We start from the raw sequence: 142,962 nt of genomic DNA, 5'->3' as shown, positions 1-142,962 counted from the left end.
AGCGTGTGTGGAATGTGCACCAACAGTTGTGGAGGTGCGAAGGACAACTTACAGGAGATGGTTCTCTCCTTCCACTCTGTAGGTCCCGGGGCTTGAACTCAGGCCTTCGGGCTTGCCTGCAAGAATTCTTATCCACTGAGCCGTCTTACGGGGCCAGTATCTCATCTCTGGTGGGTTTTAATTAGTCCCTGGCATGATGAGGAACGGGTGGGTTGTTTTGTGGCTCATATGTTTCTCCATCTTGCTGAACTCGCCAATTAACTCAAGGCATTTGACAGCTCCCTGAGACTCCTGATTTCTCTAGGTGGAAAATCGTGTCTGGCTACAAATAACAGCACACTTTTCCCTGTGCAAATTTAGCTTCTTTCAGTGCCAAGTCTCCAATTTTTAGCGAGAAGCAGAGGCAGAAATTTTGACCTTAACTTGATCCTGGCTTTCAATAAAAACAGCTCTGTCACCATCAAATATGATATCCGATGGGGACTTCTGACAGAACGGACTGCACCAAGCCGGGGAAGTTTCTATTCATTCCCTGGAGTTTAAATTGGCATTGGCTGTGGTGTTGCTGTAGCCGTGTAACCAGGTGTGTGTGTGTGTGTGTGTGTGTGTGTGTGTGTGTGTGTGTGTGTGTGTGTGCACCTGTTGGGGCTAGAGAACTATTTGAAGAAGTTGGCTTTCTCTTTCCACCATGTGGGTACTGGCATTGAACTCAAGTGGTCAGGCTTGGTAGCAAGCGCCTTTACCTGCTGAGCAATCTCATCAGCCCTATTGTTTTTTAATCAGGAACAGAGAACGTTCTGTTGCCATAATGGTGAGTAGGCCGTGTGTGATCCAGCCCTCCTTGTGGTGAAAGGCAAGAAAACTTGAGTGTCCAAAACTTCAAATCTGTGAGAACCCACCAGAAAGCTGAGGGCATCATGGGAAGTGCCCATACCAAGATGGAGAGGGTGGCTCAGCGTGTGAGCCTGGTATTTAGAACTGTACTGTGGGACGAATTCAAACATGGCCCCCCACACTTCCACTCCTACGGTGCTCAGGCCTTCTCCGGGTTATTTCAACATTAAGAGAGGTTCTCTTGTGAAGTGATTCACAAACGAAATTAACATCTCAAATGCGTGGGCCTTCACATCAGCATCCTTGGTGGACCCTGAAAACGGAAGGTGGTCTCCCCACCCTTGGGCAAATAATATTCAACTTGTGAAAGATGAAAGCAAGAAGACTGTCTCCTGCTGGCTGGGGTGGGGGTGGGGGCACAGTTGGATTAGAAATGTCCCTATAGGGCTCAGCCATTTAAACACTTGGTCCTGGGTTGGTGGAACTGTAGGGGTGTAGGAAGTGTGGCCTTAATGGATGAAGTACGTCACTGAGGGTGGGCTTTGAGTGTTTATAGCCTCACCCCAAGTCCAGTTTGCTCTCTCTGCTTTCCATTTGCATTTGACTGTGTGAGCTCTCAGCTTCCCGCTCCTGCTGCAGCATCTGCCCCTGGTTGCCATGCCTCCCTGCCATGACAGACTCGGGTCCCTCTGGAACCATAAGCCCAAATAAAACTCTGCCTTCTGTGAGTTGCCATGGGAATGGTGTCTCATCACAGCAACACTGGCTATGAAGACAGAAGGAGCCGAGAGGCCATAGATTCCAATAGCCTCTGAGAGCTGAGAGTAGCCCCTGACTGGCAGCTGGCAAGCGAGTGGGAAACCGCTGGGAAGCATCAAGGGGCCTGAACAAATATGAAAAAGCATCCCAGGCTCCAGATAAGGATGCAGCCTTGTGAAGTCCTGAGCTAACCAAGAGCCTGCGGCCCCAGCTATTCAAGAGCTGAGGCAGGAGGATCACTTGAGCTCAGGAGTGAGACTCCTTGTACAGAACAAAACCAAGGCCATTAAGATGGCTCAATAGGTAGAGAAAGTTGATGTCAAGCCTGACGACCTGTGTTCGAACCCCAGATCCACAGGGGAAGAGAGAACTGAATCCCACAAGCTGCCCTCTGACCTCTATGTACATGCTGCAGCACATGCACAAGTGCGTAAGAAAGAATTTTTAAACTGGGTATAGTAGCTCATGTCTATAAGCCTAAGACTCAGGAGCCTGAGGTAGGAGAATTGTCGTGAGTTTGAGACCAGGATAGCCTGGCTACAGAATGAAACCCTGTGGGGAGAGATGGGGGCGGCGGGGGAAATGAACAGTGAGGCACAGTAGTTTTAATCCCAGCACTTGGGGGGGGGGGGGCAAAAGCAGGCAGGTCTCTGAGAGTTTGCTGTCAGCTTTGTCCGCATAGGGAGTTCCAGACCAGTCAGAGCTGCAGTGAGATCCTGACTCAAAAAAAAAAAAAAAAAAAGAGGATGAGGAAGAGGAAGGAGAGGAGAAGGAGGAAGAGGAAGGAAAAAAGGAAAAAAGATAAAATAACCATTCGAAAAAGCCCCCTTTGCAGAGCCAGCCGTCTGACCCCTGTGCTGTGAGCTGATGCCAGAGTTCCTCTGAAGCCACCACAGCTGCAGTAGTGACTATACAGACAAGAAACAAACACACTTGCTGCTTCCCAGGGAGGTCACTGAGACTCAGGGTGACACCTGGCAGCTTCACCAGGAAGGAGACCAATGAGAAATTGATCCGCAAAGCCACCATTCCCACCACGTCACGGATGAGCCCCAGACATATTAGACCACATGAAAGAAGCCAGACTCCATGCTCTTACCAGAAATGTCTGAACAGGCAGGTGCATTTAGCTGTGGCTGTGAGGTACGGGAAAGGGAAATGTGGGGTCCGATGCTAATGGACACAGGGACTCTTTAGCGGGGAGCGAGTAGAGTGTTTCTTAATTAGTCTCAACTCATTACAAGCATACTATGCCACTTTCCTTTTCCCCACGGCTCCACATGACAGATTGCAAGAAGATAGCATGGCTGACCACCCAGAGGCCGCAGCTACAGGGCTTCAAAAATGATGTAACGTAGTCTGCTTTGTGCTGCTATAAGAGACTGCCGCCACAGGGGAGGCGTGTTTATCATGGGCAGAACGTCACCCACTCACTGTTCTGGAGGCCGGAAGTACATAGAGGAGGCTTCAGTCCCTCCTCTGTAGTGGATTTCCAGCTCTTACACTACGGGCGTCCCTGAGCATGGCCACTGAATTCCTCGTCAGCAGCTAGCCATTGCCTTCATGCCACAACATTCCATAGCAGAGAACAGAATAGCTGAGAGAGAAGAGGGGCTGAGCCAGCACCAACCCCACCCCCACACTCACACTCACCTCAAAATGCCCCCATGTCTTCACGCTGTCACTTTACAATTAAATCTCGGCACACATTTTAAGGGAGAGACCAACACTGAAACCACAGAACCGGCCAACGCACTTCACCCATGTGTGTTAGATACATGGTGGGAGAAATGGGGAGGCGGGGGAGGGAGGGGAAGGCACTGGAATAGGACAATGCCACAATGGGGAGCCATCCCAGTCTCTCGGGTGAGGGGTGTGATCTGGGCCAGAGACAGCAGAGCTCTGATATCAGGAGGTGACAGGTGAATACCTGAGGTGCTGGGGGGGGGGGGCGGGGGCGGGGCCCCTGGACCTGTAGGCTGCGCTGTAACACACCAGGGATGCTCAGATTGGAACACTCAGGGACAGCCTCCTGTAGAAGGAGGGATGGTTTGGGGGTAGCCTTACCCACAATCCTAGTGTACCTCCCAAACGCTGCTCAGTCGGGTGCCCTCCTGCCGCTGCCCTGGCTTATTAAATTATTCCTGGGAAGTTAGGGACGAGGCATGAATAATTCAAAGCAAGGGGCTTTAAATCCAATTGCTCCCTGTTCTGCCTGAACTCTGACATGGTGACCAGGGTGCAGACACAGAAAGCTGGGTGGTGGGGATAGTGGGGGAGCGTGGGGGGGGAGGAGTAATCTGGAATGAGAATGTGGGGCTGGCAATACACACTGCAGAGCACAAACATGTTGACACTGTGACCCTACTGCTGTGAGATTTCTGTCTCCCAGTGAGCTCTTGGCAGCTGAGGCTGATCCTGGACCTCAAAGGTGACTAACCGTGCCAGGCCCCGGTTAGCTTGTCTATAAAATAGGAACAAAACCAGGGTCTGCCTCCTGAAGTTGGGCTAAATATGCAAAGAGGTAGCCAGTATAAGATCCCCTTATCCATGACAGACATCTTCAGGGCCCCCAGTATGTATATGAAACCAGACAGAGTGCTGAGCTCTGTATGTACTATGGTTGTTGGTGTTGTTGGTGTTGTTGGTGTTGCTGGTGTTGTTGGTGTTGCTGGTGTTGGCGTGTGTGTGGGGTGTTTGGTTGTTGTTTGTTGTTGCTGGTGTTTGCTGGTGTTGTTGGTGTTGCTGGTGTTTGCTGGTGTTGTTGGTGTTGCTGGTGTTGCTGGTGTTGTTGGTGTTGTTGGTGTTGCTGGTGTTGCTGGTGTTGTTGGTGTTGCTGGTGTTGTTGTGTGTTGTTGGTGTTGCGGGTTGTTTGGTGTTGCTGGTGTTGGTGTGTTGTTGGGTTGTTGGTGTTGCTGGTGTTGCTGGTGTTGCTGGTGTTGTTGGTGTTGCTGGTGTTGTTGGTGTTGCTGGTGTTGTTGGTGTTGCTGGTGTTGTTGGTGTTGCTGGTGTTGCTGGTGTTGTTGGTGTTGTTGGTGTTGCTGGTGTTGTTGGTGTTGCTGGTGTTGCTGGTGTTGTTGGTGTTGTTGGTGTTGTTGGTGTTGCTGGTGTTGCTGGTGTTGCTGGTGTTGTTGGTGTTGCTGGTGTTGTTGGTGTTGCTGTGTTTGGTGTGCTGGTGTTGTTGGTGTTGCTGGTGTTGCTGTGTTGTTGGTGGTTGGTGTTGCTGGTGTTGTTGGTGTTGCTGTGGTGTTGTGGTTGTTGTGTTGTTGGTGTTGCTGGGTGTTGTTGGTGTTGCTGGTGTTGTTGGTGTTGCTGGTGTTGCTGGTGTTGTGGTGTTTTGGTGTTGCTGGTGTTGTTGGTGTTGCTGGTGTTGCTGGTGTTGTTGGTGTTGTTGGTGTTGTTGGTGTTGCTGGTGTTGTTGGTGTTGTTGGTGTTGTTGGTGTTGTTGGTGTTGCTGGTGTTGCTGGTGTTGTTGGTGTTGCTGGTGTTGCTGGTGTTGTTGGTGTTGCTGGTGTTGTTGGTGTTGCTGGTGTTGCTGGTGTTGTTGGTGTTGTTGGTGTTGTTGGTGTTGCTGGTGTTGTTGGTGTTGCTGGTGTTGTTGGTGTTGCTGGTGTTGTTGGTGTTGCTGGTGTTGTTGGTGTTGTTGGTTGGCTGGTTGGTTTTGTTTTCTTATACACACATGTAACCTATTTTGTGGTAGGTGACCAAACATCTACTCACCCTAGATAGGACACTGATGGCAGATCAAAGAAATGATCCCACCCAAGTCTAGGTTGGGGGACCAATGAGCTCCCTGGGGTTACTTATGGTAGCATGGGTAACCCAAAGCAACTGTGACACTGAAAGCCCACCCTAGCTTGATGATCCCTGAAGGCAACACCCCCAGGGCTCCCTGCACAACTTGCAGACAGCGGCACTGAAGAGCCATCTCCCGCCAGCATTTACTGCTCTTACAACCTTGGGGAGAGCCTCATGACTCCCTTAGATTCCCTAAGCTTTATAGAGTCTTAGGAGCCTCCCCGTTCCCTCCAGGAAAGAGTGTTTCCCTCAGAAGGAAACAGTTGCAGACCGCTTAGATAAACATTCACCTTTCCATGAACAGAAAGCCCTTGTCTGCTTCTCTAGACTCCGCCCCCATGAATTGCCACCATCCCTCCTGAGCTTTGTTCTCTGAATACAGGCACTGCAGTCCTGAGACAGTGAGCCTAGCAAGAGACAGCCACTAACTAACTAAGCGGCAGGTACTGTACACAGCATGGAAACGCTGGACAAAGGAGTAATTCCCACCCTGCACTAAATGAAGCAGGATGACATGAGATTGCATCACCTCACTCAAACCAAGAAACAAGAGGATGTTTTTGAATCATTTCTAGAATTTTCCATTGATTTTTTTTTTTTTTTTTTTTTTTTTTGGGCTACAGTTGACCACAACTATATAGAAAGTGTTTTATGCTGGCACATAGCAGACCCAGGCCATAGGGTGGGTGTGGGCACCATTCCACCTTTGTGAAAAGCATGTGGGGTTATTGGGATGGATGCAGCCCATGCTTGCTCAGCAGTGCAAGTTTAGCCACATGAAACAAGCCTGCTAACTACCACATGCAGAATGCATCTTTCTCATAGAGGGCAAAAGAACATGGCTTCTTATTTTCTCCACAAATGTCCCCTCAGTCCCAGAACTTTTGAAATGATACATGACAGAAAAGCTGAACACAACATGGTCATCGCCATGTTGATCTTGGTGGTGGCCTGTACTCCTGCCAGCTTGGGCAGCATCCTCAGCTCCAAGGTGAAAAGAATGGGATGGCCATCTTTGCCATCCTAGCCACACAAGAAGAACTTCCCTGCCCTACGTGGACATATTGTCACTTGGAGCCAAGGGTGGTAGATACATGTGACACCCTCTCCCCACCCACCTGACCCCTCCCCTGCAGGCCTTCTGTAGAACCCTGTCCTTACTACTTGGGAAGGCTCCACAGTTTGGGTCCGGCCTATATCAACACAAATCTAGGTGTGGTCACTGGACCTGTGAGCCTCCAAATCTTCATCTATTCACCAACTGAGGTCCAAGAATCATGGGTTGGAGCTACCTCTATAGGGGGGTTGTCTGGTACTGCTGCTGGGGCTCAGGACTCCAGAGACAAGCCTGAACATCCTTCTTCTCCAGCATCTGGCTACAATCCCAGCCATGAGCCTCCTGCTAGATTATCTTTCTCTCAGCCTCCACATTAAGGCAGGGATATGGTCTCAGCCTATACTTATTCTCTGTGGGCTAGCAGGCTGCATTGTGTCTTCCAAATCCATATTCTGAAGTCCCTAACACCCAATGTCTTGAAAGAACACTTCTAAGAGATAATTAAAGTTAAATGCCCTAATAGGGTGAGGCCTACTTCAACAGAGCTGGTGTCGTCTCTCAGTGGTTAAGGATACTGGAGAGATGGTCCGGTGGATAAGGGAGCATACTGGTCTTCTAGAGGACCCAGGTGTGGTTCGCAGCGCCCATCTGGCAGCTCACAACCATCTGTAACTCTAGTTCCGGGGAATCCACTGCCCTCATCTGGCCCCTGTGAGCACTGAGCATATGTGATGCATATCCATACACATAAACAAATATGGACCCACATAAAATTAAAATAAATAAATGTTATAAGGAGGAGGTTAGAATCAGGTGGGGTAGCCCACACCTGTCATCTGAGTACTTGGAATGTGAAGGCAGGAAATCAGGAATTCAGGCTCACTCAAGTTCAAAACCAGCCTGGCCTACATTAAAACATGTCTCAAAACAAGCAAACAAACAAATAAAACAAAGGAGGAGTAGAAGATGAAAGAGGAGCCGGAGACATTATGGTCATGATAATGATAATTGGGATAGAGCCACCCACAGCCGGGTAACCAAGTGATAACAGCCAAGGAGACAGGGCTCAGCAGAAAGCAGCCCTGTGGACACTTGACCATGGCCTTCCAGCCTCTGGGAGTCTGAGGAAGGAAACACCTAATTATTTAAGCCACTGCAACAATGGCTCCTCCTACAGACATGGACCGGACCCTCCAAGGCTGCCTTCCAGGCACCCATAGTACACCAGTGTGTGGGCCTGTGCTCCACCTCTCTTCCAATAACATCAAGGAAGTTGTGCCTGGGAAAGGTAAGACGTGCAGCACAGTCCAACTGAAAGGCAGAGGTGTCAGCAGAGCTGCCTCCCGGGGAAGGAGGCAGAGAACAGTGAGGGAGGGTCCCATAGACCAGGAACCAATCAGAGCTATGCATCCTGGTGAGGACTGGACCTGGGAAGAGGCCGAGCTGTCTGCAAATGACACACAGAATGTAACGGCGTGTGTGAACATACATGTGTGGAAGCCACAGGTCAACCTCAGGGGTCTTGCTTGATCTACCCGCATCTCATTTCTTGAGGCAGAGTCTCTCACTGAATCTGGAGCTCAGCCGGCCAGTGAGCTCCAGGGATCCACCGGTCACTACCTCCACTAAGTGGTGGAAATACAGACACATGCCACTGTGTCCACTTTCACATTGGTGCTAGAGATCCGAAGCCAGGCTTCTGAAGCAGGCACTTTACCAAACTAAGCCGTCTCCTCAGCCCCTGGTACATGGATTTTTTTGGGTCACCCTCAAGCCATACCTGGACTGTACTGCTCATAAGGAGCTCAACTTGCCATCGAATTCGCAACTACAGACTCCTGGAGCCTGACAGGAGAGTGTCACCCTAGGGACTGCTCCTTCCCAGTGTCAGCCATGAGCCAGCATGATCTGCAGCCAGAGGTAGGCCCCGTCAAAGGCAGACAGAGGAGCCAGGCTTGGGTGTTGGCGATTTGTTCCTGCAGATGAGTTCCAGCGGAACCAACCTTATGTGGCCAGCTCCAGCTTTATCAGTGTCCCCTTGACCCACCCCACACTGACCCAGGCCACCAGAGAATGTCAAACCGGATGCTCACTTTCTCTGACTCCAAGACCTTGGCCCAGGCTCAGACATTCTCTAACTTTGAGATGGAAACCATTGGGTGGGGACCACCTGATGTCCTCTTATCTCCCTGGCTCCCTGTTACAGCCTGTAGGGCTCAGCTCCGGAAAGGGCAGCCATTCTTCTTTTTGGCATTTTCCAGATAAGTGGATGTTTTTACTCTGGGATTTAGGAGTGACCTTTATCTGCAGTCTGGAAGGAGGCATCTGTCACCAATATGAAGGCTCTAAAGTCTCCCAGAGTCTATTCCACTCCTCACCAGCTACTCCACTGTTCCAACATTAACTACTCCACTGCCCCCCACATCAGCTACTCCACTGTCCCCACATCAGCTACTCCACTGCCCCCACATCAGCTACTCCACTGCCCCCACGTCAGCTACTCCACTGCCCCCACATAAGCTATTCCACTGCCCCCACAAGTACTTAAATTTAGCCAAGTACTGAAGGTCCCACTATCTCCCAACATCTCTGCACTAGAAACCAAGATGTCAGCCTATGCGGCTCTGAGAGATTCCCTCAAACTAAACTTGACCCCACCTGGCCCGGGAGAGAACTCTCACCTGTAGGTCATGTATCCAGTTCCCCAGGGCCAGGTGTACACAGATGTTGAGGAGCACAGAGAAAGAAGGAGCAGAGAGCCACCAAGGGAGAAGGTGTCAGGGCTGGACTCCACCTACAAGCCCCCTTCACCATCTCATTGGCACAAGAGTGGGGCTCTGCTTCCTCAAAGCATATTTTTGACTGACAGCTGATGAAAACTGAGATAATGACAGTGAGAAATTAACTGGACATGGGGAGAAGCTGCAAATGTGAGCAGCCAACAGTCTAAGGTAGAGGATGCTAAAAAAAAAAAAAAAAAAAAAAAAAGGTGTTTGGTATCAGGCAGGCAGTCACAGGTCACTTGGGATAAGGATCTATCTCTAGGGCATGTGATGCTAGGCAGAATATTTTGTGGGGGCCTCTGGTTTTGTACACTATTTGGATCACCCCAAATCAGCACCTGTCTGGCAGCCCAACCTCATGTGGTCTCACAAAAGGAAGACTACATCAGCTAACAGGAATTATCTGGCCCCCAGGCCGCCTTCCTGGAACCCAGGCCCAGTCACAGGGTCCTCAGGTGACCATTAGACTTAGCTTCAGAGTTCCTTGAAGCCTGAAGTCAACCACGCACACAGGGTACAGTGTGCAGTGAGAGAAGCAGGGGTCACCAGCGCCCCCCCCATAGGATTCCCATTCCGTCTTGGAGAGCCCTATCTTCCAGACACTAGAAGACTTGGGAAAATTTGAGGCCAGGGCTCCAGAGTGTGTGGGGGAATCCCAGGGCAGCTCCACCCCTCATTTAAAGCAGGACTGACAGTATGGACCCCAAGTGATGGGACATTGCCACGCCTTCCCTCCCAGGAGCTCTGGCTGAGTTGGACACAAGAGGAAGAGGACACATATAAGGAGGGTCGGCCCAGGATGAACAGAAAAGAGAAAGGAGACAGCTCACTGGAACCACGTCCAGCCATCCACGGCAGAGCAATAGTCAGCACACACACACACACACACACACACACACACACACACACACACACACACACGCCCTCCATCTCCTGGCTGGTCACTAAGAGCCTAAATACTGTGTTCATCTGCTCCCGCAAGCCAAGACCACTGTACACCAAGCCAGGGTGAGACTGGCCCCTGACAGCCTCTGGGTCCGTGCAGATGTCTTTCCCCAAGTCTCTGCCTGGAAACAGGAGGCTTTCTGTGCAGATCCGCACCAGACGGCCTTCATCTCTCACTGTCAATAAATTGGGCGTCTCCAGGGCAATGACTTTTACTTGGTAAATACTAAGCAGCAAGAGACAGCGACGCAAGCCTCCAGTCTGGGGAACTGCATCCAGTGCTCTGCCACCTATTGATTTGGTGTCCTCCCTCCTGGGACTAAGCATGCCCGTGCCTGAGCGATGCTGCGGATACTAGGTTGGGGGAGACCCCTGCTGGCTCCAGCTCCTCCTTAGCACTGTGAGGTGGGGTCCAGAGGGCCATCTAGGTAGGATCCTGAGCACTGGTAGCAAAGCCATCTCAACTGAGAGAATGGATTTTCCAGCTTTGTGACCATCAGGAGGAAGCAGGGAGGTCTGGGAACAGGCAGCAGACAGACCCAGATGGCACCCCTGATGTAACCCACACTGAGGTCGCCCGCCTATGGTGGCCAGTCTGTGAATCCCTTCCCCTAATTCTTGACCCTCCCCTCTCTCTTTATGCCCTCAGATATATCCAGCCTGCGGAGAAGCAGAAGCATTGGCTTTGCTGCCTACTTACTGTGGAGTTGGGAATAGTTTTACTGCCAGAGGCATGTGTAGGAGTCACGGGGCCTTCCTTTCTAGGATGCAAACTATTCGTGTCAAAACCCAGAATCGAGCCCTGTCGCAGAGTGAAGACTGTCTCCCATGAGCAGTCTGTATGTGACAACTCCACTGCTCTCATCTGACTCTGATAGTTTCCCTAGTGAACTAGCAACCAGAGCTGCCCCTTTGACTAAGGAAGCAGGCCACCCTTTCCCTGCTGGGCTACAGCTCGGTCAGTTCCTTTATACAAAAAGTTAATGAGAGTTATGGGGGAGGGCAGCCAATTCTTCACTTTGTGCAATTCTAATCGCCCAGCTGCCTTTAAGGAAGCCTACGCTAAGCCTGGCTCCTCTTAGGTATAAAATCTGTATATAATGAGAGAATGGAATAAAGAGGTGACCGGATGGTTACACGGATGAATACGTGGATGGTGGGGATGGGCAAATGAATGACAGATAGGTGGGAAGATGGGAGGATGGGTGGATGAGTGCATTGATGGATGGATTGATGAATGCATTGATGTGTGGATGGATGAATTCGTGGACAGATAGTGGAAGTGGACAGGTGTGTGATGGATGGATGGGTAGATGGGTTGCTGGGTATAGATGAATGAATAGATGGACAGACAGACAGACACTAAAGATGTCCAAATGGGTAGTAGGTAGGTGGATGGATGGATGGATGGATGGATGGATGGATGGATGGATGAATTTCTCTAGGCAGAAAGCAGCCTTTTAGAAGATAGAATTTTAAATTTCCCTTCCTTTTACCTAAGGTGAATACCATATAACAGGCTTCCCAAACCACTTTTGACTGTACCAGACTGCCAGACAGCACTGACAGGGTCATCACCCTCGGATCCTACACACATCATGTGACATCCTTATGAAAATCTGGCAAAATCAGGGGGAATGATTTCATAATGGCCACACATAGAATCACACTTTGAAGCTATTTTCTGAAAACTGCTGTTGTTTGTGCCCTTTAAAATGCACTTTGAAATGTAACATTAAATATATAATATATACACTATATTATATAAAATCTTTTAGGATTGTGAAGGATGTTAAAACAAAAAGCACTTTATTTTCCTGTTTGCTATGAGTCTTTTGCTCTTGGCTCATCAACATTTAAAGTGTGTGTGTGTGTGTGTGTGTGTGTGTGTGTGTGTGTGTGTGTGTGTGTGTGTGTATATGCATGCAAATTATCAGAGAACAACTGTTGGGGCTCAGTTATGCCCTTCCCCCTCCACCTTGCTGAGCCAGGGTTCCTCCTACTGTTTCTGATGCACAGGGTCCTCCAAGCCAGCTGGCCAGCCAGTCCACTGATGCTCTGTCTCTGCCTCATCTCCCTGTAGACCTTGTAGGATTGCGGGTGTGCAGTGCCTCATCCACTTGTTTCACACGGGCTCCAGAATCTAACTCGGGTCTTTGGGCTTGCACTGGGCCATCCCTCCGATCACACAGCAACATCATTTAAGAGAGACTTTACAGAACTATTTTCACTCATGATCCACAAAAGCAAAAGAAAACCCCCCACTTTCCCCATCTAGTCAAATCCACACAGTATAAAGGTTGCGAGGGTCCCAACAACTCTTCATTAATATCCGACTCTGGATGAATGAGAGCCTCCTGTCAGGCTTTGAGGACACTTCTATCAACCCTCCTCACCCTACCCTTGAGACCATAGGGACCAGAAGAGGGGTGACAGCACAGTCACAAAGGGCCTGACTGGTGAATGATAAGCACAGCTCCTGTCTCTGTCAGTAGCATCCTGGGGCGGGGGGCTACAGAATAGGAGCCACACCCCTCGTCAATCAACTTTGCATTATTAGTGATTATGTGCAAAGAGAACAAGGTCATCGTAACTCACAGTTTTGGAGACCCAAGTCCGTGATCAGTTGGCTCCAATGCTTTGAAGACTATAGTAAGGTAGCATGTCATGGCCAGAAAGTAGAAGAAGAAAGACCAGTGTGTCCCACAGTACCCTTTGAGGCCATGCCCTTGGTAACCTAAAGACTCTTCCTGCTAGGCCATACTTCCCAAAAGTTCAATCACCTCCCAAGTGACACCCTGTGGGCCGGGAGAAGTTCCATATCTAAACCACAGCACACCCTCCTGGGGAAGCAGTCTCCCTTTGCCTCTGCCTCGAGCATCTTGTGGGATGTCCCCTCTTCATGGTAGGAAACATCAGCAAGGTCATCAGGAGGTGCCCACCAGGAGCCAGCTCCCATGCCGTGTGAACCATGCTTTGGGTATCCAGCCCCAACCAGCCCCAAGCTCATTTTCAGGAGCCAGAGCAGGTCTCTTCCATGGGTCTATCCTGTAGGGTCCACCACACCCTTAGTTGACTTGAGGGACGTGCAGGAAACAGTTAATCACAGAGGTGCAGGAGCCCTGTATGACAGAGGCAGAGTGGTCATAGGCTACTAGCCACAGACTTAATATCTCCACCGCTGTCCAGTAAAGAAGTCACAAGGGTCCCGGAATTTTCAATTTGAACAAGGCCATCAAAATGAACCGTTTTAAAGACTGGAGTTAGAAATATGCTAATTGTCTACTAATTATCTCCTAATTTGTAACCTTGGTTCAGAATTCTTCCCAACTTAGACCCAAAGTTCTCAGACATTTTGGTTTCAGAGCCCTGTCTGCACTTTTAAAATGTGGGAAACCCCCCTCCAAAAGCGCTTTATCTGTGTGGGTTACATGTATCCATAGTCACTGTATTATCATTTTCAGCTAAGACAGTTTTTAAAAAAACATCCGTCCATTATGTAATGTAAAAGATAACAGTAGTAAGCCCACTGCAAGCTTATATAACTAACACATTTTTAATTAAAAAAAAAAAAACTAACTCTATTTTCCAAGAAGCATGGAGCAAGGAGAGCAGTGTTGCCTGACAGATTTGTGAATCTCTTTAATGCCTGGATTAGGAGAAGACAGCTGAGCTCTCTGCTCCTGCCTTCAGTCTGTTATGCTGTGTGTGGCTCAAGCACACGGGGACATGCTCAACTCCTGCAAGAAACCCACAACAGCGTGGACTATTTTAATAGATTTTTTTTTCAGACAATTACGGGTAGCAAGTTCCTAAAATTAGTTGCCAAAGACCCAAGAAGACTCTCTGAGGCAAGGAAGGCCCCTGGGGTGCAGACTCAAGGAGGTCCTAGTTCTGCAAAGTCTGGTCCTCTGGGATGTGCAGGCGCAGACCCGTGCTCTTCCACACGGTGAACTCAGCGACCACAATGGGAAATTCAGAACTCTGTAACAACGCAGCCATACCCGTGGTGCTTTGTCCCTGTGCCACTGTACAAGCGTGCAGCCCTCAGGCCTGGGTTTTGATTTGACCGTGTGTGTTGGTGAGCTTTAACTGTCACCTTGACCCAACCTAGAGTCAGCTAGAACAGCCTTTAATGAGGAATGCCTAGACCATGTTAGCTTGTGGGTACATCTATGGGGGCTTGTCTTGACTGTTAACTGAACTGGGAAGATCTACCACTCACAGCTGGGCCTGAACAGTGTGGTGAAAGCTATCTGGGGAGAACCAGCAACCAAACAGGAATCCATGTGCTCACACGGGCTCTGTTCACGACTGTGCACATGACACTTCAAGTTCCCGCCTCGACTTCCTCACAACAGTGGGCTGTAACCTGGGCGTGAGCCAGATAAACCCCTCTCTCCTCCCTTTTTTTTTTTTTTTTTTTGTTGTTGTTGTTGTTGTTTGTTTGTTTGTTTTGTCTTTTGCCCAAATGTTTGTCAGAAACCAAGCTAGAAGACCATGCTTACAAGCTCGCTACGATCTTACATGCTTGCTGAGGTGATGTCGGCAAAAGACGTTCAATCCCACATCGAACAAAACTGCTAGAGCCTGCCCATATCGCCAATACAATAGTCAACCCTGACTGGGTTATGAGGCCCCTAAGAAATTAGTAGATTATAATTCCAGGTACATCTGTGAAGGAGTTTGCAGAGAGGATTAACGGCAGGGAAAACCCCTCCTTGAATATGGGTGGGACAAACCCATGGTTGGGGGTGTCCTGAATAGAAATAAAGTGGAAGACTGAGAAAGCCCCTTTTGGCAATATCTGTCTTCCAAGAGGTTAGACCGCTGGACCCCGGCCAAAATGCTTCGCCTCCATGTGGTCACAGAAGCAGCAGACCCAAAGGTGTGGGGTAAAGTTTCTGAAACTGTGAGCAGAAAGAAATCTTTCTTCTGGTAAGTTGTTTCCCTCAAGCACTCGTTAAAGCAATAAAAGGATGCTAAGGCAGCCAATCACGTGGACACCGAAATCTCACAGAGGTAAAGTAGAAAAGTCCCAGACGGACTCTGCACACCCAGGGGTTTGCCTTACAGTTCAAAGTTTCTGAGCTTGAGGATCCACGCTTTGTGTCACTTGTAGTAAGCAGGATGGTCCTTTGCCCCAGAGGGGATAGGTGCTCCTCCCTCAATGCTGCTCCCTATAAACATAATTCTGAGCTTAGATTAAAAAAAGAGAGAGAAGGTGAAGGAGAGATAAATCTGTTTTTTAGGATTCCAAGTGTAGGATCGGAATGGTCTGGTGAGAGAACAGGTGAGGTTAATTCACTAGAAGAGCAACCACCTCGTGCAGGAGCTTAATTGTTGCCAGCTGAAAATATCACGTGAACAGACTCTGGGAGGAGATATATAAATGAGCCCAGAACTGGAGGCGGGGGCATTTTGGAGACTTGGGATAGATTTGGCTGTTCATCGCTGCACTTCAAGATGCACTTAGAGAGAACTGCTCGAGGGAAAGCTTCGGGGCTCCGGCTCCTGCTTAGGTTCTGGGTTCTGGTTACCCCAGGTTCCAGCAGAAGAAATCCTGCGGCTCATGCCCGGAGAATCGTTCCTCGGAACTGATATCCTTAAGGTTTTGTTATTGTGTCCATTAATCCTCATTTACTATAGTTTTGGTTAGTCGGGTTATAAGTGACGTATGCTCAGTCACTAAGTTGTTAATAAAATATATTGGTTAAGAAAATTGAGCCTACAAGAATATTACTGTAACAAAATACCTGAGGCTAGTTATCTTATAAAGAAAAATTACTTAGGTCACAGTTCTGGAGGTTCAACTGTATGATGCCACTATTAGCTTGGCTCTGGCAAAAGACAGCTCACTATGTAAAAATGCCTGCCACCAAGCCTGACAACTTGTATCTCATTCCCTGGACCTACATGGAGGTATGAGAGAACCGAATTCTGCAAGTTGTCCTCTGACCTGCATGTGTTCACCATAGCATAAATATGCCCCTCCTCTCACATATATATATTAAAAATTATATATGATATACATATATAGTAAAATTTTGTTAAAGTATTGCCATTAATTTCATCAGAAAAGTCTTTAAATACTGAGAAACTCTCAAGCTTCCAGAGGGTGATTGCAAATTTTTTCAAAATTATGACTTTCCCTTGAAATCTCGTTTTATCTTTGGGATCAAATACTGTCAGTTGCTTTCTGTGACAGCCTAGTTTGCCTCATATATCTACAATAAAATGTCTTCCAGGTGCCTGAGCCTCAACCATCACAGTGCAGCTGTCCATTAATCTTCTCAAGTGAAAATCATATTCCATGAGAAAAGTGGCTAGTTTAGCTTGAAACTCAAACATTGCAAGGCCCTTTTGTGAAGGCTACTGTTGTGTCTGCTGTCTTCTTTCAACACAAAACACTAAGATGTTTACTCAAAGGCCAGAGTTTAATAAAATGAACAAGTGTCCCTACTTTATAATGGTCAGTGCTAAGTGAAAAGTACATCTCATCAGCCCTTTGTCATGGTAGTTTATCACAGCAACAGAAATGAAACCAGAATCTTCAGATGAAGAACAATCAGATGCAAAAAAGGAACACACTGGCTGAACAATCCTGTTTATATAAAGGGCAAGAATAGGCAAAACTCTGTTACCATGGAAATCAGAACATGTGGCTGCATCTTGAGTTGGAGAGTGTGTGGAACAGAAACGGAGGCTCCATTTTGAAAGAAAAGTTCATTATATATTGTCCAAATACAAGTAGGAACGTGACCACAAGGCCACACAGGTGCACACGGGAGCGAGTCAGAAGGAAAAAGCATAGACTGAGTGTGTCTGTGTGTGTCTGTGTCTGTGTGTGTCTGTCTGTGTGTGTGTGTCTATGTGTGTGTCTGTGTGTGTGTGTTTATGTGTGTGTCTGTGTATGTGTGTGTCTGTGTGTGTGTGTGTCTGTGTGTGTCTGTGTGTGTCTCTGTGTGTGTCTGTGTGTGTGTTTATGTGTGTGTGTGTGTCTGTGTGTGTGTCTGTGTGTGTCTGTGTGTGTGTGTGTGTGTGTGTGTTTCAGAGGAAAGAATTGCAACAAGGTAGAGAAGTTAAGCTGATTTATAATTGTATGTTTTTATGCTTAAAACATTGAGGATAGAGGCATGCATACATGTGCCAGTGTATGTGTGTGCTCGCTGGCACATGGGTGTCGTCTTCATGAGCATCATCCATTTCCTTTGAGAAAGAAATTCCCATTGACCAAGAGCTCACCAATAAGGTTAGGATGGCTGGCAGCAAGGCCCAGGAAATCGGCCTGTCTCCATCTTCCCAGAACTGAGGTTACAATGTGCACTGTCCCTTGGTTTGATGTGTGGGTTTCAGGTCCCAAACTCATGTCTTTCCTTGCCTTTGCCTCTCCTGACCAGCCCCCACCCCAAGTTCCACAGTGTGTTTTAATCTTTTTTTTTTTTTTTTTTTTTTTTTTTTTAATTACCGGAGGCCAGATAAGGAAAAGCAAGCTGCAGGCTGTGATGAGGACCCTGTGGCTACATTGAATACTTCGTGGCAGATGGCATCATGGGAAGACGATGAGTACAGTGTATTGGCCATGTGATAAGGCAGAAGGGCAGAGAGTAGGGGAGGGTGGGGGTCACCTTGACTTTTAAAACAGCCTCTCTCCTGGGAGCTACCGGAAACCCACAAGAAGACCCTAGAACCTAGATAATCCCTTCTCAGGGTAGTGTCTGTCCCCAGTGACCCACCTGTATTAGCTTCTCCCTTTAAAAAGTCCCACTACCTGATTCCTTCACACCAAGAACCATACGTCCAGCATGTGAGCTGTGGAGCAATGTGTGATGTCCAAACCACAGCACGGCTCATCAAGAGGCCTGGACGTTTCCACTATTACAGGCAATGAGGCTGAAATTAATATTTAACATACAGAAGCTTCAAGGCAAACGTGGAATCCAGGGAGGAGCCAGATGGCCCCTGAGCGTAGCCTAAAACAGTGGACTTGGCCTCACACATAAAATGGGAACCTATGGGCCAAGAGCCTGATGCTGGCCTTACTGGGCCCCACCCAAGTCTTCCAACAAGACACCCCTAGTAACTGCTGCACCTGGGTCCTAGGACCTACAGCATAAGGCTGAAGCCCACCAGCCTTCTGAGTTGGTTTGTCCACACAAACAGGCAGTATAATGGCATGGCTTACAGGAACGAGTGCTCTTGGGGGGATTGCCAGAGTGACTCTAAAAAGTTAAGGCACGTTCCCTGAGTTGTCACCTCTGATGAAGCCCAGCGAGTACTGCTCACAGCTGACGTTGTAGAGGACACCATCTGTACCCCCATATTACATGGCTCAAGTCTTTCCAACCTGGGCCAAGATCAACCCAGTGGCCATGAGACTTGGCCACAGTTGGATTTCACAGTTACTATGAAACGCCTGCTTTGATAGTGGCTAAGCCCTGGTCCAGCCAAGGACAGCCTGGAAAAGGCAGAGCTGGCCCAGATGCTCACACAGATGGGTATGCAGACCCCATGGCCAGCGGCTTAGGGAACCATCTCTGGCCCTGCTGTGGACAGCACAGGTCCAGGTGGTATATCCAGAGCTGGCCTTCAACAGTCCTTTCTCAGTCCTGGAAGGGAATGGTCTAATTATCACAGCCCTGGCCTATGCAGCTCTCCACAGAGAAGAGCCCAGTGAGAGGAGGCTGCATTGCCAGATGGGCCTCATTAGGATGGGAGTGTGGTATTTCTTATGCAAATGAAGGCAAATAAATCCTTTGGAGAAATGTGAACAGCAAATACACAGGAGTGTGGATTTCGCTGGGTTCTGACTAAGAAGAGGGGAAGGAGAGGGCCCCACCATTGCCCTGGGACACCTTTAACCCCAAGTGCTCTGGATTTGCCTACCTGGGTACCCCGAGAGAGAAACTGAGGCCCCTGGGAGCTGTAAGGGACGATTCTGGACACGCCTGTAACTGGTGTAGGGAATTGTTAAGGTATGAATAAGCCAAAGATAGCAAGAAGACCCCAGCAGCTGGGACAAGCTGGAGGCCATGCCCAGCTCTAGCCACCTCAGCAGGTGGTGGCCACTTAACAGACCAGCCTGGTCACCCCTGAGCCTCCTCAAGGTCCAGCAGGCTCCAGCTTCCCCTCTCCCCAAGCCCTGCCAATTCCCCTCAACTTTACACTTTCCTCATCAGCTCTACCCTGCTCAGCCCTTCTGGGCAATTCTTCTCTCCCCAAAGTTTTGGGCTTGGTTGGTTGTTGGTTGGTTGATTGGTTGATTGGTTGGTTGATTGTTGGTTGGTTGGTTAGTGATTGGTTGGTTGGTTGGTTGGTTGGTGATTGGTTGGTTGGTTGGTTGGTTGGTTGGCTAGTTGGTGGTTAGTTGGTTGGTTGGTTGGTTGGTTGGTTGGTTGGTTGGTTGGTTGTTGGTCAATTGGTTTTTATGACAAGGTCTCATGTAGTCCAGGCTGGCCTGGAACTTGCTATATAGCTGCTGACAATGACTGTGAATCCCTCCTGATCTTCCTATTTCCACCTCACAGTGCTGAATTATGATCGGGAGCCCCCACATCTGGCAGCTGAACCCGAGACTTGAGCAGGCTAAGCAAGCACTCTGCCGACTGAGCCATGTTCCCAGCCCCTCTGAAAGGCTTTTAGCTCATGGCTGCTCTCCCAGGGCCCCTCTCTGCCTTCACATTCCTGTGTCCACCCTGGACTCCTATTCGGGAATTATGGTAGTTTGTCACATGCTATATGGATCCCCTTAGAGCCGTGATCCAGGAAACCTGTAGGCATTGCCTTCCTGCACCTCCCCCTCACATCTGCTCATGAAACCTATTCACAGCCCAACACCCTCCACCTGGAACCGCAAGCTCACCTCTCAGGCCCTACCACAGGCACCACCCTCTCCCTCCTCCAACTGTTCTGTAGTCCATCAACGATTCCAGTTGCTCTCTACCTCATATCCCTTCCTTCCCCCACTCTGTTCGTTCCACCCACTAAAACCGTAGACCTGGCCTCTGAGTTTCTGGCATCCCTAGCCACCAACTGAGCTGCAACGCAAAGCATCATCCGTTTGCCTAGTGTCAACTCGACTCATATCCAAGATGCCCCAGTGGGCCCAGCACCCACCCTTGATGAGGCCTCATTCATTCAGGCTTCTGTACTCCACACAGAGCTCTGAGAACATTGCCCCTTCCCTTCAAGGTGCAGGATCTCCCTGCTTTCACCCATTCTAACCTCTTCAATCTCTAAGAAAATCCAAAGTGGCTTACCCAGCTTCCATCCCAGAACCCCCTCCCCCCTCCCCCTTCCCCTACCCCTCCCCCAACATTTGTTAGTCAGTGTCCTGGCACTGTAACACATACCTGAGTCAATTGTCTTATAAAGAGAAAGGGCCCTTTTATTTTTCCAAGATGGAATCAAGTTTATGTTTTATTCATTGGAAATCTGAACTCAACCCACCAAAGATACCAAGGGGTGAGTAGACCACACTGGCACCAAAACCCATATCCTTCACAGGGTTTCCCCAAAATGGCTTTATGTGGGAATAGTGTCACTGCCAATTAACTAGCTAAGATGAGGTCATACCGGAGTAGAGTAGGTCCTTCCTCTCACAGGCTGATGTCGTCATAAGATGGGGAGAAACACAGACTCGCCTCATGCATCAACAGTGCAGGTGGAACAATATGAAAAAAAAATCCCAGAGGCTGTCAGGAAAACCAAAGAGAAGAGCATGTGATGCCTAGGATCTCCCCCAATGCCTTAGAAAAAGCACAGCCTGTCAGAACCTCAGTTTTGGATTTCTAGCCTTCAGAACCGTGGTTTTAAGGCACAGAGACCCTAGCAACAAATAGAGATGTCAGTGTCCCCATGTCACTACAAGCCTAACTCAATCCTAATTGAACCCGAACAGGATTTGTTTAAACTAGAGCTTTGAGTGTGTATGCGTGTGGTTGTGAGTGACTGTGTGTGGTTGTATGTGTGAGGTTGTGTTTGTGATTGTGATTGTGTATATGATCATGTGTGTGGTTGTGAGCATGTGTATGAGTGTGAAGGGTGTCTGGTCGGGGGAGTGTCAGGGGTTGGATTAGAAATGGGGTTAGGATAACATCTTGCTCTATTTTCCCTTGTTTTGTGGGTTTGGTGAGGGAAAGGGATTTCAGAGTCAATCTCATGAGAGGGAAATAAAGTTCTGCAAAGGGAAAGTGACCAAGCTCGGCCAGCACATGCTCCTGGATGTGGTCACTGCCAAAGGGAAAAGATGAGAAAAAGGGACTGGAGAGGATTCAGGACAGAAGAGGACCATCACACCTGTGGGCACAGCAGGGATGTTGAGAAACCTAGAAAGCTGATGGCCAGTCACACCGTGTTCCCTTTGCCCAAAGTCCTGAAGAACTCAGTTTTTAAAATAGATGATTCGGACAGATGTGTCCGACTCAAGATGGTGATATATATTCTCACAAGAAGAAATGGCAGGAGGGATCTGAAGAATTGGCCCAGTGGTTAAGTGTACTTGTTGCTCTCGTGAAGGACCTGGGTTTGATTCCAGGCCCCCACATGGTGGCTTACAATCATCTGTGACCCCAGTCCCACGGAATCCGGTGCCCTCTTATGACCTCCTTGGGCACCAGGCACACAACTGGTGCACAGCATACATTCAGGGAGACACTCATGCATTTAAAATAATAAAAACAAATCTTTTAAAGTCAAAGGAAAAAAAGAAGGACTGAAGAAAGAAAGTGCAGGCAAGAGCAGATGGTAATGGCGCCCACCTGTGATCCCAGCATCCAGGAAGTGGAGGCAGGAAGATCAAGAGTTCAAAGTCATCCTCTGCTACACAAAGTGGGTAAGGAGGGAAGGGGTTGAAGGAGGAGAAGAAAGTGGTGGATGAAGCATCCTTTTCTCAAATGTCCCCAGCACAGGGATAAAGAAACAATGCTAGCCGGGCGTGGTGGCACACGCCTTTAATCCCAGCACTCGGGAGGCAGAGGCAGGTAGATTACTGTGAGTTCAAGGCCAGCCTGGTCTACACAGCAAGTCCAGGAAAGCCAAGGCTAAACAGAGAAACCCTGTTTCGGGAAAAAAAAGAAAAAAGAAAAAGTAAAAGAAAGAAACAATGCTGTCAGTGGCCCATATCTTTTGCGAAAGTTCTAAAAAACATAAAGCAAATGAAATCTGATTTATAAGAGACACCAAAAGCAGAGGAAATTTTATATTAGGTAAAGGATTCATTTTTCCAACCAAATCTGCTTCCTGGTTCTTGCAAGTGGGCTCCTAGCACCCAAGTACATGCCTGCCCACACTGCCCTTACAAAGAGTCTCCTAAATAATTGTGAGAAAAAAATTATGAATCACAATTTTTTAATTGATTAAAATATAATATTCTTCATGTGCAAAGGATTTTTTTTAATCGAAACAAATTTAGGAATTCCCCAAAATGCATAAGCTTTTAATTAGCATAAACCCGTGTATAAGGCATAGGAGTCACTGAGCCCATGCACAGCGCTGGCTTACTCTCTTCTTGTGTGTGTGTGTCTGTGGGTGCATGGAGTGAGGGGTCAGAGGACAACCATGAGTGTCACTCTTCAGGAGCCACCCACCTTGTTTTGTATGTCTCTTTTTATTACTCTTGTTGGCGCTATTGTTGTTGGTGCTGGTGTGCCTGTGTGTGCATGCGTTATGTATGGAGGGGCATGGTTGCCATGGTTTCTGTCTGGAGACCAGAGGACAACTTTGTGGAGTCGGTTCTCTCTACTTCCACCTTAACTCGAGTTCCAGGAGTCAGACACTGGTTGCTAGGTCTCTCCAGGCCCCACCTTATCTTTCAAGACATGATCTCTCCCTGGAACTCAGACCTCACCAATTAGGCTAGACTGAATGGTCATCGAGTCCCAGGGATCCACCTGCCCTTGCCTCCCTGCTGTGGGATTGCAAACACTCATTACCCCACCTGACCGCTTGCTTGCTTGCTTACTTGATCCCCGCTTGTTGATGAAGGTAGAACTGGGGTCCTTATTCTGGCAGGACAAGTGAATTCACTGTCCTGAGCACCTCGCCCCAGCCCCTAACTTACACTCTTTCCACACCAAGTCTCCTTCCCAGCATTCTCTCGTGACTCCGCCCAAACAAAGGAAATGACATCCCCACTTTGGTCCATTGCATAGACACCACCCAGAAGAGAGACAAAGAAACCTGGTTTTAGGCAAAATACAATTTCCCTTTTCCTTCTCCCTCCCCTCCTCGCGGTTGCTAGGCTGTCTGTGAGCTGGCCTCTGAAGACCTTCCACGCTGACGACTCCAGTCTCTGAAATGTGACCATTCTCCTCACGGGGTCGCTGGTCCCGCCAAGTCCGGCCACTCCTCCGGCCGCCCGGTGTGTCCTCTGAGTGGGTTCCAGAAACTGTCCTGGGCTTCACTTATCACCTCCCCGGCCCCTCTCCAGCAGCCCGCAGAAAGACAGCCTGTCCTGCGGTGCAGACTGGAACAAGCTGGCCTCTGCTGCACAGCGGGAGACGCGGCTCTGGACGCTCCCGGGGAAATGGGAAGGTGTGCGGTGGCTGGGGCCTCTGTCTGGATTCGCAGGCACAGTCTGCAAGCCTTGCCCGCAGCCAGCCAGCTGAAGGGTGCGCTCAGGGATGGTGTGCAAGACAAACCCATATGCATTGTCACTCTTTATTATGAAAATTAAAGCCCCGTGCTGGGCTTGTTTTACATCCAGGAAATTAGCAGAGGATTGGAACATTCTGGCAAGAGTTCAGTGATTTGGGCCCAGCATACACAGATCACTGCTGAGTACAGCCCTTTGTAAGGACCAATGGGTCCCCAAATTCCCTCAGCTAGCTCAAGTCACTTCTATCACTCGCTACCAAAGAGACCTCATTAAAACAAGGACCTCAGCTCACCACAGAAGCATTCCAGTGAGAACTCACGGCACACCAGCACTCTAGAAGGAGCTGTGGCCCTAAAATGATATAAAGTCTAAATAACAACATGAAAATAAATACACACACGGGGCTAGAAGATGACTCAGTGAGTAAAAATACCCATCATCAAGCCTGAGTTCAAATCCCTTGGACCTATGAGGAAAGAGAGAATCCACTGCATTCCCTAATACCATAATTCTGGGCCCAACGGCTATACAGGGGCCTCTGGGGGGACACTGAGCACGCAAACCATAGCAGGCTTTGAATCAAGTTTGCTTCAGCCCCATGCTACCGTGCAGAGAAATCTTCCCAAAGGGCAAGTCCCTGCTTGCTTTCCTCCGGGTCTCTGAGGCTCACAGCAGCCTTCTGAGCAATGCACTTGCGATCCCCTTGGACTGCGGTTTTACCCTCCCCCATGTAGCTGTCCCACCACAGTCACCGCAGGCTGCCGCTGTCACAGCAAGAGTTATAGGTTTCCAAGCTCCGTCCTTGACCACACACACCTCCAGCCCGGTAGGCCCTCCTATGCGGCCCAATGGGCTGCTTGTATTATTTATCAGATTCAGTGTTGTTTTTGTTGGCCTGTTTCAATTGTACATTATACGCAGGGCAGGATATGATGACTTGATGTGTGCATCCATCCTGTAATGAACAAGTCACTCCCTCTGTCATTTTTCTTTTTCACTCCTAAAGCTCAAGCAATGCCCCTGTCTCAGCTTCTCTGGTAGTTGGAATACTGTTCCCGGCTTGCACTTATAATTTGTGGTGAGAACACTCAAAAACACTTTTCTAGCTGTTTTAGAATCTATGACACATTTTTTAAATTGTTTTTATTTTTAAGTATGTGTTGGTGTGTGTGTGTGTGTGTGTGTGTGTGTGTGTGTGTGTGTGTGTGTGTGTGTGTGTATAACTGCAGTACCCTCAGAGGCCAGAAGAGGGTATCAGAGTCCCCTGAAACTGGAGTTACAGATGATTATGGAGATTATACATGTTCTGGGAACTGAACCTGGGTCCTCTGCAAGAGGACTGAGTCATCTTTCCTCCAGCCTCACATTATTGCTAACTAAAACACCTATTCCCCCAACCTGCTTATAACTCTTTCGCTAGACCACACCCCTTTCATCTACCTCCCTTTGCCACCCAGTGTGTCTAGGAACCATTGTTCTCTGATTCCAAGGTTTTTAGATGCCACCTAAGTGGGATCATATGGTCTTTGTCTTTCTGTGCTCACCTTTTACACTATGTCATCCAAGTCCCTCTGTCTTGTTACAAAGGATAGGGTTGTTTTTTTGTTGTTGCTGTTGTTGTTGTTGTTGTTGTTGTTGTTGTTGTTTTGGGATTTTTTATGGCTGCATTGTATTCCATTATGGATATAGACCACATTTTCTTTTTTTTTTTTTTTTTTTTCTTTCTTTTGCTCTGTGTAGCCTTGACTGTCCTGGTCTTGCTTTTGTAGACCAGGCTGGTCTTGAACTCACAGCGATCCTCCTGCCTCTGCCTCCTGAGTGCTGGGATTAAAGGGGTGTGCCACCACCGCCCGGCTTCACATTTTCTTTTTATTCATCCATCCACTGCTGAACATTGTTGATTTTAGACTTTGGCTATTGTTAATAATGTTGCAATAAATATGGACAGATAGAGAGCTCTTTGATATAATTTCATTTCTTTGTCTTATTTTCACAGAAACATGATAACTAGGTCATGTGTTGATATTTTTGTTTGTGTATTTGTGTGTATGTGTACATGTGGGCATGATGCAGGGGACACATTTATTCCATGGCTTGCATGTGGAAGCCAGAGGACAACTGTAGAGTTGGTTCTCTCCTTCCATTCATATGTGCAGTCCAGAGGTTGAACTCATGGCCAAGCGTGAGTGGCATGTGACTCTAACCTCTGAGCCATCTTGCCAATGCATCTTTTCAGGTTTTGAGGGACTTCTATCTCGATTTCCCTAGTGTGTTCATTTGCATTACTACTCGCAGGGAGGAGAAGTAACCCTCTCCACAACTGACCAGCATTTGTTATTTCTTGTCCATGTTTAGCCTTTTAAAGAACTTCTAGAATGTTCCTTCTTCCTCATTCTTGCTAAACTTGTTACGTGACTTTCTGATGTGTGTATGCAGCAGTGTCTTTTTTTTTTTTTTTTTTTTTTTGGAGGGGGGTTTTGTTTTTGTTTTTTGTTTTGTTTTGGTTTTTTGTTTTGGTTTTGTTTTTTGTTTTTTGTTTTTTTGAGACAGGGATTCTCTGTGTAGCTTTGGCTGTCCTGGACTCACTTTGTAGACCAGGCTGGTCTCGAACTCACAGCTATCCGTCTGCCTCTGCCTCCTGAGTGCTGGGATTAAAGGCATCTGCCACCACCGGCCAGCGGCAGCGGTGTCTTATTGTGGATTTTATTTTTATTTTTGTGTTGATAAGGACACTAGGATCTCATCACGTTCTTAACCATTCTCAGGCTTCTGAAGGACTGTGTCCTCATCCACTGGGCTATGTGTCTTTTTTCACTTAGTCATGAGAGATGTGTACATATTCTAGGTGCTAGTCCCTTATGAAACAGGCAAATATTCTTACCTTTCTGAAAATCTAATAATTTCTTTACAATACAAATGTTTTTCTTTTTTTTTTACTAATTCCGATTTCTTTCTACTAGTGCTTATGTTGTTTGCGTACACGTGCGCACGCACACGCACACACACACACACACACACACACACACACACACCTGAACACATGTGCAATGGGAATTTTTTTCTAGCTTTGTGGAGATACATTTATTTGATGACTATAGGTCCACCCAGAGTTCCTATGCTTTCTTTTCTAATTATTCTTTATTTCTTTGTTGCATGTGTATGCACGCACGCTTGCTGTGGCGCATTCATAAAGGTCAGAGAACAACTTGCAGGAATCTGTTCTCTCTACCCAGGGATTGAACTCAGCTCCTCAGGTTTGGCAGGAGGCTCCTTTACTCGCTGAGCCATCTCACTGGCCCTCCTATTCCTTCTGTAATATAGTCTATAATACTCCTTTATGAACCTTCTTATTTCTGAAACGTCCATCCATAGCTAAGTCTCCTCTCGCCCGGGCAGCTTTGTTTCTGTGTTTGGTTGTTTGATGGGTTGGCTTGGTTTAGTTCCATGGTGCTGGGGACTGAACCCAGCCTTGTGCAAGGTAGACACATTCACTACCCCTGTCTTGACACTCTTGGCCACAACCTGCTTGTTTTCACACTAGAAGGTTATGAGCTTGTTAAAGGCCAGGAATTCCCCTGTTTTCTCCCAGCTGGGGTCAGGGCCAGTTGAACTGAGTTGGACTTGCAGATTCTTAACTAGCTTCTGTAACGTGTGTTATTTAGGTGAGTCTTCGCATGCTGTTTGAGCTCACTGAGACACTGTCTCCAGAGGTGAGACTGCCCTTCCTCTGTCCTCACCCCTACTCCACTCTAACTTTCAAACCCAAGCATGTTTGTCTCAAAGTGTCTTCCAAGGTTCCTTGCTAGGGGACAGGCTGGCCCCCTGACTCTGTGAGAAGACAACAAGAGGACATCAAAACCAAGTTTAAAAACAAAAAAAACATTGTGTCCCTGAGAACAGCTAGATCAGCCATCTCCAACAGACGTCACTACTATTTGTCCCATGATAGAAAGATTGGGAGAGAGAAGCTGGAAGCTCAGCCGTGGGAGCTCAGCTGTGAAGAGAGAGCTCAGCTGGGAGGCCCAGCTGCCTGCCTCAACTTCCCCAGTGGGTTTCTGGCAGATGTTGTGAGCACCCAGTTTGATGATGTCATCACTAGCTGTTGCTGTTTGTGCTTCTGTTGGGAAGCCTTACCAGACAGGACACTCTGCTTTGGCCAGGCCTCTGCTCATCAGACATTCTGGCTGCCTCCCCCAGGTCATTTTTTGCTAGATGTTCTGAGCACTCCATCCAAGGATTTTTGTTTGTTTGTTTTTGTTTTTGTTTTTGTTTTTGTTTTGAGAGAGGGTTTCACTTCGTATCCTTGGCTGTGCTGGAACTCACTCTGTAGACCAGCGATCCACCTGCCTCTGCCTCCTGAGTGCTGGGATTAAAGGTGTGCACCATCAACACCTGGCCCATCCGAGGATATTTAAATACCTATATGCTTCTTGCTGTTTCTTCCTTTACTTTGGCTTGCTGTGTTCTTAATGAACCAGCTCATTCAAAACTGAAAGTATGGGCTGTCCTAAATCATCCTCTGGACCCTACAAAAGAGCGTCAAAGAAGGTGGAGTGCCCTTGGCTTTCCCAGCAGAGCCCCAAAGATAAGTTTTACAAAGAGTGGGAGAGGAGAAGTAGGCATGAGACAGTGCAGTGGTGATAGGTAAACAGACACCTTTCCAAATGGCTCTCCCTCTGGGATAATCAGCTTTTGTTTTTTCTAGATCCCATGAACTACCTGTGGAGGAGAAATGGTGAGTGCTGCTCACAGGGACCCCACTGCATTGTTAGTTGTTCATAAAGTGTCTTTCTGTCACCCTCTCTCTTTCTCCACAGGCATTTGGCTTAAGTGACCTCACAGATAAGCTTTGAAAAGTAAAACCAGTTTCCACTCTTGCAGTAGCAGGCCCCTCGGTCCTCTGGACGTTTTTATCACCAGCCATCTGAGGTGGTAACACACACCCAGGGCTGAACAAAGCATGGGGGCATGTTCCCTTGGGGCCAAGGAGGTTTTATGAGATCCCTTGACTAATTAAAATGCAACTCATGCAGACAGATGTGATCTTTAATGTCTTATGAGCACCTGAAAACCACATCATGACATTTAAGCCAAGCTCACTGAGATGGCCCCAGCAGCAGCCACAAATCCCAGACAGAATAGAAAATGTTAAATTCTGTGTTTGGGGCTTGCTTTCAAGGGCAAGAACGCTGAGATTCCTAAGGTTTGTTCTTAGTCTACCAACACCCAGAGAGACTACCTCTGTCCCTGTCTTTGGGCTGACTCGGCCTTGGGATAAGAACAAGCAGCATTTTTATAATGCTGTTATTGGCCAGTTGCTGTCTACAAAGAATACAGTCCAAGAGAATACTCCATCCCACAGGGTCAAGAGCCTGAGCAAGCCCCGTGCAGCTCGGCCCCAGGATAGAGTGGCCCTAGGCCACTACCCCAGAGGCCTCAAAGACAAGAGCAGGCTCAGAGCCTAGAGCTAAGATGGAAAGTTCTGGCTTATTGCTGAAACCTTGATTGAAGCATTCCTTTGTCTAGATCTTGGGCCTTGAGGAGGCACACAGGAAGAGGATTCGTGTCCCACCCCCAATCCCCTCACCTGTTTCCTTTTGTAGTATTCATGGCAAATGGGATGCTTTATGAGGTTCAGTGGGGGGGGGGGGGGGGGGGGGGTCTCTGGTTCACGGATACCCAAAGGATACATTCCTGACATGGGTGGGTTCCAGAAGAGTCTTTGCAGGAGCCTGGAGCAGTTCTGTTAGACCTGGATGCCCTGCCAGAAAAGCTAGCCCTTGAATGCGTTCCTATCTCAACCAGCCTTCCTGTCCGTCTTAACTCCCAGCAACTGTTAATCTTGATCCTCAACTTGATGAGATCGGAAATCAATTAAGCAGCCTGCCTTTGAGCAGATCAGTGAGGACATCTCACCGGAGGCTTTAACTGAGGAAAGAGCCTCCCTATATGTGTGAGACCTTCAGCCCAGAGGTAAGGAAGTCCCAGGAAAAAGCATCTGCCCTGTTGCTACTGCTGCCACCTTCAAACCCTGACTTTGGCAGGCAGCTTCCTCTGCCTTCCAACGTGGACTGAAGGTCATCGGCTCTCCAGGAATCCTCCCTCCAGGCCTTTGGTGCCAGATTAGGACTGCTGAGACACCCAGCCTTGTGGACTGACCAGCTACCACGTTCTCAGCCTCTCCAGTCGTTGTTGGACTACCCAGACGGTGTCACGCGAGGCAATCTGATAAATCACCTTTGCAAAATATACTCATTCTATCCATTCTGTTCTTAGAGAACTCTAACACACTCCCCAATGTTTGGAGGTGGAGACATGTTAGAGGCGGGGCCTAGTGGGAGGCGGGGCCTAGTGGGAGGCGGGGCCTAGTGGGAGGCATGCAGACCCCTCATAACAGCCACAGGCTTGGCCAGGCAGGCCACCACTGTCCAGACAGTTGCCCAGCGCCCCAAGTTCCAGCTGAACCTGTACGAGCTGAAGGAAGGTGGGCAGATCAAGCCCTCATGAGCATGGTGGCCCGCCTCTTGTATAAGGAACAGGTTGGTCCCTACTACACAGAGCCTGGCATTTCTGGCTTGGACCCAAAGACCTTTAAGCCCTGCATTTGCTCTCTAGACCTCATTGGCTGCCCCATGGTGACTGATGGCTTTGTAGCCAGTGGGACCTGCTCTGATCCAATGTATAGGAGCCCAGCATGGATCCAGAAACCATTTGAAACCATTTGCCAGGCCATGCTGAATGCTGCGGACCAGGATGCCATATTGGGCAAGGGCATCATCATCCACATCGTTGAAAAAGACAAGATCACCACACATCACACTGAAGGCCTGGATGGACTGGCCCTACGCCCTGGCCCCAGTTTCCTTTTGTTGTTTTTCTTTTTAAGAAAATTGCCTTTCTTTCAAAAAAAGAAGAAACAAACAAACAAACAAAGCACAGAGATGTCCATGTTCTGCCTCAAAACAACATTGCTCATGGCGGCTCTCCCACCTGCACCCATCAACCACCTCTTCTCAGGGTCCCACTTATGTCCCCAAGACAGACATCCCTTACTGGCCACACTGTGCTGCCCAGCTCTGTCTGTCCTCAAGAGTGGCAGGGAAATTGATGTCTTCTTGTGGAGGTAAAGCTCAGGGACAGACCTGCCCTCGTGGTCAGGAAGACCTACCTGGGGCCTCTTAGTCACATCATCCCCACAGCACAGGGTATATTAGAGCTTGGGAACGTGAGGTCAGGTGACTTGGGGTGGAGAAACTTTTCAAGTTCAAGTTACTCTGTTCCTTTGCTTCCTCTTGAGATGGACTGAGGAGAAGGCAGAGACTTTGCAGAAGAAAGGGTCAGCAGGGCTTGCTGCACAAGCACGAGGACCTGAGTTCAAGCCCCAACACCTGCATAAAAGCTAGGCATGGTGATGAGCACCTGTCATCCCAGCACTTGGGAGGTGGAGGCAGGTGGGTCCCTGGGAGTCAATGGCTAGCCATTGACAGGATGGAGAACAATTAAGGAAAAGACATATGTGCATGCACACACTCATGAACATGCACACACCAGCACAAGAAGGAAAGTGGGGAGGGCAGAGAGCCAGAAGTTAAAGGGCAGATGAAGATGGGCTTAGCGATGGGTCAGGAGGTCTAAGAGGCTCAGATAAACCTGAGTCCTGATTGGGCAGCTGTGCTGGTCCAACTCAACCCACTTCCTCCTCTGTGCTGCTCTGGGTCCTCTCTAATACCCACCACCATGGTTTGTTTGTTTATAGGGACTGATGCCCTCCCCGGCCCCGCCCACCCTGGATGCTGTAGCAGAATAGGGCTGGCTGACGAGTTGTGGTATCTCCCAATGCTCTGGAGGCTGGCAAGTCAAGATCAACGTGTTGACAGAGTCGCTGGTGAGAGCCCGGCTTCTCCCTGTGTTCTGTGTGGTAAGGGATGGCCACTCCCTTGGGCTGATTTGTAAAGGAACCCATCTATTCCTGAGGCCACTGCCCTCATCATCTCTTCTTTTCCCCTCAAAAGGCGCCATGCCCCAACAGCCTCACACGGGTGATCATGTTTCGATGCCCGACATTTGGAGAGACGTGGTAGTCAGGCCATACCAGCACCTACTTGTACAATAAAATCTGTCCTAAAACTGCAGGCAGAAGCTCGGGTGGGACATCCCCTGCCAGCCGCTGAGATCCACTCTCCCCTCTCCCACTCCACAAGAACAGCAGATGCCCACACCTTCTAGAGCCACATGTGAGTGGAGACACATACGGAAGAGGGGGAGACTTTCAGCAGGGTCAGTCTACAACAGTGCCTCAGGGATGGCAGTGTGGAGGGAGCCCAACATTGGCCATGTAAAAAAGAGCACATTTCAGTCAGTGAAGGGGGGTCAGCGGGTAAATGTGCTTGCTATCATCAAACCTGAAGGGCTGAGCTCAATCCCTGGGACCCACATGATGGAAGAGAAGAAAACTGACTCCTGAAAGTTGCCCTCTGACCTCCACACCCAGGCCATGGTACAAGTGAGCGCACACGCGCTCACTCACACACACACACACACACACACACACACACACACACACACACAGAGCAAGGGTGGAGGGTGGGGAGAAAATATTTAATTCCGAAAGCAAAGGCAGGCAGATCTGAGTTCAAGGCTAACCTACTCTACCTAGCAACTTCTGGTCCAGCTGGTCCAGTGATACCCTATAGTAAAAGAAGAAAAAGTATTAAAAGAATACACATAACTTTCATTTCACTGCTCTATTTTATTAGCATTACTAACCCATGCCAAATTTATAAATTAAACTTGATTTAAGTTTGTGCACATGGAGACAATGGTACATTGAGGACCCAACACCCAGCAGTGCCATTAGGCAGCCACTGGGATCTGGGGACATGGATATGTCTCCCTTAGAAAAGGAGGTACCTGCATTTCTGTTTAATGCAAGCATTCTGACCAGCTGGCAGCTGACACGGGGAACCCCACAGCAGAAGATGTGGGACTGGTCTATGTCAGCCCCTTTTCCTTTCTCTGTTGGTGTGTTTGAGGTGGGGCTCAGGTCTCCGGACCTGAGACCTGCAGAAGCCTCCAGTAAAACAGTTGCTATTTTAATTGGAAGGCACCTGTTATTTTGTTGCTGTTGTTTCAGTAAATTGATTTCGCCCTCCCCCCCTTGTTTCTTTTGAGCAAAGAAAGATAATTGATTTTTATGTATTGATTAGGTATCAAGCATCTTGCTAAACTGCCTTGCTATTTCTCTGTAAATTTGGTGGCGGGGGGGGGGGGGGGGGGGAATGCTCTCCTCATAGAACCAAATCATTAGGTAACAATTCCGATTTGGTTTCCATTTTTAAATACTTACACAATGAATTTCTTTTCCTTCTGTGTATGTCTGGGGCTCCCAGGACAAAACTGGTTCAAACTGGACCCTGGGAGCTGAGCTCATCCCTGACACATGAGGACTACATCCAGCATTCCACTATTTGAATTGCTCATTAGTGCAGATTATACTCGGACCATATTTATTTTTTAGTCCTAAAGGTGCTTTATTTCTTTGTATTTGTGAGTGTGTGTGCATACACTTTTGTGGGGCACACATGTATATGTGTGTCCATGTGGAGACCAGAGGTCAACCTTAGGGATTTTTCCTCAGGAGCCATCACTTTGGTTTTGTTTGTCTTTTTTTTTTTTTTTTTTTTTTTTTTTTTTTTTTTTTTTAATGTTTTCTTTAATTTTTAAATTTATGTGCATTGGTGTGGGGGTGTCAGATCTTGGAGTTACAGACAGTTGTGAGCTACCATGTGGGTACTGGGAATTGAACATGGGTCCTTTGGAAGAGGAGGCAGTGCTCTTAACCACTGAGCCATCTCTCCAGCCCTTGCTTGGCTTTTGTAAGTGCGTGGTATGTGTGCGTGTCTATATATGTGTTCCCATGAGCAAGGCACCTGTGTGTATGTGAGTATGTTTGCACATGTGTGCACATGCACGTGGAGGCCCAAGGCTGACATCAGGGTGTCCTCTGTCTCTCTCCACCTTATGTATTGGGTCAGGCTCTCACTGAACACAGAGCTCAGTGGCCCTGTCGAGTATTCTGTATCCTCCATCTCTGTCCCCATGCCACAGCTGCAGCTGGACTGCAATACCCACCCCCCACTTGACTTTTACATGGATCCTGGGAACTGGAACTCTGGTCCTCACCTATGATAAGTGCTTTCGTGCTTAGCCATCTCCCCGGCCCCCACCTTGTGTTTTGAGACAAAGTATAGTGGTTTGAATGTAAAACGCCCCATAGGCTCATGTGTTTGAACACTTGGTCCTAGCTGGTGACAGTGTTCGGGAAAGTTATGGGACCTTTAGGGAGTGAGGCCTCTGTGAAGGAAGTGCGTCACTGGAAAATGGCCTTGATGCTTCAGAGCCTGGCCCCACTTCCTGTTCTCTTTGCCTCCGTGTGTGTGTGTGTTTGTGTGTGTGTGTGTGTGTGTGTGTGTGTCTGTCTGTCTGTCTGTCTGTCTGTTTCTCTGTCCCTCTCTCCCTCTCTCCATCTGTCTCTCTGTCTGTCTGTCTCTGTCTCTCTGTCTCTCTCTGTCTCTCTCTCTCTGTCTCTCTCTCTCTGTCTCTGTCTCTCTCTCTCTCTCTCTCTCTCTCTCTCTCTCTTTCTGCTGACTGTCTCTCTGTCTGTCTGTCTGTCTGTCTCTCTCTCTCTCTCTCTCTCTCTTTCTCTCTCCCTCTCTCCCTCTGCTTCCTAGATGTGGAAGCAATGTGACCAGACAGCTTATTTCTCCTGCTGTCTCAGGAACTGTGGACCAAAATAAGCCCTTTCTCCTTTAAGCTGCTTTTGTCAGGGTGTTATATCACAGCAACAGGAAAAGAAGCCGCAACACAGGGGTTCAGCCTGGAGCTTGCCAGTTAGGCTAGTCTGGCTGTCCACATGCCCCAGGGTTCTGCCTACCTCCTGCTCCTCAGCCCTGAGATCATAAGCACACACTTCCACTCCAGGCTTTTCTGTATAGTTCTGGAGATTGAATGTGTGTCCTCGTGCTGGAAAGCAAGCACTCTTCCCTCTGCACTATCCCCCAGCTCCTTATTTCTCTCTTCGCTTTTCCTAAGATGTATTTCACGTGCCACAGACTTCACCCGTGAAAAGCATACAGCTCAGTGCTTGCTTGAATATTCACAGAGTTGAACAGACATCTAATTTTAGACCGTTTCACCGTCCTCAGAAGAAACCCCATCCATCAAGAGTCAGGCCATTTCTGCTCCCCTCTTACTGCCCAGTGGGGGGGGGGTTGTTTTTAGTATGTTGTTTGTTTACATGGTTCAAACCCGAAAATGACAGAGAGCTGTAAAAGCAGGTCACAAAAATACCTGAGAAGTCCTGGCTCCTACCCCACCCCCTCTTCGTGCCCCTTACAGGTAGCCACTTTCATTAGTTGTGTGTTTCCTGCATTCCTTTATGCAAACACACGGGGAAAGCCTGAACCGTGAGATGCTGGCTCCCTTTCCTCACAGGATCGTAATATAATTTATACAGTGCTCACCACCTTCCTCATCGACCTAATCTTTCCTCCACTACATTCTCCTTCTTTCTCCAAGTCCCAGCTCATGTTTATTTAATCAGCTCCCTGTTGACAGACCCTTGGCAGGGCTCCAAGCCTTTGCAATTACAAACAACACTGCCCCCATGTAGCCTCAATCACAGATCCTTTAACGCCTGTGAATATCTGTGTGTAAGATGCATTCCTAAGGGTGGGATTGCTGGGTCAAAGGGCACACAACCTTGCTTCGTATCTCTATAAGCAACGCCATACTGCTTCCTATCAGGATTGCCCAATTTTGCATCCTCCACCGCCAACCTTGTTTCCCCTACAGCCACGCCCAACTATGGGAGGATTTGGGGCTTTGGTTGGACTGACTGGTGAGAGCTGACATCGAAGGGAGGCTCTGTTTGGAATCCTCCTACGAGGGCACCATTTCTTCTGTAAACGGGCTGTTTCTCCTCACGCATCTTCTTAGTTTCTTCTTACAAAAGCCAAAGTTTGCCTTAAAGTATCCATTGCCAGGCCTACGAGATGGCTCAGCAGGTAAAGGTGCTTGTTGCCAAGGCTGACCACCTGAGTTCAGCCCCCTGGGACCCAAGTTAGACAAGAAAAGAACCAATTCCCAAAAGTTGTCCTCTGACCTCCAAATGTGTACTGTGACATGTGCCCCGCCCACAAACATACATGCATACATCCATACATACATACATACAATGAAAAGAAAGCAGCTTTTGCTGTCAGAGAAACTACCTCAGAGGGCTGGAGAGATGGCTCAGCGGTTAAGATCACTGTCTGTTCTTCCAGACATCCTGAGTTCAAGTCCCAGTAACCACATGGTGGCTCCCAACCACCTATACCTTCTAATGCCCTCCTCTAGTGTGAAGGTGTACATGCAGATAGAACACTCATATAGATAAATAAAATCTTTAAAAAAAAAAAAAAAAAAGAAACTACCTCAGAACAGTGGTTTAAAGCAACGATGATGAATGTTTTCTGGAAAGTCTGTGAGTTCAGTGTTCTCAGTCGGGTGGCTCTTCTGATCCAGTCGCCACTTGCTGGCCAGCGGCAGACGAGTGGGGTGGCGCGTGGAGACTTCCTTTACTGGTTACTCTAATTACGTTGGCATTTCTCCAAGTACCCTCCTCCAGTGGCCAGCTAAGCCTTCTTCACAGTGTGGTGGCACCGAGGGGGCAGCAGCTGACACTACCAGTCCTCTTAATGCCTGGATCATGAAGTCATAAGACACCTCTTCCTCATTCTGTTGGCCTCAGCAAGTCATGGGGCCACCCAGATCCCAAGAACTGGAAGGACATTTTTTTTTTTTCACTACTGAATGGGAGAAAGTGGTTGTGAGGTGCAGTGATGCAGAGACCTAGAGACCAGCATCCCTTGAGACCACCTGCCACCACATCTGCATTGACAGGTCCTCTTCCATAATTACAGCTAGCTCTTGCTAAGCCTGTTGTGGTTTGTCAGCTTAAGTCTGCACGTCCTCCCTATAAAGGAGTTCACACCCTGTAGGGCTTTTTGTTAACGTGTCATTCTGAGACAATTTGAGGTTCACAGACATTCCCAGGATAACAAATCACTCATGCATATAAAATGAAAAAGATACATATTTTAAAGAAAGTTAATATACAAAAAAATTAAAGAACATACTAGCTCATGGTTTGGGGCTGGCGGGTCTCATGGTTGGACCTGGATTCTTTCCCACACCATCTGATGAGGGCTTTGTGCTACTTGATTTGAGGCAAGAGAGAGTAAATGCATCCAGGGGAGACATGGCATGGCAGGCAGCTTCAACTGCTAACATCCTGCTCTTGCAAATGTGAGAACTTGCTCCTTTGGGAAAACTATTATTGATCCCTCTTGTTTGTGTGTGTGCTAGTGTGGGGAGACACACATATGTGTATGAGAGAGAATGCTATGCACAGCACACTTGTAGACGTCAGAGGACAACCTCAGGCATCAGTCTGCAGGCACCATCTGTCTTCTGGCTTTATTTGTTTTGTTTTATTGTTGCTTTTTTATTTGTTTGTTTGTTGTTTTGTTTTGTTTTGTTTTGTTTTGTGTTTTTTGAGAGAGAGTCTCAAACTGGCCTAGAACTTTACCCAGTAGGCTAGGTTAGTGGCCAGTGAGTTCCAAGGACCCACCTGTCCCTGTCTTCATCTCACCACCACTGAGGTTACAGATGGGTGTGTGCTCCAGAGAGCAGCACAGAACAGTCTATTCCGATCCTCTGGAATCAGCCAGCACTTGGTTTTCAGCATCCAGGACCATGAGAGAATAAATTTCTGTTGTTTAAGCCATCAGGTTTGTGATAATTCATTGTGACAGCCCTGGGAAACTAATACAATGTCTATATTGATGACATTCTGGGACGATGTGTAAGTGAAATAACATAGCAAATGACCTTTTGAGGTTGGCCTATTTGCTCAGCAGCGGTCCCTGGACATCCGCCACCTGTTAGGCGTCGAATATTCCATTTCATTGTATGGGCTGCCACAGTTCACTTAGTCACACTCACACTAAAGCACAGTTCCTTTCCCCTTAGTAGTTATCTACTACCAATAAAGCTGGTGTGAACGGCGCCATGCAGGCTTCTATGCAGGCACTCACCTCCATGATTCTGGGATAAACGTTCAAGTATGACTGAGAGGCGACATGTATTTATTTTTACAGTGACAAGCTATTTTCCAGAGTGGTGATACCATTTCAAATTCCTAACCAAAAATATGTCTAAGTAGCAAATGTATACGTGACCAAGTGTTTTCTACAATCTCACCAGCACTTGCTATTGTCACTATTTTTATTTTTATCTGTTTTGATGGGTGTGTCCTGATATCTCACGTGTCTTCAATTGCATCTCCCTATTATATTGTGTAAAAGTCTGCTTCCCGTTACTGTGACAAAGTACCTGAAATAATCAACTTAAGAGAAATGTTTATATTTGTTCACAGTTTCAGAAGGTTCAGACCACCGACATTTTGCCCTATTGCTGTGGGCCCAAGGCAGAACAAGATGCCATTAAAGAGGTATGTGGCAGAGGAAATCTGTTACTTCATGGTACCCTGCAGGGGGTGGGGGGTGGGGGCAGAGAAAGTGTCTGGTGTCCCTGTGTCCCTGACACACAAAAGAATTCTCCCAGTGACCCAACTTCCTCCCATCAGTTGCTGCCTCTCAAGGGTTCGTCTACTACTTCACAATAAAGAGCTGTGGGCTAGGGACCAAGGCTCTCAAGGCTCAGGCCTCTGGAAAATACTGCAGACCCAGATTAGGGCTGTCAATCATGCCTCCTGTATTTGACTGTTCTCTGTCTTAAGGGGTGAAATGTCCCCTCTTTGACCGTCTACTAACGGAATTTCTTACTCTTGAGCCTGGTGAGCATTTCGTATTTTCTAGATAAGAATCCTTTGAGGGGGAAGTTAATGTCCTTAAAATCATGGGTAAAATGTTTTTTACTTGCTAGATGTTAGATGACTATGAAACGGCAGATGTGGTGGCACACATCTGGGAGACCTTGGCTTCACAGGCCAGACAGCCTAGCCAGATTGTCAAGCCCCAGGACCCAGTGCATGGCCCCTGAAGAACCACCATAGCCCCCCCCATGCACATTCATGCTTGTACACACACACACACACACACACACACACACACACACACACACACACACACTCCTAGTAGACAGTATTATATATTCGGGTCAAGTCTTTTTATTGTCCATATATGGGAGACTATGCAGTACCTGTCCTCTTGTGTCTGGTACACATCACAGTTAGCATACAAGCCTCCCCAGCACTCAGGAGGCAGAGGCAGGCGGATCACTGTGAGTTCGAGGCCAGCCTGGTCTACAAAGCGAGGCTAGGACAGCCAAGGCTACACAGAGAGATGCTGTCTCAAAAAAAAAAAAAAAAAAAAAAAGAAGTACACTAGCCTCCCAGTTCTGCAGATAAAATGATTTCATTATTCCTTCTGAATAATATTCCACTGTGGATGTACACCACATTTTATTTACATAGCCATCTGTTGGTGGGCCCTTAGCTCTTATTGCTCTCAGTGTTGATTTTTTCCCCCTTACTTTAGAGATTACTAAAACGATGTGTTGTCTCTCTCTCTCCTCTCTCTCTCTCTGTCTTTCTGTGTTTCTCTCTGTCCTTCCCCTTTGCTAACTTCCCCCCTCTCTCTTCCCATTCCTCTCCCCTACAGCCCGACTTCAGCCAGGCGCATTCTCGTTTTGACCCATGTAGACCTGGGTTCATTTTTACCTTTGTCATCTTGAGTAAGCTCAAAATCCTGCACTCGATTTGGTTGGTTGTAACAACATCCTTTACTCTGTCCCGAGGTGTTCAGAGAGGTGTTCTCTTTTCTTCCCCCACTCCCCGTTCTGTGAGCTGACTGGCTTTGCCTCCTCAGGATGTAAGATTTATCCCACCCACCCCCCTCCCTGCAGCTGCTCGTGCCTATGCACGCTCCATCCTTCCCCTGAAGTTCCCTAGCTGGCCCCTCTTCAGCTGATGGCGGAGTCCTCAGCAGGAGCTCGTGGACACCATACCGTTGATGTTCTTGAATGTTTAGAACTCATCTTCAGCCTTCATTCTTGCAACAGAGCTTAGCTGCCTAGACCTTGGCTCACACTTTCCTTTATTGAATTTCTTGAGCATGTTATCCTACTGTCTCCTGAATGCTAATGTGGGGAAGTGTGATGCCAACCTGATTTCATTTCCCTCCAGGAATATTTTTGTCTGGCTGTAGCCAAAATTCCTTATCTTACATGTCCCATCGTTTTAGGGGGTATCTGTCAGTGTTGACATTCTGTGGCGGTTTTCTCTGGGATGCTGTGTGCTTTTTCAATATGTAGATTGAAAATCTTTGTTTTGGGAAAGTTTTCTTACATTATATTTTTAAGTAATTATTCATGCTTTTCGTTGGCTCCCTTTGTAGGTCCTAATTATGCATATATTGGGTCTCGCATGGTTGATTTTTGTACCTAGCCCTATCAGTCTGTTACAGCACGCTTTTTCATTGTTTCAGCTTGGTGGGCATGTGCCTAGTGTAATGTCTACCATTTCAATCATTTCAAATGTTCTGTTCAGGCCCACTAAGTACATCCAAGACGTTATGCAACCAGCACTAGCAACATCTCCAAGGCCTGTTCACCAAACTGAATCTCTGTGCTCCTTAAATAGCTCCCTGCTTCCTCTGCCTCTTGTAACCACCGTTCCACTCTCTGTCTCTATAAACCGTCTGTTCTGTGTACTGCACAGAACATTTAACTTTCTCTATCTGGCTTACTTCACTTCACATCCTCAATATTTATCCATGTATTGACTGGGTGTGGTTTTTAATCCCAGCACTTGAGAGGCAGGGGATCTCTGTGAGTTCAAGGCCAGCCAGGTCTACATGGTAAGTTCCAGGACAGCCAAAGCTACATAATAGAGAAACCCTTGTCCTGAAAAGAAAATAGATTCATCCATGTAGTACCAGGTATCAGAATTCCTTGCTTTTTCAGGGCTGTGTAACATTTTGTTATATGGACATGCCATATGCTGTTCATGAATTCTCTCACTGATGGATGCTGGCCTCCACCAATATTGAGTCATGCTACTGTGGGCACTAGAATTCAAATATCTGTTCAAGTGCCTGATCTCAACTCTTTGTATATATGGCCCAAAGTAAAATTTCTGGATCAAATGGCAGTTGTGTACCATTTTTCTTTCAATCCATCTGTTCTGTGCAATATTTTACATTTTCCTGCTTTTTGTTTGCTTGTTTGTTTGTTTTGTTTTTACATTCCTTCAGCAAGGCACGAGGATTCTGGTTTTCTATACTTCTATGTAACTTGTTTTCTGTTTTGTTTTTGTTTTTAAATAACAGGCAGCCTAATGTTAGCAGGCTTCTTTTGTCAGTTCTTGAACTTTTAAATAAGAAAAAATTTTTAAACTCCCTCAGAAAGAAACTCCAGGACAATTTCATTAGAGCTTGAAAGTAAGCAAGAGAAGGCAGACACCTTGGAGGTCTCAGTGGCTACCTGGAAGGAGACAGGTGAGGAGTGAGCTCATGCTCTCCTGGGGAGGCCGGAAGAGGGCAGCAGAGGCCCAGAACTGGAGTTGCTGATAGTTGTGGCTGTCACATGGGTGCTGGGAACCAAACTCCGGTCCCTCTGCAGGAGCAGTGTTCACTGTAACCACTGAGCCACCTCTCCAGCCTCCATTTGCCTCCATATTTGCATATGATGCTGGGTAGAAGTCCAGCTTCTCTTTGGCATGTGAATATCCCATTTTCTCAGTACCGTTTGTTGTTCAGATCATTCCCTTCCCCTCCCCATCAAATAGTCTTGGCATCTTTGTTGAAGATAGTTGATTGGTTGGTTAGTTGGTTGGCTGGTTGTTTGGTTGGTTTTGGTTTTTTGAGACAGGGTTTCTCTGTGTAACAGCTCTGGCTGTCCTGGACTCACTTTGTAGACCAGGCTGGCCTTGAACACACAGAGATCCACCTGCCTCTGCCTCCTATGCTGAGGTTAAAGGCATGCACCTCCACACCCTGCTGAAGACAGTTATTTTTAAGGAGAATAAAGCCATGAGTTCCCAAAAAGATAAAATGAGCACAATAAAGTGATTTTATTTGAATCATGAATAAATGAGAAAATCCAGTAAATATTGCAAACAATTTAGAAGCAAGTTCAAAGACGAGAGACACATACAGACCATAAAATTATACACATATATATGTCTTTAAAACCGATTCTTCCAAGGATTTTTTTGTCTGGATCGCTAAAAATTGTTACTACAGGGGGAGCCAAGTGTGGTACCACACACCTTTAACCCCATTACTGGAGAAGTAGGAGCCAGGCTGGTCTACACAGTAATCCTAGGCCAACCAGAGCTACATGGTGAAACCCTGCTTATAAAAAAATAAAAACAAAATGACCACAGGGCCCAGGAAATATGTCAGATGGTGAAGGGCTGGCTGTACAAGCATGAAGGACTGAGTTCGGCCCCCACTTCCCCATAAAAGCTGCTTACAGCGGCACATATTTGAAGTCTCAGTGCTGGTGAGGCTGAGACAGGAGAAGCTCTGGGACTTCCTGGCTAGTCAATATCTGAATTGCCAAGCCCCCAAGGTTCAGGGAGAGACCCCGTACCAAACACTAAGGTACAGAGCAACTGAGGAAGGCATGCCCCACATACCTCTGTAAGTACTTGCACAGGCAAGTGCATAAACACACACACATACACACACACACACACACACACACACACACACACACACGTTTTGCTTTGGTTTTTCTTAAACCCAAAAAACCTTGCTGTTCTGGAGGTCAGATGTTTGAAACTGCTCAGCAGGGCTGCCTTTCTTCTGGAGGCCCTGGGAGAGAATCTGTTTTCCTTTTCTTCTTTTTTTTTTATTATTTTAATAATATATTTTAAATTGATTATTTGGGAATCTCATATCATGCACCCCAACTGCTATCACCTCCCAGTCTTCCCATGTCCACCATCCCTCCTGTTCTTCATGACCTCCCACCCCCCAAAAAAATGAAAAAGCAAGTCCATTTTGTGTTGTCCATATGCTCAAAATCCTAGTGGCCAGTCCTTCCTTCCCCCCAGCCCCCAGCCCAGAGAGGATGAGTCTTTCTCTATCTGCACCCCCACCAAAAGCCTTCAACCAATGAGAACCCTTGTGGGTGGCCGCTGACAAGGGGCGGGGCCAGCTGTCCTGTGAGGAGCAAGGCCTGCTCTCTCACATCCATGCACATTAACATGGCTTCAGGCAGAGCCATCTGCATGGACTTCAGTGCTAAAAAGGACTCTTGCCTGTATCAGGAATTACCAACCTACTCCTGGCCTTCCGCAGCTCCACGGGCCAGGGGCTGCAGCATGCCTGTCACGTCAGATCGCCCCTGAGGCAGCAAAGCCTGAGAGGACACCATGCAGCAGCATAGACTGCATACATCCACATGGATCTCAGGTTTCATCACGTCCTGGGAGAGCAGCATGGTCCCCAGACACCAACATAGCCTCTGGTGGCTTCAAGGACCACGGTGGTCCTTCTAAGAGGCCCCAATCCAGCAAGTGACCCTTTCTTCATCTCAGGCTTCCATTCTTGCCCAGAGCCAGGGCAATCCCAAGGCCAGGCAGCAGGTTCTGGGGCGGAGTCTGTGTCTGCACCAGCTCCAGGCTGTTGCACACCATCCCACTGGCTTTCCTGGGCAATGGTGGCACGTCCACCTCAGCTCTCTCTCTCATACGTCACTACCATCAGTCCCTGCCTCCAGTGCTGCTCACACTTCTCTGCTTTTCTATCTTTCCATCTTTCCCACCTCTCCATCACATATTTGCTTATTGTAGTGGTGCCTGCCTGTCCTGGAGCCACAGGAAACTCTTGCCTGGATCTTTTCCAGCCATCTTCGGGCCAGGGGGAGAATCTGTTCTCTTTGGGCTTTTTGTTTGGTTGGTTGGTTTTGGTTTTGGTTTTTTTGGTTTTTCAAGACAGGGTTTCTCTGTGTAGACTTGACTGTCCTGGACTCTCTTTGTAGACCAGGCTGGCCTTGAACTCACAGAGATCCACTTGCCTCTGCCTGCAGAGTGCTGGGATTAAAGAAGGCGTGCGCCACCACTGCCCGGCTGAGAGTCTGTTCTCTTTAGACCTAGCAGCCTAGCCTTTATTCCTGGACTTCTGACCTTGTGCCATCCTACCTTCTGCTTCCATAGCCATGTCTCCCTCTGGTAAGACCCTTTGTGACTTCACTGGGCCTTTCCTGATGATTTAGAAAAATCTCCCATGTCCAGATCACTAGCACCATCACATCACACACAAGCCTCTTTTGCCAGTATGATGGAAGGTTATGGGGAGTAGGGGGTAGACATCTTTGAAAAAGCCACAGTCTGCCTACAATAGAGGACCTAGTGTCCCTTCCACAGGAAAAAAAATTAATCTACATAGCTACAGATAAAATCATCTGTGTGGCATAGAGCGTTGTGGTGCACACCTTTAGTCCCAGTGATCAGGAGGCAGAGGCAGGTGGAAGTTCCAGCCCAGCCAAGGCTACATAATAAGACCCTGTCTCATAGATAGATGATAGATAGATAGATAGATAGATAGATAGATAGATAGATGGACAGACAGACAGACAGTCTAAGGCTTCCCTAATAAAGGAGAGGTTTTTGTCTATGGATTATGGTGTTGGCTCCAAGACACTTACCTTAGGGCTGAGACAAACCTAAGCAGTCATGTATGACAGTGCCTTACAATCAATCCTTATATCCTGTTTCTGCATGTCTCTCTCTGTCTTTCTCTCCCTCTCCCTCTGCCCAGTCATGGGGCCCAACAGAGGAGGATCTACATGGTTTAACATTTTTACTCCCAACATACCCTGACTTGTTCTCCCTGTAGTTCCCCCTGTTGCCATCTCTCTGAATTTCTTGTCTCTGGGAGAGCTTTGCCCATCCCCTTCCATCATCTACCAGTCAAAGCAGCTCTCAGACAACCACCTTCCCTTCTTAATGGTTTCTCCTGTGAGCAGTAGAGCCTGCCCCTCCCCTCACAGGCCCTCGCTCTCCTATTGCAACCTCTAATCCCAGGCCCAGGGCATCAACTATCCCTTTCCCAGTTGTGCAGTTCCCTGAAACCCATAGCAGAGCAGCTGGGGGGAATCACCTCTCCACAGCATTGGGTGGATGTCAGGTATTGACGTTGCTTTATTTAAAATCTGTCACCACCACTGTTGGTGTTGGCAAGTTCTTCAACCTTATTGTATGTGTATTGGTTTTCCTATAAACAGGCAAAGATGTTTAGGATCGGGCAATCCAACTCTAATTAGCAGCTATGGGAATCTCCCTTGCTAATGAGCCACCTGGAGAAAAAGAGCACGAGGTCAACCAATCAACCTGTGCCAGCCCGAGCCATCGGCAACAATCCAGATGCCTTGAGGTTACTGCACCGAGGCTGTGCTGACTGCCGGGGTCCCTGAAAGCACAGTCGACACCCTCTGAAGCAGATTGTCCCGGACTTCTTCTGTCACAAGCCTGGGTGAGCCGTGTCCACTTTTTCCAGGGGGGGCCACTTCTGTCCAGTGGGAGGGCCACCGTGACTAGTGTTAAGGAGCAAGGATGGGATTGGGCCGGACACCGTCTCAGGATGCATAAGCTGGCCTCCCTTGCTCCTCTTCAGTAAATGGGCACCTCGCTGCTTACCTGCTCCTTGAGGAGGTGGCACCAGCTTTAATGCAGGTCAGAGTGTGGAGCTTAGGAAAGGATGCTACCCTTCAAAATGAGCTTTACTAAGGGAGAGAGCTTTTGCTATCAGGGTCCTGAGGTGGGAGAGCATTAGGAAATAACGCAACATACCAAAGACAGCAGGGGGTAGCCTTGAAGGGAGAAAGAGGCTGCCCATCAAAAGCTGGAAAGGGGCTGGAAAGAAGGCTCAGGAGTTAAGAGACTGCAGAGAGGTGTGCCCTGACTTCTGTTTGCCCCACCCCAGGCTAAAGGGCAGGTGATCTAACAGTGTGTGGTCTTAATACTGCAACCTGTCTACTCTGTTTCTTTCCTGTGTTCAAGAAGAACTTGGCTTTGGGGCCATTTCTTCAAGATCTTGGGTAGTAGTGAGTTAGGCTCGGCTCTGCCCCACATTCTGGAGGTCCCAAACACCCTCTGCCTTCATGGCTGGGTCGGGTAGACTCCACACGATGCAGCTTCATTTTCTGAGCCACAATCCAAAGCTGACCCCAAGCCTTTCCATTGATGCTGGTCGTGGGATTCTCCCAAGCGTTAACTTTATAGATAAAGCCTGCAGTCTGCCAAAACCCACCCTGAGGGCCCAGCCCCAGACGTGATGTTTCTGGTATCACTACAAAGAACAGACACAGCCTGCTTCCTAGAAGCCAGTGAGAACTAGCTGAAAAAGCACACTGTGAACTTGGACCTGACTTTGACATCTTTATCTGTTTTGAGATCCTTTGCGCTCCCTCCCTCCCCCACCCTGAATTTCTAGTAATCCTTGGATAAGGAGTCCTCACTAGAAAACTATGGGATGGTGATTAAACTGATATTGTTGGCCTACAGCAAGTCGCCAACATCTTTCTGAGTTCCTTCAAACATTGCCGGTCAGCCCTTGAATTGTGCCTTCTGGAGCCAAGGGCACTGGGTAGAGAACTTGGGGCGGGGGGTGGGGGTGGGCGGGAGCTTCAGTGATGGGAATGCCTCCTTTTTGCAGGAAGCTCAGCCTCTTGCACCAGCCTCGCCTCTGGTACTTTTCCACCCTCGCCTTCTGAATCGCTGTCATTCGGTCCGTTCCCCAGATAAAGTCACACGGAACTTTTTGAAGTTCTCTCACACAGAGTTCAGGCTCATAAAGACAGTAACCAGAGCTCCAGGAAAGGGGAGTCTGGGCCTGCTCCATACAGAGGCTGCCAGCAGCTGAGCAGGTGAGCCAGCGCCTGCTACCTAGCTGCTCATCCCTGCGAGTCACCCGCCAGCCCACTGCCATGGAAACCGCACACAGCATCGCCTACAGCTCACACCCTCCAGGAGCCAGACAACCCTGTTTGGCAAGGGCACAGGATGGGTAGGAAAGACAAAACAAAAAAACTAAACCAGCTGAGTCTTCTCTGCTCCGGGCTGACGCCTCCTCTTCGCGGTGTCTTAGACAAGACAGCCCCACTAATGACTGGCTCCTCCTTTGAAAGCGGAAAGTCAGACCTCTTGTGCGGGAGGTTCAGAGGCACCAGAGGCTCTGGAAGCTGTCTCGGGTACCACGCATTTGAATAACAACGATGAGGACTGCTCCAAAGGGACCTAGTGGGAAAGTGGCCTCTCAACCTCTCCAGCCTAGAAGCTGAATTGCAAAATTGCACCCCCACCACACACCCTGACCCTCCATGGATTGCGAAAGGCTACATAGCAATGTCTCCAAGCCTGCAGCAGGAACGTAGGAATTAAAAGTTAGAGTATCTGTTCTTTCCTCCATGGCCTGCACAGATTCCAAGAATTAAATCTGCCTGGAGGCATTGTAATCTCCTCCCGCCTCCCCTTTCCCCCTCCCCTCCCCCCCCCCACTCCTCCAAGAAGTCTTCACTGACCGATGCTCGGAAAACAAGGTGGTGTGCTCGGGAGCAAGGCTGGGCAACACCACAAATCTCAGCACGAGGAAAAAGGACAGTGCGTGAGTACAAGTCTAACCTGGTCTACATGGTTCTGGGATAGTCAGAGGCTACACAGTGAGGCCTTTTCTCAAAGCACATGTGCATGCACGCGAGGTGTCCTCTCAGTGCATGACAGCCCAGTTCTCTACAATCTGTCCCTGATTCTGAACCTCCCTCCCCATCACCAACAACTTGATCCTGAATCCCCACCCGCTTGCCCGTCCGTCATTCTTTAGACGGTCTGGGCTCCCTTCAACAGTCTTTACTCTATCCAAGCATGCAGGAGTAGGAGCTCAGGCCAACTTCTGCCACACAGTGAGTTGGAGGCCAGTCTCAGCTACATGAGATCCTGTCTCAGAAAACAACATTAAATAAAGCTTCTTCATCCCAAACAGCAACCGTCAAGTCCAACGGGATGTCTCAGAAGCAGTCTGACGTGTGTAAATAGAAGTTGGATAACGTCCTGAGGCAAGCCCCCAAGCTTCAAGGAAAAGGCATGAGTGCATACGATTTGGCAGCTGGAAAACAAGAAAGAATTAGAAATAGTCTCCTCTAAGAAAGAGATTCTTCAGTCATTGAGAGGGAAGGAAGGATGGTGTAACCCCCGACAAAGGGACAGCCAGTGAAATCTGCAAAAATAATGGATTCAAGTGTCCTTTGATGAAACACTTCCACTTCTGAAAGACCCCTCCACACAGACAAATGGCAAGTGCACACCTTTATCCACACTGGCCGGGACAGCAGACATCTGGAATCCCCACCTCTTGCTAACAATAAGGGGCTGTGTAATGTACTGCTGCCCATCTACAATAATGGGATACCCCAGAGCTGCCAGTCAGCTAGGGGGCTCCAGTGTATACTGGTAAGTATGTGGCACATCACCTTTTTAACGCAGGGAAAGGAAAAACACAGTCATATACAAGCGCATAAAGAAAAACACTGGGTTTTATGAAGTGCTGGGGATCAAATCCAGTCCAACTAAACTAGCCCTAGGCTATCTAGTGTTTCTTTCTTTCTTTCTTTCTTTTTTCTTTTTTGGTTTTTTGAGACAAGGTTTCACTGTGTAGCCTTGGCTATCTTGGACTCACTTTGTAGACCAGGCTGGCCTCGAACTCACATCGATCCTCCTGCTTCTGCCTCCCCGAGTGCTGGAATTAAAGATGTGCGCCAGCGCACCTAGTTTAGTTAATTAATTTTAAAAATAAAGAAACACTAGAACTGTAAATAAGAATCTAATAAAGATTATTCTGTAGAGGGCCAGGGCTGTAGCTCAGCAGTCCAGCTCTTGCCTGGCATGTCCTGCTATCCCTTGGCTCAGTCCTCAGTCCTCAGCACCACAAGAAAACAGAGACTGGAAAGAGTTGTTGAGAATGTCTCTGTTCTATATAGTTTTGTTTTGTTTGTTGAATCATATAATGTTTGACTTCCATTGGGAAATTAAACAAAGTTCTTAAAGGGGTTTTACTTAGTACACAAGTGTAGGACATGTTTCAACTCAATCACCTTCAGAAAGATGTACAAGTTGGGTCCCACTTAGTAGAGATGCTCCACAGAAGCTATGGCCTCTTCCCCCCCGCCCCCACCACCACCCTCAAGAAAACTTCCAGAGGGGACAGCATCTTGTCTCACTCATCTCTGGGTCACAAGAATAACATGAACAATTGAAATTCATCAAATAGTGACTGACTAGATAGGTGGAAACTGACAGGCACAGCTAAAGATGCCAAATTAGGTGCCAGGGCACATGACAGGAGCTGCTCACTTTATTTAACAAGAATCACCAGAGCGATGAGAGACTGAGACAAGAGAGAAATAACAGCTGCTCACAGCAGCACCTAGGCCTGATGGGCCCCCAGAGGCAGAGCCTGTACCATATCTGAATAAGGGGCTCATCTCCAACTGGAACCTCATACTTTGGAGGGCCGTTTTAACAGCAAAGGTTGAAAATTTAAAATATGCATTGTCCCCTAAAATGAGTAGCTGTATTACAGGAGATTTGGGTTTTCTTGCCATTTTTCCTTTGCTGATTAAAAGAGAAAAAAAACAGGAAATGAAATCTGGTTTATATATAATTTGTCACACATGTAATATACCCAACTTTGTAAGCACTCCAAGTTTTCATTAACTCTACTGAAACATAGTCACATTAAGAAATCTCTGTTCCCTAATGTTGTTAGTTTCAAACTTCCAAACTTAGTTTTGTTTTGCTAAAAATGCAGATTGGAGCCAGATGGAGGACGAAGCACCCCCATTTGACCTCCCTCCCAGCCAGAATCCCACAAATGACAGAAAAGCCTTCTGTGATTAAAAGAAGCACAAAAAAAAAAAAAAAAAAAGAATGAGGGAGAAAGGGAAGTCGGATCCATGCTGGCGTGGGAGGATAAAAAAGGCCGCCATCACTGACCACAGCATTTGCTGTCAATCTAAAGCTGGGGATGTGACAGGCAAGGCCATATCCTTAGTGATAACTGATGCTCTGTCTCCAGGAAGGATCAGGAATGTCTACACTACTCTTAAGGAACAGAACCTGGCCCACTCCCATAATCATCAAAGAACAGAATCAGGTTCCCGGGAATTCTCAGACAAAAAGATAGGCAGATGGCCAAGAACCTACAAACATTTAAAAAAAAAAAAAAAAAAAAAAAAAAGCACCATGATGAAGAAAATTAAATATGCCATGAAAGAATTACAACCAAAGGAAATTAATAGAAAAAATAAAGAAAATATAGTAGATATAATTTCCATCTTCTGTAATATAATAGAAAATAGTTCATTCATTCAAAAAAGTGTAACTAGAGCCAAGTGTGGTGGTGCAAGCCTGTAAGAACTCAGGAGTCTGCAGCAGGAGGATATGTTTAAGGCCAGACTGGGCTACATGATAACACTTCATCTCAAAATAAGTTATAAATAGTAGAAACTGGAGATTCGGTTTTTAAATATAATTTATTTATTTTATTTGCATTGCTGTTGTGCCTGCATGTGTGTCCGTGAGAGGGTGTAGGGTTCCCTGAAACTGGAGTTACAGGCAGTTGTGAGCCACCATGCACGTGCCAGGAATTGAACTCAGGACCTCTGAAAGAGTAGCCAATGCTCTCAACCACTGAGCCATCACTCCAGCCCCCATGAAGGTTCGTTTTTTAAATGCAATACATGGGAACTAGAAAGGTGAGTCAGCAGTTATGGACGCTTACTGTCCTTTCAGAGAAACAGAGAACTGTTTCCAGCACCCACATCGAGCTGATCACCTGTAACCCCAGCTCCAGAGGATCCAACACGCTTTATTGGCCTTATGAACATCTGCACTTACATATACACCCACCTACGCAAATTTTATTTATATATTTACTAGAAGGACTAGGTAGTGGATTACACATAACAGGGAAGCTGGTGGAGTAGAAGAAGAAACGCTGAATGTGAAAGAGCCAAGAAGTAAACACTCTAGGCTAAAACTCACCAGATGTTGAGGACAGACCCAGAAATGCCAATGTCAGGATGACATTACCTCCAGCAGAAGGGAGCATATAAAAGGGGATGAAGAAACAATGAAAGAGCTGATGGTGGTGAGAGTTCCAGACATGAAAAAGGACACTGATTATCATGTTTAGCAGGTCTCTTTAATGTCAAGTGGAGCAAAAGAAAAGTAAGAGAACTTTCCAAATCTAGGCACATCAAAGTAAATGTTTATGGTATAAAAGGAAAATCTTAATAACTATTTGAGGGAGAGAATAGGTTAATTATAATAACATGGAAAATATCTTGGCATGAGATGTATCATCAAAGCTAAGTGCGAGAGATCACGGAACAATTTTACTGACATTCTTATGGGAAAATAATTATTTTCTAAAAAGGTTTTTATTTTTATTTTATGAATATGAGTGTTTGCTTGCATGTATTTATGTGCCCCGTGTTGTGCTTGGCGTCCATGGTGATGAGAAGGCAACATTAGGTCCCCTAAAACTGGAGTTACAGATGATAGTGAGTGACATGTGGGTGCTGGGAACAGAAGCCAGGTCTGCCACAAGAGCAGCAAGTACTCTTAATTACTGAGCCATCTCTCCATTCCAAAAATTATTTTTAATTTAGATATCAATAACCAACCAAACTACTCTTCAAGGGAAAATGTAAGATAAAAAACATTTCCAAGCATGTATAGGATCATGCCACCTCCCAAGAGTTCAAGAAAATAAAAGATATGGACTCAAGCTGGATTCTTAGCAGCCATACTGGGCAGCTCACAACCACCTGTAACTCCAGTTCCAAAGGATCTAATGGCCTCTTCCAGCCTCCTGTATTCAGAGAGAGAGAGACAGAGACAGAGACAGAGACAGAGACACAGAGACACAGACACAGAGACAGAGACAGAGACAGAGACAGAGATAAATAAAAATAAATCTTTTTTAAAAAATATCCCATTTCAGCCAGATGTGATGATGCACACCACCTCTAGTAAACCAAGCACCTACAAGGCTGGGACAGGAAGATCACAAATTCAAGGCTACATTGCAAGACTCAAACTAAAAAAGCCAACATTATCGGCATAAGCATTCAATTTCAATATGAAATTGAAATCTCAAATAAGCTGAGTACAGTAGGAACTATTGCAGTAAAGGAGCAACAGGAGTAAGGAGTCAACACGCACTCCACACGTATCCCTGTTCAAATGCAAGAGCGGGGCTTGGAATTATCTGGTTAGCCCTGCCACATGTGGGCTGGAGAGATGGCTCGGCACGTGAGAACATCTGCTGCTCTTGCCTTAGGCTTGAGTTCCTTCTGAGCTCCCACACCAGGCAGGTAACAGCCACCTGTAACTCCAGCTCCAGGGAACGCAACACCCTCTTCTGGCCTCTGTAGGCGCTGCATTCACATGCATGTACACACACTCACTCACTCACACACACACACTCACACACACAAACACACTTTTAAATTTTTAAAGAAAGTATTTTTTTTAAAGCTGCCACACTTCTAAAAGAAGTGTGATTTAAAAGCTAAGTCATTTGAACCAATAAACTAGTTTTTGCTCTTTTGAACAAATGGAAATGTTTGTCACTTTCACATATTGGAATTGACTCAGGGGCAGGGTGAAAAAGTGAAAATCACCTTAGAAATGTATTTAAATAATTACTTCTCTTCTTCAGCTTCCTTTAAGGCAGTCATACAAGGACTGGGGTGCTCTCAACAGTTGAGTACTTACCAGGTGTTTAAGGTCATGGCTTCAGCCCTCAGCACCATAAGAAAGAAAGAAAAATCAAAAAGGACAACCCACGAGCACGGTGGCGCATACCTGCAATCTCGTCTGTCAGCAAACTGAGGTGGGAGTTTGAGGCTAGCATGGACTACAGAGTGAGACCCTGTCGTTAAAGGCTTTAAAATAGAACGTGGCGCACGCCTTTAATCCCAGCACTCGGGAGGCAGAGGCAGGCGGATCGCTGTGAGTTCGAGGCCAGCCTGGTCTACAAAGTGAGTCCAGGATGGCCAAGGCTACACAGAGAAACCCTGTCTCGAAAAAACCAAAAAAAAAAAAAAAAAAAAAAAAAAAAAAGAACATACAACTGGGCAGTGATGACAGCACTTGGGAGCCAGAGGCAGTCAGATCTCTGAGTTTGAGGCTAGCCTGGTCAATAGAGTGAGTTCCAGGACAGCCAAGGCTACACAGAGAAACCCTGTCTCAAAAAAGCAAAATAAAATAGAATATAAAAAAAAAATCATACTAACTGGCAAAGTGCCTAAATTTAGATAGGTACTATATGACCAAATCTTTCTTTCTCTGTCTCTCTCTCTCTGTCTCTCTCTCTCTGTCTCTCTCTCTCTCTCTCTGTCTCTGTCTGTCTGTCTGTCTGTCTGTCTGTCTCTCTCTCTCTCTGTCTCTCTCTCTCTCTCTCCCTCTACCACCATCTCTATTCTCTCTGTGTGTATGTGTGCTGGAGCTCAAATGCATAACCTCCCGTATACTAGACACTCACCAGTGAGCTACACCCTTAGTGCAGACAGATTCTCTTAGAATTAATTCTAAGTTATCGAGATAAGTAAAGCAACATTCCTGATCAGTGCTCTTACACTTACATGGGATTATGTCCTAATTATGCACATCATGAATTGAAATGTAAGTCCAAAATGCATTGGAAGCTAGGTACCATGGTACGTGCCTGCAATCCTTGCTCTTAGGAAGCTACAGCAGGAGGATGGTGAGCTTGAGGTCAGCCTGGGTTACATAATGAGACCACATCTTTAAAAAAAAAAAAAAAAAAAAAAAAACCTTTGAATTTTCCAGTCTACTAAACATGGTATACACAGCAACATAGTATAACAGAAATCACTAGATATTTACCTCATGACCACAGGGTCAGTACCCAGCAGCCCATAATGGAAAAAGATACAAACTGAAAACTCAAAAGTACAGTTGCTACTGAATACTTTATCATCAGGATTTTTTTTTAATCATCAAGTTCTCATGAGCTGGATACCATTAACTTTTTTTTTTTTTTTTTTTTTAGTCTGAAATGTCTCCCACAGGCTCAGGTTTCAGATGCTCAGTTCCCAGCATGTGGCGCTGTTCCATGGGCTGTGGAGACTTTTAGGACGCAGGAGTGTGAAGGTTACACCTGAGCCTGGTTCTGGCCTGCAGTCTCTGCCTTCTGGTTGGTGCCCCGTGAACAAGCTGGAACAAGCTATGACCACCAGCTCCCACCACCAGGAACTGTGCCACTCCACTGAGCCTTCCCCCGTGGCATGGACTGAAATGCCTCTTAACTGTGAGTCAAAAGGAATCTTCCTTCTATTAAATTGTCAGCTATCTGGATCACAGTGATGAAAAATAACAGATACAGGTACCATCCATCTATTGCCATTAAGCAGACTGGAACAGCTCCTTTGTCCTCTCAAGTCCAATAAAAGCTTTCTTGTAGCTGAGGACTGTGGGACACAGGGCATAGTAGATCAACGTTTTGGCCCCAGATCTTCACCTGTACCCACACTTTATCCCATAGCCTCACTACAGGGGGAAGATATTTCCCAGGCCTTGACCTTAGGTTTGGCCAATGGAATGGCCACAGACATGGCACAAGCAAAAGCTTGAAATGTGTTTCTGTGGTAGATGTGCCCCCTTTGGCGCCTGACATTACCCACAGATGTGCACACCCTTACTAATCCAGGGACAGGGAAGACAGGAGCTGCCCAGTTGCCATAGCAACCACCTTCAAACTCAGCCTAAGATACAAATGCTTATCATCGGATGCCGCTGTGACTTGGAGATGGCTTGTTATACAATTTGATTGTGACATTAGCCAACTGATACTTGGGTGCCAAACACTCAGGCCCCTCTGTGGGATACGAGGAATAACTCCTGAGTCTTAATTGTTAAGATGGCTACTCTTGCTCAGGTGGACATCCCGCTCTGGCAGCCCCAACTCCTCTCCCAGCACAGCACAGTGACTCCACTGCTCCAGTGTGCTGCTGGCAAGAGAGACTAGGGCAACGGAGCAGACAGAGCTGTCAAGACTCTTCAAAATGCTGGCACCCACTGACCCAGCAACTGCACTTCTCCATATTGATCCTAAGGAGAGAAAAGGGCTTTATGCACATGGCCAGAGTGGCTCATAATAGAAAGAAGTAGTTACTATACATCTGTTCTCTAGGCTTTTTACCTGCATTTTTCCCATTGGATGCTCACAGCACCGTAAGTTTCACAGGGGCCCAGGGAGATGGGGCTAACTCAACAGGAGTCAGATACTACTAGTGATGGGCATCTGTAATCCCTCTGACCTGGGGTTGGGGGTGGGGGGTGGGGGGCCACACTGTGGTCCAAATGTCATTGTCATCCTACCTAAAATAGCCAACAAAAGTAGGGGACTCCCTCACATCTTTTTAAATGCTTCAGAAATAAATTACCACACAAGACTAGATAGAATAAAAGTAAGAAGCAAAATTACCTCAATATGGGATTTGGCAAAACATAAATACGTTAATAAATAAAATAACTGGGAGGGACATGGCTCAATAGTAGAGCGCTAGCCTAGCCAGCAGGAAGCCCTGGGCTCTACCCCAAGCACTGCATAAAACAGATGTGGTAATGCATGCCTGGGATTCAGCACTTGGTGGGGATGGGGAGGAGGAGCGGGGGGGGGGGGGGGGGAAGAAGTAGGAGCAGAAATTTAGGATCATCCTTTGCAAACAGTGAGACTGAGTCTGGGGTATATGACATCTCATCTTAAAAAATAAATATAGGGCTGGAGAGATGGCTCAGTGGTTAAGAGTGCCACCTGCTCTTCTAGAGGTCCTGAGTTCAATTCCCAGCAACCACATGGTGGCTCACAACCATCTATAGTGTGATCTGATACCCTCTTCTGCAGATAAAGCACTCATATGCAAAAAATAATAAAATAAATAAATCTTTAAAAAAAAGAAATCTTTAAAAATAAATAAATATAAATATAAAGTACCTACAAATTTAAACTTGTACAATCTAAAATTCTGAGCTTCTACTACACACCCATGCAAACACTAGTTTTAAAAGGGATACATTTGGCCAGGTGTGGTGGCGCACACCTTTAATCCCAGCACTCTGGAGGCAGAGGCAGTCGCAGCTCTGTGAGTTTGAGGACAACCTGGTCTACAAAGTGAGCTCCAGGCCAGACAGGGCTAGGGCAGAGAGAAGATACATTTGGGGCTGGAAAGATGGGTCCGAGGTCAATCCTAGCACTCAGGAGACAGAAGCGGTCAGATCTTTGTGATTTCCAGGCCAGTGTGGTCAACAGAGTGAGTTCCAGGACAGCCAGGGCTACATAGTGAGATCCCATCTCAAAAACAAACAAACAAAGGTTGAGAGCACTGGCTACTCTCACCGAGGACATATGTTCAACTCCCAGTACCCACAAAGCAGTGCACAAACATCTGTAAGGTCATCTCCAGGGGAATCTGTCATCCTCTTTTGGCCTCCAAGCACATCAGCCATACACTTAGTGTACTTACATACACATAGGCAAAACATTCATGCACATATGGTAAGAATAAATTATTTAAGAAAAACAAAGACCGATAATAGCAAGGATACAGAGCAACTGGGCCTCTTTTTTTTTTTTTTTTTTAAGGTTTTATTTATTTATTTATTTATTTATTTATTTATTAAGTATACAGTGTTTTGCCTGCGCAAACACCTGCACACCAGAAGAGGGCACCAGATCTCATTATAGATGGTTGTCAGCCCCCATTGTGTTTGCTGGGAAATGAACTCAAGACCTTTCAAAGAACAAGCAATGTTCTTAACCTCTGAGCCATCTGTCCAGCCCAGCAACTGGGACTCTTACCCGTTCTTAGGAGGACAGCACAAAAGCATGAAAGCATTGCTGCAAAGTTTTGTACCACCTGTTGTACAAAACTTTTTTTTCCATCCTGTGACTCTGAAGTTATACCCCTTGAATGCTCATGACAACTAAATGGCACGTGTCCACACATACACACTTGTCCAAGGATGTCAACTCCAACTTAATTTGAAGTAGAAAAATATGAGAGAGCCAGGGCTCAGGCTCAGTGACAATAGTACCTGAGGGCACAGCAAGGCCTTATGCTCCATCCCAAATACAGAAGAGTGAAAGAGATAAGAACGATGGCCCTCAGCAAGACAAGGACTACGCAAACTGTGGCCTCTTCATCCTGAGGGCTTTTCCACAACCATCAATGCCTTGGTCACACTCTCAGACTTGTTTGTTTGTTTGTTTGTTTGTTTGAGACAGGGTCTCTCTGTGTAGCCTTGGCTGTCCTGGACTCACTTTGTAGACCAGGCTGGTCTCAAACTCACAGCGATCCACCTGCCTCTGCCTCCCAAGTGCTGGGATTAAAGGCGTGCGCCACCACCGCCCAGCTCCACTCTCAGACTTCTAAGTCTTCTTCTCCTCATTAGGAATTGAGGAAAACAGGCGCAGTGGTGCACGCCTGTAATCCCAGGCACAGTGCCACCACGCCTGGCTTGTGTGTATACTCTTAGTGTACACATGTTTATCACACACATGCAGGTGCCCACAGATGCCACAAGAGAGTGTGGTAGCCCCAGAACTGGATTTAAAAGAGGTTGTGAACCATCTAGTGTGGGTGTTAGAAACTGAACCACTGCCGGGCGTGGTGCTGCACGCCTTTAATCCCAGCACTCGGGAGGCAGAGGCAGGCGGATCGCTGTGAGTTCGAGGCCAGCCTGGTCTACAAAGTGAGTCCAGGGTGGCCAAGGCTACACAGAGAGACCCTGTCTCGAAAAAACCAAAAAAAAAAAAAGAAAAGAAAAGAAAGAAAGAAAGAAACTGAACCACGTTCTTCTCAACAACAGCAACTGCTCTCCACCACTGAGCCATCTCCTCAGCCCCCAGAATGTTTGCCTTTTAAATAAAAATAAGGAATGCTTTGCATTTTAACAATATTATAGGAAAATAGCTACCTATTACTAAAAACTAGTGAGAAGCAGAAAGTGTTAGCACGGGCAGTGATGGGTGGATCTCTGTGAGTTGGAGGCCAGCCTGATCTACATAGCAAGTTCTAGGCAAGCCAAAGCTACATAGTGAAGCAGTGTCTCAGAAAAACAGAGGAATTTTTTTATTAGCTTGAAGAGCAGCATGGTAACAGTTACAGCTCTCTAAAAGGATTCCTGGCTTAGTGAGTGACAGCTGGATTCTCACATTGCTTCAGCACTCAAGTCTATTGAATGCCACACATCTTGCAGTCTCTCTGGAAAATTCCACTGCATACTCAGGGAAGAATGAGAAGTATATGCGTTTAGAAGGCAAATGAAATCTTAACGTTATTATGAAAATATTTGGGGCTATACTTTTAAAACTACTGTATACAGTCTAATTATTGCATGAAAGTAGGCTAATACCAATTTCTGGATAAGTGACACATTGCCCCCTAGTGGTACTTTTAGTTTTTGCAATTTTCTAATTAGGGACTACAGTTTTTTTGTTGTTTTGGTTTGGGTTTTTTTTTGGTTTTTCGAGACAGGGTCTCCCTGTGTAGCTTTGGCTGTCCTGCACTCACTTTGTAGACCAGGCTGGCCTCGAACTCACAGCGATCTGCCTGCCTCTGCCTCCCGAGTGCTGGGATTAAAGGCATGCACCACCATGCCCGGTTATGGACTACAGTTGTGCTAGTGCCTTGGACTTTCTATATGTGGTTTATGAGCCACACATGGTGTGTAAGTGTGTGAGTTTGTGTGCATATGGTTTTCATATGTGTGCTGTGTGTGATATATATGCATATATGCAGTATGTGACGCATGCTTTGCTTTCTTGTGTATACATGTGAAATAGTATATGTCAGGCAATGCATACGTGTTTGTGGGTATACAGGTACATCTGATATTTGTCTGTCATGTCTAAGTATACATATGGTGTCCTATGTGCCATGTGTCATATTGTGTTTGGCATGTGCGCACATCGTGTACTTTGTTGCAACACATTGTGTCTATGTGCATGTTTTCCGTGTATATGTCATGTGTGGTGTGTGCTGGCATGTGTTGTGTGTCTGTCTGTGGGGCACAATGCACGTGCAGTATACGTTTAGGACTTGTGTGTAGAAGAGTTAATTTTTCATCATCTGCATATGTGCCCTTCTTGCATTGAGTCCTTTAATCCTTTCACAAAGCGTGGATTAAACCACCCGGAGACTGACAGGCAGGCCAAAGTCCTCAGGAGGCATCCACTCCCCGCAACAGTCTTCCTCCATCAGCATCCTAGTGTAGGCCTTGCTCCGTTCTCCAGTGCTGGCTCTCTCTCACAGGTGAAGCAGTTAGCTCCAGTGAATAAGTAGTAGATGTGGAATCCAAATTTGAGTCTTCTGACCAGCAAGGAACTTAATGGTCTTGCACTAGTGTTATAAAAATTAACATGAGACGCTAATGGAATCGACATATTAATGCTGACTGCAACGTCAAATATAAGTGTAATTTCATAGCGTTAATGTCACCATGGAGACATGAAAAAGGTTATCACATGTCTCTAAAGTTAAAAATAATCCCATGCGTAAGGCAAGGGTGTAGCTCAGTGATGGGGTACCCACCTAGCAAGCATGACACCTTGGGTTAATCTCCAGCACCACAAAAGCATAAATTAACAGAACATGAACACGCAAGGAAGCTTCAGAATAAACACAATATGAATATGAGTGTGCTACACACACACACACACACACACACACACACATACACACGGGGGGTGGTGGTGGTAGGGATTGTCTCTCCTCAGACTCCTTACCACTGCCTCTGCCTGCCCCCCTCAACCCCCCTCCATGGGGAGGAAGCCAGGCTGCACGGAGAGCCACCGCTCACCTATCCAAGGTGCTGTCCGTCTCCACTGTCCTCTCTTCCACATCGTCAGCTCTCCACAATACTGGACCATGTCTAGCATCTGAAGATGCTGTTGCCTGCCCTGGTTCACCCTGCTTCCTCTGCCAGCTATTTGCCTTTTACTCATCTCTCATTCCTCGCCACGGCCCACCATCTTTCTTAAGCCCACTCCAAACAGGCTTTTGTTTGCTTGGTTTTGCATGTGGCTCTGGGAAATGACTTCAATCAAGATCTGAGAGTGTTTCTGCGTGCTAGTCCTCAGTCACCTCCCTTTCCTGCTTTTCCTGCTTTGCTCTTCTTTGGGGGGGAGGGGGTCCAGGGTCTCACCTCACAGCCCGGCATGGCCTGCATTTCTCAGTCCTCTTCCTCAGCCTCCTAAGCGCTGGGACTGCAGCTAGCTTTACTGACCATCTTTTGTTGGTTTTTTGTTTTGTTTTGTTTTGTTTTGTTTGTTTTTCGAGATAGGGTTTCTCTGTGTAACCTTGGCTGTCCTGGACTTGCTTTGTAGACCAGGCTGGCCTCGAACTCAGTGATCCGCCTGCCTCTGCCTCCCGAGTGCTGGGATTAAAGGCGTGCGCCACCATGCCTGGCTCATTTTACTGACCATCTTGATCACTCTCTCCGTGGGTTCTGTGATGTCTCCTGGCTGTTATAATATTTGAGAAATGTGCCACACTGCAACATAGCTGGTATGAAGAAGTTTATTTAGGAGGAGGGGAGAGGAATTAGGGCCTAGACAGTGGGTACAGGATGATTGAACACGTAGGTAGGCAGGCGGAGAGATGGAGGGGGGGGGGAGAAGAGGAGGGAGACAGAGACACAGAGAGAGAGAGACAAAGAGAAAGAGAGACAGAGAGAGACAGACACAGAGAGAGAGAGAGAGAGAGAGAGAGAGAGAGAGAGAGAGAGAGAGAGAGAGAGAGAGAGGGAGAGAGAGAGAGAAAGAGAGAGAGAGGGAGAGAGGGAGAGCTTGCGCCCTGATGGGCAAGGTCCTTATATCAGGCACATAGTTGGCACTCCCTTGATAACATCAGAGGTTACTAGGTCCCTAGGGGCCGTCTAGCGAGCTGCCTGTGTACTAACTCTGACCCTCTCCTGGCCCTGCCCGCCACCCTTCCTCAACATGCCTCTATTCCTCTGTCCACTTTGCTGGCCTTCTTTCCCTCCCTGTCTACCCACTTTTCTTTGTTCTCTTGGTCATCTGCCTATCCTCTCCTTTGGCAGCAGGTGGAAAGGCATCCGTGACTGGTTCTGGCCCAGGAGCTATGAACAGAAGAGACAGGTCATTTCCCAGCACCGGCTGGCACACGACTCTCCAGCTGCCTTGTCTCCGGCTACAGCTATTTGAAAAGATCTTCACATCAAGATGTGTGACCAAAAACCAAAGCAGCTGGATGGCTGAGTCACTCTATGAGAGACAGATGGGCTGGGAAGAAGCCCAGAGCGGCAGCAGGCTTCATATGAGCAAGAAACAAAGTGTGGTGCCAGGTGTGGTGGCGCACGTCTGAAATCCCAGCACTTGGCAAGCGGAAGCAGGAGGATTGCAAGTTCCGGGCCAGCCTAGACTACATAGTAAGGCTACCTCCAAAAATGTGTTTTGTTTTTAAGTCTAACCACAGATTTGGGAGCTCAAGTCTGTCCCGACTGTTATAGTTATCCTGCCCAGTTTGGACTTTAAATACTGTCTGGTCACTAATAATGTCCACATTTCTAGATCTTTCTAGAGTCTAAACCAGTGAATGGCCCTCAACCTTCCTAAGGCTGTGACCCTTTAATACAATATCTCGTGTTGTGGTGACCCCAGCCATAAAATTATTACTATTATTGCTACTTCATAACTGTAATTTTGCTACTGTTATGAATCATAATGTAAAAATATATGCTTCCCAATGGTCTTAGGTGACCCCTGTGAAACAGTCATTCAACCTACAAGTTGAGAACCTCTGGTCTAGACCCAACTAGTCAATTACCTAATCAACACTTTAATAGAATGTTATATATTTCAAACTCGACATATACAAAATTCCCTCTCTCTCTCTCTCTCTCTCTCTCTCTCTCTCTGTGTGTGTGTGTGTGTGTGTCCCTGTGTGTGCATGTGCACACACAGGCATATGTGCGTGATATGCACATGTTGCTATGGGTGTTTGCATGGTGTTTGCATGTAGAAGTGTGCATGCTCATGTGTGTGCATGTATAGGGAGGTCAGAGATTGATATTGTATGTTTTTCTCACTCACTCTCTGCCTTATATTTTGAGACAAAATTACAGATGCTTACAGCAAAGATTACAGATGCTTACAGCAGATGCTACCTCTCACGTTGGTGGTGTGGATCTGAACTCAGGCCCCTCATTCTTGTTTGACAGGCATCTTTATCAGATGAACCATCTTCCCCATCCCTGCATGGAGGCTAACAACTGTCTGCAACTCCAGTTCCAGGGCATCTAGTCCACACTTCTGGCTGCTGCGGATACCAAGCAAGTAAGTGCTGCAGAGACACAAAAGCAAGCAAACCACACATGCACACAAGTAATTAATAATATTTTTAAAAGCTGGACATAGTGGCACACTCCTGTAATCTCAGCACTTGGGAAGCAGAGGCAAGATGATCACCACCAACCTGAACTAAGAGCTGAGTTCTAGAATATTATGTCATTTTCAGGAAAATGGATGGAAGCTGAAGTCATCGTAAGTAATAAAGTAAACAAAAAAGACTCTTACCGTCCAATAAACACCATGTTTTCTCTTATATGCAGAATCTAGATATCTGCGTGCATGTGTGCGTGCGTGTGTGTGTGTGTGTGTGTGTGCGCGCGCGCGCAACATGAAAGGGGGACTATTTGGAAGGCTGAAGAGGAACAGCAGGACAGGGAGGAAGGAAAAAAGAGGATAACGGAAGTTAGATATGCAAAGTACAATAGTACATATTTATGAAAATGTCATACTAACCCTATTACTTTGCACCCCAACTGAAAATTCACTAGATAAAAGGAAGGCATCCAGCATATAGCATAGAGAGAAAGAGATGGATGTACACATCATCTGAAGTTGAAGAGTGTGCCTGCATGTATGTGTACCACATACATGCAGTACCCAAGGAAGACAGAAGAGGGCGTCAGATCCCATGGAACTGGAATTACAGGTAGTTGTGAGCTGCCTCACAAAGGTGCTGCCAACTGAACTTTGGTCCTCTGCAGCAAGTGCAAGTAAGAACCCACTGAGCCATCACTCCAAGCCCTGAGTTTTATTTTTGTGTGTGTGTGTGTAATAATGTGTATCCGTTATTGCTCTTATTGCTTCTGGATTTTGAGTCATATGAAACTAGACTTGTTTCCAATGTGAGTCATTGTGTGAGCAAACAACTGAGGAGCTGCCTGCCTGAGAGTGTTATTTAATGATATGCACATGTTTGAATGAAAGTTTGCCTGGATAGCTGCATATCCAGGCTTGGTGTGCTGAGAAATGTACTCATTTGTAATGCTTTGTTTAATTGTCAACACGATGCACTGAGAAGGAAATCTCAATGAGGAGTTGTCTAGATCAGGCTGGCCTCTGGGTATGTCTGTGGGGGGCTGTCTCGATTGCTTTACTTAAGATTGAAAGGCCCTGGGCTGAATGTAGACAGGACCATTCCCTTGGTTTGGGGCCTGGACTGTCTAAGGGTGGGGGATGCGAGCTGAGCACTAAGCATGCGTGTGTGAGTCTGTTTTCTTGTGCTCCCAGTAGTAAGGGAACTTCTCTTTATCTTGTGTGTGTGTGCTCAGGTGGTAATTGTATAAAGGTGACCACACACATGGATAGGTACATGCAGCCATGCGTGTGGTTGTGGAGACCGAAGGCTGATGTTGAGGACCTCCCTTAGTGGCTCTCCATTTTATTTTTTGAGACAAGGTCTCCTCACTGAACCTGAAGTTTGCCCTTTTGGTTAGCCTGGCTGGCCAGCAAACTCCAGGGAGGCACCCGTGTCTGCCCACCCCACCCTAAATCTGCAACTGCAAACACATGGAACCACACCCAGATTTTTTTTAAAAATATTTATTTATTATGTGTACAGTGTTCTGCTTGTATATACACCTGCAGGCCAGAAGAGGGCACCAGATCTCATTGTGGATGGTTGTGAGCCACCATGTGGTTGCTGGGGATTGAACTCAGGACCTCTGGAAAAGCAGTCAGTGCTCTTAACCGCTGAGCCATCTCTCCAGCTCCCCACACCCAGATTTCTTACTTTGTGCTATAGATCTGAACTCAGGTTTTCATGAGCATGTCTTCTCAGTCTCCATTTTATTTTTAAAAAGGATTTATTTTGATTTTATGTGTATGAGTGTTTGTCTGCATGTATATGTTTGTACCGCATGTGTGCCTGGTGCCTATGAAAGCCAGAAAAGAGAGGGCATCAGATTCCATGGAACTGGAGTAACAGATGGTTGTGATCCACCCTATGGGTTCTGGGAGCTGAACCTGGATCATCTGCAAGGGCAGCAAGTGCTCTTAACCTCTGAGCCATCTCTGCAGCAAACATCTTCCCTTTGCTGCTTCTGGGATCATTGTAAGGTTATATTTCAACTAGAGAAATATCTCTTCATCTCTCTCTCTCTCTCTCTCTCTCTCTCTCTCTCTCTCTCTCTCTCTCCTATTACTTACACCATCTATTGTGCCTTTTACTTCCATTGTTATATTTTTGACACTTAACCTTTCTACTTTAAAATTATTGCTATGGGGGCTGGAGAGGTGTCTCAGCAGTTCAGAGTACTTGCTGCTCTTCCACAGAAAGATCATAAGGATAAAATAAAATATAGCTAACAGAATCAAACCATATACACACGCAGCTTGCCATGCCATGCTACCTCACCACAGGCCCAAAGAAACAAGGCTGAGAGACGATGGACTGAAAGGCGGTCAGTCAACAACAACAGCAATGCTAAAGTGGACGGTAGAAAACCCACACGGCCTCAAGCCTTCACGGAGAACTACGGGCAACTACAGAATGCTGAGAGTGAGAGCACACCAGTCTGTAAACCAATACCAAATGATCATCCCTAAAAACATACATACACATAACATTATAAAGACTGAGCAGGGGCTATTTATGTATTTGGAATATATACATGTATACATAATCATATATGTGGATAAAACAATTAATGAAAAAAGAGGCCATGATTTTGAAAGAGAGAAAGGAGGGGTATATGGGAGAGTTTAGGAGGAAAGGGAAGAGGGAAATTTTCTAATCATATTATAATATCAAAAAATTTGGTCAAGATAAACCTTTCCCCTTATTAAGTTGATTATTAAATCATTTTGTCACTGTGGCATAAAACTGACTAAAACAGAATTCAAAAACAAAACCCTCCTTACACCAGGAATGGTGGTAAATGCCTATATTCTCAGCTCCCAAGAAGCTGAGACAGGAGAAAAACCACTTGAAGTGGAGGTAGGAGAATAACCACTTGGAGTGGGGATTTAAAGATAACCACTTGAGGGATATAGAAGAATAGCTACTTAGAGTGGGGGTAGATGATAACTATTTAGGGTGGGGCAGAAGGATAGTCACTTGAAGTGAGCGGGTAGAAGGATAACCACTTGGAGTGGGGATAAAAGGATAACCACTTAGGTAGGGATAAAAGGATAACCACTTAGGTAGGGATAAAAAGATAACCACTTAGGTAGGGTAAAAGGATAACCACTTAGGTAGGGTAAAAGGATAACCACTTAGGTAGGGATAAAAAGGATAACCACTTAGGTAGGGATAAAAAGGATAACCACTTAGGTAGGGATAAAAAGGATAACCACTTAGGTAGGGATAAAAAGATAACCACTTAGGTAGGGATAAAAAGATAACCACTTAGGTAGGGTAAAAGGATAACCACTTAGGTAGGGTAAAAGGATAACCACTTGGTGTAGGGTAGAAGAAGAACCACTAGGAGTGGGTAGAAGAATGACCACTTGAAGTGGAAGGGGTAGGAAGATAACCACTTGGGGTGGAGTAGGATGATAACCATTTGGAATGGGTAGGAGGATAACCAGTTAGGGCGGGAAGAAGGATAACCTCTTGGGGTAAGTAAGAGGATAACCACTTGGAGTGAGGATAAAAGGATAACTACTTAGGGTGGGTGGAAGGATAACCACTTTGGGTAGGGTAGGAGGATAACCATTTGGGATGGGTAGGAGGATAGCCACTTGAGGTGGGTAAGAGGATAACCATTTGGGTATAAAAGGATAATCATTTGGGATGGGTATGAAGATAGCCAGTTAAGGGGATAGGAAGATAATTACTTGGGGTAGGTAGGAGGATAGCCACTTGGGGTGGGTAAAAGGATAGCCACTTTAAGTGGAATTAGGAGTATTACCATTTGGGCTGGGGTGAAGGTAGAAAGATAACCACTTGAGATGCATAGAAGGATAACAATTGTGATGGGGCTTCCTTTCCTGTCTGAAAAGCAAGAGTGGACCAGAAAAGGGAGACTATTCCTCATTCTGCCCTTTGATCTCCTTGTCATTTCTTTCTCAAATTCTAGTCCCAGGCAAACTTCAGGCCTGAACTTTCAATGTTCTGTGTACTTAGGGGGTTGTTTGGCTGGTTTTGTTTGAGTAATTTTTTTTTTTTTTTTTGACAAGGCCTTACTTAGCCTAAGCTATCCTCAAAGTCACTATGTAGTTTAGGATGACCTTGAAATTTGATCCTCTTGCTGCCACCTCCTCAGTTCTGGAATCACAAGTATTCCAAGGACCTTCGAGGCCGGGCGTGGTGGCACACGCCTTTAATCCCAGCACTCGGGAGGCAGAGGCAGGTGGATCACTGTTTGAGGCCAGCCTGGTCTACAAGCAAGTCCAGGACAGCCAGGGATACACAGAGAAACCCTGTCTCAAAAACAAAACAAAACAAAAACAAAAACAAAAAAAGGGCCCTCAATATAAGATACCCCAAGACCAAGATTTCAGCACAAAGATTTATTTGTGCCAAAGGGACAAACAACAGGGGATAATAGAAAAAGAAGAGAGATAGAGGAGAAAAGACAACGGGAAAGGAGCAAGTGGGAGGAAGGGCTTTTTGCTCTGGATGGACTAATGACTGCCTCTGGATAGAGAAGAGACAGATGTGGCACATAGGCAAATGGCAGTTTATAAAAGGAAAAAGGGAAGTCTGTTATGGTGACTTGGTTTATTTTAATTGGGCATCTTAATTAGGGGGGCTTTTGATTGCTGGACTTCAAGACTTTGATAGCTGGATCTTGGTGGTCTTCCTCAGGGAGAGGAAGTGGCAAAATAAGAAAATGGACCTTGGCGGCTAGCTTTAGGAATTCAACCTAACAATATAGCAAGGTGGAGGGAATGGGAGGAAAGGATAAAAGGCAAAAACTGTCAGGGACACCTTTGTCATGTTCAAGCCTGCTAGAACCCTTCAGACATGGGCCACCGGCCACATTTTATGAGGTATTAGAGATTGAATTCATGGTTTTGTGTATGCTATGTAAGCGCTTTGCCAAGAGAGCTACAGCTGCAGCCATGCTGTGTGTGTGTGTGTGTGCACATGTGTGTGTGTGTGTGTGTGTGTGTGTGTGTGTGTGTGTGTGTGTTTCTCCTCTAAATACTTGATCACAAAGGTTAAACTGGTGTACAAAAGAGAAAGGGGCAAGGAGGAAGAAGCCTGGGAGTTAAGCTGGGTCATGAGTTCCTGTCTCCATCTTCCTGCAGATGATAAAGGTCAAAAGGGCAGAGGATCTGTCAGCCAAACCTATAGAAACATATATATACTGATGGAAGACAGGTTTCATAGAGTCACAAGATAGCCAGATAGATAGAAATGGATATGGATGGATTGGAGGGTGGTGAAGGATAAACAGATGGGAGGATAGGAGGATGGGTGCATAAGTGCATTTGTGGATACACAGGTGAATATATACATAGACACTGTCAAATCCTACGTGGTTAGAAACCCAAATCCTTTTTAGACCATTCAGTGGAAGCCAAATATTTCTATTTGTTACATAGGCGCTCTTCCTCTATTTTATTTTTATTTTTATGTATATGTGTGCACGTAGGTGCATTTGCTCTCAGCGGTCAGAAGAGAAGATCAGTTCCCCTGGAGCCAGAGTTACAGGTAGCTATGAGCATCCAGACAAGGGTGCTCAGAACCAAACACAGGTCCTCTAGAAGAGCAGCACGCTCTGTTAACAGCTGAGCCATCTCTTCAGTTCCCAAATGTCTCTTTCTATAGGCATACATTTAAAAGCATTCATATTCTTCACTGAAAAATAGACTAAGCAATGTGAGGTGGCCCACGTCTTTAATCCCAGCACTCGGGAGGCAGAGGCAGGCGGATCGCTGTGAGTTCCAGGCCAGCCTGGTCTACAAAACGAGTCCAGGACAGTCAGGGATGCACAGAGAAACCCTGTCTCAAGAGAGAGACAGAGAGACAGGGAGACAAGGAGACAGAGAAACAGAGACAGAAAAATAGACTACAAAGCAGTACAGCCCCTTCTGGCCAGGTTGGCTACAGAGCAAACTGCTGTGCAAAGCTGTTATCGGCCTTAGTCCAGACAGGACCAGGGTAAGTCTAGAGACACCAAACTCCCTAAGTGCTACCTCTGGAGCAATCAGCTTCCTCCTATTCACAGCGTTGAATATACAACCAAAGTTACCACACCCTCAGTGGATCTCGGTGGAGAAAAACAGGAAGCACAGCTCACAAGGTGAGACTCTTTTGTCTCAATGAAGGATGCTGAGGTCAAGCAAGGCCTTACTCTAACTTACTACATGCTGTATAAAACGGCGCCTTTTCCAGGCTGTGCCTGACACAGAAGACACTGTTTTTACAGGCAGCTTTTGGATGCATTTAGGGTGGAGGGATGTAAGGAGAAAACTAGGGGTGCTCAATGGTGATGGGGACAGGTTTGTTATGGGGTAAGCCTGACAAAGCTCGTATCAGAGAAGGTAAGACAGAGAGAGGTCTCCTACAAGTGAGGGGTTTTATCTGTGCTGGGGATCAGGGCTGGCAGGCAGATGGAGGTCTGGTTTGGTCAATCGGTGTTAATGGTTAAACTAGAATATGCAAGAATGTTGTCGAAGGAGGTGCTGCTGGTCATGCAAGAGAGTTGTCACAGGAAGGGGGCCCTACTCCGGCTGCGATGCAGTTACCTCTGAGTTATACCTTCTCAGAGATGACTGGAGCCCTTGGACAGTCCTGCAAACCTCACCATCTGTCGGGCACCGTCAATGCAACACAGACTTATTAAATGGCTGGTCCTTGGTAATAGAACCAAACTATATGTTTGTCAAGGTAAATTGAGATGATAGGGGAAAGTGGATTTTTGTTTGTTTGTTTGTTTGTTTCGAGACAGGGTTTCTCTGTGTAGCCTTGGCTGTCCTGGACTCACAGCAATCCACCTACCTCTGCCTCCCGAGTGCTGGGATTAAAGGTGTGCACCACCATGCTTGGCTTGAATGTGGATATTTTTAAACCAAACGAAAAAAAACCAAGCCCAAGAATTTATTGGCCACCCCAGCCCAAGGATAGGGCTCCTGGGCCCCATAAGGTGATGGACACCTAGCACTAACATGAGTTGGCATGGCCCACCAACCTGATACCCAGTGTGGACCAAGGAACCACCGTGAGAAAACACCAGTCTGTCCCTGAAGCTTCAGGTCAGCTTGGGCCCCTGCTGCCTACTAGAATGCCTGCTGGTCCACCTCTTTGCCTGGTGGACCTGGACTCACGCACGCACGCAGTTTCCTGCCCCAGCCTGTTTCCACTCTCCCTTAGACTTTACCCTGAACCGTGCCTTTCAGCCTGGACTCTCCCTTGGGCCACAGCACAGCACAGCAAGTTCATCCCAGGGTTGGTCTCTGGTTCTTATCCATTATTGACACTTCTGCCCACCCACTTCTCAAAGCCTTTGCACACTGCGGTAGCCTCTGGAACTTGCATCCACTCTGTAAACCACACAATAGGCACCTATGGAGAGCTATATCTACTGAGTGCACCGTGATAGGAGAATTAGGATTGGAATCAAGGAATGTGCTTTAGCCTCAGCCGGAATTCCAAAATAGACGGGACTGTCTGAGAAACCGCCGCCACAGAAACCAACTAGCCTTGTGAAGGTGCGCAGAGGATGAGTCACTTCTCCGACCTTCAAATCCATCTGTTTTAAATTTGGTGAAGGCCCTGTTCTTCCAGATGTGGGTGGTCAGCGAGCCTGAGCCTGGGCCTGTGTAGGGCCGCCATCACATGCTTCTTGTTCTACAGCTTCCTGCAATGGACACGGTGACCTAAACAGTGCGAACCTTTGCCTCTGCACCTTGCAGCGCACAGACACCATGCTAAGCACCTCTACGTTGTTCCAGTTTTACTATCTATGTGTGGATGGTTTCTCACAGCAGCCATCCAGCCACTACCACTAATGCGTTTCCATCGGGAAACATATTCTAAGTTGTCCAATCTTTCGATGATTCAAAAATAAGGCTAAAATCTGGATTTTTAGGTGAAATTATTTGATGTCTAACTCCCTGCACAACTTTTTGTTTTTAGTGGTTTGTTTTTTGTTTGTTTGAGACAGGATCTTACTACGTAGCCCTGGCTGAGCTGGAACTGGTTGTATAAACTAGGTTGGCCTTGAACTCACAAAAATTCACCTGCCTCTGCCTCCTGAATGCTGAGATTAAAAGTATGTACCACCACACCTGGCCTGCAACAATAGTTTAATAATTTTAAACACTAACAGTTCTGGGATTTGATACGGCCCATGTCCATCATTTTTTGCAAACTGTTAAATTCTAATGACACTTGCGCCTCAATCTGACCACGTTCCCTTCTGTTCTTTCTAAGACAGTAGGCTGCATAACCAACCACATATCTGAATGGTGACTTATCCCGGCCAGAGTTGGAAGGCAGAGACAATAATCACAAGGGAGGCTGTGTGCTGTGTTTCCTTATTGTGAAATCATATTTAGAAATGAGGTCGGTTCAATTCCCATCACATTTCATTCATAGCAGAATCCAGATCTCATTTCCAGTCCACCACTGTGGATCTTGCCTGCCAGGTTCCTGTTCATACTCATTTGATTTAAAAGAAAAAGCCCCAACACACACACATACACACACACACACACACACACACACACACACAGAGCTCTGACTCATATGTCCTAGTTTCTTCAGCAGCCCTTTTAGGGCCTGTTCTGAAGAAAAATGATTTAGTCAAAATCAGACATGAGTTGACATGGTGAGGTACACATTGAATCGTGGTACTCCAGACCCTGGAGAACCACCAGGAGGTAAAGGCTAGCTAGTGCCACCTTGCTGAGTTCTAGGCAAGCCTGTGCTACAGACTGAGATTCTGACTGGGAATGTAGCTCAGCTGGGATAGCGCCCGCCTAGTGTGGTGCCACAAGCACTTGGGAGATGGAGGCAGGAGGATCACAAATTCAAAGTCCCTTGTTGATAGTGTGTGTGTTAGGGTTTGGGTGCCGCTCAGTGTTTGAGGTCTTGATTAGCATGTGTGAGGCGCAAAGTTCAACTCAGAAAACTGACACCCCAAAAGTAGTTAAGCACATCATTGCTACATGGCATATTGGGGGAGGGTGGGAGTTGCGTAGACAGGGTTTCTCTGTGTAAACCCTGGCTGTCCTGGAACTTGCTCCGTAGACCAGGCTAGCCTCAAAGATCTGCCCGCCTTTGCCTCCCTAGTGCTGGGATAAAAGCGCGCACCACCACCACTCAGCTACATGGCGTGTTTTGAGGTCTGCCTATGCAACATGAGGCCTTGTCTCGGAAAAATACAAAAACAAAAAAACAACAACAAGAAGAAATAAAAAGCCCCCAACAGTGAGATTTTTGTCTCAAAGGAAAAAAACAGTCATGAAACTTTAAAGAGGAAGCTGTGTCACCAAGGCCAACGGGGTTGCCCGAACGCCAAAACTAAAGGTGCATTCCAAGTCCTGGGAAGTAAAAAAGTTCAAAAGTAACTTCCAAGTACTTCCGGCTGGGGATCGCTGAAGATCACCTGCGTTTTCCCAAGCGTTAATCAAGGAAAGGAAGGCAAGGCCAGGAGAGCGCCAGCACAGAGGGAAGCGGCCGCAGGGAGCAGGGCCCAGGCCGCCAGCCCCGGGACCAGCGGTGGGTCACGTGACCGGCCAACATGGCCGCCCGCGGAGACTGCCGCCGGGCGGGGCAGGACTCGGAGCCGGAGTCCGAGCCGGGGCCCGGGCCGGAACGTGGGCCCGAGGCCGGCCTAGAGTCGGGCGAGGAGTTCGAGATCGTGGACCGGAGCCAGCTGCCGAGTCCCAGCGAGCTGCGGAGCGCGGCGCGGCCTCGAGCGGCCGACGGCTGGTCGGCGCCCATCCTGACGCTGGCGCGCAGAGCCACCGGGAACCTGTCGGCGAGCTGCGGCCACGCGCTGCGCGCGGCCGCGGGGCTGGGAGACGGCGGCGGCGGCGGCGGCGGGGAGCGCGCAGGTAGGCCGGGGTCCCGCGGGCTGGGGCCGCTCGTGGCTCGGGGAAACCCGACGAGCTGCTCCGTCTACCTGTGCCGCGCGGCGCCGGGCTCTGCATATGGTGCCACCCGGCGGGAGAAGCGCGGGACAGGGCGGCTGCGGCCCGGGACTCCCCTCCCACCTTGTGTTTGTCTTTGTGAAGCCCGGGACAGCGGCAAGCAAGGTGATCACGGACTGACTTTAAATAGGAGGATTAAATAAGAGGCGTAGACAGAAAGTCATCTGTGTCCGTGTTTTGCATTACTTGAGAAACGAAGTCCGGTGCTGGTCCCCTGTTTATCTCAGCAGCCAGCCGGTTGTGCACCTGCGGCTGAGGTTGACAGCCCTTTTCCAAAGTTGGTGAGAGCAGCGAGTCAGAGTCAGGAGGTTTTGGTTCCCTTTACACTCCCACCACTAACCCCCTTGTGGGACTTTGTGGACTAGCCATCACCCCTCCTACTCGCATTTCCCAATCTATAAAATGGGGATTTTTAAATTTTTAATCAGCTACCTTGTACAGCCCGGTTCAGCTCTTATGATCTATAATAAAAACAAATAATTATTTATTTTTGACTGCTGGGCATGGTGATTCAGGTACATACTTCCTGCACGTCATGTTAATATAGTCAGCACTGTGCTAATTGTAATGCAGTGATGTATGTGGTACTAGACACATCTAAAAATACAATATAGAAGGTAGCCATGGCGTTGTGGAGCTTGCCTTTAATCCCGGCGCTCAGGAGGCAAACGTAGGCAGATCTCTGTGAGTCTGAGACCCGCCTGGTGTACGTAGTGAGCCCCTGCCTCTAAATAAATAAATAACCGTGCTTCACATGGCTAGGGCACTTACTGTGAATGGACCATGCAGACTTAAAGTTGCTGTGGTGGAGTGAGTGTTAACTATAAATGCCTGGGACATCATGTGCGTTCAGTAGACTCTGTTACCCGGAGTTTATTTTTTAAAAAGAAAGAAAGAAAAGAAAAAGTTTCCTTAGTAATAAATTGACCTTGGTATTGAGGGTCTTAGGGGAGAGGCAGGGGTCCAGAGAGGGTTTCTCCTGAGCATCCTGGAACTCCTCCAGAGTGCTGGAATTAAAAGGCATGTCCCAGCAACACCCAGCAACCTTGGTTATTCTTATAACGTTTACTTTGGTGTGTGTATATGGGTTCATATATGTTTGTACATGTATTGGGGCACTTGAAGACCAGAGGTCAATTTTGAGTATCTTCTTCGATTGTTTAATCCACTCTGTTTTTTGAGACAAGGTCTCTCACTAAATCTGGAGCTCACCAGTAAGCCACACTGTCCAACAAGACCCAGGTATCTTCCTGCCTCTGCTTTCCCAGCACTGGGAATACTAACAGATGCTGTGGTGCCCAGATTTTTTAGCATTAGGGATCCGAATTTAAATCTTGATGTTTCATCTCTCTGGCCCTGCTTTATTATTATTATTATTATTATTATTATTATTATTATTATTATTATTATTGTTATTATTATTATTATTATTATTACCAGGCAAGCCATGGTGTACCTGTGGAACTCAGAGGCTGCCTTTTAGGAGTCAGTTTTCTCCTCCTACCATGTGGGCTCCAGGGCTAGAACTCAGATCACCAGCCTTGTCAACAAGGACCTTTACACACTGAGCCATCTCACCAGCCCTGGGTTTCACTTTTTGACTCTTAATGATGGTATAACACACACACACACACACACACACACACACACACACACACACACACACCTGGATGTAGTGGTGCACCCCTTTGATCCCAGCACTTGAGAGGCAGAGGCAGGCAGATCTCTGTAAATTTGAGGCGAGCCTGGTCTACAAAATGAGTCCAGGACAGCCAGGGCTCTGTTACACAGAAACACAATGTCCTCAAACAAACAAACAAACAAAAACCACACACACACACACACACACACACATTATGTACCTATAAAGAAATATTGTCTTTATTTATATCCCTCTTAACCTTTTATATGTAAAATTGTTTTGGTTTTAGTTTTTACTTTTAAGCCTTTTGGCCAAGAGCAAAGATTCACAGAGAGTCAGCGACAGTTGCCAAATCTCAGGAGGTGTGGGTGAGGATGGAAGGGAGCTGGTTAGCGGATCCAGGGTAGAACTGAGTAGCAGGCATGGTAGCTGATGTTCTGTAGCGTAGTTAGAATAGCAAAGACCTGCGACAGCTACTGAATATTTTCTAACAGCTAATGGAGAGGTTTTTAATGTTCCCAACACAAAGAAAGGAAAACTATGTGCGCTGATAGATGTGCCAGTTGCCCTGATGGTCATTACATTGTTATATACATAAACTAAAATACCGCAGTGTACCCCTTAAATTTGTATAGTTATTGTTGCAACTTAAAATATAAATATAGGTTGTCAAGGTGGCTCAGAGGGTAAAGGCGCTTGCCTCCAAATCTGATGGCCTGAGTCTAACCCCCAAAACCCACATGGCAGGAGCAGAGAAGTGACTCTCGAAAGTTGATCTCTGATCATCATATGTCTACCATGACATGCACATGGAGGCTTAGGCCTCCAAGGTCAACATCATGACTATCACTCTTCTGCCTCTGCATCTTGTCCCACTGGAAATTCTTCAGGAAACAGCACACATAGAGCCTTCGCCTATGTTCACAATGCCTTCTTCTAGAACCATACCTCCCCTTCCCCACCCACACCCACACACATCTGTGGCTAACATTTGCCAATCCCACAGAATAAGAGTAAAGACCGTTACACAAATTCTTTGGTCAAATTTTGCAAGCTTTATTTTCTGTGAGACAGGGCTAAGCGAGGTTTGAGAAATAGCATCAAACACAGAGATTTATATAACCTCCCCCTTCTCCCCACCCCACCCCCCCCCACCCCCCACCCCCCACCCCCGGCAAAAAAAGAAAATTGCAACCAGGTGTGGTGGTGCACGCCTTTAATCCCAGCACTCGGAAGGCAGAGGCAGGCAGATCACTGTGAGTTCAAGACCAGCCTGGTCTGCAAAGTGAGTCCATGGCAGCCAAAGCTACCCAGAGAAATCCTGTCTTGGGAAAAAGAAAAGAAAAGAAAATTATAAGGCTAGGAGGTTTCCAGGGGGTTTTGGTTACATAGGAAATTGCAGAACACCTCAAACTATTTGACAGATCATCCTAACTAATCAGGGTGGAGGTTAGGGTATGTCAAATGGGTCAAGATATGGTCAAACCCTAGTTTTACAGAAAACAGGAATGAACTTTGACATTGTAATAAGATGGCTTTTAATTTTTTTTCTTTTCTTTTTGTTTTTATTTAATTTGTTTATTTATTTATTTTTGGTTATTTGGTTTTTTTTTAAGACAAGCTTTCTCTCTATATAATAGCCTTGGCTGTCGTGAAGCTCACTTTGTAGACCAGATATGCCTTGTAATCATAGATATCCAACTGGCTCAGCCTCCTGAGTGCTAGGGCTAAAGGTGTGCACCACCACCACCACCACCTGAGCAGTGGTGGTGACTTTTAATCTTAAGATGGAGTCAGGTTAGTCCATCACATTTCACAGTTAACTTTTTAAGTGTGGAAAGGTACATGCTACAATGATAATAAAAAGCATACTATAGTGAGTGTACAGCCAGCAACCATGACTTATCCTGACCGGATTCTATTGCCGTCCATGTGTGTGGATGTACTCTGCACCTCCAGCAGTATGGTAGGTTTGTTTACAGGGCTGTCCCCCAGTGCATGAGGAATGCAGTTTTGCGACAGCTCTAAGGTCAGAGGTCATGGGATTCTTCTGTTCCCTTGTAATCTTGTACTTGGTCACTTGTTGACTGAGCATTGTTATGTAGCTCATGCCGTTCATTGATAGATTAAGATGTGCCTGTGCTTCTCCAGAATCATAGATAATCAATATCCAATGAACAAGTGCGTATCTGGAAAGGCGCTGTTTTTCTTTTAGGGCAATGACATAAAGTATAATGTCATTTAGCAGCATGCTTGCTCAATGCCGTAATAGTGTTAGGTCTGCACTCTAAGACACCTCCCCCCTCCCTTTAACTCAAATTCCACAGAAAGCCTGGATGATAATAGGGTTGGCTTCATGGGTGTGGACTCAACACAGCCACTGTGATCAAAGGGCAGGGCTTGCAGACGCCCCATGCTTGGAGTTGGATCATTTTTCTCAGTGGGGTATTATGTCTCACACCTGTAATCCTGAGGCAGGAAAATTACCATACGTTTGAGGCTAGCTTGACCCACATAGTGAGACTCCTGCCCCCCACAAAAAAGAATGATACGATAATAAGTTTTCCTTAATGAGGGTAATTAATTTTTCTGTGTTTAATGTGTGTGCCTTGGTGAGTTTATGTTCACACTATACGTGTAGGTGCTTGCAGAGTCCAGAAGAGGGCGCTGGAGTGAGCCGCCTAACGTGCGTGCTGGGGCTCAAACTCAGACCATCTGGAAGAACAGCTCACAGGTTAATTATTGAACCAACTCTGCAGCTCTGAATCTGTATTTTATAAATGAGGTGCGCTGGGTACCAGGGAGCATGGCCAGGGCACGTGAAGCCAAGTCCGTGTGGATCCCTGTCTGCCTTCTCAGACACTGTGGCACTTCTCCCTCGTCCTCCTCAACTCCGCTGCAGCCGTGAGTGGGCAGGGAGGGCAAGGACAGAGCCCCCTCTGAGCCCTCTGGATCTCAGCGCAGGGTGAAATCACAACACTAGTCAAGCCACTGTGGAGGGGACTGTGACCCAGCAGTCCCTATGGGGAAGCTGATCTGTGGAAAGGGAAGATGGGCATTGACACTGTGGTCCTGGCCCAGGTTTTACATGCTCTTTGTGAGTTGTGTGGTGGACCCAGGTGATGGTTACTATTATCCTCATCCATTTTAGTACATTTTTTTACTTAATTAGTGAGAGACTGTGTGTGTGTGTGTGTGTGTGTGTGTGTGTGTGTGTGTGTGTGTGTAAAAGTTAGAGAGCAGCTTTCAGGAGTCTCCTCCTTCCCCCTGTGGGTTGGGTATTGAGCTTGGGTCATAAGGCCTGGCAGCTCACACGTTTACCCACTAAGCCATCTTGCTAGTCCTGTTATTGCATGTGCTGTCATCTCTATTTCATAAGGAAGGAAACGTGAACCAAAACAGTATATCTCTCAAGCCCGTGCTGCTAGTCACCACACAAAACTACCTATCTCCTTAGGCCTTAAGTGATTTCCTTTTTTTTTTTTTTTTTTTTTTTTTTTTTAATCACTTTACAGCCTGATACCAGCCCCCTCTCCCATCACCACCCAGTCCTGCCCTTGTGACTCCTTTCCTCCCTGCCCCCTCTACTTTTCAGAGAACAAGGGTACCAACCCACCCTGGCACCCGAAGTCACAGCAGGACTAAGCGCATCCCCTCCCACTGAGGCCAGACAAGGCAACCCAGCTCAGGGAAAGGGATCCAAAGGCATGCAACAGAGTCAGAGACAGCCCCTACTCCAGTTGTTAGGGGACCCACGGGCTGACCATGCTGCACATCTGCTACATATGCGTAGGAGGTCTAGGCCTGGCCCATGCAAGCTCATTGGTTGGTGGTTTAGGTGAATTCTTATGTAAATGTCATAATGTGGAGTTTTGAAATTAGTTCATTCAGTGAAATTACTTAGTAACAACAGACACAGGATGTGGCAAAATATGATCATGGCTTCTTAGGGGTTGCAGTTCAAGGCAATGCTGGGTTGGGGTGTGTGTCTCCCAACAAGTCAGTCATGTTTGAAGCCACACACTCTGCTGAGGCATTGGAGAAGCAGGCCAGGCCCCCTGAGACCCTCTCTGTCTAGTCAGTGGTGAGAATGGCAGTTTGGGAGCAGAAGTTGAATGAGAGCAGAACTCTTACCAGACACCATTTAAAAAGAAAGAAAAAAACACCAGGCGGTGGTAGCACACGCCTTTAATCCCAGCACTCGGGAGGCAGAGGCAGGGGGATCGCTGTGAGTTCAAGGCCAATGTGGTCTACAAATCAAGGCCAGGGCAGCCGAGGCTACACAGAGAAATCCTGTCTCGTTAAAAAAAAAGGAAAGAAAGAAAGAAAGAAAGAAAAGCTGCTGCGAATGTTGTCAGATGCTTTGAATAGTTGTTTTAAAATATCCCACGTGAGCCCAGGTGCACAACTGTCCTGTCTTGGTTGGGGAGTTTTCTTACATGTGCTGTGTGCTCACATACTCATGAGAACTGTTGTATCTTCCCAGGTGTCTTTGCACAGGGCTCACCAGCTTTCCCCTCTCACGTACAATGGGCATACATAAAGGCATATCTTGCTTTTTAGAGTGAAGCTTTCTAAATGATGGAAGAATGATTAATGACAGGCAGTCATTAACTCACAGGTCTTCAGATAGGCCTGGAGTTCCTGCTACTCACAAGCTTGGGACAAGAGGGCTAAAAGCTGTACTAGGTAGCAGAGTGGCAAACGGTCTGGGAAAAACTGTGTCCGCCCCATCAGGTCATGGTGTGAGCTATGTCTGCCTGGTTTTGTCCATCATTTTTGTTTGGTTTGCTTTGGTTTTTTCGAGACAATCTCATGAAGCCCACGCTGGCTTCAAACTTGCTGGGTCAACAAGACTGGTTTGGGGCTCTGAACCCCAAGTGCTGGGATTCAGGAGCATGCTGCCCCACTGTCTTCCATGTGCCAGAACACTTCTCCACAAGTGGCCCAGCCCTTCTCAGGGGAAGCCGGCTAGCTTTCCCCTCTCATGTTAGCGACTGAGCTGTAGAAACAAGAAAAGAAAAATGTCTGAAAATGAAGCCTAAGGTTGTTCTTGCTGTCAGTTCAGTGCGGGATAACACTTGCCCATATTAACGGACCATCCAGCTTGGATGTGGCTGAGCGGTAGAGTGCTTGCCTGGTATGGGCATAGTGGGCAGGCTATAATCTCAACACTTGCAAGATGAAGGCAAAAGAATCAGAAGTTCAAGGTCATATTGATTTTTATCTATTTCCTATCTTTTTTTAAATGTATTTGTGTGCGTGTATATGTGGGGGCCAAGTGGTAATTATACTTGTTGGTCTTCCATTTACATGCTTTGTTTAACCCAGAAAAGTCAAAATAATCTAAATATTGCTTATTTCATTACCCTTTTGTCAAGGCTCTTTTTTTTTTTTTTTTTTTTTTTAAGTCTTTTGCCCCTAACGTCACTGCACTGAGACAAGCTATGGGCTTGGGACCCGCTTGCCTTTAAAAGCAAGGGAAGAAGGCATGAGAAACCTGAGGTCTCGAAATAAGGTCACTGAAGAAAGATCTCAGGGCCCAAGTGTGGTGGCGCACACCTTTAATCCCAGCACTCAGGAGGCAGAGGCAGGCGGATCTCTGAGTTTGAGGCTAGCCTGATCTGTAGAGCAAGTTCCAGGACAGCCAGGGCTACATAGAGAAACTCTGTCTCAAAAAACTAATAAATAAATAACATTTTTATAAACTTTCTATGATTATGACATAGTCATGTTTTTTTCTTAAAGAACACTCCCCTTTTTATTATTTTTTCCTTAAGTTTTACATTTTTTCAAATCTGTTTCTTTATAATGTAAATATTTAATTAATAGAATTTTCTCCACAATAAAAATATCTTTACCACTCCTTCCTCCTGCAGCCAAGATGAAGTGTTGAGAGTGTCAGACCCAGTGCCTCTCCCCAGGCTTCTTGTGTCTTACTGAGAGAATTTAGAAAATATAGCCCCATTGCAATCTTAGTAATCTTTATTAGAAATTCAAAGATGTAAACAGTCTTTTAGATTTAATTATTGTTCAGTTTCTATATATGTGTTAAGTGGCTTTAGGTCTCAAAAATTCCCTTCCCACAAGCCAGCCTTCCCTCAGGGCCTTAAGAAGAGAGCTGACACTTGCTGAAAGAAGCTGTTCTCCTTATCCCTGGCAGAAGTGGCTCATGGCTCTTCCATTAACCTACGCCTGTGGTCCTAGCTCCTAGGCTCCCTCATTCCCTAAGTGGCTGGTACAGTCATCCTGGCTGGCTGTGCCATACCCTGCCCCTACCCTAAACTTCTCCTGTACTCCAACCCCTCTTCCCTGCCCCAGTTTCACTTCCCCTTCCTTAGCTTCTCTTTGCTGTATAACTCAGCCATTTTTGCTACAAGCTCATTTGGCTTCCGTCTTAACTTGGCTCTTGGTCCTCTGTATCTCTCTTCATCCGTTTGCCCTCTTCCCTCTCTCCTTCTCTCTCTCTCCCACTCTTCTCTCACGGCCCTCTATTCTGCTGGCCATGTTCAGTCTGGACTCTTCAAGATGCCTCTCCCTCATATCTACAATAAAAACCTCAACCATACCCAGGAGCGCTCCTGTCCTCATTTTCATTCAAATAACACCTACTTATTCTTGTAATTCTGTGCCCTCATCAGTGCTCGCGTCCAGAATGTACTTCACAACAAGAATAGCAAAACCTCCCACACAAAAATTAAGATTGAGTGAGTGTTTGCAGGGGAAGAAAAACAAGCAAACAAAAAACCCCAAAACAAAACTAGGAAGTAACAGACCTCATTAGTAATGAGACAGCTGCAAACAAACTGAGATCTCCTTCACCAAGGACCAATGGAAGGATGGTGCAGGCATACCACGGGGAGACCCCTTCCACCCAACAGGGGCTTTTAGTTTCTAGTCTAATTTAGGGGGGTGGTGCTAAGGGTTTTTTGTTTTGTTTTGATTTGATTATGTGTGTGTGTGGGTAAGAGAGCTATGTGCAGATGCCTACAGAGTCCAGAAAATGTCATAGGATGTCCTGGAGCTGGGCTTACAGATGGTTGTGAGCGTGGTGGGTTGGTAGGCCTGGTCATCGGAAAGAGCAGTACATGTTCCTAACCGCAGAGCCCGAGTCTAATTTTTTTTTTTAACCCTAGGATGTCATTTTCTTGGGCTCAAGCCAACATTGGTAAGCACTTGGCCTAGATACCCCATACTAACTGCAGACAGACTCTTACTCGACAAAGTGACAGGATGAATAGCGTGGAAATGGAAATGTAGCTGAGTTACTTCTTTTTTTTCTTTTTTGGTTCTTTGAGACAAGGTTTCTCCTGTGGTTCTGGCTGTCTTGTACTCGCTTTGTAGACCAGGCTGGCCTCGAACTCACAGAAATTCGTCTTCCTCTGCCTCCCAAGTGTTGGGATAACAGGCATGCACCAGCACGCCCGGCCACTGAGTCATTTCTAACAAACTTTTTTGGTTGTGAGCCTAGCCTTTAATGGATGAGCCATCTCTCCAGCCCTGTTTTAAAAAAAAAAAGTTTAAGTGTTTGCAAAACATAGAATGTGGATGAAAGCCCAGAGTCTGAAAAAGAAGGAAGGGCGCTTTCCTGCGGGCACAATAACGGGGGAAAAAAAGACACCCTGAAACTCTGTAAGCTCCCGGGTAGTTCCATCCCAGTCCTAGGGACGATAGTACAAAATGGCGCGCCTCTGAGCTGGCTTCGTCCAATAGGAGCGGTCGGGGGCGGGGCGCTTCTCTAGTACACCTTCTAGTTTGGAGGCAAGGCGGACTAGACCTTGCGGCCTTTCATTGGTCAGGGAGGAGGCCAATCGCGGCGAGTCTTGTTAGAGCCATCTCCCAAGCAACGTAAGGAGCTGTTTGGGTGAGGACTCAGTCTGAGGCAGTCTGCCTTTGCTTCCACACTAGGCTCAGCGGCTGCATAGGAACTGTGGCCTGCAGAGATGGACTGCGACTTCACTGTGAACCCTGGACATCCTCCCGCCAGTGCGTCCTCACCCTGAGCAAGCCCCTGGCCCTCTCCGCACCAGTCTGACCCCTCTCACACCAAATCCCACTCAGCCCACTAATGAAGCTGTCCTTGCTTGTGCCCACAGCTTCCAAAGGCCAGGTGATGGAGGAGCGTGCCAACCTGATGCACATGATGAAACTCAGCATTAAGGTCTTACTCCAGTCTGCCCTCAGCCTGGGACGCAGTCTGGATGCAGACCACGCCCCCTTGCAGCAGTTCTTTGTAGTGATGGAGCATTGCCTCAAACATGGGCTGAAAGGTGAGCCTGGGGGCGTTTGGGAGCATAGAAATTTGGGCTAAGTCTTTGCCCTCGCTAGTACTAAGCGTTGTTGCGGGCGTAGAGAGGAGAGTAGCACACAGGACAAACAGGCCCCCTGTGTTCTAGAGCAGCGTAGTCCAGTAGAAAGGGTACTGCAAGCCACAGAGACCAATCTTCGTTCCCGGTAGGCTTTTTAAATAATAAGGCATAAAATCTACCGTGGCTTTTTGGGGTTTGTTGTTTGCTTGCTTGCTTGCTTGGTCTTTGTGGGGGGGTTTTTTTCTTTTTCTTTTTCTTTTTTCTTTTGGTTTTTCGAGACAGGGTTTCTCTATGTAGCCTTGGCTGTCCTGGACTCGCTTTGTAGACTAGGCTGGCCTCAAACTCACAGTGATCCACCTGCCTCTGCCTCCCGAGTGCCGGGATTAAAGGCGTGCGCCACCAGCGGCCAGCATAAAATCTACCATGTTTTACATTGCCAGCACATGTCATTCAGGCCTTGGCTGCACCGCCCACGCTGCAGATGCGCCGTTAGTGACCCATGTGGCTGCCGGTGGCTCTGGGGGGCGAGTTAAAGGCAAGGATGGTGAATACAGAAACACAGAGATACAAGTGAGACGACAGAGAATGAAGACCGGGAACGTTCAGATGCAGGAAGGAAAAAAATTTTTGAGGGGTTGACACCTGAGCTGAGACCTAAGGAAGAGAGGACACTGTGGTGATTTGGGCCCCAACATTCCTAGCATAAGGGAAGGAGGGGCGGGCCAAACAGAAGCAAAGGTGCAGATGTCCTGACTGGGACAACCTTGGCTTGGTTGTGAGGGCGTGTGGCTGGGAGGTGAGAGCCAGGAAGTAGGGAGGGGCTTGATCCTGCCGGCCCTTGGCAGTCCCAATGGGGAGCTGGATTTTCTTCTAAGTGAATTAGGAGGAGTTTAAGGGAAAATGAAGCTCAATTTGCATCTTTTTTTTAAAAAAAAAAGAGAACAAGTTGTAAGGGTAGAGAAATGAAGATATCAGGAAAGCAATTGGGTTATTGTGACAGTTCAGGAGGGAATTTGCTGTGACAATTAGGAGCCGAGTATTGATGCTGACACCAGGACAGAGGTGCCAGGATTTCACACATTTCGGTTCATAAGCAGTAACTTCTTGCAGAAAGAGCATGCGATCAGAGAGCACTCATTGCCAGAGGAAAGCAGAGCTGATTTGTTCTGCAGCCTCTGCCAGTCCGAAAGACTGTGTCGTAGGATTGAGTGTGGAGCTTTGTAGCTGTGCTTGGCTTTTGAAGGGAAGGCCATGGGCCCCAGAAGACGCTGCGACCTGTTCTCTTAACTAACACTGTTGTCTTTCCTTTTAGTTAAGAAGAGTTTCATTGGCCAAAATAAATCTTTCTTTGGTCCTTTGGAGCTGGTGGAAAAACTTTGCCCTGAAGCATCAGATATTGCCACCAGTGTCCGGAATCTTCCAGAATTAAAGTGAGTGAGGAGGAGGAGGAGGAGGAGTGTGAGCGAATGTCTGCGTTTTACTCTCTCGTGTTTGCCCCATCTCGAGTCCTTTCTAATTTGGAACACTCTGTAACAGGAACCATGCTCGACATGGATTCTAACCCCACCTGTGAGGCACATTACTCCCACGACCTTGAGTGAGACTTGAACTTTCTGGGCCCCACACTCCCGTTCTTTAATATGACGATAGCAGTCGCCTCTTGCCACGTGGTTCACTTAGTGTAAATTCGTTGTTGGGACTGTGGCGAGGGCTCAGCAGTTAAGAGTACCTTGTAGAGGACTTGAATTTTGTTTCTAGCAGTCATATCAGGTGGAATGTGGGAATTTGGGAAACTGCAAGTGTGTCTCCAGCCCAGCGTGGTAAATCTTACATCGCATTTCAGCACAGACATAAAATTGAATAGGTGAGTCTGTGCCTCAGAAATGCTATGAGACTCTAACACTTGAAGTGTGACACAAAAATCCAAAAAGCACCTAAGTTGTACAGTGACCATTCTCTGCCCAGATAGGACCTCTCTAACCCCTAAACTACCATGTGATTGTGTGTGTGTGTGTGTGCGCGCGCGAGCGAACGAACACACCTCTCCCCCACGTCATTTTCTTTTCTTCTGTGTTTGCTGCTGCAGTTATGCCACAGTGCTCTGATTCTCCGTTTGCATTCTAGGACAGCCGTGGGAAGAGGCAGAGCTTGGCTTTATCTTGCTCTCATGCAAAAGAAACTGGCAGATTATCTGAAAGTGCTCATAGACAATAAGCCTCTCTTAAGGTATTGCAGCTTGTGTTCTCTTTTACTTTGGAGCCACAGCATAGTCTGTAGGCCGTTGAGAAATAAAGAAATAGAACATTCACTGCTGGCATCTAAATTATTACTAAATCTGCAGTGCTCTGAGGTTTGAAGTATTTCTTTGTTGAGCTCTATTGTCTTAATATTTTTCCTAAAATATTAAGACTTATAATTTGGTAACTGGCAACCCATTCAGTTAAGTTTCAAATAAATATAGTCAAATAAATGGTATTTATTAGACTAAATGATAACAGTAATAAAATAACTTTTGAACTAGGCACAGTAGTAATTTTTTATCAGAAAAACAAACAAACAAACAAAAGACATACAGAGCCAGGCACAGGGCGCACACCTATAATCCCAGCACTCGGGAGGCAGAGGCAGGCGGATCACTATGAGTTCAAGGCCAGCCTGGTCTACAAAGTGAGTCCAGGACAGCCAAGGCTACACAAAGAAACACAGACAGAGCACACACACACACACACACACACACACACACACACACACACACACACACGCACACACACACATGCACAAAGCATACACATGTCATCTGGTTGAAGATTTCATATCCAGTTTGTAAAATGTACATCTCTCTTAGCATTAGTGAAAACCTAAATAGTGGCTATCACTGAAATGTTTGACTGACTCGTTCTTTATATTTATGGTTGTATAAACAAGTAGCCATTAGAAAAGAGATTTTTCTTTAGACTGAAACCTTATATAACAGAAATCTCCAGAGTTAATTCTCTTTTCTAGTACAGATAAAAATATCCTTTACATCATGGCCAAGACCCAGATTTTTCAGAATTTTCAAGTCATGATTTACTATTGAACATAGCTTGTTTTGATTTTTTTGGTTTTCTTTCCTTGAAGTTTATTTATTTGGGGGATTGTGCATACCATGGCACACATGTAGGTCAGAAAGCAAATTGAAGAAGTCAGTTCTCTCTTCCTCCTCCTCTTCTTCTTTTGCTTCTGCTTTTTCTTTTCTTCTTCTCCCCTTCTTCTACCTCCTCCTCCTCCTCTTCCTCCTTCTTTTTTAGTTTTTTGAGACAGGGTTTCTCTGTGTAGCCCTGGCTGTCCTGGAACTGGATCTGTAGACCAGGCTGGCCTTGAACTCAGAGATCCACCTGCCTCTGCCTCCCGAGTGCTGGGATTAAAGGTGTGCGCCACCACGCCCAGCTCAGTTCTCTCCTTCAATCCACTAGGTCCCTGAGAGCAGCTCATATTGTCAAGCTCGTAGGAGGTGCCTTTGCCCACTGTCACCTCACCAGTCAGCCCTGGTGACGTAACGTTTCAGATAGTAAGTTCCATGTACAGAGAGAAGCCAGGAAGACACAGGCAGGAGGCAGAATGACAGGAAGGCAGTGGCCGAGAGTAGCCGAGAAGGGCTGAGATCAAGATCCAAATGCAGGAGCCCAACAGGCGTTCTGTTGCTGTCACAAAACACCTGAGAGAGTCAGATCTTAAAGAGAAAGAGCTGGAGAAGTTTCTGAGCATATAAACTGCTTGTTGTACAGGCATGAGGTTCAGTCCCCAGCACCTACATTAAAAAGCTGGATTTCATGCAGACAAAATACCCATACATGCACATAGAGTAAAATGATACAAAATAAAACAAAAGGCAGGCATCTGAGGACTAGCACACACACACATACATACAGTTTCACACAAACGTGTTTATATATCAAGAAAAAGAAAAGGTTTGTTTGCCTCACAGTCCCATAATTGGTCCTTTTGCATTGTGCCTGTGGCAAGGCAACATATCCTGTGGGAAGCACATGGTAGGTAAAATAAAAACTGCTGACTTCCTGGCCAGAATGGAGAAAGAGGAAAGGGCAAAGGTCATGCTCCTTCGGAACATACCTCCAGTGACCTAATGACCAATCAATTGGCCCCACTTCTAACAGTTTTAACAGTACCAAAATGGGGAGCAACTTTACCATTTAGGACCCAACTGTAGCAAAAGAGGAAGCATATGGCATGGTGGGAGAAAGGAAACTCCCTGAGGGTCCCCTGCTCCAGGGCAAGGCCAGGAGCCAGGTGGCAGGAGGCTGGGGTAAGGGTGAGTAGTGTTTCCGAAAGGCATGTCTGAGCAGCTCCCTGACATGTCAGTCTCTTGCAGTGAGTTCTATGAGCCTGAGGCATTAATGATGGAGGAAGAGGGGATGGTGATTGTCGGTCTGCTGGTGGGACTCAATGTTCTGGATGCCAATCTCTGCCTGAAGGGAGAAGACTTGGATTCTCAGGTAATACACAGTTTAGGCTTTGATGGAAGGAGCCAGGCCAGCTATATTTTACTTTGAAATCTGCAGACGTGTACTGAACCTAAGAAAGGGACAAAAGGCAAGAGGCCTCTGTGGAGGTTAGGGCAGGCTGCTGTGCTGGGGACATCTCAGGGGAGATGAAGAAGTAACTTGGGCAGCCAGGCACTGGCTCGGTTGGTAGAGCGCTCGCATAGCATCCACAAGCCTTAGGTTTGGTTCCTCACACCACATGCACCAGGCGTGGTAGTGCATGTCTGTAACCCCAGCACTCTGGAGGTGAAGCCAGAGGATCAGAAGTTCAAGGTCATCCTCAGTACAAAGCAAGTTCAGGGTCAGTCTGGGATATATGAAACCATGTCTCAAAAAAACAGAGATAGGACTGGAGAGATGGCTCACTGGTTGTAAGCCAGGAATAGTGACGCACGCCTTTAATCACAGCACTCTGGAGGCAGAGGCAGGCAGATCTCTGTGAGTTCAAAGCCAGCTTGATCCACAAAGCAAGTTCCAGGACAGCCAGGGTTGCACAGAGAAATCTTGTCTTTAAAAAAAAAAAATGCCAAGCATGGTGGCACATGCCTTTAATCCCAGCACTCGGGAGGCAGAAGCAGGTAGATCTTTTGTGAGTTCAAAGCCAGCCTGGTCTACAAAGCCAGCCCAGGACAGCCAAGGCTACACAGACAAACCCTGTCTTGAAAAAGCAAAAAAAAAAAAAGCAAAGCACTGGTCAACAAGTTGCTCTTCCAGAGAACCCAGGTTTAGTTCCCAGCATGCACATAGCAGCTAACACCCATCTAGGTCCAGTTCCAGAGGAGCTAATGCCCTTCTGGACTCCACGGGCACTGCATGCAGATGGTGGACAGATACACATGCAGGCAAAGCACCAATATGCGTAAAGTTAATTTTTAAAATCTCCCTGATAGATTTTTTTTTTATTATTAAAAAGGAGAAAAGAAAGTCAGTTCCCAGTCTCCACTTAACTGTAGAGAATGTTCTGTCCCTTGGCTAGGTCTGGGTAGGGGTTTGATGATGACTGCACTTGAGGAAGGATAGCAGACTACCAAGAAGATACTTGATACCCTAGCATCATATTCAGGGGGAGGAGGTCCCCCTCAGTCACAGTCATAGGGAAGGGGAATGGGGTGAAAGCGGGAGGGAGGGAGGAATGGGAGGATGCACGGGATGGGATAGCAAATGAGATGTAATATGAATGATTTTATTTTTCAATAAAAAGTGTGTTAAAAAAAAAGAACAAGAGGAGAGGTGGGAAGGGCTACAATCAGGATGTAAAGTGAAAAAAGAAAAAAGAAGACAAATCATAGATTTAAGTTTTACCACATATATAGATATTATAAGTATTCCTGTTATAAAATGTAAACTAAGTATGTAAAGTACACACACAGTAAAATTTAAAAATAAAGAGAAGCTAGCTACAACAAAAATAAATAAATAAATAAAATAAAAAGGAGAAAAGGAACTAAACATTACATTGTCTCAATTTTGAAAAGGAAGGAAGGAAAAAAGAAAGAAAAGAAAAGCTGGGAGTGGCAGTGTACACCTCCAATCCCAGCATAGGAGAAGCAGAGGAAAGGCAAATTTCTGTAAATTCTAGACAAACATTCTAGTGTGTTTCAGGCCAGCAAGGGTTACCTAGTGAGACCCTGTCTCAAAGAAGAAAAGGGAGCCCAGAGCCTACTCTCCCGTGTGCCTTACTGAGGCTTCCATTAACATATTAATAAAATACTCAACTCTGCTGAAAGAAACAAACACCCAGAATCAGCTTGTACTCAGCAGCACACACACACATACACCATATTTAATAGAAATAAAAGTATTGTTCTTGTGAGGTTTTTTTATTATTTATTTATTATGCCTGCATGTACATGTGCACACTAGAACCAGAAGAGGGCATCAGGTCACATTATAAATGGTTGTGAGCCACCATTTGGTTTCTGGGAATTGAACTCAGGACCTTTGGAAGGGCAGTCAATGTTCTTAACCTCTGAGTCATCTCTCCAGTTCCAAAAGTACTGTTCTTGTAAGCCAGGTACTTGGGAGACCAGGACAGGAGGATTACAAGATTGAGGCCGGGCTTCGCCATTTAGTGAGGCTTTATCTCAAAAAGTAGATAAAGACTGATAGATGGATGGATGGATGGATGGATGGATGGATGGATGGATGGATGGATAACCTCCAGGAAATGTGTGTGTGAAAAACTGTTTTCTAATTTGCTTTGTGTTTTTATTGGAAGTGAACATTGGATGATATCAGATTATTGTTTGGTTGTCATGAGCTTTTAACTCAAGCAGAGCAGTTCATGTGTGGCTTCCCCCGTAACAGTACTGTTGCTATGTTCTCCAGATAAGCCCTGTTTGGCCATTGTGTCATACTCTTTCCCTATACCCCCGAATCACATGTCTCCGCTTATGTTCCAAGTTTCCTGTAGGCTTCTGTGCTCTTTGCTTATTTGTTTTATTCTTTCTTTTGAATATTTACACCCATGTGTATGTATGTGTGTTAGTATGTTCCTAATACGTAAGCACCACCTGCTCGGTCTGTATGATGTCACCTGTGTGTGTGTTTCCAGGGCTGGCCATTTAGGGTTAGACAGCCCATTGGTGAGCTCTTCCCTGAGGAAGACCTTCTCCAGCGCTCCGCGCCCTTAGTTCCTGCAGTTTGTTGCGTAGGTTGAGCTTCCCCTTCCTCACACTCCCCCACATATACATTAACATGTCTGCTGTTGTTCCTGTTCAGCTCATATTTAGGCAGCCATGTTGACGAGACTTCATGTGTGTGGCTTCAGACATTCCTAGGAGACACAACCTCACAGCAAACTCCCTGCTTCTCTGACTCTTAAACTCTTTCCAACCCCACCTCAGCAACGATGCCTGAGCCAGGGCAGGAGTTGTGTTATAGATGGGTCCATTGGGACTAGAGCCCACATTTCTACAGTTTAATTGGTTGTGACTTTCTGTACTGGTCTCCATCTGTGACAAAGAGCAGTTCTCCTGACGGCTGTGAGGGCTCTGCTTATCTGTGGGTATAAGGATAAATATTTAGAATGTAGTTAGGGATGGTGCTGGTTTAATAAAGCGGTGATCGTAGGCTCCTGTCCGGAATCCATGGCCTTGCTAGCTCTGAGTAGTTGGCTGCATTTCCAGTATCTATAGCAGGACGTCCTTGGCCCCGCCAGTGGTTAAGTAAAGACACAGAGTCTAATTAATATTTAAAAGCTTGGGCCTTAGCTGGGCAGACTCTCAGCCAGCTCATCCCAACTATTACAGCTCGTGGTCACCATGGGGCTAGTTCTTCAGGTCTCTCTCAGCCCCGTCTGTTCCTTCCCATGTCACACTGGCAAATCCTCCTGCACCTTACTTCTCGCAGAGACCCTCTCTCTGCACACAAGTTCTGCCCTCCCTTGCTGCTTAGATATTGGCTGTCAGCTCTTTATTAAAGCCAATCAGGTACAATTCTGTCTTTCCGTAGGCAGGTGAGGGACGATGTGTGTTTACAAAACATGATAGGCCATGTACGGAATCAACAACTGAATGTACAGAGACACATCTCACACAGTGCATCCTAATAAGTACCAGCCATGGTCTCTAGAGAGCTGTTGGTTACTGCCAAGATACCCGTGCCACCACTGCACCCTTAGGTTCGCTGTGTCCTGCTGGTCATTGTTGTGGTTCATATCAGCCTATCCTTTCTTTTCTTTTCTTTTCTTTTTTGTTTTTGTTTTTGTTTTTCGAGACAGGGTTTCTCTGTGTAGCCTTGACTGTCCTGGACTCACTTTGTAGACCAGGCTGGCCATGAACTCACAGCGATCCACCTGCCTCTGCCTCCCAAGTGCTGGGATTAAGGACATCTGCCACCACTACCCAGCCATATCAGCCTTTCTTATAGCATCCAGGACCACATACCCAGTGGCACCACCTGCAGTGGGCCTCCTATATCAGTCATCAATTGTCAATCAAGAAAATGCCCCATAGGCTTGCCTACAGAAGCATTTTCTCAATTGCTCCATCTTCTCAGATAATTCTAGCTTGTGTCAAGTACAAGAAAAAACAAACAAACAAACAATAAACTCCAACATAGGTGTGGAAAGAAGGAAAGAAGGACTTAGAAGTGTCAGATAAATAAGACTGCCACATTAGTCTGGAAGCCTAGTGGTTCTCTCTCTCTCTCTACCCCTCCCCTGCTTCCCTCCCTCCTTCCCTCCCCCTCCCTTTCTTTCTCCCTCCCCATCACTCCTCCTGTCATTTTGTTTGTTTGGGTTTTTTTGTTGTTGTTGTTGCTGTTTGAGACAGGGTCTTTCTGTAGCCTTGACTGTCCTGGACTCACTTTGTAGACCAGGCTAGCTTCGAACTCACAGCAATCCACCTGCCTCTGCCTCCCCAGTGCTGGGATTACAGGCGTGCGCCACCACTGCCCCGCTCGCCTGTCTTTTAAAGTTACTTAGTACCCCCAACCTTTGCTGCTCTTTATACTCCTTTGGATGGACACACAGTACTGGAGTACACAGCCAGAATTTCACAGCCCACAAGATTTGTGGGAATGAGGACTGCCATGTTTGATCTAAGCCTGTGCCCTTTATTTCAATCAGGTCGGAGTGATTGATTTTTCCCTCTATCTGAAGGATGTGCAGGATCTTGACAGCGGCAGAGAGTGAGTATCGTGCTGCTCGCAGCTCTTCACCAGCTGGCGAGGTGCCAACCTGGTTTAGCTTTGCAACTTTAGCTATGTTAGGTTAATTTAATTTCGGAGGTGCATCTGGTGGCATCCTCATTGTTTCAGGAGTTGAGCTCAGAACAGAGCACATGTGTGGAAATTCCTCTTTTATACTGTCTCCTTGGCCCATCGCAGCCCACTCCCCTCACCACAGGAAGTTGCTATGGTCACTTCCTTCCAAACCCCTGCGTGAGAGAGGGGCCGGGGGCGGGGAGGGGGAGGTGGGCAAGGGAAAGAGGAAGGGATGGAAGGAGAGAGAGACAGTGGTGTGTTGCCTATGTGTGGATGCATATGCCATTGCACACTTGTGGAGGTCTGAGGACAACTTTGTGGCCTTAGTTTCCTCCAACCACCTTTATGAGAGTTCTGGGAATTGTACTTAGGTCATCAGGCATAGCAAGTGTTCTGCCCACTGAACCTTCTTAGACTTTTTTTGTTTGTTTGTTTGTTTTTGTTTTTGCTTTTTGAGACAGGGTTTCTCTGTGTAGCCTTGACTGTCCTAGACTCACTTTGTAGACCAGGCTGGTCTCAACTCACAGTGATCCGCCTGCCTCTGCCTCCCAAGTGCTGGGATTAAAGGCATGTGCACCATACCCAACTGGAATTTTTGTTTTTAATTGGATTTTTTTTTTTTTTTTTTAAAGAAATCAGTCTATCCGAGGGACAGCTTGACTGTCAAACGTGAAGGACTTTTTACTGCGCCTTCTCTGGCCTGTAGACTGCTCTGCTGTGCTCTCAACAGTCCTCATTTCCTTGAGAGCGTACCCCCTTTCCTTCAGTATAGTAAGACCAGAACCATTGTGTGTGGCAGGCAGGCAGGCTGCCTTCCCCACAGAGGCCCAGGCAGTCAGGGTGGCCTGCCCTCAGGCCTCACTGCTGTCTCAGGCAAGCCCTGCTCTCAGTCTCCACCAGATGTGTGGCTCTGATCGCCTCGGGGTTCCTGCAGGGTCTTCAGAAGGTTGAGGGACAGTTATAAATGGGTTGACATGAATTTAAGATGTTTTTCTCTTTGTGTACTCTTTCCACAAGGCATGAAAGAATTACTGATGTCCTTGATCAGAAAAATTACGTGGAAGAACTTAATCGGCACTTAAGGTAAGGCCCGCTCCTCCTCAGTGCCAGTCACTCTGTCACCATGCCACAGAGCTTTGCAGGGGATCCACTGTTTTAACTATCATAATTATGTTGTGTCCAAACAGAGAGACAAGTTGTAACCATTCAAGCCACATTCATGTGTCCAGCCTCAAAGAAGACACCTTCCTGATGAGCAGATTTGGGGAAGACTTCAGCTTTGTTGGGTGTGGTTCACAGGGTAGAGAGATAAATAAGTACACAGTGCCTGGAGCGCTGCCTCTACCCCACAGACTCGGGAAAGAGAACAAATAAAATAATACCAAAAATGAAGGAAGGGGCTGGCAGTGGTTCTCAGCCTTCCTAATGCTGCGACCCTTTAATACAGCTCCTCATGCTGTGGTGACCCCCAACCGTAAAAGTATCTCACTGCTACTTCATAACTGTAATTTTGCTACTATTATGAATCATAATTTAAATATTTGGGGGGATAAAGGTTTGCCAAAGGGGTCAGACCCACAGGTTGAGAACCGCTGGCTAGACAATAGCTCAGCAGTTAAGAAGGCAAATTGTGGCTGGGCGTGGTGGCGCACACCTTTAATCCCAGCACTCGGAGGCAGAGGCAGGTGGATCAGTGTGAGCTCGTGCCAGCCTGGTCTACAAAGTGAGTCTAGGACAGCCAAGGCTACAGAGAGACCCTGTCTTGAAAAACAAAAACAAACAAACAAACAAAAAGGCAAATTGCTCTTCAGGTTCTGTTCCCAGCACCTACCTCAGGCAGCTTTCAACTGCCTGCAGCTCTGACCACCATAGGCACCTACACACACACACACACACACACACGTGTGTGTGTGTGTGTGTGTGTGTGTGTGTGTGTGTGTGTTAAACAGGGTCTGAATATGTAGTCCTTGGCTCGTCTGGAACCTGGAACTCACAGAGATCCACTACCCTCTATCTGTCCAGTGCTGGGGTTAAAGGTGTGCACCACAATGCCTGGCCTAAAATAAAAATCTTAAGTTTATGGAAAAAAATAGTTTAGTGAAGGATGGCATACATATATGTGCTTGAATTCCTTAACATAAGTGCTTTTGTTTGATCATGTGCAAAGTAGATTAACAGAATGGTCTATCTCTTCCAATTATGGGGAAAATTAAGCAACTTGATGCATTTAAAATGCTTACAATAAAGATGGCTTTATTGTCCAGAACTTAAGTTCCTGTTCTTGTCAAAGGGCTTGTTGCTATCATCAAACCTCTTATTTCCTGTTTGCAGATTCTTTACATTGTTTATATTTTTTCACAGTATAAAAGTAGTTTTTTTTTTTTAAAAAGGTAGTATAAAGCCAGGTGTGGTAGCACAGGCCTTTAGTCCCAGCACTCAGGGAGGCAGAGGCAGGCAGATTGCTGTGAGTTCAAGGCCAGCCTGGTCTCTATAGCCAAGGCTACACAGAGAAACCCTGTCTCAGGGGAAAAGAAAACAAACTGAGCTTTGCCCTGTGTATACGTAACCTCAGTCTTGGGGACGTGGAAACAGGCAGATCCCTAGAGCGCGCTAGCCCATCAGTGAGCTACACATGCTGTGAGAGACCGTGTTTCAGAAGGCCAGAGAGACAGCTCAGTGGTTAAGAGCACTGGCTGCTCTTGCAAAGGCCCAGGTTTCAGTTCTCAGCACCCACAGCTCACAGCTGTCTGTAACTCTAGTACCAGGAGTCTGACATCCTCTACTGGCCTCCTTAGCTACTAGGTACATAGAAAAATACGTACAGGCAAAACACCTGTATATGTAAAAATAAATCTTTTTTTAAGAAGCGGAAAAACAGCCAGGTGTGGCAACGTATACCTTTAATCCCAGCACTCGGGAGGCAGAGGCAGGCGAATCACTATGAGTTCGAGGCCAGCCTGATCTACAAAGTGAGTCTCGGACAGCCAAGGCTACACAGAGAAACCCTGCCTCGAAACCCGCCCCCCCCCCCCCCAAAAAAGAAGAAGAAGAAGAAGCGAAAAACAGCTTAGATATCCAGGGTCAACTTCTGGCCTACACATGTGCACACACAAGTGCACACAAATAAAATTTGGTAAGATTGTTCAGCAGGTAAAGGCTCTTGCTGCTAAGCCTGATGATCTTGGCTGGGTATGGTGGCACACGCGCCTTTAGTCTCAACACTTGGAAGGCAGAGACGAGCAGGTCTCTGTGAGTTCGACACCAGCCTGGTCTATATAGTGAGCTCCAGGTCACCCAGGGCTACATAGAGAGACCATGAATGAATGAATGAATGAATGACCAAGGCTGACCTCTGGGACCCAGATGTGGAAGGAGAACACTAACTCCCATGAGTTGTCTCTGAGCTCTATAGCTGTGCTGTGGCAGGTGACGCCTGCCAAACAGTTAAATACATATAATTCAGTCTTTTTATTTTAAAAGTTTTAATATGGCCGGGCATGGTGGCGCACGCCTTTAATCCCAGCACTTGGAAGACAGAGGCAGGTGGATCACTGTGAGTTCGAGGCCAGCCTGGTATACAAAGCGAGTCCAGGATAGCTAAAGCTACACAGAGAAACCCTGTCTCAAAAAGAAAAAAAAAAGTCTTAATATGAATGTCCATGCACTTTTGATTCTCATCATCTATTACAGTAGAGGGAAAACATTTTCTTAATAGATGACTGAGTAGCTACATCAGTAGACTATTTGGAGGATAAGATTTATTGACAATAACTTTCTGTTACTTTTGGGTTTTGTGTCAGGATCTCTCTACATAGTCCTGGCTGTCCTGGAACTCACTATGTAATCCAGGCTGGTCTGCAACTCACAGTGATCCACCTGCCTCTGCCTCCTGAGTGCTGGGATTACAGGTGTGCGCCACCACACCAGGCTGACAATATTTTAGTATCCATACACATTGAGAGTCCTACCTCTATGTGCTGAGCAGCCCTGCACATTTCCTCTCATACAGGAAGTCAGGACTATCCCTCTCATTCGCCAGTTGGGAGAACAGTCCGCTGTTTAAGCTTACGCTGACTGTGTGTGTTTCTTATCTACAGCTGCACAGTTGGGGATCTTCAAACCAAGATCGATGGCTTGGAAAAGACAAACTCAAAGCTTCAAGAAGAGGTTTGTAACTTTTTGCTTAAACAAAATAGAGTGACCCAAGGTTAAAAGAAGTGGTATAAGTCGGGCCTGATGGTAGCAGGCCTGTCACCCCAGCTACTTGGGAGGCTGAGCCGAGAGGATGGCAAGTTCAAAGCCTGCCTGGGTTAGAGAGGGAGTTCAAAATCAGCCGGAACAACCGGGCATGGTGGCACATAACTTTAATCCCAGCACTCAGGAGACAGAGGCAGGTGGATCTCTGAGTTTGAGGCCAGCCTAGTCTACAAAGTGAGTCCAGGACAACCAGGACTGTTACACAGAGAAACCCTGTTTCAAAAAGCCAAAACAAACAAACAAACAAAACTAGCCTGAACAATAAGGAGACCCTGTCTCAAAAAGTAAAGAGGACTCAATGGTAGAGTGCTCACCCTAGTGTACATGAGGCCTAGGTTCAGTAGACAGTACAGGAAGAAGAGAGAGAGAGAGAGAGAGAGAGAGAGAGAGAGAGGGAGAGAGAGAGAGAGAGAGAGAGAGAGAGAGAGAGAGAGAGAGAGAGATGGGATAGTTGATGTACCTGACCATAGCATCCTGCTGAGAAGAAGGGGAGCTAGCCTCATGTGGAACTGCACAGGAGACAGAGCACCTATGTTCCGCCCGTGTAGGGTTCCCAGTGAGGCATGGAAGCGGATCTTGAGGCAGTTCCCAATGACCTCGGTTTTCTCACCTCTGAGTAATGCACCATTAGGTGGCCTGAAAAGGTAGTTTTCTTCTCTACTCACCTTTGCTATATAGCCCCATGCCTCCCTGCTGCCCAGAGACCACAGACAACCCCAGAGGCACCCCAGCTCATCACTTCTGGCGTCTTGGGAGCATAGATGCAGTCTCCCCACAGCATGTTCTTTCTCTGCTTTCTCACTAGGAAGAGGGAGGGCTGCGGCCGAGGAGGAAGCTTGCTGCCCGCTGCCCGGCAGTCTCCCTGGTGGACACATCTTGTCTCCTGTTAGCAGGAGGGGGTTGCTCAGCCTTGAGGCTTTTCACAGGTAGTAGGAAGGAAGAGAGCTTTGAGAAGGGGCACCCCACAGTATGCAGGGTGCAGCAGGCTAGGAGGGTCTGTAAGTGAAGGATCCACTAAGATTCCCTGTAGGCTGACTGCTCTCCTTAGGGGCTTTCAGGGGAAGGGGCACAGACTATGTGAGTTAAAGGAGACACACAGTATCTTCAGGAGAGTGTCACAGAGGAACCACTGTAGTTAGGCCATATACCTTGCTTGGCAGGCAGGCCTTTGAGCCTCCATGGAGATAGGGGTAGGTCTTTAAGCCTCAATCCGGTGTCTCCAAGTTGGATGACACATAGAATTTGTAATTTTGTTGTAGAGATCAACTCAGTTTACTGTGGTATCAATATGCATGAAGTAGCACTGGGGGAGGGCCTGGAGGCTTGGCTGACTTCAGAACAAAGCAGTGCTTCACCTGGAAGTCCGACTGTGCTCTTGAAACTCAGTGGCTGGGTGTTTTCTTCAGCAGACTGTAGGAAAAGACATCCTTTAGAAAAGGCTCCTCAGAGGGGAAATAGCTGATGGCTGTCCCCTAACACCTTCAAGGCCTTAGGGGGGTTCTTAGACATAGCAGTTATTTAGAAACTTGAGTCTGGGTCTGAGGAGAACTCTGAAGGGTTTTAGAAGACAGTTCAGTGTCTCGAGATACTTCAGCTGTGGAAAGATGGCCAGATGGCTTACATCTCACTTGTCCTCTGCAAGCTAGAGTGTGAAGCTGGAATAAGGACGGGTCTGGCTTCTGTGTTAGCCCATCTCCTTTGCCTCCCATGATATGTGCTTACTAGACACATTCATGAATGAATCCAACTTTTCTTCCCTTAAGCCACAATGACACATTTCAGGAGAGAGGGTTCCTCTGGGGCCTATTTCTCATGACTTAAGTTTGATTCGTTCCTCCAAAATCTTTAATCTCCCTTGACAGTAAACTATATCTGTTTATCAAGAAACTGAAAGTGGGAAGCGGGGAGATGGCTCAGTGCGGAGAGATTGCTCCATAAGCCTGAGGAACGGCGTAGCATCTCCAGCACCCGGGTCAGAGCTGGGCAAGACAGCACAAGCCTGGAGCCTAGGGCCTGGAAGCAGAGACAGGCAGATCCAGGGCCTTGGCAGGCCAGCAGGTCTAGACAGAACAGTATGCTCCGGGTTCAGTGAGAGACCCTGCCTCAAAAACTAAGGTGGAACAATGGAAAGACCCCTCTGCCACGTTCAGCAACAACACGAGGCTGGGCATGGTAGCACACAGTGCTAATCCCAGTACTCAGAAGGAAGAGGTAGGCTACAGAATGAAACCTTGACTCAAGAAACAAAACAAAAACAAACCACCCTGAAGTCATTTGCCTGACAATAACATAAATCCTCCCCATTTTACAAGTTTTGGGCCTACTTGATTTATAGTTCCAGCCAAGAGCCATACAGCCTCCCCGTTGGTCTAAGTATGTGCTCAAGTCATCAAAAGCTATTCTAAATGTTTGAGTACTGACAGGTCTGTCTGGTGCTTCTGTAGTAGAGGTGTCTGAACTCTAATGTGTGTGTGTACATAAATTATCACTGTAACTGCATCAAGTGACTGACTTTGCAATGTGGGGAAAATTTGTAGAGGGCACAGAAAGCAAGGATGTAGTGGGTGCAGCAGAGGTTTTACTACATAGATGTCTTTGGAAGTGTGGACCGTGCACTTTCTATTTAAAGCGAGGCAGAGAAATATCAAACGTTAAGATGCTTAGTAAATTGTGTAGGAGCTAAGCAAATGTCAGCTCTTAATTTGGGGGGCAAGATTAATTTTGATGTTAAGAAATATAAGAAATCTTTCTTTATCAGCTTTCAGCTGCGACAGACCGAATTTGTTCCCTGCAAGAAGAACAGCAGCAGCTGAGAGAACAGAATGAATTAATTCGAGAAAGAAGTGAAAAGAGTGTGGAGGTGAGAGGGTGACCTGACAGCTGGGCAGTGTTTTTTACCCTCACACATCCATCATTAGTCTGAAACTTGCAGCTGACCCTTGGCATCATGGGAGAGATTGTCAGGATCCCTCTAGAGTACTGAGTGTCTTGTATGAAATGGCGTCACAATCACAGAGAGCCTGCACATGCCCTTCAGGATGCTTTAAACCTCCCGAGATGACCTGTGGCAGCGGTGGCCACTCCGATTGTCTGGGGCCGAAAGCCTGTTCTGTACATAAGAGCTGCCTTCACTAGTCCCATGCTGTGGTCAGTGAGCATGCTGATGCCGAGCCTGCAGAGAGCAAGGCCAGCCTGCAGAGTGCAGAAAAGGTGTCTTGTATGAAAGCAGAGAGTGCCTCTCACTGCTGTCCCCTCCATTGTCACCACAGGCTACTGCGATCGCTGAAGACTCCTAAGACTCCCAGCCTTTGTACTCCAGAGTTCCAGTTTGTTCCTTAGCTTGTGCTCTGTGCTAAGTGGGCTGACACTCTGTTCCCGATTCCCACGGCTGGCATGGTCTTCCTTCTGTATTCCCTTAGCACTCCATTCTTCCCTCTCTGCACATACGCCTGGCAGTCTGTAAGATGCTAGGCTGCAGCTCTGCCTCATCTGGTGGCTTAAGGGTAGAGATCAGGGTTGACTCACCACAAGTCCCTGGTGCCACATAAAAATGGCAGTAAATACTGTGTGATGGATCAAATGAGGGCCTTTTGCACCAGGAATTCTTGTCCTGTTGTGAAGAAAATTAACCTGTTTCACAGCCTAACCTGTTATAAATATATATTGGGCTATTCACAAGAGGTAGCACACCCCTGTGATTCTAGCACTCAAGAGGCAGTAGCAAGAGGATTGCAAGTTCAAGTCCTGCCTGAGGTGCATAGTGAGGCCCTGTTGCACAGTCATGCACAAATCTGTTGGCATCTTTCATCTTTCAGGTTATTATATCTTTAAGATCTATCATGTAACTGGGCATGGTAGCCTTTAATCTCAGTGCTCAGGAGGCAGGAGGTATAGGCAGGCGGATCGCTGTGAGTTCGAGGCCAGCCTGGTCTACAAAGTGAGTCCAGGACAGCCAAGGCTACACAAAGAAACTGTGTCTTGAAAAAATAAAAACTCTATCATGGCCAGGTGGTGGTGGCGCACGCCTTTAATCCCAGCACTCGGGAGGCAGAGGCAGGCGGATCACTGTGAATTCAAACCCAGCCTGGTCTACAAAGCTAGTCCAGGACAGCCAAGGCTATGCAGAGAAACCCCGTCTTGAAAAACCAAAAAAAAAAAACCCAAAAAACTCTATCATGTTTAGAAGTTAGAAATTTATTTATTTTTTTTTTTATTTAAAGGATTGTGACATACTTTGAAATGTATTGTAGCTAGTTCATTTGTTCTTGGTGTTCTTGTTTGATTCAGATAACAAAACAGGACACCAAAGTTGAGCTGGAGACTTACAAGCAGACTCGGCAGGGCCTGGATGAAATGTACAGCGATGTGTGGAAACAGTTGAAGGAGGAGAAGAAAGTCCGCCTGGTGAGTGAGCCGCAGGGCTTCGGGGCAGACTGTCAGCTGCCCTCCAGATGAAGCCTGTCTGCATGATGGTGCTCTTTGCAGGCAGAAATGTCCTTTTCAGCTCATGTTTACACTGCAGTCCGTGTCATCATTTGTGTTTATTCCGTCATATGAGTCTTTTCTGGAGCCTGTTATATATGTGACCAGTTCTGTCTTCTCAGTCCTTGCCTCTGGCCCACTTCCTTCCTCTGTGCATTGGTAGCCACAGCTCCTTCTGAACCTAGCTCTCCTGTGTGCTTTCCTGTCTAGTCTTCTGTCGCTGTGTCCTGAGGTACCCAAGACAGAAAACCGCTTCAGAATGGTGCCACCTGCTCCATGAGAAAGTGCACAGTACTCAGAGAGTGTAGCCTGCTCCATCAGGCTCCTGGTGTGTAGACACAAGCCAGGTGCTCCTGCAGATCATGGGTTCTGTTTTCTAGTTTGGGGCAACCTGGCTTCTAGAACTCTAGGCTCATGTTGCCAAATCAGTGTTCTTTTGGCTTGATACAGAGCCAGCCATGAGAAAAGGGAGACAAAGAGCCAGGTGTGATGGTGTCATGCTCACAACAACCCAAGCACTGAGGCAGGGGGATTACAAGTTAAAGGCCAGCCTAAGTTACTCAGAATCTCTCCAAAACTGAAATGAGGGAAGAGCAGGGAAAGGGAAAGTGTGAGAAAGGGAGGGAGGGACAGAGGAAAGAAGAAAGGGCAGAGAGAGTGAATGTAAGCACTCCCGGCTGACCTTTCTCCACCTTGCCAGCCCACTTGCCCTGCAGTGACACATAGTCATTGCTCAAGATCCCACCTCAGCTAAATGTGGTTCTGCCTCTGCCTCAGTGTTTCTCCTTGTACGTGTCTTTAAAGGAACTAGAAAAGGAGCTGGAGTTACAGATTGGGATGAAGACGGAGATGGAAATTGCCATGAAGTTACTGGAAAAGGACACGCATGAGAAACAGGACACGCTGGTCGCCCTCCGCCAGCAGCTGGAGGAGGTCAAAGCAATTAACTTACAGATGTTTCACAAAGTCCAGGTGTGTACCACTGCCCTCCACTGTTGCCTTCCAGCATTGTCTTCCTTACTGCAGAGCGTGTACACAGCCTGAACCTCAGCCCTTGAGTTATTGCTGTGTTCTGGTTATTTTGCCTGAGACAGGATCTCACTGTGTAGCCCTGGCTGGCCTGCGGCTCACCACATAGACTAGGCTAGCCTCAAACTCACCGAGTTCCATCTGCCTCTGCCTTCTGAATACTGCGATTAAAAGTGTGCCCTGCCATGCCTGCTGCATATATTTACTTTTAAAGGCTTATTTTTTTTTTTGGTTTTTCGAGACAGGGTTTCTCTGTATAGTCTTGGCCATCCTGGACTCACTTTGTAGACCAGGCTGGCCTCGAACTCACAGTGATCCACCTGCCTCTGCCTCCCGAGTGCTGGGATTAAAGGCGTGCGCCACCACGCCCGGCCTAAAGGCTTATTTTTATTTATGTGTCCATACGTATATCTTTGTGAGTGTGTGCATACATGTATGTTCAAGTTCTCAAGGAGGCCAGGCATACCGGATTCCTGAGAGCACTTGTAAGATGTCCGGTGTGGCTTCTGGGGCTCTTGACAAACCATTTGTTTTAAGTTTTTAATTTCTTTCAGGGTTTGACCCGTATAGAGACATAATAGTGTATGTTAGGGAAAGGACTGTAATAATCTACTACAAAGCCTTTGAAGCATGGAAGTGTCAGTGTCATAGGGTAGCCTTGCAGAACAGCAGCCTTGCTCTTGGCAGTCACTCAGAGACCTAGGCAGAGTGGCCATAAGCTTTTGCAGGGCACTAGTCCTGCCTCTGAGAAGGAAGAGGAAAAGGAGCTCTCTAGAGTCAGCCAGACACTTCCTGTCTCAAGGTAAGATGAAGGTTGTACACATTGCCTCTGGTCAGCTCCCTGAGGAAGGGCTGATCCTCTTAGCTCCAGGGCCCTGAGAACTCCATCTTTTCTGGGCCGCAGCCAAGTGAAAGAGAGAATATGTGTTGGTGGGCACATAAGTGTCTGTCTATAGTCAGCCCCAAGAGAGCTGCTAGAGAGTTCCATCAGGCCCTGCATCCTCCTCAAAGGCCCCAGCCCCCCTGGCTGATGGCCAGAATTTCTCCAGCAGCCCACATGACCTATGAGCTGGAAGCCAACTGTCCCTCTCACACTGGCCCATCACAGCCCTATGATGGTAGAAACAAAACACATAGTATAGAGTATCAACTTGGAAAAGAAACAGTGACACTGTCTGAATAAGAGCTGCCAAGACCATAGCCCTATCAGTGGCCTTTGTTTCTGCCTTCTGAAAGAACTTTTCTGTCACCTGAGGGCCACTACCATCCTTGGCCACATTCTGAAGGAGTTCAGGGGGTGCGTCCTTCTCGAAGATAAACAGCTGTGATGGCCAGCCTCTCGCTGGTGTCAGTTTGCAAGCCTGGCATTTATAACAGGAACCATGGTCATCAGTATTCCTCACAGCGGGCTCTTGGCTCTTTGGCAGCACTGTCACCTGTCAGAGGCTCTGGTCATTTCCCTTCCATGTGTTTATCAGAGACCCAGGTTCAGTGAATGCACTCTTACCTCTTACTCACTGCTTTGCATGACTGTGTCAGGGCCTGAGTGTTTTATTAGTGACAGATTATTCAAAACCCTAGACTTACATAGAGGAGACTGGGGTCTGATTTTCAGTACATGGGGCTGCATGTATTCTAGGCAAGTGTTCTACCATGGACCCATACCTCCAGCCTGTATGAGCTGATTTACAGGGCCTTTATGGCCCAGTGCTTAGTCTTGTTTGGTTTTTGGTTTTGTTTTGTTAAGACTGGTCTCATTATGTATACTTGGCTGTTCTGGAACTCACTTTGTAGACCAGGCTGGCCTCTGCCTCCCAAGTGCTGGGATTATAGCTATGCGCCACCATGCCCAGCCTAGTGTTTAGTCTTACATGTTGAAGAGTCCAGAGCAGTTTATCTCCTTCTAGACTTGCTAGGCGTCTCTCTGCAAAGTAGCAGGCTGTGGCCTGCACTCTTCCCTTCTTTCAGAACTTTGCTTAAGCAAGCAAGGACCACTGAGAGCAGCTAGCATGCTTACTCTCCCTAGCCCCTCTGCTGGAGTGGTGGCAATACTGACACCAACTGTCATCCACGTTTGGGCAACTAAGTTTTACTGACTGCCTTGCATAGCTGGCAAGGACCATCAGCTTTCCAGCTTGTCACATGAGCTTTGACAGGGCCAAACTCATCCCTGTGCAGCCTTTGCTTGGAGAGCAGTACCCCTGGCTGTCCTATTGGTCAACAGGATGGAGACCAATGGAGAAACAGGGAAGTGGTAGCTGTGGGACTTCCCTTGGGGTGAGGAAAGTGGGCAGTCTTGTGGAGTGCATTTCACCTGTGGTATCCACACTGCCTCTATAAGGTGCTAGCAAGATTGAACTAAGCTGAACCGTAGACTACCCAGGTGGCGTCAAGGCTGATAATGTGGGACCCATACACACACAGGTGTCAGAAGTGTTACTAATATGGCAGGTCACCCTTGCCTTTGTCACACTCACCTTCCCTGCATTCCCTCTGTAGCTCATTTCAGCTTCCAAAGTGCATGGTGATTAGCTCATTCACTGTCTCTTGGCTCATAGAATTTTTTTCTGTGTGGTTTTTATTATTGTTTTGTTGGGATTTGTTTCCTATTTTTGAGACACTGTCTCTCTCTGTAGTCCTGACTGTCTTGGAATTTCACCAGGCTGGCTTTAAACTTATAGAGATCTGCCTGCCTCTCTGCTTCCCAAGTGCTGGGGTTAAAGGCATGTGCCATCACACCTGCTTTCTTAGAATTTTTTAAAGTTAAAAATTAGTACAAGAGCCAGGCATGGTGGTGCACTCAGCAGGCAGAAGCAGACAGGTCTCTGTGAGTTCAAGGCCAGCCTCATCTACAGAGCTAGTTCCAGGACAGACAGAGCTATTAGAGAGAGAAACTTTATCAAGAAATAAACAAACAAACAAACAAACAAATTAGCAAAAGAGAACTGAGTAGCAGAGCACTTGTCTGATATGCAGGAGGCCCTGGGTTCCATCTGCAGCACTGACAATAAGGAAAAAGGCTGGGCTCACTCATATGATCCTGAGAATGGGCCAAAGGGAATCATAGACTGGCCACATAGTAAGATCCTACCTCTCTCTCTCTCTCTCTCTCTGTCTCTGTCTCTGTCTCTGTCTCTCTCTCTCTCTCTCTCTCTCTCTCTCTCTCTCTCTCTCTCTCTCTCACACACACACACACACACACACACACACACACACACACACACAGAGAGAGAGAGAGAGAGAGAGAGAGAGAGAACCTGAGGGTACAGACAGCAAAAACCAAACTGTCTTGTGTCCTTCCTTCCAATCTTTTTTTTTTTTTTTTTTAAGATTTATTTATTAATTATTATGTATACAGTGCTCTGGCTGCACGTACACCTGCATGCCAGAAGAGGGCATCAGACCACATTATAGACGGTTGTGAGCCACCATGTGGTTGCTGGGAATTGAACTCAGGACCTCTAGAAGAGCAGTTAGTGCCCTTCACCTCTGAGCCATCTCTCCAGCCCTCTTCCTTCAAATTTTGACAAAAGTATTTCATCACCAAAGAAGCACATTTCTCCGTTTTAGCATCTGAGCAGTGAGATGCCGCCCAGAGTCAGGGCATGTCATGTCTCAGTCAGTGGTCACCTTTCTCCATGTGTGGCACTGCTTCACTTCCCTGCAGCATTGTGGGGCTGTGGTCTTCCAGGATGAGCATTTCATGATTTCCAGATCCTTTCTTTCAGCTGAACAACACTTAGCATGCCGTTGTATTTTCATCAGTGCTCTCCTTGGTGTAAGCTTCCATCAGAGAATGCAGTCTTCCTTCTCCAGCAGTCTTTCTGTAGCCTGCCATTTTACAGCATGCCTCTTGTGACTGCAGAGTGTCCCTCTTGCTTATAGTCCCAGGTAACTGTTTTGATTGAGCTGGGACAGTGTGAGTCTTACAGACATGGCTGAGGAACAGCCCTGCCTCTGACTGCCTTTTCAGCCCCCAGCCAGTCCCTCCTCTCTGAGCCTCTCTGTCTTGATAGGAAGCTGAGGCTAACAACACCTCCCTTGATAGCCCTTTAAGGGATCACATGAACTGACAGGCATGCCCAGGCTGTGCACATACTCGGAGCAGAGTCCACACTGACTACAGTGAGCCAACCCCATTGCCTGCGTCTTTGCTCTTCTCCCATTGGCAGAGCTGGAGCCTTGACCTGGTTTGTCTTCCTGGGCTCTAGGCAAGAACAGCAATTAGTGAAATACTCTTGAGAGGGTTGCAGAGTCTGTTAGAGATGGAGAGGAGAGGTGGGCAGCTTACACACCCCTCCCCTTGCTTTCATAGAATGCAGAGAGCTGCTTACATCAGAAGGATGAAGCCATCGCATCTTTTGAAGGAAAAACCAATCAAGTGATGTCCAGCATGAAACAAATGGAAGAAAGGTAATCACTTCCCTAGTAGACAGGCTGTCTCCAGATGGTTCTCTGCATCCTTGGGCCTAGAAATAACCACAGAGTCTCACAGAGAAGTACAGACAAGCTGGGTGACTGGCCTTCCTTGGCCCCCTGCAGCCTGGCTGGAGCCGTTCTCAGTCGGTCAGGCTTGTGGCCACTGCATCAGCATGTCCTCTCGGGCTTTGGGAATAGACAAAGAGTGGATTGCCACTGCCACATTCAAATATCCGCTCAGCAGTGGATCAGAATAGAGGCACAGACTGAGAAATGGATCAACAATTAAGAGCACTTACTGTTCTTACAGAGGACTCCAGGCCAGTTCCCAGCACCCACACTGGGTAGTTCCCAGTGACCTCTAACTCCAGCTCCATGAGATCTTCTGGCTTCTGCAGGCTCCAACACAGTGCATGTGCATGCACACACACGCGCGCACACACGGAGAGACAGAGACAGAGAGATACACAAAAATAAAATAAATCTTTAAAAAATGATAGTATCCCAAAACAGATGTGCATAGATGTGGCTGGCTACTTTCTGAGAGATGCTGATGCCAAACAAAGATGGTCTTTTGAACAAATAGTGTCGGAAAAGTTGGTACTCCATTTGCAGTGCCTCTCAACCCACACCTCTAACATGGTAGAAGAGCTGCCTCAAAGAGGATCATAAAATTCAATGTAAAAGTAAAAATTGTAAGTCTTTTAGAAGGAAAGAAGAGGAAACTATGACTTTGGGGTATGTAAAGAGATTTCTGGAGCTGGGCATGATGGCTCACACCTGTAATCCCAACATTCAGGGCGGCAGAGGCAGGCGGATCTCCATGTGGCCTACAAAGCGAGTCCAGGACAGTCAAGGCTATACAGAGAAACCCTGTTTGGAAAAAAAACAAAAAGGGGAAGGGGAGAGAGAGAGAGAGAGATTTCTGTTTGAAATAGCATAAAAACATGACCTATGTCTTAGTTAGGGTTTCTATTGCTGCAGAGACACTGTGACAGTGGCAGTTCTTAAGAAGGAAAGCATTTCATTGGAGCTGGCTTATATTTCAGAGGTTTAGTCCATTTCAGTATGGCGGGAAGCATGGCAGCATGCAGGCAGACAAGGTACTGGAAAAGGATCCAAAAATTCCACATCTGGATCAGCAGGCAGCAGGAAGAAAGAAAGAGACATGGGCCAGGCGTAGTGGTGCACGCCTTTAATCCCAACAGGGAGGCAGAGGCAGGCGTGAGTTCCAGGCCAACCTGGTCTTCAAAGTGAGTCCAGAACAGCCAAGGCTATACAGAGAAACCCTGTCTTAAAAAACCAAAAAAGAAGAAGAAGAAGAAGAAGAGGAAGAAAGAAAAGAAAGAAAAGAAAGAGACACTGGGCCTGGCTTGAGCATTTAAAACCCCAAAGCCCACCTCTAATGACACACTTTCTCCAGCAAGGCCATACCTCCTAATCCCTGTCAGATAGCACCACTCCCTAATGAATCAGAATTATAAACTTACTGGCCAGGGTGTCACTGGCCTTTAATTCCAGCACTCGGGAGGCAGAGGCAGGCAGATCTCTGAGTTTGAGGCCAGCCTGGTCCACAGAGAAAGTTTCAGGACAGGCAAGACTACATAGAGAAATCTTGTCTCAAAAACAAAACAGAAAACAAGAAAAACAAAAGTAGCAATAGCAATATAATAATACTTTAAACTTTCATTCTGTGAAACATAGTTAAAAGAATTAAAAGGGTATTTATGAATTTAGAAGAAATTTGCAGATAATATCTTATAACAAACTTGTATGAGAGTATAAAGAACTCTCAAGACACAAGCCAAACAATTCAGCTAAAAACAGTTGAAGCTTGGGGCATGGCTCTGCAGTTAACAGGGCTTGCCATAGGAGAGCTTGAGGACCTTTGCTCAAATCCCCAGAACCCACATGAAGCCGTGTGCAGTGGCACAGGACTACAAAAATGGAGTGCCTACAGCAGGACGGGAGGCAAAAAAAAAGCCAAGTCCATGGAAGCTTATGGACCAGCAAGCCCTGTGTACACAGAGACAAATAAGAGTCTCTCGAACAAGGTGAGAAGGAGCACTGGCATCTCCAGTTGTCCTCTGAGCTGCACATGCGCACACCTTTAATCTCAGCACTCAGCAGGCAGAGGCAGGAGAATGTCTTGAGTTCAAGGCCAGCCTGGTCTGAGTTCCAGGACAGCCAGGGAACCCTGTCTGAAAACCAAAAAATGAAAAGAAAAGATGGAGCAGTGTCTACCATGTAAATGCCCATCAGGTGACATACTGTTGATGGTGGTGCACACCAAGGCTAGGCTAGGAAGGTCGTGAGTCTGAAACCAGACTAAACTAGGTAGCAAGTTCAAGGCCTGCCTAAGCTACAGAGCAAGACTCTGTCTGAAAACAAAAGAAATGAGGGAGGCAGGGAGGGAGAAGTGAGCCTCTCTCTAAGGAATTAAAAGATGAAATCTGTGTGTTCTTGGCACTGCCTCCAGGTTACAGCAGGCAGAAACGGCCAGACAGGGGGCAGAGGAGCGGAGCCACAAGCTGCAGCAGGAGCTCGGCGGGAGGGTCACTGCCCTGCAACTACAGCTGTCCCAGCTCCGGGACCAATGGTAAGGAGTGGGGCAGGTGCCAGGGTCAGCTTGAGAGGACTAGGAGGTGACTACTGAGCTCTCTTCTTGTCTCCAAAAAGAGTAAGAGACAGCCAGGCTCCCACCTGAGCTCACCCCTGTAAGGCTAGGTTAGCATGACAGTGTGTCAGTTGGGTAAAACACCCAAACCCGGCTCACAAATAAGAGCTGGACAGGCTCCACGAGCCAATTGTGTCCCTAGCCTCCTCAGCTGGTGAACCAGGCTCACCCTGACCCTCGTCACTCTCTCCTCTTCCCTTTGCTATCTTTCTGTCTACTGAATGGGGTAAGAAGCCAGGCAGTACTGAGCCTTCCTGTTGCTCAGGGCCTTGTATAATCCTCAGTATTTTCCTCTCGTTGGTGTAACAGGCAGGTACGTACCTGGCAGCTCCTAGGCTTTGGGGCACACAGGTGAGCCTGCAGGAGGAGGAGGAGTGAGAGTGTTGATGTGGTCATTCAGATGGCTCCCCACAGCTTGTGTGGTAGATTGTGGGTCTGCCATGGGACTCTCCCATTGAAACTAACTGTAGTTCACTTTTTGGACACCAACAGCTCAGGTCTGGAGAAAGAACTGAAGTCAGAAAAAGAACAAAGACAAGCTCTCCAGAGAGAGTTACAGCGTGAGAAAGACACCTCCTGCCTGCTCCACACAGAGCTGCAGCAAGTGCAAGGACTGAAGAAGGTAAGGCGGTCACCTGTGGACAGTGCACCGGGCTTCTCCACAAGCCCCCTCGACACCAGCCTCCCCTGCCTCTGTGTGCGAACCAGGCTTGGAGGACTGTTCTTCTCCCCAACAGAAAGCCTATCCTAAGAGGAGATTGCAAAGTCGAGGGAGCAGTAAGCCAGAGAGTGAGAGTGGAAGGCAGAGAGGGCCCGGGAAAAGCGGAAAGAGAGACAGGCTGCGGGAGAGCCAGGCCAGCCAGGCACTCAGGAGCTGCTCTTAGGACAAGCTACCTGCTTGAGAAATGCAGCACCCTGCTCTTGTCTGAGGAAACTACAGGGAACCAAGCATTTTCAGCAAAAGCCAGTGCACGTGACCTTTGCCCCAGAAGTTGACTGGCCATTTTTCCCAGAGTTCAAGTCATCCCAGGAGGCAGACAGAACCAGACCTCATAATCATCCCATACTCTATCTCCTGGCACCAGCCTCTGAGTCCCCAGCGTCATTTTCAGGAATGACCTGGATCCTGTGAGCAAGAGAAATAGGGTGTTGGCCTAGTGACGTTCTTGTTGCAGGAGCAGCCCTACTTGGTGGGTTCTCCTGACTGTTTCCCATCAATATCTTCTCTGGCTCAGCTGACTTTCTTTCTTTCTTTTTTTTTGGGGGGGGGTCTCTTTGCAGGCTTGGCTGTCCTAGACTCACTTTGTAGACCAGGCTGGCCTCGAACTCACAGCGATCCACCTGCCTCTGCCTCCCTAGTGCTGGGATTACAGTGCGCCACTGACCCCGGCTCAGCCGACTTTCTAACGCTACTCCATCTTTCTTCCTGCTCTTTCATTTCTTCGACTTGACTGCCCTGTGACACAGCCCCTTCCCCTCTTTCTGCCTGGGGGAAGCTCCCTCTCTGGTCAGACACTGGGGATGAACCTATTTGTTCTCCCTTTTCTTGATGTTTTTCTCCCGTTTTTTGATTCCTAAGCGTCTTTAATTCCATCACTATTTTTTTTGAGTTGCTCACCCAGTTTTGCAACCTTTTTATAAACAAAATAGCCCAAAAGGAGAAAATAACTGCTGCTGAAAATCCTGCAGGGCATGTCCCAACAGCCTCAGTAAACACGCCATCAGCTTTTTAAAACAAAGTATGCATCCCTCATCCTCCTGCCTTTTGCCCTACAGAACTTGAAATCCAGCCTCCCATTCTATGTAGCCACATTGGTGGCCACTTGCAAAATGTGTGGGGTTTCCTTTTTTTTTTTTTTTTTTTCCCCTAATGTTTGTTTTTCCTATAAACAGCATGCCTCATTTTGGGCTCCAGTTGTTGCTTTTTTGCCTTTTTTGCTATTTTGTGTGTTCTTCTGTCTCCTAGCAATGTCTTCTCTGGCTTATCTGCCTTCTTTTTTAAATCTACTCGGTTTTCTTTCTTCCTGCATTAACTGTCTTCTCTAACCCTACTTAATCTCTTTTAACCTCTCCTGGCTTTTTATCCCCTCTGTTCCCAGAAGTCCAAGAGGCAACTGACACTGAAGGTCACAGGGTCAAGCAGTTCTAAGGGCTCAGCATTCCCAAAGGGCTAGTTGACTAGCAACTGAGGATCCTTTAAAGGGCCAGGTACACAAAATAAATCACACTACACCTGAGCATTGGGCTCCCAGACCTACTGACCCAACCTGGATAACCAAGCCAAATGTGCATCTTTAAGGGAAGGAAGGAGCTCAAGAACAGGATAGTCTCAGAGAGAGGAAGGGGAACCTGAGCATCAAAGGACCTAGAAACTGCCTCAGTCATTGAACACACCCACCTCAAAATAACTTGAATATGCATTTGAATTATATACACTACACAGCAGGCTTGATGATGTCATGAGCAAAGGGGGAGACATGGCTCCCCACTGTCACTCTCAGCAGCCTGGGGAGCTCCCGTCATCTTTTTGTTTCAGGACAGGGTCTCACTGTGTTGCCCTGGCTGGCCAGCAACTTTATATGTAGAGCAGACTGGCCTTGAACTCTCAGAGATGTGCCTACCTCTACCTCCTAGCTGCTGGGATTAAATTGTGCACCACCATGCCTAGGCCCTGGATCTTTTAGAGACCTTGATATAGACAAATACAGGGTTTGTGGCTTTGGTGAAGAAAAGAATTCCAGGACTAGTCAGTACAAAGCAGTTGGAGTTTTATTAAAAATCTTTGAGGAATACTTTATTACATTGGTTGTATATATTGCATAGGTGTGCACATGTGGGGGTTAGAGGACAGCTGGCAGGTGTTCCTTTCTCCTTCCGCTTTAGGGATCAAAGTCCAATTGTCAGACTTGGTGAAAAGTGTCATAACCCACTGATCTGTCTCTCCTGCCCAAAGACTTTTTTTCTTCTCCTTTTTCTAGATTTTTTGGCTTTTGAGACAAGGTTTCTTTGTGTAGCTTTGGCTGTCTTGGGCTCACTTTGTAGACCAAGCTAGCCTTGAGCTCAGAAATCTGAATTTTTTTTTTTTCTTTCTTTTCCATTAAAAAACCCTGCCTTTAGTAGGCGCTCAAGACAAGCATAGCTTTTCTTGTCCACTTGGGTAACTGTCTTTGTTTTTTAAGACAGAGACTATGTAGACAGGGTCTCGCTGTATAGATCAGGCTAGCCAGAGTCTCACAGAGACTCACCTGCTTCCTTGTCCTAAATGCTGGGATTAAAGGAGTGAGGTGTGTGCCACCAGAAACAGCAAGTGCAGGGTAACTGTTCCTTTTTTCCTTTTTGTTTGTTTGTTTTTTGATACAGGGTTTCCCTGTGTAGCCTTGGCTGTCAAGGACTCACTTTCTAGGCCAGGCTGGCCTCAAACTCACTGTGATTTGCCTGCCTCTGCCTCCCAAATGCTGAGATTATAGCTGTGAGCCACCACCACGCCCGGCTTTCTCTTTCTTTTCTTTTCTTTTCCTTTTTTTTTTTTTTTTTTTTGTTGTTGTTGTTGTTGTTAGGCAGGATTAGAAATAAGGTTTCTTCATGTAGCCTTGGCTTTCCAAGAACGAGGTTTAAACTCAGAGATCCACCTGCCTCCTGAGTGCTGAGATTAAAAATGCATACACCAGCTGGGCAGGGTGGCGCACGCTTGTAACCCCAGCACTCAGGGAGTCAGAGGCAGGCAGATCTCTGTGAATGTGAGACCAGCCTGGTTTACAAAGCAAATCCAGGAAAGCTAAGGCTACACAGAGAGATTCTGTCTGGAAAAACCAACAACTAAAAAATGTATACACCGTGCCCAGTCCAGGTTACTGTTCTTAATTAGCCTGAATGTATCTCCTCCATGTCCTGTGTCCTTGTATCCTTGTGGTTGTTGTTTGAGTGGGTATCCTGGTCTCAAGCTCATTGTACCCTCTGCCCAGAGCTGGTGTAAAGTCATCCAGCCTTGCGTGCTATTCATTCAACACATCTGCTCTTTGCTTTTCTAAGACGTTCTGATCTCCTGGCTGCACAGGTTACTAAGAAGGAAAGCGTGGTTGTGTGTGACGTGTGGCTTGTCTGTTTCAGGAGCTACGGGAGCTCCAAGATGAGAAGGTGGAGTTGCGGAAGGTCTGTGAGGAGCAGGAGCAAGCCCTCCAGGAGATGGGACTGCACCTCAGCCAGTAAGAGCCACCCACATGCAAGGCTGCATCTATGCACTTTCTAGGCCTGGCGCAGGAGGAAGAACCTGCAGGGAGACCCCTCTCAGCTGTTCTGGGGTGACCTCCCAGGAAGTCAGGCCTCAGGGGCAGCTATGTGGTTCACAGCCCTTTGAGAAGTCCTTCCTCTTGTGACCAGACACTGGTGGATCTGGTACCTCGTAGGGCTATCAGAAGTTCCTCTTGTACCCCTCATGGCCAGAGCATTGGGGTTGTAACCCACAGCCAGGATATGTGTAGCCAGAAGAGGTTTAAGTATGGGGAGGCGGTCTATACACATAGGTGCTGATGCCCTCAGAGGCCAAAGGTATTGGGTTCCCTGATGCTGGAGTTACAGGCAGTTGTGGGCCTCCTGACGTGCTAGGAAGGGGACTCAGGTCCCCTAGGGAAGCAGTGAGTGCTCTTTTGTTGTTGTTAGATTGTTTGCTTGTTTGTTTATGTCTTTATTTATTATGAATACAGTGCTCTCCCTGCACATACACCTGCAGGCCAGAAGAGGGCATCCGATCACATTATAGATGTTTGTGAGCCACCATGTGGTTGCTGGGAAAGCAGTCAGTGTTCTTAACCACTGAGCCATCTCTCCAGCCCCCAGTGAGTGCTCTTAACTGCTGAGTAGCTCACTCTAGCCCCAAGGGCTCCATGTTTGTTGTATACATGTGATACTAGAGATGGAGCCCAGGACCTTGCACTTGCTGGGCAAGTATTCTGTCACCTCCAGCCCTTGGTTGTTGAGACAATCTATGAGCTCAGGCTAGCCTTGAGCTTCCAGTCCTTCCTGCACAGCCTCCATAGCAGGACTGGAGCGTGTACCGCCATGCCAGCTGAAAGGTCTGCTGTTACTAGAAAAGGAGAGCGTTCTGCCTTTGTCCTCTCTCAGATGCAAAGAAAGACTCACTCACTCTTCTCTCGCAGCGTCTTTCTGGAGATGCACAGGCCTGCATCTCTACACGCGCCACACTTCATGTTCCGCCCTTTTCCCTACCCCAGTCTATTCTCCCTGAGCAAGCACAAGGCCAAGTGTCTGTCCCCATGCCAAGCACAGACCAACTCCTTGGGCCACCTAGGGCCACTCACCAGGAGCAGCTGTGGAGCTGGCTGGAAGGGACTACTCAGGTTTATATGGGTATATTCCTTTCTCCTGTCCCCACACTGGCTGGACACAAAGCAGAGTCAGACCTAATGGCCCTCAAAGAGGTCGGTGGTTTCCTGACTTTGGGGATGTCTCAGTATTCCCACCTGATCTAGCTTTGGAATCCTATCTGGAGATGCTCAGTCACCATGTCCCTCAGAGCCAAGCTGTGTGGCTGTGGTGGAGTTAGCTTATGCAACCCGAACAGGACTGCCCAGGTAGCCACATCCCCCTTGTCTCCCCTTCCTGCAAGTGCATGCTGGGACAGCCTCGGATCCGATCAGCCTGCTCCTGCTGGCCTTTTTCTGCAGCTGGACAGGGAAGGGGCTACTTGCTAGTCACTAACGAAGTCCATGGAGGTTTACTGAATGTTCTGATGCTATTTTCTAAGCTCTGGCTTAATTCAGGTTGGCTCTCAGAAACCTACCACTTTGACACCTAACAATCTAAGGCATTTAACACTAATCAGCTTTTTAAATTTTGTTTGGCCGGGCGTGGTGCCGCACGCCTTTAATCCCAGCACTCAGGAGGCAGAGGCAGGCGGATCGCTGTGAGTTCAAGGCCAGCCTGGTCTACAAAGTGAGTCCAGGACAGCCAAGGCCACACAGAGAAACCCTGTCTCGAAAAACCTAAAATAAAATAAAAATAAATTTTGTTTGTTTGTTTTCGAGACAGGGTCTCTCTGTGTTATCCTTGGCTGTCCTGGTCGCAAACTCACAGCGATCCACCTGCCTCTACCTCCCAAGTGCTGGTATTAAAGGCGTGAGCCACCATACCTGATGCTAATCAGCTTTTAAGAAGGCCCAAGATGGGCATGGTAGCTCACACCTGAAATCCCAGCACTCAGGGAGGCAGAGGCAGGTGGTTCTCTAACAATTGAGGCCAGCCTGGTCTACAAAGTGAGTCCAGGACAGCCAAGGCTAGCACAGAGAGACCCTGTCTCAAAAAGCACAACAACAAAAAAGAAGGCCCTAGGCCAGGTGTAGTGCTGCACACCTTTAATCCTAGCACTCACGAGGCAAAGGCAAGCAGATCTCTGTGAGTTCAAGGCCAGCCTGGTCTGTATAGTGAGTCCTAATACAGGACCATAGACAGAACCTGTCCCAAAAGTGGGGAGGGGCCTATTGCCAGGCATGGTACTGGAAACTGTTAGTCCCAGCATTTTGAGAGGCAGAGGCTGCTAGATCTCTGTGAGTTTGAGGCTACCCTGGTGTACATACTGAGTGAGCATAAAACACAAAAGTAAAAATAAAGGGCTCTAGCCCCTGTGCTACAGTCATGGTGCACCTCCACTAACCTGTACTTCCAAGCCTGGGGTCAGGGGACCTAAAAGGCCAATGCCAGTTGTGGTAGCACATTCCAATAGGAAACACTAAAGAGATGGAGGCAGGAGGATCACAAAGTTGAGGCCAGCCTGAACTACACCTGGGACTGGGCAGGTGGCTCACTGGGTAAAGCACTTACTTGCCATACAAGCATGGGGACTGGAGCCTGGATCCCAGCAGCTACATCAACAGCCAGCGGCTATGGTGGTCCACCTGTAACCCCCTGGGCGAGCTGGCCGGCTAAGTAGCCAGGTCAGAAAGCTCTGGGGAGGTAAAGTAGAAGAGTGATGAAGGAAGACACTCTACATATGCATTTGTACCCAAATGACATCTGTAAACAAGCATGTGACTGCGTGTGCGCGCGCGCGCGCGCGCACACACACACACACACACACACAGACACACATGCGCGCGCCAGAAGGTTTCCCCGAGACCACCAACATGCAGGGTTTCAGTTTTGCTGATGCAGTTCTACCAACCTAAACCTTTTCAAACCTATCTTGTATGTGAAGAAATTGTTCTTCCTTTAAAGGATGGAGAGTCAGTGGGATGACCGAGCCTCTCAGCCTGCCCCTTCTGGGCTGTGCAGTGGGCTGGACATCCTCCAAGAAGCCTGGGAGATTGAGGTCTCTACTGAGAATGGCAATCAGGCTAATACTCCCTGGCCGTAGTGCAAGAGTGTTAAATGCAGGGGCAGCTACCCAGAGAAGCCAGAACGCTTGACTTCCAGAGCTCGTTCACCATTCTTTAATAATGGGCAGCCACTTGAGTCCTTTTTGACCCTTGTAGACTTGCCAGGTTGCTCTTAGGCCACATAGTCCCAGGCTTAGCGGACAAATGAGTCAGGGGGATGAAATACAACTGAAGGTCGAACAAAAATGGGGAGCATTTTAAAAGAACCCCTATCTTGTCCTCTTTCTACTCCAGTGTCCTTCCCCCTCCCCACCCCCGCCTACCCCTCACCCCCAACCCCAGGCCATAGTCACTACATTAGCTGTGTCATAATCTTTCACTGCTAAAAAAAAAAATTATCTTTACTTTCTCAGGTCTAAACTAAAGATGGAAGACATAAAAGAAGTAAATAAGGCACTGAAGGTAATTAACGTTACTTATGCTAGCAAAAAAAAAATCACAGCAGAGTGTGGTGGAACACACCTGTGATTCCAGCACTCTGGAGACAAGGAGCCCTGGGTTCAAGGCTAGCCAGGTCTATATAACAGCATCCAGGCCAGCCAGGGCTACATAGTGAGACCTTCTCATAAAAATAAAATAAAAAGACTGTTTCCTGTGCCCCTCACAATGGTGACAGCACAATGCAATAGACGCGTCTGAGATGACATTGCTGGAAGTGGACAAATGTGATCTGGAGGGTGACTCTTCTAGTGGCAGTTCCTCTAAGGACCTTAGCCCTACACCCAAACTCTTGGTAGGCGCTATGCCCACTGTCCATCTCTGACCTGCTGTGTGCTTGAGGTTAGCATACACATGGTCTCTGCTTTGCACATACACAAGGTGCCAGATAGAGAAGCCTGCCTCACCCAGTTGCCACAGCAGAGGCTAAAAGGCAGAAAGGCTCCTTCAAGGTGAGGGGCCAAGCTGCGCAGCCACCTCCAGCCCAGCAGGTATATGGATCCTGGCTGCACCTGCTCTTTAAATGAAGTTCCTTGATTGTAATTGTTGGGAGCTGCCTGTCTCTGCCTTGCCATGCAGTGTTTGCAAGGTAGTGGCAGCAGATAGCTCCAGAGGGGCTTTCTAGAATAAGGGTGAGGGCCTTAAGTAGCCCCAGCAGGCTGCTTCTCCAGCACAGTAAAGGATGTGTCAAAGGGCCCTTGACCCCTCAGGGAGAATACATCTCAGACCAGCTTATCCTGGTAAAACGTTCTCCTCCATAGCCTCCATTTTCTTTGACGTAAGTAGCCCAGCTGTTTGCCAGGGCCATTTGAGGAAGTAGGACTGTGTGTGCAGACGGGCTTCACTGGACCTAAAGGCATTCCCCCCGTGCACTGTCTGCCTGCAGAGGTCCGCATCACTTGTGTGAGCATGCTCAGATCTGGTTAGCTTTCCCTCCTGCCAGTTTAGACAGTCATGGGATCATGTCTCGGGCCAGGACTAGGATTTCAGGCACCAGAGTTTGACTGTGGTAACTGCAGCTATAGAGGACTTCTTCAAAGACCAGGGGAGCCGAGTAGTGATGGTAAATGCCTTTAAGCACTTGGGAGGCAGAAGCAGGAGAATCTGTGAGTTTGAGGCCAGCCTGGTCTACAGGGTGAGTCCCAGGGCAGCCAGGGCTATGCAGAGAAACCCTGTCTACAAACAAACAAAAGACAAAAAGGACGGGAGTGTCTTGGGTGAATCAGCCTTGGTGGAGGCCAGGATGCTGAGAACAGGCATGTTGTACAGATGTATGAATCCCACCTGCAGCCATTATGGGAGCAAGGGCTCCTCTTAAGACTACATCTGGTGAAGCAACAATGCCTCCCAAGAAAAGTAGGCACAGTCACAAGATAGTAGATGCAGCCAACGAGGGCCTGACATGAGGTGACGTTCTTGGGTGTTCTTTCCTTCTCAGGGACACACATGGTTGAAAGATGATGAAGCGACTCATTGTAAGCAGTGTGAGAAGGAATTCTCCATTTCCCGGAGAAAGGTATATAAGGGTCACTCCTTGGTTCCCAGGAAAAGCCTGTCTTTGCACTACAGCTGTGCCTGTTGGTCTGCTGGAGGCCCTTGCCCAGTGTTCTTTAATGACTGACACGCTGCAAGGCTTCTGTGTAGAGCTGCTACAAGTGGGTGTACCACTGCAGTCCTGTAGCAGGATCAATTATTTGACTAACTTAGGTAAGCCGCCTAATCAACAGGCTGTCTAAAAGCACATGGGCCTAAGACATGGCCATTACAGAAGCCAGGCTTTACAAAGCAGGGTGGGTGTAGGGGTTGTATCTCCCCAGTATTTTGTTTTGTTTTGAATTCATTTTTATTTTATGTACATTGGTGTTTTGTCTGCATGTGTCAGGGAGTCAGAAACCATGGATTAGGAGTTACAGTTGTGAGCTGCCATGTGGGTTCTGGGAATTGAACCTGGGTCCTCTGGAAGAGCAGCCAGTGCTCTTAATCACTGAGCCATCTCTCCACCCCCACCCCCCACCCCCCAGTGTTCTTAACTGCCTTTTTCCTGTCTTCTAGCACCACTGCCGAAACTGTGGCCACATTTTCTGCAATACCTGCTCCAGCAACGAGCTCGCCCTGCCCTCCTACCCTAAGCCAGTGCGGGTGTGTGACAGCTGTCATACCCTGCTCCTGCAGCGCTGTTCCTCCACAGCCTCCTGAGGCCATCAGCCCCACCAGTAGGGACCTTGGCCCGTTGACCTCCATCCTCAGAATGGAGGAAAGCCTCAGGTACAGTGCCAAACTCTGGGTCTCCAGAGACCTGCAGGGGCCCAAGAGACTCACAGGAAAGAATGAAATCCTCCCCAATCCTGCCCAATCCTTCTGAAGGCAGCACCAAGTGGCAGCTGAGCACTTTTCCATGGTTCGTATGGAGCCAGCTCCTCTAGACAGACACTTCTGTGTCCTCTGTCATACTCTGGCTTTGGTACAGGTGCAATTTCATGATTTTGCTACTGTCACTTTGACTTTTCAAAGGAGTAACCTATTTTGCAGCAGTTGCGCTGGTACAGAATCCTTTTCTCTTTCCTACCCACATCCCACAGAAACCTTCATTTCTGCAGTGCTTTGAATCTCACAGGCCTGTCAGTGTGCCTTGTCTGCTTCGGCGTCCAGCATTTGCCAACATTCCCCTGTCAAAACCTAGTGTTAGCCCTGCAATAAAATCCTTTATTTTTCACTCTTGTACAGACAGTGTGCTGGCCTCCAGCTTGCCTGTGGAGGGCTCAGCAAGGCCTGGGAGGAAGGGCCTGCTGGGTTTGAGCTGGTGTGTTGCTTGGACTCAGGCTGCTCCAACCAGGTGAACCAAAGCCATGGTAAAGGACCTCAAGCCTATCACCAAAGTCCAAGTGAGTTACTTACACAGATGCCTGACTCAACGTAGGGTTATATCCTCCTTGCAGTCAAATAGAATGAGCCAAGAATGGCCACTGTATACCCTCACTGAGCCTATCTTGAGAGTGCTCAAAACACCAAGCTGGCAATTAGGCAGGCTCAGCTAGCACAGATCCTTTGTGTGTGTGTTTTTAAATTTTGGTTGGTTGGTTGGTTTTTCAAGACAGGGTTTCTCTGTGTAGCCTTGACTGTCCTGGATTTGGCTTTGTAGACCAGGCTGGCCTCGAACTCACAGCAGTCCACCTGCCTCTGCTTCCCAAGTGCTGGGATTAAAGTCATGCGCCACCACTGCCCAGCTAGATCCTTTGTGTTTTGAGACAAGAGCCTGGTCAAATTCAAATGTAGCCAAGGCTGGCCTTGAACTGATCCTCTTGCCTCTACCTCCCAAGTACTGGAGTTATAGTCCAACAAAATCTACAAAGGAAAAAAAAAAAAAACTACAAAGCCTATTTTATCAATGTTGGATTATCTAAATAATTTGCTGGAATCTGGCTATACAGGTACTTCTACACTATGGTAAAGCTGAGCTATCCACCAGGACCATCCAGCTACATGGGACTTGTAGAACTAGCACACATCTGTGGCCATGCAGATAGGTTCCATCTTCCTTGGGCTCCCACCCAAGTACAAATTCACATACCCATACCAGGAAGTAAAATGTCCTCATACTTCTTTGGACAGACATGGGACAGAGGCAGGCAGGTGCGAGGCAGACGGCAGCTACCAGGAGTTCTCTTCACCATATGGATCACTCAGGTCACGTGCTTGGCAGCAAACACCTTTACTTAATGAGCCATCTTGCTGGCCCAATCCTGAAGGTTGAAGTATTTTAACATCTAGCCACACAGTCCATCTGTCTTCCAGCCCTCGTCTCTGCTCAGCAATTCCCTGACCTGATTGTTTATTGTCCAGACTCTGCCCCAACCCAAGCCTGTCTCTCCTCCTTCCCACCTCAGTCAGTACTGGTTCTGGTGCTTTATTTTCAGCAAGATTTTGTTGCTCATGTTTTGCAGATGACAAACAAGAGGGTGTAACTGGGCCCCTGCCTCTCCCCAACCCCCATCTACCCCAACTCCTACAGCAAAGACTTTGCAGCCAAGTTTGAAAACCAGGCCTGAGTAGCTCCAAAACCGTCTAAACTGTAGGCTCAGTTAAGCCCTGAGAAAGCAGACGCAGTGAAATGGGCTAAGGGAGTCTGCCCCTCCTCCACCCACACCCATTCTCTAACCTCAGGCAGGACCCAGTTTTCTCACAAAGCTCCCATACCACTGCAGTGGCCCAAACTGTACACCGGCTTATGCCCCAGCTTGCTGGGAGCACTAGTCAAGTCACTTCACTTACAAGTGTATCTTTCATCTGCACACAAATAAGGAAGTGGGGCAACACCCCCAATTCCCATCCTGCCAATCCGTCAGTAAAAGTACATCATGCCGAGTGATTAAAAGCACTGTGTGCTCTCCCAAGGGACCCTGGTCCAACTCTACGCACCCACATGGCAGTTCACAGATGTAATTTGTTTCAAGGGATCTCACCAATGTACCAAAAAAAAAAAAAAAAAAGTTGGGTGTGGTGACCTCTAATCCCAACACTGGAGGCAGAGGCAGAGGCAGGCAGAGGATCTGAGTTTGAGGCCAGCCAGGTCTACAAAGAGTTCCAGAACAGCCAAGGCTATCACACAGAGAAACCCTGTCTGGGGGGAGGGGGGGTCAAGTCTTACCAACACATGACATGCTCATGCTACTCAAGTTTTTTCTTTATCATTCCCCTTTTCTTCCCAACTCATCCCCACCTTGCCAAGTATGGATCCAAGTCACCAATACTCAGCTTACCCATCAAGCTGAAGTTTGCTGTTGTTTTTCGAGACAAGATTTCTGTGTGTGGCCTTGGCTGTCTAGGACTCGCTTTGTAGACCAGGCTGGCCTCAAACTCAGATCCACCTAACTCTGCCTCCAAGTGCTGAGATTACAGGCGTATGCCACCACACCCAGCTTCAAGGTAGTTTTAGCACCAGATTCAACTCTTAAGAGCTTCAGTGCCAAACCTGGCCTGTGCCTTACAGCCTGAGCAAAGCATATTACTGTGCTCTACAGTAACACAAAGGCAGAGTGTGGCAGGCTACACAGGTTTGTGCCCTGCACTAAATCCAAATTTCATTTTTATTGTATATATGGGTATACCATCTGGCAATTGGAAGTCAGAGGACATCTGCAGGATTCATTCTACAAGCCAGGGCTACACAGTAAGACTCAATCCCCAAGGTTTTCTGGTTTGGGGGAGGGGGCTTCTTTTTAGACTAGGCTGGCCTCAAAAGCCACTTGCTTCACAATTGTGTACACTACCTGCCTAGCAAGTTTTTTTCTACTACTCTGGTGGTGGCTTAACAGTAATGGCATATCTCCAAGTGGATGTGGCTTTCAGTACAAAACTTGGCAAATTCCAAAAACATCTAAGGGTGTAGGCTCAGTTGTAGAACCTTTAGCAGGTGTTAAGGTCCTGGTGGCACAGCAGTGGTGAAGGCGCAATAGATAGCAGCACACAGTAACCAGTACTCAGGACGCCGTTTTGAGATTAGCCTAAAGTACATAATATAGAGGCCATCTCAAGAAAAACCCCAACCTGTTTGTGTGCCTTTGTTCTGACATTTGTTTCAGCCTGAAAGCCTTAGACAAACAGTGAGTGCTGGCACTTGTGAGCCTTGTGCTTGTGGAGTAAGCTCAGGTGAGACAGTGCAGCCAGGCCCAAACAGCACTTCTACAAGGGCCCCACAGTCAGGTTTAACTGCAGTTGCTTGCACTGAAAGAGAAGTCTGAAGACATCCATCCTCAGCCTTTTTGTCATAACCAGAGACTAGAGCCCTGGCAGGAATTAAAGCATCAAGATTGTCCCAGACACTGAGGCAGAAACAAAACAAAGTGTAGCTTTTAAAAGATTTATTTGACAAGGTTCACTTAGCGCAATACACCTAAAAGGAAATCACAATACAATGAAAGACTTAAATCAAGGCCTCAGAATTTCATACAAACACCAAGACCAAAAACCCTAAAGTAATGGTATTGCGTCTGAAAATTTCTCCATTAACTTAAAAAAAAAAAAGCTTTAAACTCACGTGCCTTACAGGTTATCAAATGAAATTAGAATTAACAAACATGCCAAATGTTTCACTTTGTAGACACAGCTCCTACATTGAGTTTTACAAAAAAGCATGTCTTTTCAACATGCATCAACGGTGTTCAATGTAATGTATTATCAGAGCAACATTTAACATAATTCAACTGTTTTAACCTAAATACACTTACTGCTTACGTACATCCTACAGTAACTAGAGAAAAGCTGGGAATTGTTTAACAGTTTCATCTCGCAACTCTGCCCCATCTATCGTTCTAGGTGATTGCTATGTTCAACACTGAACCTCAGTTCGTTAACAATGCCAATATCCCCTCAGAGCAGGCATAAATCACAAGGCTGGGCTGCAAAAACTGTTAAACTGAAGGGTTTTTTCTTTAAAAAAAATTTTTGACCAAGAGTCAGTGATCAAAATCAATTACATTCCCCATCCACCACTCATACTGGACATGCTAGACATCCCTCCCATTCCATTCACGCCCATAGATGCACGGCTTCCGCTACTGTAGTAGCTGCTGTTCACTGTTCCTTGGCTACCTGCAAAGAGATCCATTTGACAAGTTAGGAGTGGTGCCAAATAATCAGCCAAATAAAATACCATTCCAAGAAAAAGTTTAAAAGGTATACAGTACAAATGGCTGCTGTCCAAGTGGCGAGAAGCATGTCTGCGAAAAGGGAATCCCGACTCCAAATAAATCTCATTAAACCCTTTTCTCTGCAGTACCAACTTGCCAGACTCTTGTGCTACCATTTTTAGTGGATTCTTCAGGATCAATGTGAAAATTTAAGTTTAAAGGAAAACTAGTGTTTTTCAAAAATTGCAAAATTACTTCAAGTTTTAAAAGCTAAACAAAGCATTTAAAAAAATTGTACCATAAACATGTACTATGTGTCCATCGAATGGTGTGTATGAATAGGGAGCATGGGGGAAGTCTTTTGCTTTACCTATTCATGGTGGGCAGGAAGTGAGGACCAAAGTTAGACTAAAAGCAACTCACTGTGCCCAAAATGGCAGCCTCCATGGAGTTAAGTCAGAGTCACTGACTGCTATAAAGTGTTATCACAACATTATCAGTATTTGCTATTGGGAATTTAAATTATATTTTTTGAGAAAATATTTACCTATGCAATGTTTGATTGAAAATCACTGGAGTTTTCCTGTAAAACTTGGTCTGCAAAAGGATTTTGTAGGGTAAGACTAAAATACCAAAATCACCATTCTTTAGACCAATTGAAAAAAAATAAAACCATCCCTAGGTTAACCAATTAGTAAAACACTGTCTTGAACCCAACCACCATTCACAATATTTAAAAAATCACCCTCTGTCAAAAACTAAATGTTATCACAGAAAAGCAAACTAATGTTGTAATATATGAACACATGTTTTCTGGCTTGACATTGTTCCAAAACTGCAATGATTAGGACACATGCCCCTCCTCCCAATGACTATGTCTACAATTAAGCTATAAAGAATTTTAACAAAAACAAAACCATACATTTAATACCCCACTCTTTTTAAAAGGAGCCTGTTTACATATCCCATCAACTAAAGAAGCCTACCTAAAACTTACTCTACATATGTAAAAATCCAAGCTTACCATATCCACTCATGCTGCTCTGGCCACCGTAGCCACCTCCATAACCACCGCTCAGCTGCTGGCTGGCTGGGCCACCATAACTGGACTGGTTTGCTGTTAAGTTAAGAGAACATTAGAGCTTTGCTTCTTATCTAACGTGGTACCTGGTGGTACCGGGCTTGTAATTCTATGTCTACAATTTTCCAGTCTTCTATTATCTATGACCTTTCTATTCATCACTTGAGCTAGTCAAATGTATGTTTACCAAAGGGTTGAGGACTACAGTACACAATTCCTATGTAGCAGCATTTTGTGGTCATCTTATAAATCTAATTTAATGGGCTTCCCCCCTTAGCTTTATATTCAGATGTCATTCTATAAGTATCAATTAACACCTAATTATGCTCAACTAATTATGTTCCCAAATCTTCTATTTTTGCTAAGTACTTTTAGACTTAAAACTTTACAGATAATCTAACATTCAATAGTCCCCTCCCCCGAACAATACTACTTATATCTACTTTGAATAATCTCCCTAAGTAGCTTTAGATTATTTATAAAATTTCAGTAATACAGTAATTATAAAGCTTTCAAAGAATGTACTGTTTCTGCCTAATTGTTTGCTAGCTTAAGATTATTGTAACTTAAAATTATGCTAATAAACTCTTTTGCTTAATTAAATATATATATTAACCTAGCTCATTATCTACTTATACAGATATAAATGTTTTGGTTTTTAAAAAAACTATCGATATTTACACAAGCCCATGCCTCCCATCATTTGGCTACCATAAGCACCACCGCTTGCTCCTGCTGTAGAATTCAAGAAGAGTTCTACATATCTGTGTTCTGAAATGAGAGAAAAGGCATACAAGGTTAGCTGTAAGAAAAAGACACTAAAGTGATATTTACACAAACCCATGCCTCCTAGCATTTGGCTACCGTAAGCACCACCGCTTGCTCCTGCTGTGGAATTCAAGAAGAGTTCTACATATCTGTGTTCTGAAATGAGAAAAAAAAGTTTGAAAATGTTTGTTGGTGAAAGAAAGCAAGATAAGCAATTTAAAAATAATTTGTGAATAACAAATGTTTTGGCAAAAAGAAAAAGAAAATTCCCATGTTAAGAACTAGCTTTTAAAGCACTCATCTTAAAATACTTATTAAGGAAAAATTATGTACTTATCACAAATCCCAAAACATTAAAAACAAAAAACAAAAACAACCCAAACTGTTTTTTCAATTCATGCAAGCTGCCCCACTAGAGATCACATCTCCTAAATAGTCTTACTACACTATTCCTCTACTCCAAATGCTTGTCACTCAATTGCCAGAGGTTACTATGTTTTAATTATAATTACACTTACGCATATTTGCTTTGTCTTTTGACATAGCTGCAACAGCATCTTCATGGGTTGCAAACTCAACATCTGCTTCACCAGTTACTCTGCCATCAGGTCCAATCTCAATGTGTACTCTCACAGGGTTGAGTGGTGAAAAAAACTAAAACAAGTTTACAAGTTATTTCAGAAATAATTTTTAATATAATCACCCGTATTTTTACTGCTGTTCTGCATTATCTGAAGTAAATTTATTTGAGCACTTACATTATAAATGTCATTTTCAGTAGCTCTGTATGGTAATCCCCGCATGTGTACGCAGTGTCCCGTTGTACTCTGGAAAGTAGAACCACCATCCCCGTATCTGTGGTCAGACATTCCTGAAAAACAATAATTGAGGTCTAGATGGACAAGTGTGTAAGTACCTTTCAACTGAGAAATTCAATTCTTACCTTACCTCTTCCAAATCTATCCGAACCAAATCCATATCCATCATTATAACCATTATAATCATCATAGCCTCCATAGCCTGAAAGATGGAAAAGTACAATTAGTCACATATACACACACAAACACTAGACAAAACAAACTAACTTAATCTTGCACATACACACCTCCACCATAAGCACCACGCCTCATCCTCTCAAAGCCAGCTCCTCTGCCAATGCTGTTATACCCTCTGCCAGCCCCAGGTCTGTCATAGGGACCTGGCCGCTGCATGGCCATAAGTTTTCGTGGTGGATCATAATGAGTTCTAACTTCAGCTCGACTGCTCTTAAATATTTCAATATACCTAAAGCATTGTCCAAAAGGAAGGGGAACGGGGAGGGGAGAAAAAACATTAGTTCATGTCATACAGTTACTCAGTTACACAAGAAAAACAATTTAGTCATAGCCATGAAACTGACTATTATTTAAAGCCAGATTTCTTACATTTGCATAGGCAATGACCAGAAATTCACTCAAAAGACTATTTAAACTTTATAGAAAAAAAGAAAAAAGAAAAACTCCTCTGAGGCAGAGCCCAACCTTAGAGGCAGAGAGGAGTATTGTAAGTAAAGGGTTTTTAGGAGGGAAGAATTCCACTCAACTTTCAGTATTTCAACTCTTTTAAATCCTTTGGCAGCATGTATAGCAAGTGGGCTAAAAAGCCAGCCTCCACCAACAGTCTAGCCCACACTACACACTTCCTTTCGCCAATACCCAGCCTATGCTTTTAGTAGAAATCAGCATAGGTAAAAAGCGCATGCTTCAATGAAAAATAGTCACAAGCAAAGAGAAAACCTTTTGTGACAATTTCTTGAAAGCTATGCTTATTAATACATATGCAGAATATTTATACAGCAAGAAAAAGTTTGTTGCATTTCAACTTTAAAAACAAGATCAGAAAGTATCACATTTTCTTATGGTAATATTAATTTCCTATGTAAGTGTTATTACAGCTAAAGACAGATTTGCATTAAATTTTTTTTAAAGCCATAGTCTCTCAACTCTATTATTGGGGCTAATAAAACTAAGAGTCCTACGAAATTGAAAGGATGGCCCAAATAAACTAGGGTTAATTTTAAAGCCTAAATTTAATTTGAATGTAATACATAACAAGTACGAATTTAGAAGTTATACTAAGTTATCAATTAACTAACAGGAAATGGATTGTTTCCTCCTCCTAAGCAGAGAGAATATGGATTTAATTGTTTACCATAAGAAAAGTGACATATCCAACCAACCATCCATCCCCACCTGTGCCCTATTCTTTCCTTGTGTTTCTTTAGAGCCTTTTCAGCTATTTCCTGTGAAGCAAACTGCACGAAGGCCTCCCCCGTACTCCTCCCCTGGAAGTCCACCGGCAATGTTATCCCATTTGGCACGATTTCCAACCCTTCAACCCAAGGACAAATAACCCCAGTAGGGGGGCAATATTAACATCACAAGCCCAGAAATGATTCTTCTTATAGCTTTAAATAAACCAGAATTTTAACTTTAGGTGAATGGTATGCTTTCAACAAATACTCTTAAGAATATGCATTGAAATAATAAGAAGTTCCACTATTACAAAGTATAACTCAATTCTTAACACACCCAAGGCACAGTATATACATTTAAAAAAAAAAAAAAAAACACTTTTTACTCCAGAGGGTGCATTAAGAATTCAACAATTAAAAACATGTTAATCTATGCAATTTAACAGAATTATACAAGAACTTTTTAAAAAATTAAGCATTAAAATAACAGTTTAAGTAAAATAAGATACCTTTTAACCTCACATATTTCAATTCTTTTAGTTATTGGAACTTCGAGTTTAAAATTACACATGTAAACAGTTTATATAAAAATTGAAAACATTACTGAAGAATCATAATTGACAAAACATACAAACTAAACTTTCAACAATAACTATCTACACAGCAATCATGCACTCTTATATGCTCTAACAGTAGTATGATTCACTTCTGGAAATTCCGTCTATGAAAAATCCTTCCCGTGGATACATTCCCAAGCTTACAAAAAGGCCTTAAAGCACTTTTCCTAGAAGATATGAAATTATGTTCATATTTAACGTTGACAGATAGCATTCAATTCTCACCAATTTAGATAAAACAAAACAGACTTGATTTCAAACTAACAAAATACTACAAATTGATACATAAAGTTTTAATCTATAGTCAAAGTTCTAATACATACTATGCTAAAAACCATAAAAGAATTTCTGATTAATTCTGCTTATAACATCCAAAGTATTAATAGTATTGAAAATATAAGATTTAACATTCTGCTAAACATGCAATTCTATCAGCTCTTCAACATAAAAACATTCAAATACTTTAGGCCCAGAACAACTTGAAAATACTTTCTATACTGTTTTCACATGAGACTACAAGCATTCAACCTACACTTGCTACATTTCACTTTCATGATTTCTAATATTAGCTAAACCAAGTTCCTTTCCTAACAATCTTACATAGAGAATTACACTAGTTGAAATATATCTGGTCCCGTGACCGAAAATAAGTTATATTACAACAAGTATCATAAACTATAATAATCTAAACTCATGCTAATCTAATGTTAAAAGAGCTTACCTGTAACTTGAAGTACTTTGCTAAACGGCAATATGAGGTAGTTAAGATGGCTGAGTAGAATCCTCAAAGGTCTACTCTGAACTACAATACTAAATATAGGCAAAGTTAACACTTTGGAAGTACTTCTAATTTCCACCTTTAAGATGGGCTTAAGTTATTTGAAGGTCTCCAGGAAGAAAATGTGAATTCAACAACATATATTCAACAGCCTACTTAAGTACCTAAACTACTCAACTTTAAAGTCTGCTAATACTAAATCATGTCGCCAGAAGCTGCCATACCTCACTGCTCAGCAACAAACAGGACTACATACCTGAGAAGAACTGAACAATTTCTTCCTTGCTACATCCAAAAGGGAGTCCTCTAAGCCGTACAAAGCCATCATTGGCCGTGTCAGGACTATTTGGACCAGTATGCTTCAACACCCAATCCATTTCAACGTTGTTTGACTTGAATACTGAAAGAGGTGCTTAGAATTAGTCTATTAAGTTAGAGAACAAAGTTCAGATTTCCTGGGTTTTTAGGTGACTAGGAAGAGTTGCCATAAAGTCCCTTAGATGACCATTTCCATGCGGTCAAATACCTAAAATTCAGAAGGGGTAAGACCTCTATATGTTTAAGCATTTACTGTTACTGGGGCAATGTAAATCAAACCTTCAACATATCTGTGTCCCATAGTTTCTCTGTCTTTTTTCAAGGCCAATTTGACTTCATCTTCTGATTCAAGTTCAACAAAAGCCTCGCCACTCGGTCTGCCTTCTCTGGTGTAGATGAAACGAATACCTTGAGCCCCATTTTGAATTTTGCAGTCTGAAAAGAAAACAACTGTTAATACAGAATTTAAAACTTAAAACTACCTCTGGATGATACAGATGAAATGCATTCGAGTCAATCACAAAAATCTCGTATAAAAACTAAACTGACCAGCCGGGCAGTGGTGGCACACACCTTTAATCCCAGCACTCAGGAGGCAGAGAGGTAGGTGGATCTGTGAGTTCAAGGCCAGCATGGTCTATGAAGTGAGTCCAGGACAGCCAAGGCCACACAGAGAAACCCTGTCTCAAAAAAAAAAAAAAAAAAAGACTAAACTGACCAAGCACATGCACCACCAAATCATAACCTCATATATAGGATACATTCCTAATCCATCAAGATAACTCAATGCTCAAAGCCAGTTCTAATGAAGCCACACCCTTGCCTCTAAGTCTCCACTAACCATCTCTTAGTGCAATGTCTCAGAATAATTTATCTGGACCTAGTGAACTCACAGCATTTTCTGGTTTGGCTACCATGTTAGCTTTACTCACCTGATTTGGGATTAATGTTAACAACTAAAGGCTCCAAGTTGCACAATTCAAGTCAAACTCCGACGGCAACTGCCCCCTGCAATTGCTTCCAGTATACTTGGTTCCATTTTCTGTTACCACAGTTAAATTCAGATAGTAAGGTCAACACTACAAATACCTTTTTACAAAATCTTTTAAGTCGTGTGGGGGTAGTACACGCCCCTTTTATCCTAGCACTCATGGAGGCAGAGGCCAGCCTGGCCTACAAAGCCTGTCTTGAAAAACAAAAACAGAAAAATCCAAACAAAAAAAATTTTTTTCCGATTTTTTTTCTAAATACAAATTTCTCTTACAACAGTGGGAACAGGATTCTGGTAGAAATTACTCAGAAAGTCTGTGTGTTGTAAAAAAGGAACACTACAGTGACGGAAACTTCCTTGGTTTCAGGGTTCTCAATTGTAAAGGGAGCCAGACCGTGAGTTAGCTAGATCTAAAGCATGAATTCAACGACCAAAATCTTTAATTAGGAAAAATAAACTTTGCAAAGTATTCACACAAGTCCAGTGGCGCTGCAATAACTTGTCCAACTACTGGCTCGTCAATTTTCTCAAGACTGAAGGAGGAGAAATAACATTTTTCCCGACTTAAATTTTCCTTAAAGACAACCCCAGAAGGCACGGATCGGTGTTTGAGACAGAAAAGATAAAGAAGAAAAAAAATAATTCCGCCGGGCTGCCAGCATCCCCAAAGGGAGAAAGAGGGGGGGGGGGCCGGATTTCGCAATTACCATTGCGTAACAGCGGCCAGGGGGGCGCGAGCAGCCTGGGGGAACGGCTGGTGCCCGCGACTCGCTAGGGGGCGCCCGTGAGGTGAGGCCCGCCCCGCCCCGGCCCCGCCCAGCCCCGGGCCCCACTGACAACTCCCGCCTCAACTCACCAGAAAAGAAACGCTGCACTTCATCCGCCGAGCAGGACCAGGGCAAGCCCCGGACCTTCACCACGAAGCCCTCTCCGCCTTCTGCGCCCAGCATCATCGTCTCTTCCCGGGTCCTGGCGTCGAAATCGACTGCGGGGCGCCGGGGCGGGGTTGGGGGTTAGGAACACGGCCACGGAGAGAGGCACTTTTAAGCGGCCCTCCCACTCCAAGGCGCCCTGCGGAGTCGGGGCGCCACGACGGGAGCCCCGCCTCTGCAGACACCCGAACCCCTTGGAGACTCAAGCATGCAACCCGGCCCCGGCTAGCCCGACCCCGATCCCCAAAACCGCTCTGTGCATCCAGTGTTTAAGGCCCCCAACTTAAGAAGACCCCGGCCCAGAGCCATGGTGGAGGCAAGGAAATGGCGGCCGCCGCTTCCGCTCCGCCTCCTCAGGCATCTCACACAATAGAAGCGGCGCGGCCTGCAGGCCTAGGCGGCGCTGCCACGCCGGCGGGACACCCGCGGCTCCCAATGGCGGCCTGCGCTCGCATCGGGCCCCCCCACCCCACCCGGGTTACAACCTAGGCTCAGGGACGAGCAATCGCTGCAAAGACAGGCGTCCGTGGAGGGCCCGGGCAACAAAGCACGACAGACCGCCACTCACCTCCACACAATGCCTCGGCGTGGCTGAAGAGAAATGATTAGCGGGCGCCTGCGCAGCCTAAATAAAGCCCTTCGCACAAGCTCTGCGCACGCGCACCCCGTTGCCCGCCCCGCCCACTGGCGTCACTTAACAAGTAGGACGCATGCGTAATGAGAAAAACCCGGGCCTTCTCCCGCCGTCTGCTTAACACACGCATGCGTATGGGCTCAACCCCCCCCCCCCTTCCCCTTCTTTAAACCGGCCGAGGTTTTTTTGTTGTTGTTTTTTTTCTGCGCCTGCGCCTTTTCGCCGCTATTGCGCTTTGGCGTCCCAGCGGTTTATCGTTTTAATGCGCAGGCGTGTGCCTTCAAACCGTTCTCCAGACCTACCCGCCGGCGTGGGGGAGGGGAATGGCGGCAACGAGCGGCCAGCAGTGACTAGATAGTAAGCCAGAGTTCGCGGTTTGCGGAGGCGGTGGTTCTACCCTTAACCCGCAGCATTTCATCCCCCATCCTGTCCGTTTTGAAAGACAGCACGAGGAAAAGGAGGCCCTGCCCTTTCTCCCCCAGAACCCGTGGGAGCTGAAGAGCGGAGTTGTCCCGAGCCTCTTGCTGCCGCCCCGCCCCTGAGCCCAAAGCCGCGGTCGCCGCGGGGCGCCTGGCGCCGGCCCCCTTACCTGCCGCTTTGCGGGCTCAGCCCCCGGCCCACATGGGCGGCCAGCGCCCGACCCTATACCCCACTTTAGCCAACGAACTCGCACTCTGCGAACCCCTCGTCTCCTTAGGGCCGCGGGCCCTCGCACGAGAACTGCTCTCTGTGTGCTGCGCCTCGCGAGTCAAGTCCGAGTCGGCCCCAGAGCGCGGCGCCCGACCACCGTGCTGCCTCTTTCCCAGGTGGAAGACACCCCGGTCTAGGAGGCCCCAGAGTCACCCCTTGTACACGTAAAATGGTCAAGGGGTAAAGTTAGTGAACTACAGCAGTACAGCAGAAAACAGATGAAGCCCCGAGTCTCTCCGGACCTCAGGCAGCCCTGGTAGAAATTTATAAGAATGTTGGGCGGTGCCCCAATGGGTACCACTGTGGGTACCAGTATGGGTAAGCCTCTGAGTGCCATCGCAAGAGGTTGCACGCAAAATACGTTTTCCTCCCAAGTGCAATACTGAGGAGGCTAAATGCAGTTTGGACTGTTTGCTTTTGGTTTTTTGGTTTTTGTTTTTTGTTTTTTTTTTTTTTTTTAGGTTTTTCGAGACAGGGTTTCTCTGTGTAGCCTTAGCTGTCCTGGTCTCGCTTTGTAGACCAGGCTGGCCTCTAACTCCCAGCGATCTGCCTGCCTCTGCCTCCCAAGTGCTGGGATTAAAGGCGTGCGCCACCACAGCCCAGCGTTGGAGTGTTTGATTTAAAAATGGAGGGGTTATCAAAGGAAAGGTGCACGGAGGGCGGGCCGGAACTCCGACCCTGTAAAGTCTGCGAGAAGGTGTTAAATACTCAGGAAGGCATCACAGGCTTTCAGCAAGAGAGCCACAGGAGCTGTGTAACGTGAAACTTAAGGTGTAAAGGAAACTCAGATGAAGCAGGCAGGAAGAGTAACTGTGCATGACCTCACCTGCAGTGGATCTAGAGGAGATAGGAAACAGTAGCTAAGATCACCGAAAAGTGAGACCTCCGAGTCTTCCAGCCAGGAGATCGGTGAAAAGCAAGAACACAAGCCCAGCCCAGGACGGCAACAGACTGTGTTCGTGCCAGCCTGGGAAATTTAATGAGAGCCTGTCTCAACGAGTCAGGAAGGCCCGGCGTGGTGGCGCACGCCTGTAAGCCCAGCACCCGGGAGGCAGAGGCAGAAAGATCTCTGTGAGTTTGAGGCCAGCCTGGTCTACAAAGTGAGTCCAGGACAGCCAAGGCTACACAGAACTCTGTCTCAAAAAACAAAACAACAACAACAAAGTCCGTATTCCACACTGGCTGGTGGTCGCTCTAGTGTGTTTTCTCGCGTAGTTCATGGTTGACCCCAGCCGGCCTGCAGACCTTCGCACCATAGCCGGCCTCTAACATACCTTCATCACCATCAGGCAGATGGCACTCAGCGCAGCCTGGTGGGTGAGATCACCGAGTGATTCGAGCGGAAGGGGTTCTGCCTGGTGGCCATGAAGTTCTGTCAGGCTTCTGAAAGCAGCACTACATTGACCTGAAGGACCGTCCTTTCTTCCCGAGGCTGGTGGACTCAGGGCCTGTAGTGGCCATGCTCAGGGATGGGCTCAATGTGGTGAAAACAGGCTGAATGATGCGGGGTAAACCAATGGAGCCGATTCTAAGCCAGGCACCATTCCGGGGGATTTCTGCATTCGAACTGGCAGGAACATCATTCCTGGCAGTGATTCAATGGAAAGTGCTGAGAAAGAGACCGATCTGTCTGTGGTTAAAGCCTGAAGAACTGATTAACTACAAGTCTCCTGCCCGTGACTGGGGGTGTGAGTGAAGGTGGGTAAACAGGGCCCTTTCTCAACCTTACTGCCGGGTCTCTGGACACAGCTCCTCATGCCCCTGAGTGGATGGATCCTCTTTTCTAAAACGACACTTTGAAACTGGGGGGAAAAAGAAATCAGGAAAAATCTTAGTGGTGGGATGCCGTGTACATTTCCTGCATATGTCGTGAAACCCTGTCTTTTGGTTTTGGTTTTCGAGACAGGGTCTCTCTATGTAGCCTTGGTGGTCCTGGACTCACTTTGTACACGAGGCTAGGCTGGCCTCGAACTTACAGATATCCCACCTGACTCCCTAGTGCTGGGTTTACAGGTGTGTGCCACCGTGCCCGACTGAAACCGTGTCTTAAGACAAATAGATTACCAGGAAAGGACTCTTCTTTAGTCAATTCACAGCAATTTGAGGGCTCTAGTGTTAGTAGATGACCTATGATCATTGGTTTATGATTAGATGTATTGGGGGTGGGGAAGCGATGCATACTAGAGAGGCTGTGAGCACACCCACCCTTCCACTGAACTCCATCTTGACACACACACACACACCATTTGTTGTTTTTTAATCATTTTCACTTTGCACAGTTGTGTGCCTATAGTCCCAGCTACTGGGTTGGGAGAATCATAGATAAAAATTCTTTCCTTAGCCGGGCATGGTGGCACACGCCTTTAATCCCAACACTCGGGAGGCAGAGGCAGGTGGATTACTGTGAGTTCAAGGCCAGCCAGGTCTACAAAGCAAGTCTAGGACAGCCAAGGCTACACAGAGAAACCTTGTCTTGAAAAACAAAAAAACAAAGCCGGGCGTGGTGGTGCAAGCCTTTAATCCCAGCACGTGGGAGGCAGAGGCAGGTGGATCACTGAGTTCAAGGCCATCCTGGTCTACAAAGTGAGTCCAGGACAGCCAATCCTACACAAAGAAACCCTGTCTCAAAAAACCACACATACAAAAAATCTGCCTGCCTCTGCCTCCTGAGTGCTGGGATTAAAGGTGTCCACCACCGCTGCCCAGCGGATCTGAGAATTTTTACAACTTGTAATAGTGAAAGAGTTTGAAGAGCCTCTTGTATATGAGGGTTCCAGGTACCTAAATCAAAGTTGACTAACACAGTGCCTTTCCTTTAATCTTTACTAATTTAATACTGGGAAAATGGTAATTATCTGCATCTGATCACTAAGTAAATTTTATGATATAGCCATTCCCCTTTATGTAAATCATCCAACACAAAGCTTTCTCACATAGAAAGTTTAGTTTCTGGGCTAGGCACATTTGTGTATGTCTTTTTAAAATTAATTTATTCATATTGCATCTCAATGGTTATCCCCTCCCTTGTATCCTCCCTCCCTCCCATTTTTCCCTACTCCCCTCCCCTATGACTGTGACTAAGGGGGACTTCCTCCCCCTTTATATGCTCATAGGGTATCAAGTCTCTTCTTGGGTTTGTGTATGTCTTTAATCCCAGCAGAGCAGACTATCTCAGTGTGAGTCTGAGGGCAGTCTGGTCTACTTAGTGAGTCCATCTTTCTTTTTTCTTTTTAGACAGTGTCTTACTATATTTCCTGTCTCATCTAGAATTTACTATGTAGACCAGGATGGCCTTGAACTCACAAAGATCTGCTTTTCTTGCCATCCTTTTTTCTTTACTGCTTTCTCCTTTGTTTGAGCCAGATTCTCTGTATCCCAGGTTAACCTCGGCCATATCCCAGGCTAGCCTTTTGTCCACAAACATTCTTCTCCCTCAGTCTCTGGAATGCTGGAATTACAGGATTGAGGTACCACAGCTGGCTCTTGGGTGCTTCTTACATATTGCTTTAAGGAGCTCCTTAGAAGAAAAGCAGACTAAGCAGCAGAAGATATTTCAGAATTTAAATTTGATAAGCAAGCTTTCAGAGTGAAGGCTTAAACTCAGGTTTGGGGGCTTGAGAAAAGTGCCTTTACAGGCAGAGCCATCTCCCCAGTTGCTGTTGCTGTGTTCCGGAAGTAGTAAGATTGCCTATGGACCTTCCCTCTCCTGTCCTCCTGATACTGTTCTATACGTATTGACGGTTGCCCTATATAAGTGATGCTGTTGGCCTGACAGAGGGGTAGGGTGATGCGTAGGCTCTGCAGCAGAATGATGAGGGGTCAGATGGTGCTGCACACACTTCACGTTGGCTGCTCTCTCCCTAATCCACATGTCCAAAGGGTAGTGTGCCTGCTGTCCTCTGCGTCTGGGTGTAAAATCCACGTGCGGCTTGCATTTCTCAAGGCAGCGGTAGCTTTGTTGTTATCATTTGATTATAGATTTTTTTTTTTTTTTTTTGAGACATGGTTTCTCTGTGTAGCCCTGGCTGTCTTGGACTCCCTTTATCGACCAGGTTGGCCTTGAACTCACAGGGATCCACCTGCCTCTGCCTCCTGAGAGCTGGGATTAAAGGTGTGTGCCACCATGCTCCGCTTGAGCCTAGATTGTTTTTTTGGTTTTGGGGGGTTTTTGAGACAGGGTTTCCTTGTGTATCCTTGGCTGTCCTGGACTCACTTTGTAGACCAGGCTGGCCTCAAACTCAAAGTGATCTACCTGCCTCTGCCTCCTAAGTGCTGGGATTAAAGGCGTGGGCCGCTACCGCCCCGCGTGAGCCTAGATTGTTAGTATAGAATTGTCTCACAAACCACTCAAGCACCAATCTCAGTAAGATACTGATGGTTTGTTAGAACACCACACCCCATGACGGACCATGGCCAAGGACACAGTGGACTCAGGAGCCAAACTGTGATTTTGGTTGCTTCTAAGGGGGACTTTTTTTAAATAAGAAAAACCATAACCAGGTGGGAAGCAAGGGGAGGGCAGCATTACATAATTTTGATTAGCTAAACACAAGAAGAATTGATTTTGTTTTGAGCGCAACGTCCAGGTAGCCACACAAAGCATATTAAACTGACTTAGACACAGACTTCCAGTTCCCCACCACTTCAGGAGGAGGGGACATAGCAGGGCACTGTGGTTTTGCTTACGTAGAACATACATCAGTAATTCAGGAAGACTGTTGAACAGGCATTGAATTGCAAGTAAAAGGCTGTTGAAGCTCCCAGGCAGGCAGAGCCCGAGAACCGGAACGTAATCTCACTTTATGATCAAAATGGAGATATGGAGACAAAATGGCTTCTGATATTATAAAAGTAACAGCAGGTGCAGCCGGGCGTGGTGGCGCACGCCTTTAATCCCAGCACTTGGGAGGCAGAGGCAGGTGGATCGCTGTGAGTTCGAAGCCAGCCTGGTCTACAAAGTGAGTCCAGGATGGCCAAGGCTACACAGAGAAACCCTGTCTCGAAAAACCAAAAAAAAAACAAAAAACAAAAAAAGGTAACAGCAGGTGTTAGCAGAGGAGCCACCGTTATGCTAGGAATTAAAGTAGGTCTCAGTGGAGGGGCTATAGAGTTTAAGCAGGTTACAACAAGATGAATATTTTAAAGATTTATTTATTGTATATGAGTGCTTTACCCAAGGAAGAGGGCATGAGATAACATTATAGATGGTTGTGAGCCACCATGTGGTTGCTGGGAATTGAACTCAGGACCTCTGGAAGAGCAGGCAGCGCCCTTAACTACTGAGCCATCTCTCCAGCCCGAAGATGAATTTATCTGTAAATGTGACAGACAATTTAATCTCTGAATAGTCTACTTATAAAAGGTTTACATGAGGCTCTGGAAAGATTTCTCAAATTTGACTGCCTGTACCTCTCCAGTCCTGGGATTAAAGGCATGCGCTGCCATGCCTGGCCTGATACATATTTTTAAAGGGGTTTATGTGGAAAAACCAAACCAAACCCTGAAAACTCTTTCCTATCCAGACATGAAAACGTTTTTCAGCAGTTGTAAAACACATTTGTTTCCAGTGGGGCTTATCCAAAGCATGAATATAGCTTAAAAGGAATGGCCTGTCGGAGATTGCATATCAGGTTTCCTCATATTGAGATGTAAACTAATATTAGTCCTAAAGCTAATGGCATCTTAGAGTTGATAGAACTGCTTTATCCTTGGTGGTTTGTTTGTTTCTCATTCAAGGCAGGGTTTCTCTGTGTAGCCCTGGCTGCCCTGGAGCGCACTTTGTAGACCAGGCTGGCCATAAACTCACAGAGATCCACCTTCCTCTGTGTCCCTAGTGCTGGGATTACAGGTGCACTCCACCACACCTGTTGGAAGAATTGGTATATTCTAAGCCAGGTGCATATAATCCCTGAACTCATGAGGTGGAAGAAGATGGATCAGAAGTTCAGAATCATGCTCAGCTACTATGTTGATCATAAATTTAATCCCGACATTCAGAACGCTGTGGTATGCTCTGTGAGTTCATGGCCAGCCCTGTGTATGTTGTAATTTTCAGTGTGAGTTCATGGCCAGCCCTGTGTATGTTGTAATTTTCAGATCAGCCATGTAAAACTAAGTAGATGTTCTATTACACCTCTAAGCATATGATACTGGTGCATTGACTATTTAATGCAACAGTCTAGAGACAGGTCCAAGAAGTGGCTTAGAGTTCATCACCCAGCCCAGAGTCAGCACTCGGGGAGGCAGAGGCAGGCTGCCTCTGTGAGTTCACTGTGAGTTCAAGGCCAGCCTGGTCTACAAAGCAAATCCAGGACAGCCAAGGGTACCCAGAGAAATCCTGTCTCAAAAAACCAAAAAAATCAGCCGGGCCTGGTGACTCACACCTTTAATCCCAGGTGGGAGCCAGAGGCAGGCTGCCTCTGTGAGTTCACTGTGAGTTCAAGGCCAGCCTGGTCTACAAAGCAAATCCAGGACAGCCAAGGGTACCCAGAGAAATCCTGTCTCAAAAAAACAAAAAAATCAGCCGGGCCTGGTGACTCACACCTTTAATCCCAGGTGGGAGCCAGAGGCAGGCGGATCTCTTGAGTTCCAGGCCAGCCTTGTCTACAAAAGGAAGTCCAGCACAGCTAGGACTACACAGAGAAACACTGTTTCGAAAACCCAAACAAACCCCCAAAAAATCATCACCCATTAAGGTATTATTTCCTACCAGAATAAAAAGAATCTTCAATAAATGTTAAAGTTAATGTCTGGCAATTTGGAACACAATAACATTGATGCACCGGCAGTGATGACACAGGCTTTTAATCCCAGCACTCAGGAGGCAGAGGCGGGTGGATCTTTGGGAATTAGAGGCCAGCCCAGTCTACAGAATGAGCAAGGGCTACACAGAGAGACCCTGTCTGGAGGGGAAAAACCATGCAAAGCTGAAGGTACTAAAAATGCACGTTTAATACATTTTGATTCTATTAATTACATGAGAAAATATTTTAAAATTCAGTTTGCTTTAGAGAGTGCTGGGATTAAAGATATTTGTCATCACACCTAACAGTATGGGCTTTTGAAACTTCAAAGCCAAGTGGGCCATAGTACTCAGATTTCTGAAATATGTACAATTACACACACAAACACACTATGTGTGTGTATATGTGTGTGTGTACTAAACAGGTATTTTAAAATGTTCTCATAGACTTTTGGTTTGTTTTTGTTTGTTTGGGTTTTTTTGTTTGTTTTTTGGTTTTTTGTTGCTTTTTGGTTTTGTTTGGTTTTTTGAGACAAGGTTTCTCTGTCTATCCTTGGCTGTCCTGGACTCACTTTGTAGACCAGACTGGCCTCAAACTCACAGTGATCCCCCTGCCTCTGCTCCCAAGTGCTGGGATTAAAGGCGTGCACCACCACCGCCCGGCTTTTTGTTGCTTTTTTGAGACAGGGTTTCTCTGTGTAACAGCTCTAGCTGTCCTGGAACTCTCTCTGTAGTGCAAGCTGGCCTCGGATTTATGGAGATCTGCCTTCCTCTGCCTCCCAAGTGCTGGGATTAAAGGCATATGCCACCACCGCCTGGCGCTGTTGGTTTGGTTTTTGGACAGTATTTCTCTGTGTAGCCCTGGCTTTTCTGGATCTCACTAGGTAGACCAGGCTGACCTCACAAAGACCCACCTGCTTCTGCCTCCCAAGTGCAAGGATTAAAGGTGTGTGCCACCACTACCCCTGGGATTTCCTTTCTTCTTCTAAGTAATTTTTTTTATGATTTATTTATTTTTTATAGATACAGTGTTCAGCTTGCACATAACACAGGCCAGAAGAGGGCATCAGATCTCATAGATGATTGTGAGCCATCATGTAGTTTCTGGGAATTGAACTCAGGACCTTTGGAAGAGCAGCCAGTGCTCTTAACCTCTGAGCCATCTCTCTAGCCCTCTTCTCAGTATTTGTAATTGCAGTAATGCTGAACACTCAGTTACTTACGCATCTAAATATTTAGCCAATAGTCCTAGCCCTCTGGAGGCAGAGGCAGGAGGATCACAAGTTTGAGAGCAGCCTGGTGAAGAACGACTTTTAGACCATTTATAGTTTCAGGGGGACATAGGGAGACCCTGTCTCAAAAAACAGATAGGGGTGGGGGCTGGAGAGAGAGCTTAGCAGTTAAGAGCATGGCTTCTCTTCCAGGGCATCTGGGTTTAATTCTCAGCACTCACATGGCAGCTCCCAACTGTCTGTAACTCCAGCTCCAGGGGATTCAACATACATGCGTACATGCAGGCAAAGTACCAATAACGCAAAAAAATAAAAATTAGAAGCCGGGCGTGGTGGCACACCCCTTTAATCCCAGCACTCAGTAGGCAGAGGCAGATGGATCACTGTGAGTTCGAGGCCAGCCTGGTCTACAAAGCTAGTCCAGGACAGCCAGGGCTACACAGGGAAACCCTGTTTTGAAAAAACAAAATTTAAAAATTAGACAGATGTTGAGATGGACTTTAAAGTTCAAAGTTATTAAGGATTGTCAGAGCGTTGCGGCAAAAAGGACGGGGGGGGGGTCAGCTCAGTCGGGGAGCATTTGTCATGGATCTCATTCCTCAGCAAGGCTAAAATAATATTAAAAGAGCTGCAGAACGCCGGGGCGTGGAGCTCCCTTTTCCCGCAGCTGGCCTGATCAGAAGACAGTTTCCCAAAGCTGCCGTGACCTGGGGGCAGCGGGATAGCTAGGTGGGTTCCTATGGGGCTCGCCTTGCCGCCTACCTCCTTGCTTTAAGCATGGTGGCTCTCCCAACGGCAGGCGATGGCTTGGCAACCATTTTAAACTAGGCAATGAGAATCGGTGGGGAAGGAAGACCTCTCACAGCTCCGCCCATGAGCTTGCCCCCTGCACTCAGGGGCTGCGGTTCTGCGCCCTCTTCAGTTCGCCTGGCGCATTTCTTAGAAAAAGAAGTCTTTGTTCCGAATTATTTGGTTTTTGTTTTGTTTTTCCGAGACATCCTGGACTCACTTTGTAGACCAGGCTGGCCTCGAACTCACAGTGATCCACCTGCCTCTACCTCCCGAGTGCTGGGATTAAAGGCGTGCGCCACAGCGCCCGGCTCCGAAGTATTTGTTTTTTGAGGTATACGTTTTTTTGTTTCTGTGGTATTCGGAATGGCACCCAGAGCCTTGCCAAGTGCTGTGAGCTACACCCCCCTCCCCCCCCCCCAACTAATAGTGAATGTTACGGAAACTGGTCCTGGCTTCCTAATGCCTCAGGCAAGGTCTCCCTGTAGTTAAATCTCAAGCTGTGTTTAAAAGGTATTGAGGGCTAATATTCTTTAGATTTAAAAATAAAATAGAGACTAAAATATAGATGACATAAACCCATTTTGAGAACCTCGGTCTGTGCGATCTCACGGACTGTCCTGACTCCCAGGGAGCTGGGCCCTGAGCTTCAGACTCTAACCCATCCTAGCTTCCCTAGTATGGGAATTCCGTACATACACCACCCCACCCACGCCATTTTTGAGCTGTGCTGCTGATCCAGCGCAGGGCTTCAGGTATGCCAGGCAGCTAACTCCTCTACAAACTGAGCTACACCCTGTTTTTAACCCTTTTCTCTTCTTTGTGTGTATTTTAAAATACATAATATATAAATATATAAACATAAATTATATGTATATATTTCCCCCAAGACAGAGTTTCTCTGTGTAGCCTTGTCTGTCCTGGACTCCCTTTGTAGATCCACCTGCCTCCGGAGTGCTGGGATTACAGGCGTGCACCACCACACCCAGCTTTTAAAAAATATTTTAATTTACATGTATGAGTGGTTTGCCTGCATATCTATCTGTACACCATTGCATGCCTAGCGCCTCCAGAAGCCAGAAGAAGGCATTGGATCCCCTAGGACTGGAGCCATAGATGGTGATGAGCAGCAATGCTGGTGCTGGGAATGGAACAGCCAGTGCTCTAAATTGTGGAAGCATCTCTCCTGACCCTTGTTTGTTTGTTTGTTTGTTTGAGACAACGTCTCAATGTGTTTCTCTTCCGGCTGACCTGGAAATTACAGAGAGCCTCTACTTCTGCCTCCTGAGTGTTAGGGCTAAGGGTGTGTGCACCAGAACCCAGAAACTGTTTTGTGTTTTAAAACTTATCATCGTGCATGTATCACATGTGTATATGTATGTATACCAAGGACTCGGCTTGGTCCCCAGCAGCAGCACCGCCCAGGGACATCAACATGGCTTCAGGGGATGGCATGGAAAACCGCATTGCCCTTAGTGGTAGAAAGGGCCTCGGACATCAACACAGACCCTGGCTGCGGTAGGAACACAGGCCCAAATTTGCCCTTCAACAGCAGCGCGGACCACGGATATGGCATGGCTTCAGGCAGTGGCACAAACCACAACATCCACAAGGCTTGGGACAGCCTTACGGACCACTGATAACAGCATGGCCTCTAGGGGGCAGCATTGACCATGGAGGTCTTTCTAGGAGGTCCAATCCAGAGAATGAACCTTTCTTCATCTTGGACATCCTGTTGCTGCTCAGAACCCGGGCAATTGTGCAGCTGGGCAGCGTGTTCCGGGACTGAATCCACTCAAACTCCAAACTGCTGCACATAACCCAGCCGACCCTACTGGGCAACAAGATGTTCCTCTTTCTCTCATACTTGTCACAGTTGTCGAGTCTCTAGTTCTGCCTCTCTCCACAACCCAGCATGCACTGCTTGTTCCTCTATCTTTCTTTCTTTTTGATTTATTTTATTATGTATACAGACAGAGCTCTGTCTGCATATACACCTGCATGCCAGAAGAGGGCATCAGATCACATTATAGTTGTGAGCCACCATGTAGTTGCTGGGAATTGAACTAAGAACCTCTGGAAGAGCAGTCAGTGCTCTTAACCTCTGAGCTATCTCTCCAGCCCTCGTTCCTCCATCTTTCCCACTTCTCCATAACATATTCAGTCATTGTAGTGGCATTGGAAACTGCTGTGTGTCACACAATATTCTTTTCCCCCAAACACCTTTACATGCAAATGTCGGTTGCAATGAGTCATTGGTCTGGCTCAAGGTTTCTGGTTTCTGACACACCATCAATGCTGGACCATCACCAAGTCTCCTCTCAGATGTCCTGCTGTTA

The 142,962-nt window shown here is 46.8% G+C and overlaps 2 protein-coding genes and 2 pseudogenes across 10 annotated transcripts; 3 read left to right on the top strand and 1 right to left on the bottom strand.

The window, feature by feature from the left end:
* The window catches only part of LOC127207889 (proteasome subunit beta type-3-like), a 55,712-nt pseudogene extending 23,858 nt beyond the window's left edge, over positions 1-31,854 (top strand).
* A 40,021-nt stretch (positions 31,855-71,875) lies between these two features.
* Positions 71,876-118,536, top strand: Rufy1 (RUN and FYVE domain containing 1). Of its 2 annotated transcripts, none has more exons than XM_051167403.1 (18): positions 71,876-72,204; positions 82,039-82,212; positions 83,564-83,681; positions 84,376-84,477; positions 86,624-86,747; positions 91,366-91,427; positions 92,520-92,585; positions 95,600-95,669; positions 98,518-98,619; positions 100,047-100,163; positions 101,046-101,213; positions 105,586-105,683; positions 108,169-108,288; positions 108,859-108,988; positions 112,474-112,568; positions 116,108-116,156; positions 117,631-117,708; positions 118,245-118,536. In XM_051167403.1, exons 1-18 carry the CDS (start codon positions 71,889-71,891, stop codon positions 118,386-118,388), a joined length of 2,133 nt encoding a protein of 710 aa, XP_051023360.1. In that variant the 5' UTR covers positions 71,876-71,888; the 3' UTR covers positions 118,389-118,536. The 2 variants fall into 2 exon arrangements, with proteins under 2 accessions (XP_051023360.1, XP_051023361.1); XM_051167404.1 differs by lacking the exon at positions 71,876-72,204 and adding an exon at positions 81,798-81,928.
* Positions 118,537-122,238: 3,702 nt separating this feature from the next.
* Positions 122,239-131,251, bottom strand: Hnrnph1 (heterogeneous nuclear ribonucleoprotein H1). Of its 8 annotated transcripts, none has more exons than XM_051168375.1 (14): positions 131,105-131,250; positions 130,461-130,589; positions 128,893-129,048; positions 128,552-128,695; positions 126,899-127,037; positions 125,773-125,951; positions 125,616-125,687; positions 125,426-125,559; positions 125,186-125,321; positions 124,764-124,823; positions 124,581-124,670; positions 123,843-123,935; positions 123,366-123,415; positions 122,239-122,780 (listed from the first exon to the last, which is right to left on the bottom strand). In XM_051168375.1, the coding sequence occupies exons 2-13, from the start codon at positions 130,555-130,557 to the stop codon at positions 123,366-123,368; spliced, it is 1,350 nt and encodes a 449-aa protein (XP_051024332.1). In that variant the 5' UTR covers positions 130,558-130,589; positions 131,105-131,250; the 3' UTR covers positions 122,239-122,780. The 8 variants fall into 8 exon arrangements, with proteins under 8 accessions (XP_051024332.1, XP_051024333.1, XP_051024330.1 ...); XM_051168376.1 differs by having other exon boundaries at positions 124,611-124,670; XM_051168373.1 differs by lacking the exon at positions 123,366-123,415 and having other exon boundaries at positions 124,611-124,670; positions 131,105-131,251.
* LOC127207888 (nucleoside diphosphate kinase B-like) lies at positions 130,861-133,556 on the top strand (annotated as a pseudogene).
* Positions 133,557-142,962: the final 9,406 nt, after the last annotated feature.

Source organism: Acomys russatus, chromosome 25 (genome assembly GCF_903995435.1).
Source record: "Acomys russatus chromosome 25, mAcoRus1.1, whole genome shotgun sequence".
In the NCBI taxonomy this organism is placed as follows: domain Eukaryota; kingdom Metazoa; phylum Chordata; class Mammalia; order Rodentia; family Muridae; genus Acomys; species Acomys russatus.
The sequence above is the reverse complement of the archived record's forward strand: the minus strand, read 5'-3'. Positions and strand labels throughout refer to the sequence as shown.

What these genes read in the sequence shown, in the direction of transcription:
- Rufy1 (XM_051167403.1), top strand. Translation starts at nt 71,889, where the DNA reads ATGGCCGCCCGCGGAGACTGCCGCCGGGCGGGGCAGGACTCGGAGCCG. An exon ending in GAACTTAATCGGCACTTAAG is followed by an intron (nt 92,586 to 95,599) that starts GTAAGGCCCGCT and finishes TCTTATCTACAG; the next exon opens with CTGCACAGTTGGGGATCTTC. An exon ending in AGGAGAAGAAAGTCCGCCTG is followed by an intron (nt 100,164 to 101,045) that starts GTGAGTGAGCCG and finishes GTGTCTTTAAAG; the next exon opens with GAACTAGAAAAGGAGCTGGA.
- Hnrnph1 (XM_051168371.1), bottom strand. Translation starts at nt 130,557, where the DNA reads ATGATGCTGGGCGCAGAAGGCGGAGAGGGCTTCGTGGTGAAGGTCCGG. An exon ending in AATTGTTCAGTTCTTCTCAG is followed by an intron (nt 127,038 to 128,551) that starts GTATGTAGTCCT and finishes CTTGGGTTGAAG; the next exon opens with GGTTGGAAATCGTGCCAAAT. An exon ending in AAGGAAAGAATAGGGCACAG is followed by an intron (nt 125,952 to 126,898) that starts GTGGGGATGGAT and finishes ACAATGCTTTAG; the next exon opens with GTATATTGAAATATTTAAGA.